The sequence below is a fragment of the Peromyscus californicus genome, unplaced genomic scaffold, assembly GCF_007827085.1.
Source record: "Peromyscus californicus insignis strain IS unplaced genomic scaffold, ASM782708v3 Scaffold_2__1_contigs__length_46816999, whole genome shotgun sequence".
NCBI classification, from domain to species: Eukaryota; Metazoa; Chordata; class Mammalia; order Rodentia; family Cricetidae; genus Peromyscus; species Peromyscus californicus.
Window position 1 is genome coordinate 42189083 of NW_026294540.1, and position 143342 is coordinate 42332424.

A 143342-nucleotide genomic window follows, 5' to 3' on the forward strand; every position below is an offset into this window, starting at 1 on the left:
CTCTTGGCTGTGGGTGTGACTAGCTGCTTCAGGTTCCTACCTTGACTTCCCTTCAGTGACAAACTGCAGCCTAAATTTCTATCAGGGCATTTTATCATAGCAATAGGAATTGAGCTAGAACCCTGCTTCCTGCTCTGTTTTAAAGGACCCACCTCAGCCGGGCGGTAGTGGCGCACGCCTTTAATCCCAGCACTCGGAAGGCAGAGGCAGGTGGATTTCTGTTCGAGGCCAGCCTGGTCTACAGAATGAGTTCCAGGACAGGCACAAAAACTACACAGAGAAACCTTGTCATGAGAAAACAATAAATAAATAAATAAACAAACAAACAAACAAATAAAGGATCCATCTCCACCTTCCACACTGGGGAAGTTCTGTGGGTCGCTCTTTCTAGACTCCTCCCAGGTGGGTGGTGACTGCTTGAAGCTGACAAAGCCCACCTTCTCCAACACCCCCTGAGGACAGTGGACTCAGACACAGGACCAAGCTTCCTGATTCTGCAGGCAGCCAGCGTGTGCAGTGTGATTGAATGTTGATTTTATTGCTAGAATTTTCCATCCTTGGTTCCCACGGATCCAAGCCAGAAGCTTGCATCTGGGACCCTCGTCATCTTGTGATATTGGGAGTGGAGGGGAAGGAGCCTTGGTCCCGAGCAGGGAGCAGGCTCCGTGGAACCTGCCTCGTTCCCAGGGCCTGGTGACAGAGTGGTCCCAGTGGGCCCAGATCCTGACACACCAGCTGTGGCACTTGTGCCTTGTCCCCACTCGCATTGGTCCTAACTTTCAGATGTCACCTAAGCCACATCGCATATGGCAAGCCACCGCAGCCAGGCCACACCAGCCACACTAGGCAGGTCAGGGGTCACAATTCCCAGGCCTTTTTCTGAAGCCATATCATCACTTTCTTCCTGACAGATCAACTTCTGAGACTGAGAACTGGCAAAGGGATTCTTGGAGCTGGCTGGGTACCGTGGTCTATGACAGAGTTTCTCAACCTGTGGGTCATGACCCCCTTGACAAACCTCTATCTCCAAACATATTTACATTACAATCATAACTCCAAACACATTTACATTACAATCATAACAGTAGCAAAATTACAGTTATAAGGTGGCAACGAAAATAACTTCATGGTTGGGAGGTCACCACAGCATGAGGAACTGTAATAAAGGGTTGCATTATTGGGAAGGTTGAGAACCACTGACTTGGTGGGTCAGTACTTGGGTGAACCCGAGTTGCCCAGCATCTATCTCCAGAGGAAGAATTCTGAATGCAAGTAAGTCTTGGGTCAAAGGTGGAAGGCTTCACATCAGTCCTGTCAGTCTTGGAGGTGTGGCTGCTGGGGGCCATCCGTGATGTTTGCAGCTTTAATATACAGTACCACTGCTTGAATATGAGCAGGCTTGCAGATAATCAAAGCATGGCTCGAGGTAGGAATTTAATGTTAGGATCCCAGCCAGGGCTAGCAAGCCATATATGTGCTAATGTGGCAATTTCAACTTTGGACTTAAGGTCAAGATTGATTTAGTGAAAAATATTATCCTGCAATGGAATAGATGCCTTCTGAATTGGATTGTGGGGGATTCTGGAGGATGGGTGAGTGTAGGGTGTAGATGACCCAAAGGGCTGAAGTAAGAACAGCTTTAAGGCAGAGTGCAATGAGACATAGTATTTTTTTCCTTATACGTAGGGAAAAAAATCCTTTGTTGGTAGGCTGCATATATTTTGACAATTTTGAGAAGTAACACTGTTGTTTTTTTTTTTAACTTTTTATTATAGAAAATGTCAAATATTCCCTAACCTACCTGTAGTCCAACTTCCAACTTATTTATTTTTGACTTTATGATACTGTGAAAACAATACACACCAGCGGAAACCATGCTTGGAAATTGGAACTCAGATCTTTTCCCTGGCCATCTCTGTGCTATCTAGTCCTCGGGCAGCCCCCGTGGGTCCCAGTTCACCTACCGACCACAAGGAGACCATCAAGGCCCCGCAGCACAGACCTGGGCTGTGGGGTAGGTTAGACAAATTCAGCACATTGGCAACTTGACAATATGGCCAATTTAAGGTAGTTTTAGCAGGGCCATCATGAGTCAAGGAGCAGTTATACTAAATTAGAGATAGTGTTACTAAAGTTAGTCGACTTCCCCTGTAAGGAGCTGGAGAGTTAAGTTTAGGTTTCTCATGCCCCTGTCTCCGTGATTCAATTCCGCTGTCCCAGCAGAAAAATATCTACAGATAGGACCAACAGGAACAAACAGGGATCCGTTCTAGGGAGACGCTGCCACTGGAGTTCTATGTGATCTTTACATGCTAGCTAGGCAGTATTATTGTGATGGCTCTTCTTGGTTGTCAACTTGGCTACATCTGGGATTAACTAAATCCCAAGCAGCTACACCTGTGAGGGATTTTTTTTCTTAATTAAATCATTTGAAGTGGGAAGACCCACTTTTCATCCAAGTCTTCTGAGGCTGGAAAAGCCACCTTCAGTCTGGGCCACACCTTCTGGTGGCGGCCTATATAAAGGCCATGGAAGAAGGAAGCTTGCTCTTTGCCTGCTTGCTCTTGCCTTGCTAGCAAGTCCATTCCTTCATGGGCCTTAGAGCCAACTCCTTTGGGATGCAGCCTCATGGACTGAACAACTCCTGGATTCATGGACCTTCCTTTGGTAGACAGCCGTTGTTGGACTAGCTGGACCACAGCCTGTAAGTCACTCTAGTAAGTACCCTTTCTATATATGTATAAATTCATTCTATAAGTTCTGTTCTTCTAGAGAATCCTAACCAATACAATTATTATTATAAAATCATTTTAAGGGACTGGAGAGCTGGCTTAGCCGTTAGAAACACTTGGTGCTTGTGCAGAGGACCTGGGGTTGGTTCTTAGGACCCACACAAAGGCTCACAATCATCTATGACTACAGGTCCAGGGGATCTGATGCCCCCTTCTGGCCTGTGTAGGCAGTGCATATATGTGGTACAGATAGATACATGCAGCCAAATGTGCATACATGTAAAACAAATAAATCTGAAAACTTATTTAAGTCCCTGGTATGATTCTAGCTGGGCAGTTATGCTACCTAGAAGATACGCTGTATTCACTTGGGTTTTGATTTTAGAAGTCTTTTTTTTTTTTTTTTGGTTTTTTGAGACAGGGTTTCTCTGTGTAGCTTTGCGCCTTTCCTGGAACTCACTCTGTAGCCCAGGCTGGCCTCGAACTCACAGAGATCCATCTGCCCCTGCCTCCTGTGTGCTGGGATTAAAGGCGTGCACCACCGCTGCCGCCGCCGCCGCCTTGCCAGGTTGTTTTTCTTTCTTAATTTGTTTGAAAATAGTTAAACAAATGCAAAATGGCTGAATTAGTTACTTTTCTGTTGCTGTGACGAAACACCATGGCCTAAGGCCACTTGGGCGAGAGGGTTTATTTGGACTTGCCGTTCCAGAGGACAGGAGTCCATCATGGCGGGAGGCTTGGCAGCGTATAGCCGGATGGGGGCAGGAGCAGAAAGCTCAGAGCTCACACCTCCGCCGTGACCACAGCAGATAGCACCCTAGGAGTAGGGCGAGGCTATGACCTCTCAGAGCCCCAGCATACTTCCTCCATCAAAGCCACACCAGCTCCCCAAACAGCGCCACCCGAGGACCAAGTGTTCCAGGGTCTGAGCCTATTCCTCACTCAGCCCATGACCATGGTACAACACCATTTTGCATTTGCCTGGAAGTTGAGACCCTGAAGACTTGCTCCTTACGTTTGGTCCCCTTAAGGGTTTTTCCTAAAACATCATGTCATTTGTCTTGGCGACATAGTCCTCGGGTAAGAGTCATTCCCCATCTTCATAGGTCATGTCACAGCTCGAGTATGATTTGTCTCCACTAAAACTCATGTTGAACCTTTTCCTCAAAGCAGCAGCGTTAGAGGTGATGAGGCCTACGCTTTGAAGGTGAGTTCAGCTCTCTGTGGTCCTGTGTGAGTCGCTCCAGAGCTTCAGTTCAGAGGGAGGCTCTTCAGTGAGCAGACATTGACTATGACGTGTAGGGAGCAGAGACGGCCATGGGTGCTGGGTAGAGAGAGAGGACTGAAGAGGAGAAGAAGCCAGAGAGTTTCCTAGAACATGTGACCACTAAACTGAGCCCTGGGAGTAACATCTGGACCCCTGTAGAAGGTCACTGGGAAAGAAACTCCAGAGGAAAACTGGTCCAAGCATCTAGAGGCAAACTAGTTCACATGGGGCATGAAGACAATGAGGTTCTGGGGGCATTAGGCTCCACCGATTATAATCAAAACTGCAGAAAAACCTGCTTCTGAATAGCCTCTGTGGGATGTATCGTTTAGAGCTGTAAATCGCCATCACACTGAGTCCCTTCCACCAGAACACGCCGGACATTAGGCAAGACATGTCCACCCCTAAACTTTCCTTCTCCCAGTGGGTCTCGAATCCCTCTGGGTCAGCACTGTGAATGTTACTTTGCCAGTTAAAGGCAGCCTAGAAATCTGCAGAATCTGAAAATATCAGAAGGTGATTCGATTATAAAAACATTAGATTTGGGCCTTGTCTCCTGGAAGGCAGCAAGGAAGGAACAGCTCCTAAGTGCGTTGGGAGAACCTGAATTTGCATTTCTTGGCTATAACAAAATGTCAGCTGGTAAGTTAATGGGCTGATAATTACTGTTCTTCTCTGTCAACAGGTTCTTAGGGTGCTGGTAAATGGAAATCCAGATCTCTGCTCGGAGATCAAATATATCCTGGACTTGCCTGAAAGGGGTCAGAAAAATTAAGTGAGATAAATGGGCAGAGAGGTTCGAGCGAATGCCTTTGATTTGTGCAAGAGAGCCGTAAAAATAAAATCTCTGGGGCCATTTCATCTTACATCAGAAACCAAGCTTACCTCCCACTATATAGGGTCAGCATGGTGTCTCTCTCAAATGTTCAAGAAAGGGGGTGAAGGCCTGGGCACATGAAAGCATATTTGACTGAACCTGTCATAAATGGCTTTCAGAACACTGGAACCTGGTGTTATGGGTATGCCCAAACAAAGCCTTTTCCCTCACGTGTCCCATCTGTGGGACAGTAGTCCCAACTTGAGCTGTTACAGTGAGGACTGGCCTGCACAGAACAACCAGTGAGTTTGGGTATAACATGGTGAGCTCCACTGGAGCTCTATGACTTGTCAATCCCACATTCCAGAAGCCCAAGGCTTGTTTTTTTTTTTCCTCCTTGAGCTAGCTGGTCCATGTGGGTGACACCGACGACAATGATGAATTCCACATTTGAATCCGTAGCCCAGGCTCCCCTCTGCATGTCCCCCAAAGGCCTGCTCAACATCGCACTTGAATATCTCACTGATTTGCTTCTGGTGAAAGGCCCCCACCTTCAACAACTCAGCTCAAGCCCCAAATGTAACAGTCCCAACGCCACACCTTCTCTCTGCCATAAACCTCCTCACTCCCGGCACCTGTTTTTTCGTTTCTGATGTCATCTTTGTATCCATCCTCTTATTCCCGACAGCTCCCCGCATCCCAATCTCACACCCCACCCTCTCATGCTAAATTAGCTTCCTCAGTGTCCTCCCCGCCTTCCTCTGCATTTTGACCTGGAGCTCAGCCTGGCTTGTGATTGCACACGTGTGGATGCCATCATTCCATTCCCTTTTGTGGCTCACGAACTAGTCATGTGACCAGAGACTGCTGTGTGGGACACATGGCACAGTACGTACTGGAGGGTGAATGAATCACTCAGCTCACCTATAGAGAGAATCTTCAATGTTTGCACTGGTTCACCAGAATGATTTAAAACAGGAAGCTCTGGGGACCAAAAGGAGAGCATTTGACACCAGGAAGCATACTGAGGACACCTCCAAATGTTCCAAGACATACAGAGCAGGAAGACATGGTCCAGGATGGACATCATCAGTTTGGTGCGCAGCTCTGTGCCTTTTCCTGCGGGATCGTGACTGATGTAGCAGGTCCGTGAGTATAAGCAGCCATGGTGTTCCTGACTCACCTCAAACACCTGCCAGTTTTCACTGAAGTAAATCTTGACTCCTACAGCTGTCATCAAAACGTGCTCTGAACCAGCAATGACATCATGGCACTGCTGAGATGGAGTCCTCAAGACGGAACTTTCTAAAGCCTGTGTAGGTGACAATCCCCTCTGCTCTGTGTAGCTGGGATTCCATGGTGATCGCGGGGCTGGTTATTTGTTAAAATGATTTAGGCACAAATGTCAGAGGAGAATTTGGTGTCATCAAATTAAAAAACGTCCTCTAAGCTGAGACTGATGAATGTGCTGAGATCTGCTCCCAGCCATTCAGAACGAATCCTGAAAGAATAATAAACCAGGCCACCAGTGACATTTGCAGAGAGGAAGAACACCGTCTAAGCCATTAAGACCTCTGATGCCAGTTCTGCTGCAGAGGGGGAGAAGTAAACCAATTCTCACACTCCGTGGTCACCTCAGGGAACTCAGCCAGACCACAGACAGGTCAAAATACGACCGAACTTGTATTAAGCAAGAGTCAAGTCTGCAGTGAGGAGCAGATGTGGTATGTGTGTGTATACACATTGTATATGTATGTGTGCATGCACTTGCTTATATGTTTATATATATTATATACGTGTGTGCACATATGAACATATGTGTCTATCTGTATGCAGGTGCATTTGTGTGGATGCATATGTGTAGTGTTTGTATAAGTATGTGCGCATGTGTGTTAGCCAAGGAAGATTTTATGAGTAGCTTGGAATGTTTCAGTCCAAATATAACTTCCAGGGACAATAACAGAAATAGAACATCCACGCAAACAGAGGACCTCAAACCAATCCCCAACAGAGTGTGTAAATCAGCTGTGGAAAAGGAAAGGGCCTAGGACTCCCTAGGAAAATTTAAGGGGACAAAATCAGCTCACAATATCAAGAGCTGTGGCCTGGGGTTGGAGGGATGGCTCAGTGGTTACCAACACCGGCTACTCTTGCAGAGGACCTGGGTTCAGTTCCCAGCACCTACTTTGGGTGCCTCATAACTGCCTGTAACTCTAGCTCCAGGGGATCTGATGTCCTGTTCTTGCCTGTGAGGGCATCTGAATGCAGGGATGCACGCACACACGCACGCACGCACACACGAAAAGAAAAGCGTTCCCTACTATCAGGACAGGACTCAGGGACAGAGCCTGGCACACCCGGGTCACAGCTCTCCTCTCTGTCCTCTTACTGATGACTGGGATGGCATTCTTCTTCAGACAATGCATGTGACCAAAGAGCAGACTGATTTTTAAATACAGAATGTTTTACGTAGTGTTAGGCATTTTTTTTCTTTCTTTCTGGAATTGAAGTCACAAAGTGACCTACCCAGCTAAGGATGGAAAAAGAGCATGTTTGTCAAATTTAGCTCCAAGTCACTCCCAGCTTCATCTTTCTGCTGTGTGAAAGAAAGGCAAGTCTCCCCTTTCCTCCTCATCCATCAGGCATGCCTGTGCCATAAACTCAGATTTTAATTAATTCGGTACAATCCTGACTGTGTGATGCATTCAGGACTTCATAGGAGTGCAGCTTGTTAGATTGATTTCCTTCTGCTATGAATTCTCCGGATGTTCTCCACGCGTGTTTTCGAGATTACAGACCTACATTCTACCCACATCCTTCCTTTTCCACACCCAGGAATATGATGGAGATTTAAAGCAATGGGATGAACAGCATCCCCCAGCGACCCTGGTGAGCCCTGAAAACACACAAGTGCCCACACCCTCTCCATCCCACATTTGCTGAATCCTGGACTCTGGGGGCGGGGCCAGGGAAAGGGTCCCAGGAGATCCCGAAGACTTCCCGAAGACTTCCCGCTGCAGACAGAGTTGGAAGAAGCCCACAGCTCCTTTCCTTAGGCTAAGGTTTAAAGGAAATAGTCACAGGTTCATGTTTTGGAGGAGAGAAACTTCATTTTTTTAATGGCATCAATTACAATATTATCTCTAGGGCTAACTCAAATCCTCCTACCTCAGTAGGGTAGCTCTCATCCTTGGGAGCATTTCTGACCCAATGTGTGGCCAGCATCTACAGCCTTGGTTTTGCTGGAGTGGTCCTGGGTAGCTGACCTCCTCTAGGAATGCTCTACTCCCCCACTTTGCTCTACTCCTCCGACCCAGGGCATCCTCCCCGCCAACATCATCTCTTCTGTGACAACACTGGTGACATTAGCTGCCTCTCTTCCTGAGAATCCCCTGGGCTAGTCAGAGGCATATAATTTAACACTTAATTGTTTTCTAATTGCTTCCGATCTGTTCTGTTCCCTCACCCTATTATAAACAGCTCAAGGGTGGGGACCATGGCTCCCTCACAGTGTCTCTAATAAGGCTAGTTGCCTGCCTGGATCACCATTGTGGCCCCAGAGGCCCAGCCTGGCATGAAATCGGCTCGCCACGAATATTAGTCGAATTAATGAATTTGTTGACAGAGCAGGCATTGGAGTGTCTGATCAGAAAAGTCACATCCAGAAACAAATGAGCAGCTCCATTCTGTTCCATCTGACCAACATTTGATCAGATGAACTAAGATCCTACTTTGGGCTGGGCACTATTCTGGGAAATTGGGAAGGTTCTTTATTAACATAATAAATGTGAATTTCCAAAGGTGGTCAAATCAGATGTTTTTGAGAGTGGTCTGAGACACTGACAAGCAGTACAGAGGTCACTCTGGTAATAACCACAGCCAAGAGAGATTTAGGATAACAAACCTGGGCCTGCCTGTGATCGGGTTCTGTAATATCGTAACTTTAATCGTAGTAATTTGTGAGATAGAGCCAGGCAGAGGGCAGTTTTCTTCCCTTCCATGGCCCAGGGTCTTCCTCTCCACATTTTCAGAGTGATAAATCCTCTGCGGGTTGGAGAGATGGCTCAGAGGTTAAGAGCACTGACTGCTCTTCCAGAGGTCCTGAGTTCAATTCCCATCAACCACATGGTGGCTCACAACCATCTGTAATGAGATCTGGTGCTCTCTTCTGGCATGAGGTCGTACATGCAGATAGAGCACTCATATATACATAAAATAAATAACTCTTAAAAAAAACCCTCTACAAACTGGGTATTGCTGCTCACTTAAATCTTGGATAGGTAAGTGTACACAAATGCATGTGCTCATACATGCGTACACACACACACACACACGAACATGTGGGATGGGGTCTTACTATGCATCTCAGACTTGTCTTAAACTTGCAATCCTCCTGAGTGTTGGGATTACAGATGTGAGCTACCACCACGCCCAGATGTTTGGATGCTTTTCACATGGAAAACTTAGCTCTTCGGCGGTGAGAACCAGATGGGGCCGTGCCTTGTCTATTGGCTCTCAGTCTCCTTTGATGTCTTTTCTCTTCATGGGAGAATTCTAGAGCCAAGATTCTGACACCGCCCTCTAGGCACTTACTTGGTCTGCATGTATCCAGAACTTAGCCGTTTGGTCCCGAGAAATGCCAGTGTCCATTCTGCAGAAAGGAATCCTTCTGTACTCACAGCGGCTTTGGTTTTTAGAGTGTAGTAGGTCTGTCTGTCTGTCCTTCCAGGCATCTCACCGTCCCCCTTCTGTGCACACTCTGAGGGCAGCAGTACCACTCCTTTGTGAGAGCATGGTTTCAGGGGCTCCGGCCTGTGGTAATTCTCCTGTGAACCGACCGTGGGAGAAGCAGGCTGCAGAGACTTCTACTGCTAAGTAATTAGGGTTTGAGAGGTTCCGCGACCGTTAGTGTTGCTCTGGGAAGCGGGATTTTACAAAATCGTGGCAGGCACTTTCGTCTGAAACCTTGTATCTTTTCAGATATCAAAAAAGAGCAAAGGGGGGGCTGGAGAGATGGCTCAGAGGTTAAGAGCACAGACTGCTCTTCCAGAGGTCCTGAGTTCAGTTCCCAGCAACCACATGGTGGCTCATGACCATCCATAATGAGATCTGGCGCCCTCTTCTGGCCTGCAGGGATACATGCAGGCAGAACACCGTGTACATAATAAATAAATAAATCTTAAAAAAAAAAAAAAAAGAGCAAATAGGGCTGAGATGTGACGAAGAAACCAGAGAGATAAACAAATCCAAATACGCATAAGGAGGAAAGGCAGAGGGCATTGGAGGGTTTCTTAGTCAGGGTTACTTTTGCAGTGATGAAATACCAGGACCAAGTTGTTGGGGAGGAAAGGGTTTGTTTGGCTCACGCTTCCACATCACTGTTCACCATTGAAGGAAGTCAAGACTCAAACAGGGCAGGAACCTGGAGGCAGGAGCTGATGCAGAGGCCATGGAGGGGTGCTGCTTACTGGCTTGCTCCTCATGGCTTGCTCAGCCTGCTTTCTTATAGAACCCAGGACCACCAGCCCAGGGATGGCCCCACCACAATGGGCTGGGCCCTCCCCCATCAATCACCAGTTAAGAAAATGCCCTCCAGGCTTGCCTACAGCCTGATCTTACAAAGGCATTTTCTCAGTGGAGGCTCTCTCCTCTCAGAGGACTCTAACTCTGTCAAGCTGTTGGAGAACTATCTTCATATAGGACACGTAAGGGTGGACCTGAGCTACCAGCACAGCTGCTAGGAACACAGATGCTGTGGAATAACGCTTTTATACACAGGTTTAATAAAATGCTGATTGGCCAGTAGCCAGGCAGGAAGTATAGGCGGGATAAGCAGACAAGGAGAATTCTGGGAAGAGGAAGGCTGAGTCAGGAGACGCCAGCCCACCATCCAGGGAACAGCATGTAATGGCACACAGGTAAAGCCACAGAACATGTGGTGACATATAGATGAACAGAAATGGGCTGAGTTTAAGTGCAAGAGCTAGTCAGTGGTAAGCCTGAGCTAATGGCCGAGCAGTTTTAATTAATATAAGCCTCTATGTGTTTACTTGTGTCTGAGCGGCTACAGACCTGGCAGGACACAGGGAAACTCCAGCTTCACACAGGTCTTGGACCTGTCCCCTAGGGACTCTGTTTAATTAAAACCAGTGGGACTCCCGTGGTTTGAATAGGCAGTGCACCCCAGAAGTCTCTATGTTAACCACCTGAAACCAGCTGGTGACATTATTTAAAAGTGATCGGACTAGGTGTGGTGGTGCACGCCTGTAATCCCAGCACTCAAAGGCAGAGGCAGGCTGGTCTACATATCGAGTTCTGGGATAGTTGGGGCTCCATAGACTATTTGAAAAAAATTTATTTTGACAGGTGATTGTAACGAACCTCACCATTGGGTTAATCTGTGGGTGAGTTCACAGCTGAATGAGCTGTTAGGAGTGTGAACCAGCTGGAGGAAGCAGGCTGTCGGGGCCTGTATCGGAAGGGTGTATACCTCCCCACATTGGTGTTCTGTTTCCCGACTGCTACCAAGTGAGCCACTGTCCCCACTGGGCCCTTGCACACAGCCCCGGGCTGAGACCTCTGAAAGTGCGCCGCGCTCATTAGCCTTCCTGTTAACCAGTTCCCCGGGGGTATCTGTCACAGCGGCGAAAAGTGATTAACAAAGGGACCCAGGCCGATACCTGCTCAGATTCCGTGCAGAGCCGGGGCTGGGAGCCATCGGGCTCCGGTTTAAAATCCCTTTAATCTGTTGAAAGTCAGCTGTAAAGGGTAGTGTGGCGCAGAGGTGCGGGCAGACAATAATAGCATGGGGAGGGAAAGGGAGGTTTCACCCACAGGGGCTTCCGATGGGTCGTCAAGGTCCACGAGGGCGGGTCTTGCCACAATTCAAGCGTATGGGAGGGAGACGGGATGTGGCGGTGACGAAGCTGTGGAGACTACACGCGGTGTTAGCGATGAGTCTAGAGTTAGGCCACCTCCCCATCTGGAGTGAGGTGAGGGAGGACACACCCTCAGACTGTAACTACAGGCCGGCTCCCGTCTCTTTTATTCTTTTCCGGTCATGGGTGTTTGGCATTATTTTGATTTGCATGAAAATGGCATTTTTCGCCACTGGGTTTCTTTTCCAGTTTTGCGGGGAGAGCTGGCTCCCTGGGATGCCGGAGGAATCCAGCAGGGGCACCCATCCTTTTGACATTGCGACACAGTCCCTGCCGTCTGCAAATATGTCGGGTGGCATTCGCAGCTGTCCTGGGCCAGCTGCGGCGAGCCGGCAGATTGGGCACAGCTGTTAGTGGACGGCCTTGGTATTCAGTGCAGTGTGGTTGGGGACAGTTCCATATGTGGGAACAGGGGTAGTTTGGGACAGGACACACTTGGGTTTGAATCTCAGCCCTAGCTGGACCTCAGTTTCTTTCTCTGTGGGTTGTAACTTTTGGTTGTTTAGGGTTGGGCTGAGCATACCAAGTAGGACACACAGGCAGCAGAGGGCACAGGGCCCAGCTAGCACCCAGAGACTACCTGTAAGGGGTGCTTCAGCCCTTGAGGTTCCAGGCACAGGAGTCTTGAAAGGAGCGGTGGGATGGGAGGGGGCAGGGTGTCCACAGGGTGGCTAGGTGGCAGATGGCCCTGCCTCCCGTGGTGGTGGCAAGGTGTGAGTGATGCTTGGCAGGCAGTACCCCTCCAGGCCCTCCTTCGGTGTGCCACCGCCAACCCTTCTGAGGGCTCCGTGACACCATTGTCCAACTCCCAAAGCCACTGTGTCCTGGTCCCCACAGCACACAGAAGGCCCCTTTGTCTCTCGCCCGCCACCTGCCTGCTGCAGAGAGACGAGGTGTTGACGGCCATGCTGGCGCTTGGCCAGGGCACTTTCAGCTCTGCCATTAGTCATGCCTCTTCCAGAAACCGCCTCATCCAGGGGCAAGGGACTGGGTGGCCCTGGGAGGCCTACGCGGGTGTTTTCCATTTCCTCTCCATGTTGATTTTTAAACAGCTGTCTGCTTTTTGGTTCCAGGGACTCTCTGGGTCAGGCCTGGGCCAGCTAGTCTATGCTAGCCCAGCGGGACTAAACACCGAGCTGCTGCCTGTATGAGCTGCTGGCCAGAGGGTTCCCTGACAGGAAGGCAAGTCCCCTCACCAGACAGAATCCCTGGGCAGCTCTTGGGTTCCTTCCTGGAGGCCTGTGCCATCCGTGGGCCCTGGAGGACTTTGGAGTCCAGGCCACTCTCTACTGCTGGTTTTACAGATGTAGGAGGCTGTGTTGAGGGAGGCGGGGATTGCCTACGTAAAAGACGCATCAGCAGCCAGAGCACTTGTCCAGGTGTCCAGGACTAGCAGCCGCCAGCAGGCCCAGCACAGCAGGGCTCCAGGAAGGATCCAGGGATCTTTGCACTGGGAGGGTCTCCGTCCGACTGGGGCTCTTATGTTAAGGAAGTCCTGGTATTTTGGAGCTCTTCATATTGGGGGGAAACTGGTATTTAGGGTCCTTGTTGCTAAGTAGTCCCTAGAAAACGGGAACCTTTGTTATGAGGGCTGCCACTGAGGGTCCCTAACACTGGGGACTCCTGGCATTGAGCAGCCCCCAGCACTGGGGAAGCCCCTGGCCCCGGGGACCCCTGTCTAAAGCCAGGTGATTGGACCAGCTTCACAATGAGAGATGGCTGAGATGGCTCCAGAGCGTGTGTTGCTATGACCTCAGGCCTGTGGTGGGACGTGGCCAGGCGGCTTGCAATGAAGGAAAGTGACCGTTGTCTCTGACTGTGGACTTGAAAACCCTGTGCCTTGCTTTCCGGCATCTTCTCCCTTTGCCATGGTAACCCGCAACACTCAAGCGAGAGCCCGCCTCTTCCTGTGCCTCCTGCCCCCTCAGCCTGAGTCTTGGAGTCAAGATGAGAGGACCTGCTGGCTGGGCACTGTTTAGCAGGTGCTAGCCCTTCCCACCGCTGCACTGCCAGCCCCCCCCCCTGCACCCCCACCCCCACCCCTGTAGGCTGTGGGACTAAGGAGGAGAAAGACCTTTTCTTGTCCCGTTATGCATCTGCCAAAGGTTTTTCTTTGTGACGGTGCCCAGGGAAGTGTCTGAGGCAGGTCAGAGGACTGCTCTGGCTGCTTGGAAGCACGGCTCCCCCCACCCCACCTCTGCCTTGTCTAGCTATTTCTAGACGAAATATTATTTGTGCTATGAATCCTCCACAAACAGGGTAAATAGGCTTCGCCTGTAAAACCCCGGGACATCTGGTTTAATTTGATTCTCACATAAACAGTATGAACAATCTATAATTTTTTGGTATAAATATAATTGCTCACCATATCCATGGGTTTGGTTTGCTAGGAGCCAACCAGATACAGACAGGCAATGTCCTCTGGTTGCGTCTGCACTGAACATGTGCAGAATTTTTTATTTCTTGTCATCATTTCCCCAAACAGCACAACTGTTTACATACTTTACAAAGCACGGGGTATTACGGCTCATTTACGGAGAACTCCAAGTCTCCCAGCAGATGTACGTAGGTCACGTGCCAAGCTGCTGCACCCTTTTATACAAGGGGCTCCAGTGTCCACGGCTTTGGAATCCTCAGAGGGGTCCTGGGGCCAATTCCAACGGCATTGCATTCCGAACAGTGTTTGTGACATCCGCGCACTAGATAATTATGCAACGATTATCTGAAGTTCAAGTCTCACCACTGGCTTGTGTCCTCTCGCAGTCCTCTCTATCTACAAACCTCTCTTTCCTGTGGACTATTTTACAGTTTGACTCCATCACATTCTGGCTGTTATTGCCTAGTTATATCTGTCCTATTAGATTCAAGCTTCTTGAGACCACACCTATATCCCAGGTAGGTCGTGTGTGTGTGTGTGTGTGTGTGTGTGGGGGGGGGGGGGTTTGCTATCTCTCACTTCTCAGAAGACTGTCCGACACGCAGCTGGTATTTCCAGGGTCCCTGAACCTCTTTGGGAGGGCATGCTGCAAACTTTTTTTTTTTTATCTCAGGCTGTGTGAGGTCCAGCACTTTTATTTAGTTAGTTATTTAATTTTATGTGTATGGACATTTGCCTGCATATATTTCCGTGCATCACATGCATACAGTGCCCTGGGAGGGCAGAAGAGGATGTTGGGTCTCTTGGAACTGGAGTTGCAGATGGTTGTCAGCCTCCATGTGGGTGCTGGGAACTGAAGCTGGGTCCTCTGTGAGAGCAGCAAGTGCTTTTGATTGACAGCTGCTCTCCAGCCTCCATTTTCTGGGCTGGGAAGACAGCTTAATTAGTGAAATGCTTTCCTTGCAATCATGAGGTCCTGAGTTTGATCTCCAGAACCAATGTATAAAGTTGATCATGGTGGCAAATGCTTATAATCCCAGAGCTGGCAGGTGGAATAGGATGATCACTGGGACTTGCTAGCCAGACAGTCGAACCTAATCGGTGGGCTCCAGGCCAACAAGAAACTCTACCTCAAAAAGATGGACAGCATCCCTGAAGATGACACCCAAGGTTGTTCTCTGGTCACAACACACACACACACACACACACACACACACACACACACACACACACACCTTGACCCAACACCTGGATGCACTCCCACTGAACACACTACTGATACCATCTCTTCCGAGGATCCCTGGGAACAAAGCCATCAGCGATTATAATGGTAGATCTGGGCCGATGGGTCTGCTAGACATCATCTGGTTAGTGTCTTTGACTTGGGCACACACACACTTTCAGCCTCCAGAAAGCCATTGAGCTTCCTGCCAATCCCTGCTTCTTGTCCCAGAGAAGTGTCAGCATCCCCAGAGTGATGTTCCTGGTGCCCCTGCCAAGGTGTTTGGCTCACACTCTTGTGGACTGGTGTCGTCCCGTCCCCCCCCCCCCCCCCCCCCCCCCGGCAGGATGTGCATTTCGCCTCCATGCTGTCTCCGTTCTCCTTCCGTGGTGGGAGCCAGCTCCACTTCCCACTCATTTCTCCTGCCACACTATCCTCATGTTCCCGGGTTATCATGCGGAAGGCAGAAACAGACCTAGTTTCACAGGCTCATCTCCTCCCAGGAGTGGCTGCTATGTCCCCACAGGGGGAATTTCATACTGGAACATTCCTCAAATTCTTCAGTTCGCTTTTCGCCCTTTTCTCAACAAGCTCTATCCCAGAATAAGCAGGGACAGTTTTTACCGGAGCTAGAATGAGGGTACTCTTGGTGTTTTATGGGGTCTCGTATCCTCTTCCGGAGGGCTTTGAGTATGGCATCTACATTTAGACCCCTTAAAATGGGCCCCAGTGAATCCGACAACTCCCAGCATTCTTGGCACTCAGACCCCCGTGAATGTTCCACAGCTGCCAGCATCTGTACATTGTGTATGCACAAGCAGCCACAAAAATCGCAGGCCTTCTGAGAGGACACAGGGAAGGAGCCTGAGCTCTGATTTTTAACATATGGGCCCATCTTTTACATGGCTGTACAATTTTCACTGCTAAAATTCCTTCCCCGATGGAGACATAAGCAACATCTGCCCCTCCTTCTAAGGTCCCAAATGACAACTGGAGGTATCATTCCACTGGAGCTTACTTTGCGGGGAGCCAATGAGCTCATTAGGCCGAGCTAAAGTGCAGAGTGAGGGGTTATGAGCAGGAGCATGGGGGACCTTAACGCAGCCGTACTGGATGGTCTGAAGCCAGCATGGATGATGACTCTCCCATGGCCACATAGATAGAGCCCCTTCTCCCCTAGCATTCCCCCCACCTAAGCCCCCTCCCCTAGCCCTCCCCCACCTACATACTCCTCCTCCTCAAGCCCCCGAGGGCACATGCAATTAGGGCAGGCCGGCATACAACTGGTAGGTGGAGTGTGGTGACTGGGTGCGGGTGGGGGTCCCTTGACCTTCCCTGCCCCTCTGTCTTAGGCACTGTTCTGTCACTGTGAGGAGATACCAGGACCCAGGCAGCTCTTACAAAAGAAGTAGTTGAAGTGGGAATTTGCTTATAGCTTCAGAGGCTCAGTCCATTATCATCACAGCAGGGAACGTGGTGGCATGCATGGCAGTCATGGTGCTGGAGACATGGCTGAGAGCTTCTCCTGACCCAAAGGCAGAGAGAGAGGAGAGAGAGAGACTCTGAGATTGGCATGGGCTTTTGAAACCTCAAAGCCCACCCCCAGTGACACACTTCCTCCAGCAAGGCCACGCCTCCTAATCCTTCTAATCCTTCTCAAACAGTGCCACTCCCTGGTGACTAAGCATTCGAATATATGAGCCTATGGGGGCCATTCTTGTTCAAACCACCACACCCTCCTCCTGGGAAGGAATGTCCAGTCCACAAGCCCAATGTGATGATCTCCTGTAAGGGGCCACATCTGACCTGATGAAGCTGGTGGCAGTTTGACTTGAGGATAGTACCATACAAGTCCCGGTGACAAAGAGCATTGACACCGACATATCAGACAATTGGGGATTAATACAAAGCCACCTCTCAAAGCCCGATTCCAAGGACCCAAATGAGGCCTAGAGTGGCTTCCTGCTGTGGAGCCAGCATCCCTTTCACACAAATGCCCAGGGGCAGGGACTTTAGGGAGCGTTTCAACACATACATGGAAAAAGGGTGGGACGTAAGTCCCCTGGGCGGGGACAGGTACTGGTTTGGGTGCCCACTGCTCCTCAGCCTTTGTGTCAAGCCCATTATGTGTTACACACCCACCAATGAGATGATGATGGCGATGACACCATGCACTCTCCCTTGGGTCTCTGTCCCTCCTGTGACTTCCCTTTCCTCCCTAGGGACTGGGGACCATTCTGGAGGTTGTGATAAGACGTAAGTGACAGGAAGGTCTCAGGGATGCTGCCCCGCTGAGCACTTCCAACAGGGCTCGCTGCCACAGTTTCTCATTTGTTCGGAATCTCACTTCGCTCTTGGCACCCGCCCCTGTGTCTCAATCTCTGTAGAGGGTCAGTGAGTGCTTGGGGCAGATGTGGTGCCCCGGAGTCCACGCGTGGGGCAGATGCGATGCCCCGGAGTCCATGCGTGGGGCAGATGCGGTGCCCCGGAGTCCGTGCGTGGGGCAGATGCAGTGCCCCGGAGTCCATGCGTGGGGCAGATCTGGTGCCCCGGAGTCCGTGCGTGGGGCAGATGCAGTGCCCCGGAGTCCTTGCAGCAACTCTACCTTGGGTCTGTTATCAGACGTGTAAAGAATTTTACAGGAAACGGAGAGGAAAAGGGTCTGCCCTCCTCAGACGGTGGAACGCAAGCAACGCACAGGTAGCTGAAGAGCTACCACGTTTCCTGGCTGTTTCTATTCCCACCATGCCTCTTCTCTTTCTTTGATTTGGCTGAATACATAGCAGCTATGTTTTTCAGTGTTTGTTCATTCATTCATTCATTCATTCATTATTCATTCATTCATTCATTCATACATGTTTAAGTGCCTCTGGCACACGGGCTCTGTGCGCAGACTCACTAGAGGCTCCCTTGCACACATATCTGACCAAGTCCCTGCCCAGATGGATTCTGCAACTGCTGGATGAAACAGATAACTAAAAATACAAAGCAAACACATAATTACAAACTATGATAAACAGTAAGAGAGGAGGAGGAAGGTTTCCAGAGAACAGAAAGGAGACCAAATTTAGGGACCTGTCTGTGGTATGAAGAACAACAGTCTGAACTAAGCTGCATTTGTCCTAGGTAGGCGAGCCAACCCCCAAATCTCAGGGGCTCAGCATAATTAAGTTGTACTTTTTGTTCACATCACCGGGCTGAGGGGCTGGGCCGTTCTTCAGGGCAGCTGTCCTCCATATGTGTCCCCGTGTTCCAGGAGGCTTTGATGGTCCGGCACCTCCGTGTTAGCTTGACTTCCAGCACATCACTGGGAAGAGTTGGAACATGGAGCATTGGCTCTCAGCTGCCTCAGCTTGGGGGTGGCACGTGCTCCTTCCACTGACATTTCCCTGGCTGTAGCAAATCCCACGCCACACCCAGTTCCTAGGAGATCAGAACCTAGTGTGAGGGAGGACCAGAGATGTTGGTGAGTGCTGGCAACGTCTGCCACCTGAGCTAACCTGGGCTAAGCATGCGTCAAAGGTCAGGTCGGGGGGACTAGGAAATGTGGGGTGGCTAGGGTTGGCAACCAAAGACGGAGGAGTGAGAGTGAAGAGTCGGTCCCCGTATGTGCTAGGAATTCAAATCCAATCACAACTGACGGCTTTATTTAAAATTTGGCTTTGAGAGAGGGTCTCTCTATAGCTCAGGCTGGCCTTCAAGCCTTGATCTTCCCGCCTCAACCCTCCAAGTGCTGAGGTTATACCCAGCCTCCAACTGACTACTTTGCAGCAAGGGTGTTAGGGTAAGTGATGTACGATTTACAATGGTAGTTGGGCTTATTACATGGAGAGATGGAGAGGGGGGCGATTGAAACCGTTCAGACTGGCAAGGATACCAGCTGAAACGATCGAGGGCAGCAGAGGGGGAGAGCAGTGGAGGGTAGAGAGGTGGTAGAGTGGACGGGGTGGAGTGACAGACTGGGACAGAGGGCGGAGTCAAGGACAGCAGGGTCTCAGCATTGAGGAAACCAGTGGCTAGAGATGCTAAACGTGGAGGCAGGGGACTGGGGGAGGGACCGTGTGTGTGCGTGTGTGTGTGTGTGTGTGTGTGTGTGTGTGTGTGTGTGTAATTTGGATTCAGTTTGCTACAGTGTAGTGAGAGACGCCTCAAAACACCCCTCTGGGGGTGTCAGCACCAGGAGACAGGACTCCAGTCCCAATATTACCGTTGGATGGGCAAAGGCCACGCTATTACCCTAACGGAGGGCGGTCCTTCGGGGACCATGATGGCTCTCTGTCCTCTTTCTCATTTTCAAATGTAGTGTTTTCACAGGAAATCAGAGGCAGATAAGAGATGTCTGTCCCTGAAAGGACAGGTCCTTACTCACAGTTTCAGAAGGGGGCATGTCAGGCCATGGGGCAGCGCCCATGTCTGTCAGGAGGCAGGCGTGTGGGAGGAGCTGAGACTCACTGTTATGACTTCAATGGGAAAGAACAAGCAGGTCGAGGCAGGGGACTCTGGTTGGGCTAGTCTGAGTATTTTCAGCAGCCCTGGCATGCAGAAGTCACCACTAGTTTTCCAGTCTTAGGGAATGGGGAACGATGGCAGGTGAATCACGGTTTTTGGATGAGAGAGACCCACAGAGGAGGTTGGACATGGGCCTGAGATGGCCTGATCTGTGTTTTCAAAGCAGTTGGTTTTGTTTTCAAAACAGCTGGGTGAGTTGCTTTGTCTCTCTGGGACAGGGCTATACCTGGAGGGGCTATCCCAGCGTGGTTACCAAAGTCCAAAATGCCCAAGGTGGATAAAGTTTCACACCCCACACACACCCAGAGCAGATACCCATGTCAGTCTCACTGGTTATAAACAGAATACACAGGCCGATGGAAGAAGCCTTGGTTTGAGGTTGCCATTCTGAGAAGTGTTTTTTTTTTTTTCTAAGAGAGATGGCTTGCCTGGGAGATAGAGTTACCAGGTCAGATTTTCAGTTGTCTTTAAAGCGACATGGAGAGTGAAAAGCAGTGTTTTCACGCAATGGACCAACTGCAGGGGAGTTGGAGATGCCACTGGGGGATGGAGATGCCATAAGGTGGCACCTGAGTGCCCCTGCTCATGCTTACCTATGATGCCTGGCGGTACCTGAGCTGGCCACACAGACATACTCCGCTCTTGACCCTGGTTCTAAGGAGCCTGTGAATCTCTATCATGCTCCGGGACTTGGGGCAGAGCAACTGGCACAAATGAGTGAGAGTGCCATCTCTGTGGGCATCTGTGGATGCTGATGACTCACAGGTGCCGTGCAAGCTCAGCTCCACCATAGGTCATGATATAAGAACATGGATGTGCATTCAGATACAACTAGCAAGCGTTAGGACACACCCGTCAGTCCATGGAACAGGGGGATCTTGTTCCCCGGTGAGACCAGAGCTTGCTGTTCTACAGAGGAGTCCAGCTTCTATTTGTTATGCCCAGATTGTGGGGACCCTCAAAAGACCGCCACGGAGACTGAATCCAGTATGTAAAAGCGAAGAGCCTTTATTTCAAGCTCCAGAGCTTGGTCCCTCTGTCTGTCCGACGCAGTGGTGAGAGCAGAGAGCCCTGAGCTCAGGTCGGGCAGAGTTTTTATCATAGCAGTGGTTGGGTTGAGGGGATTTCCAGGGTCCAGGACCCTGATTGGCTGACAATTGTCTAGGGGTATCTGTAAAACAAAAAATAGGTGTGTGCTAGACTCAAGGTCATCTGGCCACCTTATCTAATGGTTGGAATGTTTGGGATGTCAGGTACTTCCTCACCCCTGGATGGATCCCTGGGTGGTATCAGCTGGAGGCTTTTCCTGGATCTGGGTGTTGCCTGCCAGTAAGCCTGTCACAGAAGCTGTGTCTGGGCCCCTAAGCCTGTCATGGCTGCTGTGTGGTCAAGCTGTTTTGGGGCCCTTTCACACTATTCAGCTTGCATTTTAGACTGTTGGGCATTCACATGTGATGTCATTCATCTAAAGAAAGAATCAAAACGTGGACAGAACATTCCACTTTTTAGCATTTTTTTTATGTTTCTGGCAATTAATGATGATTTGTTTGGAAAAGAAGAGGAAGAAGAAAAAGAGGAGGAGAAGGAGGAAGAAGAAGAAGAAGAAGAAGAAGAAGAAGAAGAAGAAGAAGAAGAAGAAGAAGAAGAAGAAGCAGAAGCAGCAGCAGAAGCATCATCATCCTGTGGCAAGAGTCAGTCTCTGGAAAGGGAGAATTTAAAGTTACTGACAGTGTATGGGCGACTTTCCTGGGTGGAGCCTGGCATTAGCACTCGTGGTTGTCTTCTTGGGGAATTCATTTTGAAGCCAGCTGGTCAGTCAGCCCTGTATCTGCCACACACACACACACACACACACACACACACACACACACACACACACACACACATGAATTCCTGTGGGCAGGTGTTGGAGGGAGCGGAAATAAGGCACGATGAAGAGTTCTGCCCTGCGGCCTTCTGCCTGGTCTCCCTTACCTAACCGCGGAACCGCCCTTCCTCAGCAGGGCCCGGCAGCAGCTGCTCTCTCTGTAGTGGGCAGATCAGCCCCACACATCTCCTCCTGTCTTCAGAGCCTGGCACCATCACACCTGTGTTCAATTTTAGCCTTAGCACCTGTACTTAGCCACGAGGCGCTCACACTTCTGAGAACTGAATGGTTTGGAGAAGACGAGCCCCGGGAGGGCGGATTTCTTCTCTCTCTCCAGAGACCCTCAGCTTCAGACCTGCCAGTGAGAAAGGGATGGAGCTGAGGAGGGGGTGGCGATAGCTGCCCTTACCGGTTGGGGGAAACTCTGGGTGCCTGCTAGGGGACACAGGCAGAGTTGGAAAATGAAAGGGGGCCAGTCCTGCGGTTCTTCACTTCTCATACCAGCCAGGGCCTCAGATCGTGTTCCCCTGCAGTGGGGTGGGGTGCAGAACTCCCCACCACACTGGCCTCATTGCTCAGGTAAATAGAATGGACATCACTGCAGGTTGCCTGGGCCCTACGTTAGTGCTCCACACACTTGTGAATGCCCTGGAGCGAGATCACGTGACGGTATAGCTCTGACTTGGTGGCTCTGAATGGAGCCTCACGTTTTGCATTTTTCTTAAGCTCTCAGGTGATGTTGATGCTGGAGGCCCAATACCCTAGCCCCGAACACCCAGCCTTCCCCTGTTCTTTACATTCCCTCTGCCAGGTCGCTCCCCTTTCTCCTTGCTAAGTCCCACCTACTTTTATCAGCTCTCTGTGCTTCAGCGCATCAGGTAAGCTCTACCTCAGGGTCTTTGCACATCCCGTTTCTCGTTCTGTCTCAGACATTCTTCTATATACTCAGGTGACCCACTCCTTTGAGGTATGGACCCCAGTGCCACCCTTTTAGTATGAGGTTCTGTTTTTAAAATTGTACTTCTGGTGCTGAGCAGCAGTGGCGCACGCCTTTAATCCCAGCACTCGGGAGGCAGAGGCAGGCGGATCTCTGTGAGTTCAAGGCCAGCCTGGTCTACAGAGTGAGATCCAGGACAGGCACCAAAACTACAGAGAAACCCTGTCTCGAAAAACAAAAACAACAAAAACATTGTACTTCTGACCCCCAGCAATACAGTCTCCATTTTCTTTTATTGTATCTATAGGACCTACACGATGTTATAACATCATAGTATGTCTTTTTTTGTAAGCCTTCCTTAGCTGGAAGGAAACTTCCAGAGGTCACATAATCTCATCTTTTTTCTCACTGCTCTGTCTTCAGCTTCTAGAAAAGTGGTTGAAAGTGCAGATGTTCAAGAAATAGTCAAGGGACTGTAGAGATGGCTCAGCGGTTAAAAGCACTTGTTCTTGCAGAGGACCCGAGTTCAAGTCCCAGGACACCCCATGGCACTGTAGCACACAGACACACGTATGAACAAAATACTCATATATATCAGATAAAAGAAATCTAAAAATAAAAAATAAAAAAAAACACAATGGAGAGGATATCTGTTTAAAAAAGAAATGGTCATCAAACTGTAGTTTAATTTGTTTTTGGGTAGTGCTAGGTCTTAAAAACAAGCAGACAGACAGACAGGCAGACAGACAAACAAGCAGACAGGATTGGAGAGCTGATTCAGAAGGCAAGCATTTTCCATGCAATGTGAGAACCTGAGTCTGGGTCCTCAGCACCCACGCAAGGTTGCATTCCTGCGATTCCACTGTGACAAGGGGAGCAGAGACCGCAGGAGCAAGAAAAATCCGGGGGTCGCCCAGCCTGTGCAGACACTGCTGGGCGAGGTGGAAGGCTGCGACCAACCTGGAGGATGTCCTCCACTCTCTGAACACACACCGTGGTACCTGTACACACACACACACACACACACACACACGCACACGCACACGCACACGCACACGCACACGCACACGCACACGCACACGCACACGCACTCGCACCCATGTACACACGCCTCAGGATTCCAAAAATACAATATCTGGAAAAATAACAAGCATTTTAAAAAGGAAATCCATTTGAGGAACACATGAAAAAGGACAGAACGGTTATTGGTAACTTCACACAGTAAAATAGGCAATCATAGCGTGTGTTCACAAGCTTAAGCATTCAGGTCCACAAGGACAGCTACACGAGCCACACAGTTGTGAACAGATAAACTGTGCTCACAAAGAGAGCTGTCAAAACACAAAATGCTTATGTGCATACTTCTGGGATTGACAGTTCCGTGTACCCAACATTACGTTTGATCATCTGCTATATTGTAAAAGACACCCCGAGTCTTCTGAGGTGAGGTGTCAAAACTGTGAAGGACAGTTGCAGATGCAGCCAACAGAGGAACAATATTTCTGAAAGTTCTGTCTTTCCCAAGTGTAGATACATAAAAGGGACATGTCTTTGTTTATTGAGACAGTCTTAACCTTTTCACATGTTAGCACAAAGGACGTACACAAATCCAGTGCCATGGTAAGGAACTTCAACGAGTCAAATTTACCAAGATGCATGAAATAAGAACTCTCTAAAAGTCTTCACACAATGTATGCCCCCAATATTAGAAGTAACGAAAAGGTGAAATGAACAGCATAGTGATTTCCAAGAAACTAGGATGTCTACATATATTTAACAACAGCAATAAAAATAAAACGAAAACGAAAATAAAAAACTCTAAGAAGAAAATTTGACGTGAGAGGAGTTGAAACACTGGAGTAGAGTGTGAGGAGGTGTATGTACCCCAGGAGCAGGCTGTGAGGAGGTGTACCCCAGGAGCAGGCTGTGAGGAGGTGTACCTCAGGAGCAGGCTGTGAGGAGGTGTACCTCAGGAGCAGAGCGTGAGGAGGTGTATGTACCCCAGGAGCAGGCTGTGAGGAGGTGTACTCCAGGAGCAGGCTGTGAGGAGGTGTATGTACCCCAGGAGCAGGCTGTGAGGAGGTGTACCTCAGGAGCAGGCTGTGAGGAGGTGTACCCCAGGAGCAGGCTGTGAGGAGGTGTACCTCAGGAGCAGAGCGTGAGGAGGTGTATGTATCCCAGGAGCAGGTTGTGAGGAGGTGTACCCCAGGAGCAGGCTGTGAGGAGGTGTATGTACCCCAGGAGCAGGCTGTGAGGAGGTGTACCCCAGGAGCAGGCTGTGAGGAGGTGTATGTACCCCAGGAGCAGGCTGTGAGGAGGTGTATGTACCCCAGGAGCAGGCTGTGAGGAGGTGTATGTACCCCAGGAGCAGGCTGTGAGGAGGTGTACCCCAGGAGCAGGCTGTGAGGAGGTGTATGTACCCCAGGAGCAGGCTGTGAGGAGGTGTACCCCAGGAGCAGGCTGTGAGGAGGTGTACCTCAGGAGCAGGCTGTGAGGAGGTGTATGTACCCCAGGAGCAGGCTGTGAGGAGGTGTACCCCAGGAGCAGGCTGTGAGCAGGTGTACCCCAGGAGCAGGCTGTGAGCAGGTGTACCCCAGGAGCAGGCTGTGAGCAGGTGTACCCCAGGAGCAGGCTGTGAGCAGGTGTACCCCAGGAGCAGGCTGTGAGCAGGTGTACCCCAGGAGCAGGCTGTGAGGAGGTGTACCTCAGGAGCAGGCTGTGAGGAGGTGTACCTCAGGAGCAGGCTGTGAGGAGGTGTACCTCAGGAGCAGGCTGTGAGGAGGTGTACCTCAGGAGCAGGCTGTGAGGAGGTGTACCTCAGGAGCAGGCTGTGAGGAGGTGTATGTACCCCAGGAGCAGGCTGTGAGGAGGTGTATGTACCCCAGGAATAGGTTGTGAGGAGGTGTACCCCAGGAGCAGGCTGTGAGCAGGTGTACCCCAGGAATAGGTTGTGAGGAGGTGTACCCCAGGAGCAGGCTGTGAGCAGGTGTACCCCAGGAATAGGTTGTGAGGAGGTGTACCCCAGGAGCAGGCTGTGAGCAGGTGTACCCCAGGAATAGGTTGTGAGGAGGTGTACCCCAGGAATAGGTTGCGAGGGCCTGAATCACAGAAGCAGACGCACCCCACAATAGTTACCATGTGTATTCATTTCACCTCACAGCAAGTAGCTGCTCTGATGCAACCGAACACCGACTCATCTCTTCACGAAAGGCTCCTACCCCTGTGGAGTCCTCTTGTAAAATATGAATTGGCGTTTCCAGGATTTCAATAGTTAGGGTTTTGGACTTGTAGAGATTTAGACTTTGGGGATTCAGATCTGTCAGGATTAAAATATTTGAGATTTTTTTTTTTAATCTGACATTTTTGTCTTTCTGAATCATGACCAGCCGCCACTAGACACTTCATTTTAGCTTCTTATCAGTCTGGGTGCACCGCCTTTTCAGCTGAAGGACAGGCCACGAGTTTATGCCACTCACTGTGTGTTGTCAGTAGGGCACTCAGTGCCCGACATGCGGTCTGTCTCCTGTGGCTGTGTGCAAGGCAGGCCCAGAGAACCTCTCCACTGGGCTATACGATCTGAGCTTGTCTCTATCCTGGATGTTTTTCCTGGCTGTGCACAACAGGTCTTAGCTGCCAGTCAATGAACTAGGCATCCCCTCGCCTCACCAGGGAAGCACTGTGTCTTGTAAGGCAGGGGCAGAGAGCATCATGGTGCTTCTGGGCGGGGTCTATGAAGGAGACGCGCTCACTCTATGCCCCTCGAGCACACTGTCACAATCAGCAAGCTGGTGACGGATTTGCAAGGACCTGTTATTTCATGAGTCGGGAGAGCAAAGCTTTAGAAAAAGGGCATAGACTTGAGAAACATCTGCAGGATGGGCAGGGACTGGCATTTAGAATAAGGCCATCTGGGACCCAAGGGTGCGGAGCCCACGAATGTTACAGGCTGTCACCTGGAGACAGGGAACACTCTCAGAGCTGAATGATCCGGCCTAATACATAGGATCACGAAGGATTTAAAAGAACCTCAGCTTGGGGGGGAGGGGGGAGTTGATGGTCTGTGTAAGTTTGGGACCCTCCTGATAATCCTTTCATGATTAAGGTAACTTCACCAGGGACCTCCCTGGGTCTTAAGTCAGGGTTGCCTCAAAGCTCCACTTCTGCAGCCTGGCCAAGTCCTTGGTGAGTCTCTGCACTGCCGTGGATGCTGCTCCCCCATTCCCTTTCGCTTCCTGTGGCTGCCACCTTCCTTTTGCTGGGACCCAGGAGAGACAGTCCTCATTGTCCTCTTGGCTGAGTTTGGAGTCTCACAGGAGACACATCGGTGGATGTCTCCCGGGCCCCGAGGTGACTTTTCAAACCGTTGGAATGATGTGAACCTGGTGCTGTTTCCATGGCTCTTTGTCCCAGAGGCGACACCCTCCCTTTCTCCACCTGGGATGTCTGCGTGTCCAGTGGAGTGTCCACGAAGGAGGCACAGTTAGTTCTTGCAACCAGTCCACATAGGATAATCACAATCAGCCGGCTGACCCAGTTACCCCTAACCGCCAACCCCCAATGGTGGGGGAGGGGGTTGCTTCCTCCTCTGAGGCTCCTTGGCAGGGTGGGTGTCCTGAGTCCTTGGTGTCCACTGTGACATAGCGGTTCACTGGCCCTGCCTGTGCCCATGTTTCTGTTCTGTCCCCTGTGGTCTTAGGGACAGGAGATCAAGAGTTGGGTTACCAGGATGAAATAGGAAATGTCCTTCAGGCTTCCAAGCAGAACAGGTGTAGTGCTGGCTGCCTTTTGTGATGTCACAAATTGTCCCTGAGTGCGGTGGCTTGGAACAGCATGCTTTGACTATCTCCCACAGGAATCTGAGGTGGCTTCCGAGGGCCTTGCCCTGGGTCCTTCCTCAGGCTAAGCTCAGCCAAGCTTGTTTGCTCAGGGCGAGGCTGGACCTGCCTGGCACAGCCTCCTCCGGGGTCAGAAGGTTCACCGGAGGGGGTCTGCTTCTGAGCTCTTGAGTGGGCTGTTGACAGGACTGGTGTCCTCAGAAGCTGTTGGCCCGAGGGCCTCAGACGCTCAGGCCTGGTGTCTGAAGACTGCCCTCCGTGCTGAGCCACAGGGCGCGAGGACACCATTTCTGGCCTTCATCGAAGTGAGCAGCGATAGAGCCCGTGAGAGTTGGCCAGACGGCTCTCTCCCCTTAGCAGCCCACACTGGAGAATCTGGGTGACATCTGAACACAGGGCTCTCGGGGGTCACCGCAAGCGCCACCCAACACAACCCGTAAGCCCGGTGTCCTGAGGAGGGGCCGAGCAGACGGCCACTGGTTTCTCTAAGTCCGGGCCTCTGTAGAGAAGTCACTGGGAGATAACGTTTACAGAGAGGCGTGCTGAGCCCTGGGCTTGGGTTCTCCACCCTCCGGGAAACGGAGTCTCATGAGAAATGGACAGCATGAAAAAGAAGTCGTCAAGATGTAGTCTAGGCTGCGGGTGAGATGGAAACAGAAGGGAAGGAATTGAGACATGGAGATGCAGGCTCACATTCCGCGTCCGTTCTCAAGAAGACTGATCCCTGAGGCGTTCCCCCACGGTGAGCCTATCAGTTCTCAGAGCCCAACAAGAGTCCTGCTGCCCCCTCCAACAAATTTCCCCTTGGGTAGCCATTGTATCCAGAGGGTGGACACCATGGAGGGGAGCAGCCACGTGGAGGGGAGACAGGGCAGTCGCTCCCCACACAGAGACACCTTCCTGGGTCTCTGTAGGCCGAGCCAGCAGCCCGATATGCCGCGGGGGAGCTCGCGTTCAGCGTTGCTCTCCCATCCTCTGGAGATAAATTCCCAGCCAGGAAGCCAGCCGAGAAAAAGCACAATGAAGCAAATAGAAGCAAAGACCAGTATAACAACCACAGGCAGAGAGCGAACACTTCCTCTGTGTGGTCTGCCTCCTGCTCTCCCCCGGCTCAGAACGCTGGCTGTTCTGTCATTCACCACGTCAGTGTGCACAAAATGTCTTACTACGTGAATTCAGGTCATAAAGATGGGCACTTTGATTTTCAGTGCTGGAGCCCAGGGTTTCACGCACACCGGGCAAGTGCTCTGCCAGCAAGCCACACCCCTGGGCCCGGGCAGGAGAGGGTTACTGAGCACCGCCAGCGCCTCAGCCCCAGAGGGCAGGGGCTGGTGCGAGAAAAGGAAGCCAACGGTCTTGTTTTCTAAGAGTCTGCAAGAGCAGACAGACGTCGCCACGTGGCCCCACCGCACGTGGAAACTGGAGTGGGGGAAGCGGTTTCTCCTTAGACAAGCTTTGGTCAGGTTCAGCTGGGTCCTCGAGGAGACTTCGGACTTCAGGTTTCAACCTTGGCCGTGGTCCTGTCCTTGCCTGGCCCGCGTCACTCACTGCTCGCATCTTTCCTGTTAAGTCAGCTTACGAAGAAACTCCCACACTTGACAGGGCAGTTGATCAAGTCTTTATTCCCTGCCACCGGTCTCTGATTACCGTGGGCCTGTCTTCAGCAAAATTCTTGTTCGGTGGTGCTGTAGTTTGGATCCTGAGTGCTCCCCATAGCCCGTGTGTTAGAGGCTTGGGCCCTAGGGTGGCATTACTCAGAGGTATCGGGATCTTCAAGAGGATGGGGTCTAGTGGGAAGAAGTCTTTAGGTCATGGGAAGTTGTCCTCAAGGGAGGTCGTGGGAGGCTGTGGGAGGCCGTGGGAGGCCGCGGGAGGCCGTGGGAGGCCGTGGGAGGCCGCGGGAGGCCGCTCTCTTCCTTTCCACCTGCTGGACGTGATGTAAGTGGTTTTACCCTGCTGTATGTTCCCACCATGTGTGTCCCCTCCTGGGTCCCCAAAGAGTCATACATCGAAACCTCTAAAACTTTGAGACAAAATATCCTTCCTGTTTATAAGTTGGCCATCTCAGGTAGTTTATGAGAGTAACAGAAAGTGACTAATAATCTGGTTAGCGAGAAGCTTCATGGCTCTTCTTAGTAATGTTCGATCCCGAGGCTCTTTTACTGTGATTATTGATCGGAAAACCCCACACTTGTGCTGGATAATCTTGATTGTCAACTTGACACACTTGAGAAGCGGGAACCTCAACTGAAGAATTGCCTCTATCGAGAGGGAGGGGGCCCAGCCCACTGTGGGCGGTGCCACCCCTAGGCAGGTGGGCCTGGCTGGCGTCACAACATCTATTGCAATAGTCTTGAACAAAGTCTTCCTCGCTACTTTAACAGGTGTCAGAGCTATTTTCACGGTAACTGCTATGAAAGGAAAACTGTTGATTTCCTGGAAGCAAATGGACAGACACTCTGACAGTGTCCAGAGGCCAAGAAAGGCCAGTGCGAGAGCTTGGTGGGTTTTGTCCCTGTTAACGCTCGTGTTGTGATTCAGTTGTCAGTGTGGCCACATTAGGAGGTGTGGCCAGTCACGACGGGATCCACCCTTGTGAAAGTGGACTGTGTAAAGTAGCCTCCTCTGTGCCTTCATCTCCCCCAAGATACCCACGTGACACTCCTGCCCATCATCTCATCACGTGATAGATGCCATCTTCTTTGTTGTGATGTAGCAGGAGGGCCCTCATCAGATGAGGCTGCCCCACTTTGAGCTGGAGCTGAACAACCCTCTTTCCTTTATAAATAACCTTATTTCGGGTGTTGTGTTATAGCAACAGAGAGAACCTAGGGTAGCTTCTTGAGAAAATGATGCTGGAGGTGAGCTCTAACTTATTAAGGCAAGACAGAAGTTACCCAAAGCTTAGAGAGAAAACAAAAGGATGGTGGCTGACTTTTCAGGGCCGTACACTAGGGCACCATCCAAGAAGTCCATGCAAGGACAACCCAATTCTCCACTGAGTCTGGCCTACTATTAACTGTCAACTAGGCACACAGCTCTGTGACATTAGATGTTAACTCACAGAATACTGCTAAATTACAAATTATGATTATTGCTATTTTATGTATTAGAGGGGCAAAAACGTCTGTTCAGTAGAAAAGATAACCTATTAGGCTGTTGAGAAGGCTCAGTGGTTAGAGCACTGGCTGTTCTTGCGGAGGACCTGGGTTCAGTTCCCAGCACCCACATGGCGGTTCACAACTATCTGTAACTCCAGTTCCAGGGGGATCTGATGCCCCCTTCTGGCCTCTACAGACACTGCATGTATGTGTGGTGCACATATATACATGCAGGCAAAACATTTATACACATAAAAAAGAAACAAACAAAAAACTAAGAATGAAAAGAAAACCTAAAAGGCTAACTTGTTTGCATCCAAATATTTCAAGATTCTTTCCTGAGAATGCCCGTAAGCGCCGATTCCACACAAGCTCTCTGAGCCTGTGTTTCTGTCTTCTGGCTCCAGCGTGGAGTTTTGTTTGTTTGGTTTTTTTTGTTGTTGTTGTTGTTTTGTTTTTAACTCTTAGCTCTTTGGGGTCACCCAGCTTCCAAATAAATACACGGAGGCTTATTCTTACTTACGAATGCCTGGCCTACCTTGGATTGTTTCCAGCCAGCTTTTCTAGCTTAAATTAATCTGTTTCTCTTCTTCTATGTTTTGTCCCTGGGCTTTTTACCTTTCTATATGTCTTTATTCTACACGTTTTTCTTCCCTTCTTACTCTGTGGCTGGCTGGGTGGCTGGGTGGCTGTGTGGCTGTGTGGCTGTGTGGCTGGGTGGCTGGGTGGCTGGGTGGCTGGGTGGCTGGGTGGCTGGGTGGCTGGGTGGCTGGCCCCTGGTGTCTTCCTCTCCTTCTCTTTTCCTCCTCTCTTCATTCTCTCTGCCTGGCAGTCCCGCCTATTTCTCTCTCTCCTGCCTTGCTATTGGCCATTCAGCTCTTTGTTAGACCAATCAAGTGTTTTAGGCAGGCGCAGGAACACAGCTTCACAGGGTTAAACAAAAGCAGCATAAAAGAATACAACCCATCTTTGCATCATTAAACAAATGTTCCACAGCGTAAACGAATGTAACACATCTTCAACTAATATTCCGCAACAGCAGCATCAGGCAGGGAGGCAGGTCCTTTACAGGCACTCAGAGAGTCACGTTTTCATCCTTTAACATCTACACTAAGACAGGTTGGGGGAGAACACCGAACAAGCCTTACCAGCACCTATCCACTACGCACACAGGATCTCGACTTTTGAGGGCTCTGAGGATACCCAGGAATGTGGTACTTGTGTTTGTAGAGCGGCTGAACACATGGGTGAAAAGTGAGAGCCACTTTTTTGGTGGCTTAGGAGAGCATCATTGACGGAGTCATACGGCCGCCGGCCCGGCAGCAGCTGGGGACCCAACAGCAGCAGCAGCAGCAGCAGGGGACCATTGCTGTGTGCCGTAGTTAATTTAGACTGCCATTTTGATTGGACTGAGAGTCGCCTGGGAGACCGGTAGAGTACACCCGTGGACAATCCATGAGGATGTGTCTTGAGACAATTGGACGGCAAAGGCTCTGACCAATGAACACGCTGATCCATTGATGGATTCAAAATTTGAATAGATGGTTGGAAGGTGTTGCAACTTCCTGCCTGGTTAGAGGAAGTGGGTCGCTGGAGGATGGTCTTAGGGCCTGCATCTTGCCTTGGTCCCTTTTGGTGACTTCCCTGTGCATCCCATCCACCATAACATTGAGCTGTTCTGCCATTGCCCACCCCCCCACCCCCGCCCCGCCATGACGGAGTAACACCTGTGAAACATGAATCCAATAAGCCTTCCTGTAAGTTACTTCCTCAAGTATTTTGGTCACCGAGGTGCCAGAGTAATCAATTGTGTGTCCATCATCAAACACACCTTGCGCATCTAAACTGAATCCTCCTGCCTCTGTCCCCTTTCTGTGCCTTGCTGGGTTTTGTTGGTGAGACATCCTTCTCTTAATCTCAACATTGTGAGTTGTTCTCTCTCCCCTTCCTTGACCAGTCAGCTCCGAGGCCCTGGCGGTGCCTCCCTCAGCTGGTCCCTGGGAACTCCCCTTTCTTCTCTGTCACCACAGCCAGGATCTCCCCCAGTCGCTGGGATCCATGAGGACCTGTCATAAGATCCCCATGAATCTCCCATTTCCAAGCACTTTCCTCTCCATCCTATTTCACAAACTATTACCAAGCTAATCTTCTGTATAAAAATGATGATTCCACCTGTCACCTATTTAGAGCCCTCGGACACATTTGCAACTGTGACGTGGACTCACTTCCTGGTTTCTATAATCTTGGTGTGAGAAAAGCCAAGCGCCGGCTCCTTTTGTTTTCTCGGAACGTTCAGAGAAATCTCTCCCCATGCAGTCCCCCACCCTACCAAGGAGGGCTTCTCAGCATAGCTTGCCGAGCCCTGAGACCCACTGGTAAATGGATTGGACCAGGAATAGACACTTGATTCATGGGCAGCTAGCGCAGGCGGTGCCCACGCAGAACAGCAAGTGCTGGCCGGTGGCCACTGAATCAATTTGAACCTCTCCTGGGAGTCTCATTCCTGAAGGGAGTAGCAGAGGAGAGTCAGCGAGGGGCTGAGGATGAGTCACCCAGTGCAGAGCACTGGAGTGACAGCCATAAGGATAACGATGGCGCTGTGAGACACGCTGTCCTGAATGATCTCATGGGGCACTGACCATGCCTTTTATTTTCTCTATTCTGATGTTTTGACATCTGTGTGTGTGTGTGTGGGGGGGGAGGTGGTGGTGGCGGGGGCTTGCTGACTCTGGAGGGAAAAGTCCTAGGATTAGTAATCAATTGCTTTCTCCACTCCCATCCTAGCATGTCTTTCGGAGGCAAATCAACCAAAGGTCCCACCCCAACCTTCTCCTTTGTTGAGCTCTTGTTCTCAAGGGTACCTGCCTTTCTCGATCACCTCTGGTCTAGGTGCCAAACTAGAAGCAGTCCCTAGATCCCAGAGTTACGAAGCACTCATTTTAGTCTATGCTGAACCTGCTGATTCCGCTGCCCTCTGCTGCTGACCAGGTTCAACCCTTGTGCTCACCCCTCACCCCCCAAGTCCCCCACGTCCGTCCTGTACCCCCTCATCCCCTATCTGCGGTTGCATAGTATGCTCCTTTTGCTTGGAACCTGCATGAACTGTCATGCCAATGGCAGCTACTTCCTGATCTGTTGGCTTCCTTATGCCTCATTTCTAAAACACTCAGATTCTACAGGACATGCCCATGTCTGTGGAGTCTGGCTGTGTGGTTGTCCCCACTCTTCAGGTGGCTTGTTTTTCTCCACTCTTTAGGTGGCTTGTTTTTCTCCTTCTGATCGGCTCTTCCAGCTGCCTCGCCCCTTTCTCCGTGAGCTCCCCAAGGCTGTGAGTGCGTACTGGCTGTCTTCATAAATAGCCTCACATTCTTGTCCCCAGTGCCTGACCAATGTGAGGCCACCTTTCAGACCAACTCCTGCCCTCCTCGTGGCTAGAACTACTCCCTTTCTTTGAGATCTCACATTTGGCTTTGCTGTGATGGCTTCTGTGACCTCATGTATCCTTCTCTCCATACCAGCATCACCATTCCCTGGTCTGTGTTCCAGAACTCTCTCTCCTCAAGACTTTCCGTAGTCTCAGTTCAGGGGACAGATGTTAGCTATTTTGCTCGATGAGAGGATGCATTGATATCTAAGCAATTGACATCTTCCTTCCCATCGAGCTGGGGTATAAAATCCCAGATAGACCAACAATTACTACCTATCCAGACAGAGGGGAAGCCTGGTCTTATCTCCATTCTGGACATCAGGAAGACCAGCCCCCAAACTTTCTTTAGTGGAGAGAGCCTCCTTCATTTCCTGATGGTTCACACTGGGGTAAAAATTTCAGTTTCTTCATTTTACGGTCAGGCCTGTAAGGGAAGGCCAAGTGCAGAGGAAGGAATAGGGGTGGGGTGGGGTGGGGTGGGGGGAGCCGGAGGGGGTGGCCCACCAGTGGGATTTGAGAACTGTCTCTTAAGTGGAGGCTGGTGTGTGTGTGTGTGGGGGGGGGGGGGCACTGGAGCAGAATGCCAGACAATCAAACATGTCCCTCACAGTTTGAGGCTGGCTCTGATCTGTTTGTAATAAAAACATTTGGCTTGTCTTCCACAGGAGCCTAGAGCCGACCATGACATAAACAGTGAAGGAATTGGGGCCACATTCCTGATAGTCCCCCTCGGGGACTTCTTGACAAGTGGGTGGAGCTGAGTAGTTCCTGGAATCATCTATCACCCCAGACATCACATTTAGAGTTTGAACTATGCAAATAATTCAGACGCTACAACACAAGCCCTAAATAGACCTTAAACCCACACACAACTTACTTGTGTCCAGATCCGTGGACTGTGTCCCTTTAAATGTCCTTTCCACTCCTGATTGTGCTGTAATCAGCAGACGGCCCTACCTTCCCCCCACTCCCCCCTCCTCCCTTAAAACAGACCCTTCTAATAGCTAACATCCTGCAGTGACCAAAGCCATTAGAAGGATTAGACCATTACTGTTCTGTCCAGCACACACATAATGCTCCAGGGACTGCCTTTCTTCCTCTTCGTTTGATGTTTTCTTGTGGATGAAATCAGGGCCCAATGGTGGGTTAAAAAAATCAAAAAATGAGGAGAGCAGAAGGTGAGAGTCATTCTTTCTAAGGACACCTCCCAAACAGCTTTCCTATTTGAGATTCCTTTGTTAAGGGGACAGCAGATGCCAGCCTTGTGGATAAAGCAGGCAGAGAACGCACGCGGACAGGTTACAGACCTCTGTTCCTCGTTACCATAATACTGAATGCTCATCCTTTCCCAGTCACGCCAGCGAATCCGTTCTCTGCCTGCTTGCCCGCTGTTGTTTGTGCTGGAAAGAACCCGGGACCAGCCCAGAGCCACGTTGCAGGGCTCGGGACTGCTCTGAAACACTGCCACCAAGTGGCGTGATGAGGTACGACAGTTACGCAGCCCCAGACTGCAGAAGTTCAGAAGGAAAGGATGGCAAAAAAAAAAAAAAAAATCAGGCACAAAGACAGTAGCCGGCTTGGAAATGGCTAAATAGTGCAGGCCATAGGGAAAAAGGGGCGGTGGGGGGCGGAGAGCTGGAGCGTGAAGAGAGGAATTAAAAGCAATGAATTGGTTAGATGTGTAGATGTGAGCAGTTTTCTCTGGGAGCCAGAGAAGCGGGCAAGACAGCTTCTAGTCAGCCTCCATTTGGATGGCTCAGTCTGGCTTGCGCCTGGATCCTTAAGGATCCTGGGGCTCTGTTGAGCTCGGGAAGTCACTGTGCCCCCATTTCCTTGCTTTGTGGGCTGAGTCAGACCGCTGAGTCTCCCTTCAGTTGAAACACTGTGAGAATTTGTTGTTGAGAAATGCAGTACAGATTGCATACAGTTGGCAGTCCTTAAATCATTTGTGTGGCTTCGAGTTGCTGTAAGGGGAGACTTGAACACATCCATCTTGCCTGTCTTCAGCATCCTGTGGCTCAAGACTCCTCGGAAAAGTGTAGAAGAGAGTCCTCCAGGATGTGGTAACTCAGAACCTGCTGGTCAGAGCCAGCTCCCAGAGATCTGGAAGCTTCTATACTTTAGCACATGGGGAGGTGTGGCAGTCGGGGTATTGAGAGGGAATGGCCTGGAAGTGAAGCTGGTCTCTGAACTCTAAGTGAAATCAGAACCTTAATGGGTTAGCAATTGAGCAGGCCACTCTTTTCTGTAAGATTCACATTTTCAAAGGAAATTTTCTGTTAGAAGGCTCCAGAGAAATCAGAAATGTAAGAATCTGGGCAAATAGGAAAATTCCCAGGTCCCACGGCCTTACCTGATGATTCTTACCCATTGTTACTCACGGGCACTTCTTGGGGAAAATCATATGTGACGGCTGTTTTAAACACTAGTCTGGAAGAAGATGTGGGATCAGGCTCTGTTTGAAGAAATCCAGGTTGCATTTCCTCCTTCATTTAGGGTTTGATGGCCCTGCTTATCTAAAGTGTTCACGTTGTGAACAGTGGCGGGGCTGGGGATTTAAATTGTGTCTTGATGGAATTTGAACCAAAACATGCTGCCCAGTGCCACTTTATAAGCCGAGCATCATCAAGCTAGCTGCAAATACCTCGAGGGGTCCTTGCTCGCTGTTCAACATAAATCAGTAAAATGACGGGCAATTGACTTTGAAGACAGCTCTCACATGGCTGAGTGGCTGGAGCTGTTGGAAGCAGATGAGGCCATTTTCCTGTAAACATGCTTGTGATTAGCAGCAGAGTAAACAGTGGATTGGGCTGTATCTTCCAGACTCTTGCCTACCCTGGATCTCTCATTAGGCGGAAATCAACACGGCCGTCAGTGCAGGGAAGTTGTCAATTGGAAGACCTAAGTTTGTGTTTCAACACCTGGTGAGTACTTCTGGCTCCCCCGTGAAGGAAAATGAGAAAGATACTTGGTTTGACTGTGTTTTCATGGAGAGATAAAACAGGAGTGTGGCCATCAGAACCTTCAGAGCAAAAGCTGGTCATCTGTGCTATGATGCCATTTTTACAACATTTGGCAGGGCTCAGAGTTCACCTTAATGGAAAGGGGCATGTTTGAGAGATTGACACCTGACAGTGTCCCATGATGTTACAACTTTTATACCTAAAGACACCAGGAGGGTCACATGGACGGTTATACTGATGCACAGAGCATGCGGGCGCTGTCAAGGAAGCCTGCAGATCTGCTCCAGGGTGGCCTCCCGAGCCACAGAGCCCTGGGTTGTTATATCAACGGATTGTTATCTTCACCACAAGTTGGGGTTTCCATGGAGAACATTAAGTGTGCTAAAACAAGTAAGTGTGCAGACTGTAAGTATCCAGCCTGTTTGTGACCTGGAATTTGAACTGAAACATGCCCAGTGCCACCTTCTAAGCTGGGAATCATCAAGCTAGCTACAAATACCTCAAGGGGTCGCTTCATTTGGATCCCTTCAAACTCATTCTGGCTACAGCAGGACTTTCAGCAAGCGAGAGAGAGAGAGAGAGAGAGAGAGAGAGAGAGAGAGAGAGAGAGAGAGAGAGGAGGGAGAGAGAGAGATTATAAGAGTGCATAGACTTCCTTAGTAGGCAAAGCCTTAATAAGGAAGTATAAAATCTCCCGACTCCCCAAACCTAGCTGTTTTCTTGTTTTATTTTATCCCAACTTGAAACCTCTCACGCTACAACTTCAACCATTTAAGAAAGTTCAATCAATAGGAAGGAATCAATGAAAATGGAATGGCTCATCGCCGCAGGGATGCCCAGAAGTCACATGGGAATGCCATACTCGACTGGCATTTGCCGGGAGGAATGGCCCGGTGGCTGTCTCAGGGTCCCATTCCTCAGAGGTAGTTGTGTTGTAGGAATGAGTTGGCAGTCATGGTCCAGGGCAGGTCCCATTTGCTTTAAACTGGTGTTCCCTTTTAAAAGTGGGTTGCCTCTACTCCCTGGGGTCCTGCCCTGGGGAAGGCTAACTTCAGGGAGATCAGTCCCATCCTGCCTGTTGAGCAGCGGGAATCTGTAACCACTTTCTTCCTGTGAGTCTTTGCACACCTTCCTGAACCATCTGAATCAGAGTGTCTCTGTTTCCAAGTTCGGGATTAAAATTGGGCTTTCTCTACAGTGTAGTGGCAAGGGTTGAATGGAGCCTTCTAGGTTCAGTGCTTGGCTCCAGACCAGCTGATGGGGTGGGCAGGAAGGCTGGGTCCGTGCTCATGGCCAGGACCTCCGGAAGAGTGCAGAACCAGCGTGGGTGACTCTGTGGATGACAGAGACTGAGGCCCACCTGGTGTCTGCCTTTCCGTTTGGGCACCTGGGACCAGCCCTGCCTCCCTGGAGCAACAGCGAATGAGTTAGGCACCACTGTTGGGGGGTGGGAGTGGGGGTGATCCAGGAGCCTGAGTGGGCGTGTCCCACGGGCATGAGAACACCCATGGGGATGTGTGGAGGGAACCTGCCTGTGTCAAAGGCATCTGGGACCAGGAGACGGCGGCATCAGACACGGTAATTCCTGCCTGCCTGCTGGGAGGCTCTCGCTGGTTATGTCCAAACATGCTTCCCTCTCTTCTTCCCCTTGGCTGCCTTTGAACTTTGAACCCAGAAATACCTGCCAAACGACAGCAAACACACACAGGGAATGACTGCTTTTGTGGGACCGGGTCCACGTGGCCCGCCTTGGTTCCTGGGTCCACGTGGCCCGCCTGATTCCTGGGTCCACGTACAGCTGCTCCCGACGCAAGGTGGCTCTCAGTCCCAATGAGGAAGTAGAGTAATGTGTGCAATATGCTGTTTTGGCAGAAAGCTATGAGTTTTCGCCTGGGATGTCTGTCACCGGAGCCCATCCAATTAACTCGCTTGTCGGGAAATCAGAATAAATATCTTCGAGGAAGCAGCCGAGCCTTCGCACAGCCTTTACTTCCTGTTTGTTTTCGAGGTCAGGCAAGTCTGCAGTTGCCTGGCCAGAGAAGGAGAGAACACAAGACTTAGTTCTGGCTTTGCCCTTGCGGGGAAGAAAGGGGGTCCCATGCATTTTGGACCAGGGGATTCTGGCAAGCTTCCTTTTTAGGAGGAAGTGTGGAGACACCCTGGCAGAGTCCTCCTAGCTGTGACTTGTGCTGGCAATGAGTCAGGAACAAGGCCTGGAGGAGTTGGTACCCTCCTTGACAGAGAATGTGCCAGGTTGGCAGTGCTGACTGGCACACTGAGTGGTGACATAGCCTCCAGGGTACCAACTATGCTGGGAACCTCGGCATCTGTGGAACTCCCTGTGAGAGATGGCATCCCTCTGTACTGTCTGGAATCTGCATGTGTGGGTTCTCAGGGCCAGCACCCATTTCAGCCCCGGGCAAGGGGCTTTGAGTACCGTTAATAGCACATGATGCTTGCAGAAGAATTCTGTGGGTAAAGCTATGGGCACTCCCTGGACCTGCATGCCTGTTTACTTTGCTCTTCGTCCTGTGGCTCTCAGAATTTGGATCCTTGTCACAGTGAGATGAAACCCAAAGCCCTTTTCACGGGCAGCCTGCCCTCTCCAGTTCTGAAGGATCCTAAGGCTTTATGCAGCATGAGGGACAGCAAGGAGAGTGTTTTCAGCTGTCCTTGAGCAGGGGCATCTTCTGCACACCTTTCACAGGCCCAGAGTGCTTCTCACACACCCTCCACAGAATCTCAAAGGCCCTGCCTCCCTTTTCCAGGACGCACCCCCCGGACCTTGCAGGGGTGTTTCTTCAACAGTGATGGGAGAGCCCCACCCAAGGCAAAGGCACAGTTGGACCTGGGCTCTCTGCAACAAAGCACCTCAAATAATGATGCCTGGGAGCAGAGACGGCCATGCCCGCTGTCTGTTGTTCCTCGCTCATGGCAGCAGGAGTCAAAGGCGCTTTCTTCAAGGACTGCACATTAAGTTTGTCTTTGTGCTTCTAGCTGCTTCCATTTCAAAGGCTCTGCCAGGGAATCTAGGGAGTCATTCCTGGACCCGGCAGGCGTCTCCATGGTGACAACTGAGCAGGCCTGAGGGGGAGAGGCACTCAGCACTTTCCCACAAGTTCCCTTTTCTGATTTTTTTCCCTCCTATTTTTTCCAATAGTTACTAAGGCTGAAAATTGAGCTTAAAAAGTAGGGTAAAATGGGAACTCCCTAAACTATTTTATAGAAAACCCATTGTATATAAATACATTGTCATTACCCACCTCAGTGGAGTATAATATAGCCTGAGAAGTACAATCTTTTTTTCTCTCTGTCCCTTACCACTGTCTGAAGAAGGGATGGAGTCTACTTTTCCTGTTTCCATCTGTGTACAGGCTCTGGTGAACTGCCACAGCCTGCTTGCAGATGTCTGCATCCTTTACCCCTACCACAGTGGATGGAAAACCTGTCCAATCAACCACTGCATCGGTGGCAGAGGTTGACCAGGAGTTGTAAAACATCTCACTGTTGCTTGCCAGACCCACCAGAACTGGTGTGTTCTTACAGTGCTCCTGATGTTCACGTGCATAGAACAGTCCACCTGCTGTATGCTGGGAGAGTCGTCGTTGGTTGATGTCACTGTGCAAACACTGGAGAGGGTACTTGCACAACACTGGAGTCTGTAGGCGGGTCTTTTCACACGGTCAGCTTTACACAATCAAGAGGCTCCTGTAGATAGTAACAACCTAAGGGCTGCCTCTGTTGTAACATGGCCCCTAGTTACAGTAAACTTTAAAGAAAAAAAAGTATTATTTATGAGTAGAAGGAGTATACTCTAAAATAACCATTACATTTAATAGAACGGTGACATGAAGGGTAATGGGATTCTTTTGAGGAACCAGGGTTCCCCAGAGAGCCACACATATGTAGAAGATTCTGCAGGCTGATTGACCAAGTAAAACTTATGTGATTGTGGAAAATGGGAATGTTGCAGATGGAAAGCCAAAATTATCTGGGGCTATTTGTTTCTCAGCTCTGTATCTACCTCAGTGTTCTTTTTTATTTATTTTATTTTTTTTTGGTTTTTCGAGACAGGGTTTCTCTGTGTAGCTTTGCGCCTTTCCTGGAACTCACTTGGTAGCCCAGGCTGGCCTCGAACTCACAGAGATCCGCCTGGCTCTGCCTCCCGAGTGCTGGGATTAAAGGCGTGCGCCACCACCGCCCGGCTCAGTGTTCTTTTGATACTGGTGGGTTTCAGGGTTCTGTGATTACCTCTGAACGGCTTCCGTGTGCTTGTGTCTCAGAAAGATGGAGACGTGTGGATGGTTGGTAGCAACTAATGGAGAGCATTCATTGGGGAAGAATACACTTCCATGGGAGGAGTAGGCCAGCACTGAGGGCAAGTCTGCAAGCTTAAGGGCAACCACTGTGCAAAGGGTGGGGGTTTTTACGTTGCACAGTGTGGCTTTTGGCTCATTTGCATGGCACAGGATTTCTCACAAATGCAGTTACCGGCTCTGCATACTCCATGCGTTTAAAATTAGCATTTTAAATCTCTACCCAGGGGGTGTGTGTTTTAGTTTTATAATGAGCTGCAGATCACCTTCACACAGTCTGGGATGCCCTCTGTGCTCCAGCCAGTTCTAGTTGTTTTGGGTGCAGTGTGTTGTGTTGGAAGAGGGAGGGTTCCAGCCCTCCTCTTGCCTGATGGATCTCTTTCCCGTGCCGACTGGGCAGCTTTTATGGCTCTCACTCTCTGACCTGTTCTCCCCCATTGTTTTGACTACCAGGTGAAGGCGTTGTAAGGCACTAACCTAGCAGACCACTAGCTTCCACAAACGCAGAAACTAGGAGCATCATCATTAGAACCTATAGCCGAGCTTTCCCAGTTTGCTGTGACCTGCTCACCAATGTGTTTGGTGGAATGCATTGATTTAGTCTTTTGTTCTGTGACTGCAGAGTCGATGTAGCCACCTCCATGGTGGAGTGTGTCATTGGGGGCAGCTTGAATCTGTGTTTCTGGGTCATGGTCACTCACACTGGGCTCCGAATAGACTATTACTCCCTTTGGAGTGAGAGCTGTTTTGCGTTGACACACCATGTTCAAGCATCACGTGGTGTACACAGTGGATGTGCTGAGCTTCATTCAGCTAGCAGTCGGTATAGGAGGTGTGTTCACACCAGCATCGGCAGAAACGTGAGTGGTGGGCTGTGTTACATGCCGTGACAACTTCTGAGTGAGAATTCTTCAGCTCCATTGTCCTTGACTGAAACACCTGGCTAATTAAAAAAAAAAAAAATATATATATATATATATATATATTTATTTATTTATTTATTTATTTTAGTTTTATGTATAAGAGTCTTTGCTGGCATATATGATTGTGTGCAAAATCCAGGAAATCCAGAAGAGGGCATTGGATCCCCTGGAACGGGAGTTACAGACAGTTGTGAGCCACAGGGTGGGTGCTGGAAATGGAACCTGGGACCTCAGCCAGTGCTCTTAATAGCTGAGCCATCTCTCCAGCCCCACCTGGCTAATATTTTATGCTACATAAATAGGGCACAAATATTACCATTACTATTTTGGCCACAAGGCTCTTAGCATGAATCTAAGGGATGTTTCAAATGGAACCAAATGTTAAAATTGTCACTAGTTTAATGTGAAATGATGGGCATGAGGATGTTTGTATGGTCTGTTGAGAAGATAAGTCTTGCATCTTTTATAATGGTGTATTGCTGCAATACACCCACATTAGTGGAAATTAGCTACCAGCAACATGAAAACTGGAATTCCTTTAGTCCTCTTATTCCTGCAGACTGAAGCAGGACATTTGGCCTGGAGCTCTACTTCCATCTTTTTCAGAGTTCCCAGGGGTGCCTCTCAGTGTTCTATTGTACAAGGCATGCCTATTTTCCATGGTGGCTATTGTAGGGTGTGTGTGTGTGTGTGTGTGTGTGTGTGTGTGTGTGTGTGTGTGTGTGCATGTGCGCATGTGCACGCGTGCGCACAACATGCCTTGCTTTGCTACGTTAGTTGTGAGAGGGCAGCCCCAAAGCAGGCTGCCTTGGCTTCCATTCCTACACCAAACTTTCAATTTTTCCTCACAATGATGTCTCCTTCTATCAGACTCAGCGTTACCCATCCTATGGGCTCTAGGAACCCCAGAAAGTATAGTCCATATCTTTGTACTTAGACGCTTCTCCTGCACAACGGAGGCTTTTCTAATGGGTCAAGCTCATGCAAGCTTACATCAGATCTTAGGACATGTTTTTCTGGGAGCCATAAAACCTTTGAAAGATTACTAACCCTTTCTCAGAAAACTGTGTACAATGGGGAGATTTCACAGAGAAACTATGGGGTTATGGCTTACCAGGAAGAATCTTGCCTTTGGAGAATTTTTCTCTCAAGAACTTTCTAGCTCCAGCTGTGGATTTTGGTCTAGCCCAACTCACAAGCTGCCAGACACACCCAGCCATAGACAAGTCCCTTGTGAGTGTGGCTCAGGCCAAGCAGACGCCCTTAGAACATGCACTGCTTATTTCCCATATTCCGGAATATGTACAAGCAGGAAAGGCAAGAGTGTCTACTTAAGCCATCCCCCAAGGTCTGCATACGAAGGCCTCATTCCAAATCCAGCTAGCCAGGATTCCTGCAGCTGTGAAGGGAGAATCCCAGACAGTGTCTCTTGAAAAGACTTATAGGAGTCCCGTGTGCTTTAAAAGTCACACGTACAGGCTGGATATGGTGATACACACTTGCAATCCCAGCACTCAGGAGGCTGAGGCAGGAGGATCATGGGTTTGGTGCTAGCCTGGGCCCCACACTAAGTCTCATCGCACAAAGCAGCAGACGAGATCACACATACCCTTATACATTTCTGATTGTTGCTTTCTTGGTCACAGTCTAAATTTTATCTAGCTTCCTCTGCCCTGCGCAACATCCTTCAGCTCCTAGGTACTGTTTGTATTCATCTCTGAAGGCAGCTGTAACTAATTAACCCAAATATGGTGACTTGAAATAACAAAAATTCATTCTCCCACAGTTCTGGAGGGCAGATATTTGCCAGGAGAGCCATGTTCCTCCTAAGAGCTCTCAAGGGGATATTTTCTAGTTTTGTCCAACTTCTGATAGTTCTGGAGGTTCCACACCAATGGCTACATAACTCCAGTCTCAGACTGCAACTTTACATAGTTCTTTTCTCTTCCTGTGTGCCCCTCCTGTGTGTACCATTGAATTTAGTTAGGGTCTACCCAGCTAATCCAGTTTAATCTTCTTTGTTTGCTTCCCCAGATTTGGAGTCACCCAGGAGACACACCTAGGGGGCGGGCATATTTGAGAATGTTTCCAGGGAGGCTGATCTGAGGGAAAACAAACCCTCAAATGTGGGTGGCATCATTCCATGGGCTGGGGTTAAGGGCTAGCCAGGAAGAGGAAATGGGGAAAGTGAGTTGGGCACCAGCATTCTCTCTCTGCTCCCTAACTGAGGGCATAATGTGGCTTGCTGCCTCCTGCTCCCACTGCTACAGCCGGAACTGTTCTCGCTGCCGTGATGGGTCACCCCTCAAACTGTACGCCAAAACAAACCCGTCATGGCTTACGTTGCTTCTTTGTCACAGTGATGAGAAAAGTAACTAACACACCAGGGTACCTCATCCAAAGCTGTATAACTTGTGTAGATCTAAAAAGCGCCTCCTTTCCAAGTGAAGCTAAGTTCACAAAGAATTTGGGTTCGGTGTATGGAATGTTTTTCCAAGGGCCACTGTTCAGCCCACCCTAGTGTTGTTTGTTCATAGCTCACAGGGGCTGGCACATGCTTATAGTTCATTTGTTCTGCTGGTTTGAACTTGAACTTGGACCCAGGGGCTCTATCTGCATCATTCTAGGGCTCCATGTCTTTGCACGCCATGATTATAAAAAATAGCAGCTAAACTGATTAAATAGTTTCTTAGCTCCCATTGGGTTCCTGTTGAAGTATTTTATACCATTGTTTCAATTCACCACATTTCAAGTATGCCAGAACTTCCTAGGCATGAGCAAATACGTTTTTTTTTTTTTCCAGCCTTTTTCTTCCTGTGAATTGGGTCTTCTTAGACCTAGAGGGTCTGAAAGTAAGTTAATTTGATTGAGATAACTTTTCATGTATGAATTTCCTTATACTTAGGATAAAAAGATACGCATTTGCCGGGCGGTGGTGGCGCACGCCTTTAATCCCAGCACTCGGGAGGCAGAGCCAGGCGGATCTCTGTGAGTTCGAGGCCAGCCTGGGCTACCAAGTGAGTTCCAGGAAAGGCGCAAAGCTATACAGAGAAACCCTGTCTCGAAAAACCTAAAAAAAAAAAAAAAAAAAAAAAAAAAAAAAAAAAAAAAGATACGCATTTATAGGCTATGTATGACTGTATAAATGAGTGTATATATGTTAATTTCCGACAGTGACTGTGGTGGTTTGAATGATAATGGCCCCCATAGGCTCATATATTTGCATGCTTAGTCCCCATTGATGAAGTCTCCACTGTTTGGGAAGGATTTGGAGGTGTGGCCATGGAGGAAGTGTGTCACTGGGGGTGGGCTTTGAGGTTTCAAAAAGCCCACACCAGGCCTAATTCTGCCTATCTCTATCTCTCTATCTGCTGCCTGTGGATCAGAATGTAAAACTCTCAGATACTGCTCCAGCACCATGCCTGCCTGTCTGCTTCCTGCCATGATGATAATGGACTAACCCTCGGAAACGGTAAGCCACCTCAATTATATGCTTCCTTGGTCTTGATGTCTCTTCACAGCAACATAACAGTGACTAAGACAGTGATTTCTAAGTGTTAGCAACGTACTTTTTATTTCTTTAAAAACACAATGGGGTGGGAGCTGGGGAGATGGCTCTGTGTCGAGAGTGCATGCTCTTTTGTAGAGAACTCCAGTTCAATTTCCAGCACCAACATGGCAGCTCACAACTGTCTGTAGCTCTAGTTCCAGGGGATCAGTTCCCTCTTCTGTTCTCCATAGGCCTCAGGCACACACACACATACACACACACACACACACACACACACACACACACACATACACACACACACACACACACACACACACACACAGAGTGTACATATATACTTTGCAGGCAAAACACCTATATTAAAAAATAAATCTTCAAAAATCATATCTAGGTGTGATGTTTCTAAAAAATGAAGGACAAAATTTAAGCTTTCCTATTAAATGTGCTAGGACAGTGGGTTTTCAACCTTCCTGATGCTACAACTCTTTAATACAGATCCTTATGTGGTGGGGATCCCCAACCATAAAATTACCTTCATTGCTACTTCATAACTGCAATTTTGCTACTTTTACAAATCATAATGTAATATCTGATATTCAGGATATCTAATATGTGACCCCTGTGAAGGGCCATGCAAACCCAGAGGGGTCGCAACCCAGTCGTTGAGAATGACTCACATGTTGAGAACCACGGTGCTAGGACATATTACTAGCCTTTCAACTGGAACGGTCTTATTTGACAGGGTTAAAAGCATCAGTGAGAACAAGCTTGACTCCATGGGCAGGAACTTTGAAAAACAGCCTGTCCCTGGTGTGTGTGACATGCACGGTATGTACCTTGACGTTGAACAGCTGGCTATCTGTGATTTATGAAATGTTTGGAGACTGGAATCCCAAAACAGGAAGCCTCTGAATTTTTTCTCCCTTAATCATAGTGACAATTATTTCAATTTGCTTCATCTCCACTGTTTTTATTCCAAATTCTTTTCAAAATCATGCTTCTTGGAGCAGAGCTTTATTAACAGTTTTTAATCATCATTTATCCATTTTCCAATGAGCAAGCCACAGAACAGCCAGAAAAGAGACAGAGAAAAAAGACAAATCCCCTGTCTTCAATGCTCAAAGCTTACCACATGTGACTGATCAAGAAACACTGGTCTGCCTGGCTATGCTTTAATGGAAGTGTGCGTTGTGGTCTTGAAGTTTAAGACGCATTAACATCAAGTCTTTCAACTTCATGCAGTAATAAAAGCCAGTAAGGAGGGCATCAATCGACTAAGACAGACTCTGCTATATGAAAAAGCCTGCCCTCTACCCAAGGGAGGCAGAGTCTATGTCCAAGCAGAAAGCATGGTCAGAGCTGCCTCCTTGGTGTCAAGTTCCCTCTTCTGCAGGGACTGTGGGGCCCCTGGACATCTGTTAGATCATGTTCAAATAGGCTAAGTGCATCTGTAGAGAACTAGACAACTGGTCAACCACAGAGCTGGACACTTTCATTGTTTCAGAGTACTTTGTGTTTTACTTTGAAATTCATTGTCAACTTTGTTTTTGACTTCTTGGGCTTAGTTGTTTGAAACTCGAAAGCAGTTGTACAACAGCAAAAGTTAGCCTTATCAGTAGGTTTGTGTCACTGCTTTAGGCTTCTTTCCTTGCTGTCCACTGACTGCAGGCAGATGAGGACTGTTGATTAGAAGAAATGCCCTGTGTGTCCTTAGGAAAGAAACTAACTGGATTTTTGTTGGTGTGGTTTGTATGGTTTTCATAAACCTAGGTCCCTGCCAAATGGGATGAGGCAGGAAGAACTGAGTCTAGACTTAGAATTCAGCTGTGATTGTGGTCATACACAGCTGCAGTCAAAAAGAGACTTTGCCTCTGTCACTTGGGCACTGTGATGTCAGCTTGAAAGCCACGATTTTTTTAAAAACTGTTTTATAGGGGGGCAGCCACATATAATGATGCATGTCAGAGGTCAGAGGATAACTTGCAGAATCACTTCTCTCCTTCCACCACGTGGGTTCTGGGGATCAAATTCAGGTCATCAGGCTTGGTGGCGAGCTGAGTCATCCTACCCCAAACCATGATCTCTGAAGGACCTTCACTCTGCTGACGTGTTTGGTCTTACCTTTCCACTTGCCGAATAGGAGGTGGCTCTCAAGAGTGGATAGTGTGCCGGGGTAGAGTTGCACCCCCTGGCATTGGTACACAGAATTCTTCTGCCCCTGGCACTACCAAGAGCTTTCCATGCTACATGTGTGCTGGAAATGCAGAGAATGCTGGAAAAGTCTCCCTGCTATTAGTCCTGATAACTTCAGGCAGTTTTATGCTGAGACTCATCCATTCATCATGTTGGCCCAACCCACTTCAATTTGAAGCTGTTTTGGGACCCAAGGACCCTTTCCCACCTCCAAGCTCTTTTTCTGCCTGGAGTGTACCTACTTCTTGTCCTTTCCATCTCCACCTTTAGTCACTTCAGTGACTTAACAGTTCCCCTCCTGTCACCTAAGCTCCTCCAGGGATGTAATTAGATCCTCCCTACGGCACTCATCTCTTTCTATCTCAATACATTTTTATGTGTAGAATCATATTCATTTACGAAGAGGAGGGATCAGATAGAAAGCTGGACTCCACAGTCCTCTTTTTATATACACACCTCCTGGTAGCTACTCTCCTGTATCTTATTTTTAATCTGATGTCTTGTGGGCTCTTCTGAATCAATTAGCAGTTATTGAGAAAATGCCCAACAGACATGCGCATAGGCCTATCCGAGAAGCCAGTTCCTCAGCTAAGGCTCCCTCTTCCCGAGTGTGTCATGTTGACAGCTGAAGCTAAGACACAGCCCTCGCACTTTAATATCTATGCACTCTACATGAGTTACCGTGTGAGCTGTTCTTATGTCAACTTGACACAAGCTAGAGTTACCTGAAGGGAGGGAACCTCAACTGAGAAAAATGCCTCCATGAGATCCAGCTGTAGAGCATTTTCTTGACTGATGGGGGAGGACACAGCCCATTGTGGGTGGTGCATCCCTGGACTGGTGGTCCTGGGTTCTATAAGAAAGTAGGCTGAGCGAGCCATGAGGAACAAGCCAGTAGGCAGCTCCCCTCCATGGCCTCTGCATCAGCTCCTGCCTCCAGGTTCCTGCCCTGTGTGAGTTCCTGTCCTGACTTCCTTCAATGGTGAACTACAGTGTGGACGTGTAAGGCAGGTAAACCCTTTCCTCCCCAACTTACACTTTGGTCATGATGTTTCATCGCAGCAGTAGAGACATTAAGACAGCTACCATCTCTGTGCCTGTAAACTGGAGACACTACTAGTGCCTGCTTCCTAGGTTGTTACCAGGACTGCGTCTTCCCAAAGCAGAGCCTGACGTCACTAAATACTCAGCATCTTGCCTGTTTCTCTTATCCAGTTCACCTTCTTGTTTCTTAAGGCATTAGTCACAGTTTTAAATGCATTACAGCCAAAAGAAAACCAAGGCTATCTACACAGGGAACGTCCAGCTGCTCCTCAGATATTCCAGATGACAGTCATTAGAGAGTTGCAGCTTTGGTTCCTCTGGACACTTGATGGCACCAACGAAAGCTCCTCCCAAACAGGAGCTGGCTAGAGTGTCCCGTCCTCTCAACTTGAGTCAAAAGTTCTGGGTCTCTGCAAGTCTGTGTCCTCAGAATGGGACGGTGGAAATACCTGCCTCAGGAGCTGATAGGAAGAGGAAATGGGATCATCCACACAAGCTGCCAAGCACTCCAAATGCTCACTAGTTCTCTACCTTGTTCACAGCATCTGTCCTGGTACTTAATTGGGTTGTTAAAAGAAGTGTGTTGGTTGTCCTGGAAACCATGCAGCTAGAGAGGGGAGTTCCACCCTACCAAGAATGCAAGTCCATGTCCTTCTACCTCAAACCTGGTTAAGAGAAGCATTTTTTCTGTATGGGAACAACCAGGGCAGGACACCAGTGTCAGCAGTTGAGAGAGCAGTCAGCTCCCATGCTGAGGCATGGCTGACCACTGGTAACCGAAGCTGAGGCAGAGGAAAGCTGGAAGGATGGCTGGAAAGAGCCAGGAGGTCGCATGAGTCACCAGGGATATGGTGTGAACTCTCTGAGACCTTCTTGGGAGAAACAGATGCTGAAGATTTTTCTGGATGAGATCAGAGGCAGTAGGATTTTAGGACCACGGTTATTGGTTTTTATACCCTGGTCCCCTGGAGTGGCTTGCCAGACTGTAGCTGCCCGAGGAACCGGGGCTTTCACACAGTGAGGTTACTGATTGTGAATCTGCATTTAACTCCTGTATCTGCACTGTTCCCAGAGTCCACGAGGCAGTGATTTCCACCCACTGATCTGGACATTCCCTGCTTATATGTAATATGTGGCCATCCTTGTTATTGTGTGTGTCTTGTGTTCAGTGGTGCTCATGGAATGGCAGCCGGTGGGTCTCAGAGAACTCTGTGGCTCCCTGGCCTCAGTTTATTTTGTGAAAACCAACTTGGATCTTAACTCTCCCCTTTATTTCCACTTGGACTCTGGGTACTAAAGTAGAAATAATGTGCTGTGACCTTTAAGCAGGGCGCCAGCTGCCTCTCCACCCTTTCCTCTGTGATTTAGAACCACACAGCCAGTTCGGTAATACTTTCTGGAATTCTAAACTCCTTCCCAGCAAGCAATGACTAACGCTGAGGCATCGCCCCAAAGGTTACTGGGCAGAGCAAATGCTCCTTGGAAGCATATCCTCCAACACCCACGTCTGGCCCCATGGCAGATTTAGTTTTTTTTTTTTTGGTTTGTTTGTTTTAAAGTTCCAGTTTTGCCCTGAATTTTCAGTTCTACCCCAATCAGGGATGAAATAAAGATTTCAGAAATGCTGGGCTCTGTTCCATCCAGGCCCTGTGATGCTGAGGAGGGCATGGCTGTGGGTTGGGCTTGGCACAAACTCACTCTTGGCAGAAGCTGTCCATCATCACCATGGTTTTGCGCAGGCAGATTCAAGGGCAGCCTCGGGGGCCACAGTGGGGACAAGGAGGTGGTAAGAGAGCTTTCCCTAGGATTTTCTGAACTTTAGAAAGAAAATTAATTTTTAAAAAATGTTTTACGTATATGGGTGTTTTGTCTGCATCTATGCCTGTTCAAGGACACCAGAAAAGGGTGCTGGGTTCCCTGGGACTGGAGCTACAGATGGTTGTGAGCCACCACGTGGGTGCTGGGAATTAAACCCAGGCCCTCTGGAAGAGCAGAGTGCTTTGAACTGCTGAGCCATCTCTCCAGCCCCCAATACCCCTTCATTCTTTTAAGCCTTTCCTCTGTGCGCCTACCACCTTACCCAGAATGCTGAGCGGGAACTCAGACTTTGATGCTCCCACAGCTCCTGGGTTGATGGATTAGAGGAGACTGGTTGGGACTGGATTCCCCAGCCAGAACCAAAGAAACTCAAAGTTCCGTCAATCCTTTTCCCGTGTCTCGTGACCATCCCACCTTCCTACCCAGGAGCAGCCTATTCTGTCATGGTCAAGCCCAGGGTGCCTCAGTTTCTCCTCCAAAAATGAAGAAACTTTTGACTTTTGTCCAACCCCAGCTCTGTAATGAAAACTGGACAGGGTGGGGTATAGGGACAGGGAGGTTGGGAACTGGGTGTTTGAACAAGTTTAGGGTGCAGCTGTGGGGTGGACTGGAAATACACAGAAGACGATGCTTTCTTTGCGTACACTGTAGATTACGTCTGTGGATCCCCTCTGGCTCTTAGGAAAATTATAGCTGACATTATTTTACTCACAAGGTTGTGTTTGAGTGCTCTTTGATGGAATGGGCTATGCATAGGTCACACCTGTGTCTGGATTTTGGGCTTGTTCATCTCAACAGGGCAAGCCTAGGAAAATGTGGGCGTTAGACTGAACCATGGAGGGAGATGCAGGGAGAGAGTGGGGTGTATCCAAAAGGCGGTGGTGAAAGTGGGGATGGGGTGTGGGCGGCCTTGGTTTGTACTTCAGTTACGTTTGCTGTTGACTTTACGCCTTTCCTGGATCTGGAGTCGCGGTTGCCTGGCCGGCCCCGGGTGGGTCAGTGATTTTACTGCACCCTGTGGTTGTCCCCACCGTTTGTTCTTGAAAGTGGGGCGGGCAGCACAGGAACTCCCCAAGTTTAATGTCCATTTATAATTGTTTTTTGTTGCTGGAACCTTCCTTTTGGATAAAAAGATGTTGCTTTATTACTGAACAGTCCCGCCCCACAGGGGTGAACACATCCTTCTCTCTGTTCGTTTATCTTGAGAGGGGAAGGTCATTTGCACAGGCAGCCAAACAGCAAGAAAAGTAAATCTTCTTATTCCTGCCTCTTTCTCCCTACAGATGGGTCTGAAATTCTTGCTCAGAGACATATGAAGTGGCTATGCTGAGAGGAAATTATATCCGGCTTTCTGTTTCTGCTCAGCGCTTTCCCCTGGGTAAGCGGACCCTTTGAAGTAGCCCTTTCCTTACCTCAGATTCTGACATGAGCAACTGATCATCTTTCAGTCTACCCAAGATAAGGAGCCGGTCTCAAAACTGTGTAACTCTCTTAAGTAAACAAGAGCCAACCCCCCGGGGCACTTCTCCAAGGAGGGAGAGAATTTCCCACATGTGTTACACATTTTATTCTTCCCTAAACGCTTTGCTCTGCATCATTGTGTTTAAATTGGATAATGTCTACATGAAAGGGATGTGTCAATTGTATCAGTAACAAAAAAGGTAAGATTTTGTAACAATTATGGATTTGATTTTTCTATACAGACATCTGAGGCAAGAGAATTTTAACTGCCTTCAATTGCCCACTGAAGGGAAATGGAGCTCTGACTGGGGTCTGTTTTCTAATCCGGTTTGTGTTTTCTATTCTGTAACAGACGCCACCCACCTGGGGATGTCAAAAGAGAAAATCCAGGGTGCTGGACAGATGGCTCCGTGGCGAAGACCACTGGCTGCTCTTGCAGACAACCAAGGTTTCCTTCCCGGCACTCATGTGGGTGCTCAAAACCATCTGTGATTCCAGCTCCAGGGCATCTGGCGCCCTCTTCTGGCCTCCATAGATACTGCAAATACAGGATGCACATACATACACTTAGGCAAACACTTGTAAACATAAAATAAAAATAAGGAAACCCAAGGCAGGTGTCAGAGGAAGAATACACATGAGAACACAACAGTCCACCCTGGAAGGTCCTGACTGGTGTCCCTTGTGGCTCTAGACTGGTCACCAAAAATGCTCCAGGCTGCTGACCAAAGGGCAGGTTACATTTATAACCAGAGAGAAGGCAATAAGGTGAAGAAATTGGACGAGGTGGAGATGATCTGTCTTATTTGAACTGTTTGGCTGGCTGTTGGTGAAAGGCCAAGGCTCTGTGATTTATTACAAGGTGGGTTCCACATCACCTTAGGCTGCAGTTCAGTATTTATGCAGAAACTTTTGACCAAACTTAAAAATACAATCCTGTACTGGCTGGTTTTATGTCAACTAGACATAGGCTAGAGTCATCAGAGGGGAGGGAGCCTCCACTGAGAAAATACCTCCAAAAGATCAGTCTGTAGGCAAGCCTGTTGAGCATTTTCTTAATTAGTGATTCATGAGGGACAGCCCAGCCCATTGTGGTGGTGCCATCCCTGGGGTGGTGGTCCTGGATTGTATAAGAAAGCAGGCTGAGCAGCCATGAGGAGCAAGCCAGTAAGCAGCACCCCTCTATGGCCTCTGCATCAGCTCCTGCCTCCAGGTTCCTGCCCTGCTTGAGTTCCTGTCCTGACTTACTTCCGTGAAGAACAGCTATATGGAAATGTAAGCCAAACAAACCATTTCCTCCCCAAGTTGCTTTTGGTCATGGTGTTTCATTGCAGCAATTGAAACTCTAACTAAGACACACTCCCAGACAGCTTTAATCCAAACGGGTACAACGGGTATATCCACTGTAGAGACAAGAACCACCTTGGGTCCCTCACAGCCTTCCCAGAGGCGGTCCTGAAGTGAGGCCCTTAGGACCCTCTCTTGATCTGCTTGCCTCTCCCTCATCCTGCTGTCTCCCCTCAAAGCTGCTCACCTTTTTCTCTTGCTTAATTGCTGTTTATCAAGATTTTGGAAGATGTAGCCCAGGCTAGGGCAAGAGCCTTACGCTATCCCATATATATGCATTTTCTTTAAAAAAAAAAAAAAAAAAAAAACATCTGGAATTAGCTCATAATCCATTTCCACTTTGGGGGGAGACCTTAGTCAGTCTTTCTGGTGGGCTGTTGCATTCAGCTCCAAGTGTGTCCCGACGTGGCTTAGAGCAGCCCCCCTGCAGCAGCAGCTGGAGTCACTTCCCTCCCACAGAAGCAGAGGCAGCAGGATGCAGCAAGCCTGCATTCAAAAGAAATCCTTCTGAGGTGATGGAGTGAGCAAGGAGTGATTGGACAGTCAGCTCTCAGAACCAGAAGAGGTCAGGGTGACTTGGGCTGATATGTGGTTGAATAGCATTTGCGGACAGAAAAGGGGAGGTATTTGTATAGAATTTGGCCAGCACAGAGACTAGCTGGCCACTCAGCTTCTGCGATTGCCTGGCACTCAGAGGTTGGTTGCAAATTCCTGAGTGAGGTTTTAAGTTGGTGTGCCAAGTTTGGTTGCGGTTCACATGCAGGACTGTGCCGAGGCTTTGAAAATCCTATTCAGTTTAACTCAACACCATCAAGACCACGGAACCCTGCATGTTGACTGATACTCTGCTTTTTGGACTATTACTGTGTGTACATAAGAATAAATAGTGTGTGACTCTTATGCTTTCTATGAGGTACTTAGATCCACCACAGAAAAACAGAGGTTACCAGGGGCTGGCACAAAAATGGGAGTGGTGTGTGTGTGTGTGTGTGTGTGTGTGTGTGTATGTGTGTGTGTGTGTTATATATGTGTGTCAGGATGTTTGCACCTGTGTGCAAGGCCAGAGGAGGCTGTCGAGTGTCCTTCTCTATTTTCGTTCTTTGAGATAAGGATGTGTCCCTGAAGCTGGAGTTGGGCAGTGGCCCTCCAGCCCTAGCAATCCTCTGCCTTTGCGCCCACAGTGCTGGCGGTCTGTGTTCTCTGTCATATGTGGCTTTTCATGAGGATGCTGAAGATTTGAATTCAGGTCCTCATGTTTGTGCAGCAAGAACTCTTGCTCACCAAGTCATCTCTTCAGCCCCCTGGAAGCAGAGAAATGCAGCTTGGAAAGAAGAAAATGTTACAGAGATACACAGTGGTGACTGTTACCACAACACGAATATATCTCATAGCACTGAGCTATACACTTAAGAGTGTGTAGTTAAAAATTTTATTACAAGTATTCTAAGACAATTAAACAAACTTGAGTGTGCAGTGATTTCTAGGGGACAGATAGGCCTGGAGGAGAGCTTAGAAGACCCCAGACCATTCCCAGGGAGGACACCCTCTGGGTGAGGCTCCATTGACGTAGAGGCCAACTTGTCCTGTGCAAGAGACCTACTCCTCACCTCTGCAGTATGTGAGCACTCCTCAGTGGACACATGGCATCAGGAAGATGAAGTACACATGTCTGACTTCTTCCAAAGGACCATCCATCAGGTAGAACATCCCTTCTGAGCCACTCGATGGCATTGAAAACAAACCATACCCATCAGGGACTGCAAGGGTAACTCCTCAAGTCATACCATCCTTCCAGAGTGTAAGCAGAGATGCCCCAGGACCACAGTTGACTGCTGCTAGGATTTGAATAGTATCCCTTAACGGTACATGTGGTAAAGGCTTAGTCTAACAAGGTGGTACTGGTGGGAGGTAGTGCCTAATGGGATTTCCTTGGGTCATTGGGTATGTGCCCTTAAAGAGAACTGTGGGACACCAACCTCTTCCTTGGTTCCTTTGGCTTCTTAACCTTCAGATAAACAGTTGCATCCCCCTGCACTGCCCATTCTTACTACCCAGTCCTCTCATCAGAGACCCAAAGCACCATGTCTGCGGATTTTGGACACAAGCCTCCAAAACCGTGATGGAAGACTGACCAATATCCCAGAGGCTACAGGACAGAAGCTTGTCCTCGTCACTTCTTTACTAGCAGTTCTAGGACCGTTTTCAGAGGCACCAAAATTAGTTTCACGCTCTTCCTCTCACACAGCCCTATACCTCACAAGGACGTTCCAGTCGGTGAAAGGCTGCGCAGATGGTGTGAGTCTAATAAAATATAATGGAGCCAAAAGTCCCCAGTGCTCAGGGATGTTGTAACTGTGATAACATCAGGATGCAGCGCAGTTCCGATGTGCTGCGTTGGTGCTGGCGCCAACAAGCCTGCCCTGTGGTCCCCTGTACAGAAACAGTACATATGTGTGTGTGGCATGCAATGCCTGACAACGATAGTAGATGACTGTGAACTGGGTTATGTATTTGTCATGCTGTGTCTTTATTGCTATTTGAACATGCACTGCTTGAAGACAGACCCGCAACGCCGGCAGCCGCCTCACGCGTCTGATTATCTCATCTCCAGCTGCATCCTCTTCTCTTGTACTTGACTCAAAATCATGTTGTTCCATTTGTCGTAGTCCCAGGAGCAACTCTCCACACCCCATGCAGCATGGACGCACAGCCATCAGGGTGTGTTAAATGTATGCTGTGATGTGGGAAAGTGCTTGTTAGGTCTTGTGAGCCTGTCACAAACTAGAGCCACCTGGGAAGCGCGAACCTCAGCTGAGGAATTGCCTCCATTAGGTGGGTCTATGGGTGTGTCTGTGGGACAGTTTCTTGATTAATGAGGGTGCAGCCCACTGTGGGAGGTGCCACCTCTAGGCACGTGGTCCTGGGGTCTTAGTTTGGGTTTCTGTTGTTGTGAAGAGACATCTTGACCATGACAACTCTTATAAAGGAAAACATTTAATTGGCAATGGTTTACAGTTTCAGAGGTTTAGTCCATTATCATCATGGTGGGACATACAGAAGGACGCAGGCAGACATGGTGCTGGAGAAGGAGCTGAGAGTTCTACATCTTGATCAGCAGGCAACAGGAAATGGACTGTGTGCTGGGAGTAGCTTGAGCATATGAGACCTCAAAGCCCACCCCCACAGTGGCACACTTCCTCCAACAAGGCCACACCTACTCCAACAAAGCCACACCTCCTCACAGTGCCACTCCCTATGGGGACCATTTTCTTTCAAACCCCCACATCTGGCTTATATAAGAAAGTAGGCTGAACAAACCATGAAGAGCAAGCCAGGGAACAGTGTTCCTTCATGGTCTCTACTTCAATTCCTGCTTCTGGGTTCCTGCCTTGAGTCCCTGCCTTGGTGTCCCTTGATGATGGACTGTAATCTGTAAGCTGAAATAAACTCTGTGCTTGACAAATTGCTTTTGGTCAGTGTTTTATCACAAGTCTCAAACAGCAAACTAGAGCAGTGACCAGTGCTGAATTACCTGCTGATACAGCCTTCAGAATGTATCCCTGTCACTAAGTGACACATGAGCACATACTTTCTTTGTTAGGCCCAGCTAAAAGTTTTGCCAATTTCTTTGCTTATTAATTACTGCCTTTGGCCAGGCAGTGGTGGTTTATTCCTTTAATCCCAACACTCGGGAGGCAGAGTCAGGCAGATCTCTGTGAGTTCGAGGCCAGCCTGGTCTACAGAGTGAGTTCCAGGACAGGCACCAAAACTACAGAGAGAAACCCTGTCTTGAAACGCCCCCCCCCCCCCAAAAAAAAGACTGCCTTTGGCTTTTGATAGTTCCCTCTAATACATTTTCTTCTTATTGGACCATGTCTTCTAGCTGATGGGCTGGGGGCTTTTTCATCTCATAAATGTTCAAAAATATCTGAGATTTCCCCACATATTTGAATAATAATTGGATCAGGTGGAAAATTCTAGAACAGTTACTTCTCCACAGCATGCTAGAAGGAACTGTGCTATTCCTACCAGATCTCTCCAAAGGTGGCTTCTGGTGTCTTGACTCTTATCCATACTGTGTACTTTCAGAAAATGGTTTTATTTTATAAAGTAAGTGTGTTTGTGTGCGCATGTTCGTGCATGCATGGGTACACGTGTGTGTGTGTGTGTGTGTGTGTGTGTGTGTGTGTGTGTGTGTGTGCAGATGCCCGTGGAAGTTGGAAGAGGGAGTTGGATTCCTTGCAGCTGGAGTTCCAGGTGGTTGTGGCTACTGAAATAGGAGCTTGGACCTCAGGTCCTACACAAGAGCTGTAATTGCTATTAACCTGCGGGCCATCTCTCCAGTCCCCTATTACTTACTTTTTTGTTTCTGTGTTCCATTCTTTACCTCTTGGGCTGTTTCTGGGACATCTACCACTCATGTTCTCATATCAGTTGGGTTTTGTGCCAACTGTTGAGTTTTCTGTGATAAAGACACACATTAACACTCATGTGCAGACTGCTGAGGGAGAGCAGGTGGATGTGGCTGCCTTTCTGTGATCTACCCAGGCAGAGCACCCACGGCTCCTTTCTTCTCCCAGAAAGTACCCTGTCTGCTGTTCGAAGCCCTTGTGCGCCACCATTGCACCCACTGGATGGGTCAGACACCGGGGCTGCCTCTGTTTGATCAGACAGCAGGCCCCTTCCACTCAACTGAAGCTGTCTGTTCCCTTCCGTCTCATCCTTTCTGTCTTTTTGGGGTGTTCGGTTTTTAGTTCCCTCCTAACATTTTGAGAACCATCACACACATTTTCTATCATGTCTGGAAACTTGGGGTTTTGTGTTTTTGCTGTCACTTTGAAAAAAAAAAAAGGGAGGGTTTGAATGAAATCCTGGGAGTTGACGATGTAAAGGAGATTAAGCCATGGCCTGTGCTTGAAGAATGGCCACCACAGAGGCAAGCATTCCTGTCCTTCAGGGGCTGGGAGGAGCTACAGAGAGCACAGTGACTCTGTGGGCTGTGGTGTCGCTCACTGGGGTCAGTCTCGGGACTCGATGTCAACAGCACAAAACAGTACCACCAGCTCAATAGGCTTCCACAGGGGCAGGTCACCTTTTCTTTTCCTTCATTTAGAAACTTGGGGCACTTTGAGGACCTGCCTTGAAATTCATATTTTTATTCTAAGAGTTGATTTGCAGAGATCTAAATAACCAGAAGGCTACAGACCAGAGTTCACGTTTTTTTTGTACTCTGAGCTCCTTTAAAACGACTTGTAGCTTGGTGGCTGAGCAAGCCGAAACCCAATATGCCCTTTGTAACAGCTAGCCGCTGCTCTCCAATAGCAGGAAGTTGGGGTCACTGTTTTACTGTAGCGACATTTATCTTTTATATGCAGTTAGGGGTGAAGGTTAAGCTCAGTGCACCTGGCTACTATCTGCAGAGTATATTCGTTTTTTTTGGGGGGAGGTCTTGCAGGGGCACATAAATGGCTAGATGAGGGGGATATTACTTTGTGCCCAGATATCAGGACCAACTGGCCAGCGCTGTCATGAGTCCTAAGCATTGTATCACTGAGTCTCCGCTGGAGGTCTGGGAAATAGCTATCTTCCTGGAAGTATGGAGGGCACACTCCCTCCTCCCAGATCAGGATGCCAATCTAGTCCTGAAGCCACCCAGGGGGAGATGACTGGGGTCAGGTAGCTCACTTCTCCAGTAGTTCTAGCACCAGAGAGCGCAGATGTGTCCAGATGGCTCAGTGGCCTTCACACCGGGCATGCTGCTGCTTTTTCTCACAGTTAGACGTCTTGGTCAGTTAGTAAAGCTGGCTTTTTAAGCTATAATTTGCAAATAATTTTTATTCAGTGTGTCATTTGGCTCTAACATTTTCTTTGTCATTTATGACAAGCACCCAGCCCTATAGGATCGGAAGGTGTGTGTTGTGCCCATTGTTTGGATTGCCCCGACTTGACAAAGGCATTCCAACTGTTTTTACTTTCAGGCCATTATTAAAAAATGATCATTTTAGCCAGGCGGTGGTGGCACACGCCTTTAATCTCGGCACTTGGGAGGCAGAGGCAGGCAGATCTCTGTGAGTTCGAGGCCAGCCTGGTCTACAGAGCGAGATCCAGGACAGGCTCCAAAGCTACACAGAGAAACCTTGTCTCAAAAAACCAGAAAAAAGTGATCTTTTTTTTTTTTCATTCTCATGATGTTTTTATTAACAAGATTATCAACACAGACAAAAAAAACTGAACATTTTTGTGTAGGTTATTGCATATACAGATCCATGTTTGCTCAGGGTATGAGGGAGGGTCCTGAGGTTGGGACCACAACCTGGTTAGGGAGAAGGGGTCCGGTAGGGTCTTCAGGACTTCCCAGTACTGAACCCCCATTTCTGCTCACAGGGCTGTGGAATTTGTAAGTATCAGAAGCCTGCAGAGGCTTCTGGATCAGAGTTATCTGTTGTCTCTCAGGACTCTTTGGTCCCTGATGACACTGTTGCCATGGTGAAGCCACAGCTCCAGAAGAACACGATGCCCAGTACCTGTGCTGAACTCACTCCCTTCCACAGTGGCAAAAAGCCAAGCGTATTACAAACAAATTCTGTTGTTGATGTTTTGACCGCAGCAGCCTCCCTGGAGTCTTTCATCTAGCTGGCATGAAGATGACAGATTCTAATGAAAAAAAAAAAAAAGCTGAGCAGGATTTTAGGATTTTATCCTAAAAACACAAACAGGGAGACCTAAGAGACCCCACAGGAGCCCTGCAAAGAGTTCCAAGAGCAGGAGATTCTGGTAGCTACCACAAAGTCCTGCAGAGGAGAAAGCGGGCCTGCTGCATGCCGTGCACTGTCCCACCTGGCAGACCAGAGCCTCTGTAGACTCTGCAGACAGCGCTAGATGCAACCATGACTGATGAGGCCACATTGTGCCCTGACTATGAAGAAGGACCAAATGGGGCTGCACACCAACAGGGTAATGTCAGCCTTGAGCTTCCCCGAGATCTGACACCCCTGTGAAAATGCCATCAAGCTTTGCGAGAAGCATTGGTAAAGTCTCCCAGAGATCCATCAGGAACGTTGTCATCCAAGAGGGCAATGGCACTTGCTGAGGTAATGTGGACTATGACTGGGGACATCCAGTTCCACCAAGCCTTCCTGTGCAAGCCAGTTATCCTCAGCTTATCTTGCGGCATTCCTGCATTTACTTGAACAAAAGCTCTGTCATCTTGACTGGGGGCTTTGACATATGGACAGCCTCAGAGAATGTGAAGGGAGAGCCCCCAAATGAAAGTCCTAAGGAGGAGCGTGGTGACACCAGTGTGTTGTGGACCCTCAAAAGGAGCTTGATGCCCATCCTGTAGAATACCCGAAGAAGACACAGACTGGGACATACAGGCCAGGCCTGGTACAGAGTTTGGAATGGACAAATACACTAACTCAACAGTCCAGAAATAGGGTGTAGAGAAAAGCCAGCAGTCAGTTCAGTGACTCTGTTGACCAAGAGAAAGCTCAGGTTCTGAGGATGCATTTGGATTACCCTTCCAGGTTACAGTCCATCACTGAAAGTACGAATGTGAAGCAGAAACCACAGAGGAACACCGTTTGCTGGCTCACAGGAAGGCTTATGCTTAGCTACCTTTCCTACACAGCCCAGGCCCACCTGCCTAGGGGTGGTGACACCCACAGAGGGCTGGACTCTCCTACATCAATTAACAATCAATAAAATGCCCCCACAGTCATACCCATGGACCAATCTGATCTAGGCAATCCCCCAGGTGACCTTTGGCCTTCAGTCAAAGCTAACTAGGACACCAACTCATCTAGCTTCTGGGCCAACTATGTAAACATTTCCTAATTTAAAGGTTCCTCATTTGACCGATATTCTTCTGTTAGATGTGTCAAAAATGAAAACTAAACACGCAGTAACATCATATACATATTTTATGGGTGATACATTGGCATCAACAGCTTACAAATCATTTTATTTTACCTCATTTTCAGAATGGCTCCACAGGGAGAGCCATAGAAGCTGTTATTCCTCTCATTTTAACTGGAAGAAAACATGGGTGGTGTTGATCTAGGGTAAAAGCGTGGGTAGGCAGGAGCAAGCTGTATCGAGTCACGCAGAGCTGGGAGGATGTGCCTGTCTGTGGGATAGACAAATGTTTATTGAATGAACGAATCAAAAAGCAGAACAATGACAGAAAAGAAGGGATGTGTTTTTAGTTATTGCTATGGTTTGTCTGTGGTTTGTCTCCTCTAAAACCCCGCTTTCTAGAGTTTTAAGCCCCACTGTGAGATATTAACGTTGGGAGGATGTGGGACCTTTAAGAGATGACAGGTCCTGCCCCCATGAGTGGATGACTCAGTTCATAGATGTTATGGTTTGAACACCGAGTGCCATCTGCCCCAACAGCTCGTGTGTGGAAGGCTCAGTCCTCAGGTGTGACACTACAGAGAGGGGATGGGATTACGGGGGGACTAGCTGATAAGTTCATCTGGCAAGCGGGGTCTAGTTAGAGAGAGCGGGTCACAGAGGTGCCTTTGAAGGGCGTATCTCGTCACCCCTTCCTGGTCTTGGCCGCCTGTCTGCCATAAGATGAGCTACATTGCTTCACGCATGCTCCCTGACATGTTCTTCTGTCCCACTGTGTGTGGACCCAGAAGTGCAGAAGCTAAGTGACTATACACGAAAACCTCTAAAACCATGGACCAAAATTAATTTTTCCTTCTTTAAATGGTTTCTTTCCAGTATTTGCCGCCATAATGGGAAGCCCGGGAGTTTATGGGGGCATCCTGAGGGCACTGCTATAAAAGCCATGTGGTACCCCATGTCACCCTAAGACCCTGTCGACAAGAAGGCTACTGTCAGATAAGGCCCTCACTCTTGTACTAGGACCAGGAGCTAAAAGAAACCTCTTTTCTTTAGTGCTTACCCATCCTGTGGCCGGGTGTCGCTACAACAGGAAATAGACTATGACAAGTATTCATTCATTTTTCCCCCCAGCAAATATTTACCAAATGTCTGCTGTGGGCTAGGCATGAGTCCAAGTGCCGAAAACCCACTGCCCTTTAGGCCAGGATGTGGACTGTAAAAGAGGAGAACTGTCAATATCTTCAATGTCCTTGTACTTCTTTTAAAATTAAAGGATTATTTATATTTAAAAATCTTGTTGTGACTTGCTAGGGAGGATCCCTGGGTTCCAAAATTCCTTTTCTGTCTCGTGTGTCTACAGTTTCTGCCTGGCTCACCTTCAGGGTGGAGAGCCTACGCTTGCTTTGTGTTGTGTGTGCTCAGCACAGACTGCGTATTGAAGTCAGAGTCTCTAGCAGTGTGTTAAGATGGCCAGCCTTTTCTATCTCCGGGAACCATTAAGAGCGGCATTTTACTCTCTCGGTATCTGTTAAAGCATATCAAAAGTTCATACTTCTCAGATGAAGGCAATATGCCAATTTGATGTCCGACTGTTGAGTCAGGAAAAGTGGCAGAGAGACGTCAGGTGAGAAGAACTGGAGACCAAGCAGCCAGGGCGGAGTCCGAAGAGCTTCCCTTGACATGGGGTACACAAGCGAGCAAAGACCCGGCCAAGAAACTTGCCCTCTATCCAACAGGGACTTGGAAAGTTAGACTCACGGGCCGATGGTGGAAATGATTTTAAGATTTAAAAACAAGCCAACAAAACCACTGATGTTTTCTTTCCTTTAGCTCTGACCTGCGTCGAAGCAGAGAGGGGCGTACGTTGGGTATGTTTGGCAGCGCCATCCATCCCTGAGAATGGAAAAAGCAAGAACTTTAGAGTGAGACCAAACAGAGTTTTAACCCTGACTGCTGACCATTCAGGCAAGTTACGTCATCTCCTCATTGGAAAGCTGATCCTATTGACCCAAATAGGGCCAAGCTCATAGGAAGTGGAAAGTATTATTTATTTTCTTCTTTTTACGTAAGTAGGACAAACTTGGGCTCATTAAAAAGGCGCTGTCACACTTATTTCCTGCTGTAGCTAAAATATATTAAAACGTGTCTTCTGGAGCATCAGCAGTACAGAGAGAAAGAGGAAGATGAGAAACACACGGTGCATTCTAGAGAATCAAAAAATCCTACTGTGACCACAGGTGCATGGGAGGATGGAGCCCGCCTCTCTGTCTCTCATTGAGACTTACCAGCTTTCGACTGAGAAACAGGGGAGGCTTAGCTCACATCCTTGGACACTGTTTCCTAATGGCTCAGGCTTCTGCTGATGTCCCTCAGGCCCTTGGACAAACTTTGAACGAGATGATGACTGTGAATTATTCAGCAAGTTCTTGGCCAATGTTCAGACATTTTTAAAAACAATTTCTTAACTCTTCACTCAAAAGCTTGCGATGCTTGCCCTTGGGTGATTTCTGTCATCCTGGAGCATGAGCCTTGTCACTCATCAGTGGACTGAGCCATCGACGTTCAGGAGCAAAGCAGAGGCAGGATGGTGGGAGTCGGTCAGCTCTCAGTAACCCCCACCCCCACCCCAGCAAAGCCTCAAGTGTCTAAGCAGGGCCATGAACATCTAGGCGGAGCCTAGCACTTGGGATCTTTATCTTTCTGTCTTTTTCCTTTTATTTACTTTTTTAAAAAAAGATTATTATTTTTCATTTTATTGTTTGTTTGTCTGTAACTATGTATGTGTACTACATGGATGCAGAGGCCAGCAGAGGGCACTGGATTCCTCTGGAACTGGATCACACACAGGTGGCTGTGAGCTGCCATGTTGGTGCTTAGAAGCAGACCCAGAGCTTACAGAGGTAAGATGAGTAAGTGTTCTTTGGTGCTGGGCTTCGCCGGCCCCATCTGCACTTTTTTGATTAAAGAAACTAACAGGATATAAGTTCACAGATATTGTGCAACAGAAGCAGAGTTGTTGTGTTAAAATAGCAAATTGGGCAATCGACTTCCAGAGAATCAAAACAATCTAGAAAATGTAAGACTTCCCGCTGAAATATCTAATTATTAGTAACTGTTTTTAACGTTACAAGCATTTTTTTTTTTACTTTGCAATACAATTCAGTTCTACATATCAGCCACGGATTCCCTTGTTCTCCCTCCTCCCGCCCCCCTCACCTTCCCCCCAGCCCACCCCCCATTCCCACTTGTTTTGTTTTTAATGGTATAAAAACAGTCCGTTTTCTGGTAGACCGACAGTATAAAGTGTCCCTGAAAGTGTGTTTGTCCTGTATGATCCCAGCTGTTCCCTGTATTTCATTTAATGAGCTTATCAGCACCACAGAGTGAGGGAGGCTTCCTGCTGGACATTCTCACTTCCTCTCAAACCCTCAGGAGAAACACCCTGATCTTACCCCTCGAGCCTCACTCTTCACACCCCAAAGCCAGATTTGCTCACAATTGTGTACATTACCATAGCAGACGCTTTTCAAGACCTGTCTACCCACAGTACTTTTTTTAAACAGAGGACATTTATTTTAAAGATTTATTTATTTTATGTGTGTTTGCCTGAGTGTGTGTATGTGCTGCATGTGTGCATTGCACACAGAGGCCAGTAGAGGGCGCCAACTGCTGGATCTGGAGTTACTGATGGTTGTGAGCCACCATGTGGATGCTGATAATTGAACCTAGGCTCTGCAAGAGCAGCCAGTGCTCTGACTGCTGAGCGGTCTCTCCAGCTCCCAGAGAACATTGTAAATTTTCATATTTTAGATAAGATCATGGAAGGGCAAAGAGACTGACAGATTTTGTTTTATATATCCATTACCAACTTAGATCATGCTCAGCTTACAGAGTCACTGAGTCTAGAGAATAAAGACAGATTAGATTTAAGGGGGGAAAATAATTGAAATAAATTTCATTTTAAAGTATAACCATGAAATTGTAAATGGGCTGGAAGAAGAAGAAAGTTTATTATTATAACTTGGTGGATGGAGAAGGACCTTGTGGTTGACATTGCCAGGGCAGTGGTCATGATGAAAAATATCTCCAGAGCCTCCTACGTAAGACGGTGAGCTAGAAATGGCATCTGTGTGACCCAGGGAAGGAGAATATCAGAATAAGGAAGAATAGACTGTGTCCCAGAGACGGAAAGAGAGGAATAGCTTTGGAAATCCACAAAATAAGTAACAGTCTGCTTGAAAATAACAGACAGCATACGGATAAACAGGAAGCTCAATCCAGCTCCACTTGCACAGATCCCCGGTGGGTGAAGGAAAGGAGAATTCACATCCAGGAGTAGTTTGTTTCCTCCTCTCCGAGAGGCACTGTGGAACGGGCCTCTAAGCAATTGGCCGCTCAATGAGAATATCTTCAAAGAAGCCGGAAGAGATAGCTAAGCCAACAGATGTGTGACGTACAACGTAGAGGCCTCAGTGGTTTCAGTGGGGAACGGTCCCCCAGGCTTGGCCAGTGGCACTCTTGCTCCTCAGCTGGTGGTGCTGTTTGGAGAGGTTTAGAAGGTGTGACCTTTCTGGGGTAAGTAGAGAATTGTGACATCACAAGTCCTAGGCCCAAGAGGCACAGCAGACCACTCAGGACCGTGCCTAGAAGGACAGCGTGTGTCCAGCAGGCAGGGGTGAAGGTTGAGGCCAGTGCTTTTACTGGGGTTTCTTGAGGGAGGTAAGACAAGGCAAGATGAATAACTTAGGATTGGTGGCTTCAGCGTGCTGTTTGGATGGGAAATGTCCCCCAGGGGTTCACGTATTTGAAAGCTTGGTCCTCAGATAGTGGCACTGTTAGGGAAGGTTGTGGTACCTTTGGGAGGTGGAGCTCATTGGAGGAAGTGGGTCCCTGGGGACCAGCTGTAAGGCTTGCTCGCCCTGGCTCACTATAGGTTCACTCTTGATTCCTGCCTGCTGATGCGAAGTGACCAGCTGGCCTCCCTCCTGGCCCGCCACCTGATGCTATCCATCCCCGCTAGGACTGATCCCCTTGAACTGTAAGCCAGAACCCATCCTCCTTTCACGGCCCAGGACTAGGCTTCTAACACGTAAAAGCAGCATCACCGAGGTGCACGTCCTCCAGCGGGCACTTCAGGGAAGGGGTCACCGTTCCTCTGCTCTGCACAGCCCAGGCAAGGAGACCACCTTGGATGGTCCAAAGCAGCAGCCAGTCCTATCCCGTGTAAGTGTGCTGTAGATCTAACCATATCCCAGTGCCACACTTGGTTCTCACGGGCCAAGCCAATCTTCCCAGGAGCCATTGCACGTCCTCTGGCCTGCTTGCCGAATCTCACAGCTGCAGCAGTTTCCTGACCCACGCTGGCCTCAGTGCCCCAGAGCACGGAGTGTCCCACCAGCGAAGAAGAAGATGTAATTCAAGAGGCAAGGAGTAAACCTTCCCGGGATCATCCCACTGGCCTGGTAGGCATGCGTGTGGACCCCAGGGCAGTGTTTATTTGGGCCGACAGAAGCAGTGAGCTCAGTGACCACCACGGCCAGAGCCCAGTGAGGTAAGCACGGAGGGGGGCAAGGAGAATTTTCCATTCTGGTTCAGTCATGACTAAAGCTGCCAGGAGTCAGTACAGTAACTATGAATGTGAACTTCTTTGCATAAAACATCTTTGCAAATCTGGGCTTTCACTGCTCCATATGTTCCTGCTTTGGCTCTCACATGGATTTGACAGTTTTAACCACAGGAAAAAAAAAATGATCTGAAGCATGCTCAGTGTGTTTTGTTCATTTATTTAACAAACATTCAATAGTACTTATTTATGCCAGGCACTGTTTTTAGAATGTTATGCATAACCATGACACAGCGCTGTTTATCATTTATTTATTCATTCATTCAGTGGAAATAAATTGGATATCTTTATGAAGCCACAATGTGCCTGGAATAAAAAGGCATAGGATGGAGCTGTTCTTTTCCCAGTGAGAGATGTAGAGACACACATGAATGGTAGCATTTCTAGAACACGGTGAGACACAGGCATGCACCACAGAGGTCATATATCCCCTAGGAGAAGGAGGGGTCATCGAACTTAACCTCCAGCATAGGGTGTCTGTTGTATTGAAATGAGAGCAGAGACCTGTGAAGTGAGATACGAGCCACACATCAGGAACACCATGGTGGGAATGGCAGCCCTCACGTCTAAGGAGCTGCAAGCCACAGTTTACAGTTCTTAAGCCAGTGACACGCACGTGAGAATCAGGAGTCTGGTTGGGTTTCGATGTCACGAAGCATCAGAGATTGGACAGCTTAAGAAGCACACATTTAAAAGCTGGAGAGATGGATTGGAGAGGAAGAGCATACACTGCTCTTGCAGGGGACCAGAACTGAGGTCCCAGCACCCATATCTGGCTCACAACCACCTGTAACTCCAGTTGCAGGGGAATTAACACCCTCTTCTGGTCTCTGTCAGCCCTGCATTTGCGTGTACAAATCCACACTCATTCTCCCCACCACATACACTTAGTTAAAAGTAATAATTAAGGGCCGAAAAGATGGCTCAGTCGTTAAGAGCACTGACTGCTCTTGCAGAGGACCCAGGCTCAGTTCCCAGCACCCACATGGTGGCTCACAACTGTCTGTAACTCTAGTTCCAAGGGATCTGATGCCCTCTTCTGACTTCCAAGGGATTTGGCATGCATGTGGTACATATACATACAGGCAGGTGAAATACAAACATAAAATACATCTTAAAATAGATACAAAATAAATCTTTAAAAACCTAAATAAAACCTTTAAGACTCAACAAATTTAATTTCTTGCATGTGTGAGGCTAGAAGGCAAGAACAAGCGACAAGTTCTGTTTCTGGCATCTTCCTGGCTGGGAATGCCTTTACTGGGTCCAACTATGGTATTTCTTCTTCTTGGCTGCCCCCAACTCCCTGAGTCTCTTAAGGACACCAATTGTCACAGTTTCTTGCCTGTTGCTGTGATAAAAATACTCTGCCAAAAGCAACTTACGGGAGAAAAGGTTTGGTTAGTTCAGAGTTTTGGGTTCAAGTCCATCAACAGCTGCTTCAAGCTCCTGCTCTTCTGGCTTCTCTGCCCCGATGGACTGTAACTGGGAAGCCACCTCCAGGGAAAACCTGAAGAGAAAGGGGCTGAGAAGGAAGCAAGAAAATGCCTGAAATTTGTAGGTGTCAGATTCAGTAGGTGGAGGCAGCCAATGGCCCAGAGGACAGGGGTGGGAAGGCAGTGGAGGAGGGCCAGAGTGGGGGGGTGGTCAAAGGGCACGGTTTTGGATGCCTTCAGCATTCTGACGAGAGGTATGGACATGCCTCATAGGATGCTAGGAGGAGGAGAATGAGCATATTCAGCAGGAGGACAAAGATTCCCTGGGGTTACCAGTGGAAAGCCATGTGGAGAGGCTGGACTGTCTGAGAACCTGGCAAGAAGTCTGGGCTGTCCCTAGATATACGGGATCATCAGCTTTAGGGAGCCACTAGAGCCAAAGGGCTGAGCAGCAGCATCCACGGGAGAAAGGGCTGCCAGGGACAGAGCCCTGAGACTCAGGAAAAACGAAGGGTCTGAGATGAGAGAAAACAAGGAGGAGATGGGAGGCGGCATTGTCTTGTGATGACTTCCGGCTGCAGCGTGTGGCCTGTCAGCCATTGAACTCACGGAAATTCCCTGATGTGGGCACCACACACACACACACACACACACACACACACACACACACACACACTTGTGTGATGTTTGCTGTGGGCCAGCACTGCTTAGAGTGCTTTGCCTCCAAACCCCACAGTTTACATGTGAAGCAACTGGAACACACAGGGTTGATGTGGGTGTGCTCAGCGTCCAGGGAGCTAACGTGGACCTTGAACCTATGTAATGAGGCACCAAAGCTGGAACCCTTGGCTGTATTCCTGCTCTGCCTCTCCCTAGTCTCAAATTGCACCAGATTTTAGAGGTGAGAACATCCAAAGTCCAAAGGGTTTAAGAAACTTATTCCAGTTGACACAGTTAACAGGTTTCCCAAGCCAGACATTAAATTCTAACAAAGCCCATGGACTGACTGCCCCACAACTTCTTCAGGAGCTAGGGGAGGAGGGAATGGTGAGGATGAGGGTGGTCTGGAGGGATCAGAGCAGGAAATGTCTTCTAGCTTTGACAATACGGAGGTCACGGACACTTTATTAGGTCAGTTACAATGGTGCCGTGGGATGAGATGGCAGAGAGGGAATTTAGATGACTCTTTTTGAGTTTGACCTTGAGAAAAATAGTGTAAGGGAGGTGAGATGAAAGAATAAAGGCCATTTTATGTAGGAGAGAGGAAGACCACAGATATTTGTATTCTCTCTCTCTCTGTCTCTCTCTCTCTCTCTGTCTCTCTCTCTCTCTCTCTCTCTCTCTCTCTCTCTCTCTCTCTCTCTCTCTCTCTCTCGTGTGTGTGTGTTCCTGTGGATATGTACACGCGTACATGAGGGTTGGGAGCACAAGTGTGCACCTGTGTGCGTATGTGGAGGTCCAAGGTCAGTGCTGGGTGACTTTCTCGATCACACTCCACCTCATTTTTTTTTTTTTTTTTGGTTTTTCGAGACAGGGTTTCTCTGTGTCATTTTGGTGCCTGTCCTGGAATTCACTCTGTAGACTAGGCTGGCCTCGAACTCACAGAGATCCACCTGGCTCTGCCTCCCGAGTGCTGGGATTAAAGGCGTGCGCCACCACCGCCCGGCCCTCTCATTTTTATGAGACAGAGTCTCTCCTCAAACTCAGAGCTCATCAATTCAGCCAGGTTGGCTAGCCAATGAGTTCCACGTGTCTACTTGTCTTCCCCCCAATTCTAGTGTTAGTGTCACAGACACGTACCCCTGTGCCGGGCCCAGCTTCTATGTGGGTGTTGGGGATCTGAACTCAGATCCTCAATCTTGTGTGGCAGGCACTTTGCTAAGCATCTCATTAGCCCCAAGTCCTTGTGTTCTGGCAGCTAGTTCTAGGAGTGACAATAATGGTGGTGGTAACTGGTCTGTGAGAGCTTGGTGGATCTGAGTTAAGGCTCAGTATCACTCAAGGTTGTCTCGAGGAACAGAACTGATAGAATGGATCTCTACTACACAGGGGACGTATTAGATTGGCCTATACAATATGGTTGGAGTAGTGCAAAAATGGCTGACCCCTCTCCCCCAGTTGTTGCCTTAAAGCAGTGAGCCTCAGCAGCCCCAATCTGGTGCCAGAGACCTAGAGGATCCCTGGTGAGCTGTTGGCCTTCAGTCTGTGTTGGAAACCTGAAGAGCATGGTTCTTTATGGAAGGAATCAGCAGCAGCAGCAGCCCAGAGTAGATGCATTGACCAGCAAGAGTGAAAGCTAAGTGAGGAAAAGAGGCAAAGCCTTCTTTCTTCCACGTCCTTTCATCTGGGTGGCTATCAGAAGCACTGCCCATGTTTGGGGTGGGTTTTCCCATATTGATTAAGATGATCAAACAATCCCTAACAGACACACACCCACAGGCCAGCCTGATGTAGACAATCCATCAAGACTCGCTCTAGGTGATTGGACATTGTGTGAAGTTGACCATCACAGTTGCTGAACAGGACCATTTAAAGCTCTGAAGCTGAAAGGCTTCCCCTGTGCTTTGATGATGTAACTATCACCCCAGTAGGGGCATATGAGGATGGCAAGATCTTCAGACGGTCTCCTCTTAAGTACAAGCCTAACCGTGTGCATGCATGTGCGTGCACACACACATGTCCACTCTTCTATAAGCAGGGTTTTCAATGTAACACCAATGCTGTATTGTGAACCTAGTTGTAAACAATTCAAATGCATACGTATAGTTATGGGGTTTGCTTCCCCAGTATCAACGACTCAAACCATTAGAATTCACTGCTGATGAGAGAAAGAAAAAAAAGGTAGCGTTCCTTTGGAAAACAGTGACATCCTGTCATAGTTAATTTTTGTCAACTTGACATAAACCCAGACATACCTGGAAAGAGGGTACTATTAGTGTAGTATTAATGCAACTCCACATAGTTAAAAGGGAGGTTTATTTTGTGGGGTAACTTACAAGTGAAGAGATAGGTTACAGGGTCTGGGAAAGATGTAGCGCAGTCCAGCGGTGTTCTCTGGAGAACTCTGCTCGGTCTACCTCTAGCGTCCAGGATCCAGGAACCAAGAGGGCTGGTACATCTGGATCTTAGGTCTTAAGGGCTCCTGTCTCAGCCCCACCTTGTAGGCATGATGGTTACCGAAGCCTCAATGGGGGTTAGAACTTCCAGATCAAAGCTGGAATGGCTACCCACTACAGGGTACCTCAGCTGAGAAATTGCCTCCATCAGATTGGCTTGTGGGTACATCTCTGAGGGCATTTTCTTGATTCTTAATTGGTGTAGGAGGACCCAGCCCACCATGGGCAGCGCTATTTCCTAGGCAGGTGGGCCTGGGCTGTATAAGAAAGTCTGGGGGAAGGCCAGTAAGCAGTGTTTCTCCATGGTCTCTGCTTCAGTTCCTGCCTTAGGCTTTGTCTTCCCTTGATAATGGACTGGACTGTAATTTGTAAGCCAAAGAAGCCCTTTCCCCCCCATATTGGTTTTGGTCAGTGTTTTATCATGGCAACAGAAAACAGACTTGAACGTACATGTATCCAGAGCCTCGCATAGCCTCCTGTCACTTACCCCAATAATTCCGTTTCTGAAAGGTAGCGTGCCGAAAAGGATCAAAGTGTAAAGATGTGTTATTGTTTGTAGTAAGGGAAAAACAAAGTGATTTTAGTGTTTCAGGAAAGAAAAGTCCAGACAAACAAGAGTCCACTCCCTTGATGGAAAATGGCATAGTGGTTCGAAACACAGTTTGCAAAGTCAAAGCCATTTGAAACGCAGCATGCATTTACTGTTAAACAAGGAAAAGTTCCCAGCACCCACATGGCACCTGTAACTCCAGTTCCAGGGGATCTGACTGATGTGTTCTTCTGGACTCTGCATGTATGTAGTCATGTAGTGAGCATACATATATGCAAGCAAACATTCATACGCAAAAACAAAAATAACAAAATCTTCAAAAAATAAAGAATAAATAAAATATAGCGAAACAGTTTTTGTTGGATTCAACTAAACCCAGGCACCAGGGAGGTACTCAGAGACAAACTGAATAGGTTCTGGATTCGACTTCAAGTCCTCCCTTCCGGACTCAGCGCTGCCTGGACTCAGCGCTGCCTGGGGTCTCCTGCACGCTCCTGCAGGTTTATCTAGAGAAGACCTTCACTCGGTCGGTGGAACTCGCTTAGTTACACTATGGAAAACTTGCTTGCTCCTCTGTTAGACTACAAGTTGGATGGTGGCAGGGGTTGTGGTTATTTGCCTATCTTCATTTAATTAAATTTAAAGGGATAATGGTCCTTTCATCCTCGAGAAACTTGTAAGCACGTAGCGAGAGCACCCAAGTATCTATAAACTATAAACTGATGATCAGATTCTGGTATTGGGGAGCTCAGCCCACAGGGGAGGCCTGCTGGGGTCTTCTGACTTGGATCCAAGCACATAGCTATCAAGGGTCCCCGGGAGGCTCAGGAATAAGAGGGTCGAGAAATGGGGTGCACAGGGGACGCAGAAAGGCCTTGTGGGAAAGTGGCCGGCTGCTCGGGGAAGGATGCTGGGTGGGTGGGAACCCGCTCCAGGAAGAGCTGAGAGAACAAGCCAAATCATCTAGGTGGAGGTGGAGGAAGCTGGAGACTTCTGACTGGGCATGGGATGGGGGATGTAGATGCCGATGGAGCTCCCAGCCTGAGCTCCGAAAGCCCCTGGGCCCCAGGTGGAGAGTTGGTCGGTAACCCTGTGTAGTCCTCTGGGAGCAGTGGTACCTGAGGGATGGATGGGCACTGCATCAGGCCTGGGCATCTGTCGTGCTGCACCGGGCAGTGCGCACCAGGCAGGGAGGGCCCCACGCGGGGGCTGAGTGTCTGACCCCAGTGGGATGACTAAGTTCGTCTTGGCTGTGAGCAGGCGAGGTGGGAGTGCGCCAAGTTATGAAACGCTGATTGCTCCGCTGGAGTGGAGCATCTGGGGTCCTGCCTGGGGGCCGGAGGGGCGTGCCCGGTGCCTGATAAAAGGGGCTGCCCAGCGCGGGGACCGCTTTCTCCGTGCCTTGCCTGCAGCACTCCTCCAGGGTGAGCAGCCTTCAGGGTGACAGGAGGGCTCCCGAGCTAGTCCGCGGACAGACAGGCTTAATCCTCCCCCACTTGGCGACCTTCGCGGTAGGAAGGGGACCGAGCCACAGCCTGGTTATGGCCGCCGCGGCGTGCGAACCTGTGGCTAGACCCAGCCTGACCTCCATATCGTCCGGGGAGCTCCGCAGCCTGTGGACGTGCGACTGCGAGCTGGCCCTGCTGCCCCTGTCGCAGCTGCTCCGCCTACAACCTGGGGCCTTCCAGCTGCGTGGTGAGCAGCTCGTGGTGCCCGGGCCAGGGGAACCCGCAGATGCGCGAGGGGGCTTCAACGTCTTCGGGGACGGCCTAGTGAGCTTCGACGGGCAGCTCTACCGCCTCAGCAGCTACATCAAGAGGTGGGTGGCCACGTTGTGCGCCCTAACCTGTAGCTCTGCCCCTGCAAATCTTCTACCTGGCTGCGGTCCCCTTTCTAGGAGACCTGGCCATCCTACCTGCCATCCATCCGCTTGAACCCCCCCTCCCCCGCTTTTTTTTTTTTTTTTTTTTTTTTTTTTTTTTTTTTAGCAGCTAAGAAGGGCGTCTTGCTGACAGTGTAGGGAGGACGGGGGTGGGAGCACACTCAGCCCCACTCAACACGCCAGCTGGTGGCTGCTTTTTCCATTATGCCATTAACTGGGTCACATGAGCTCAGTGCGCAGGCACACCCTTCGGGGGAGGACTAGAATGCAGATCCCCAACCTAGCTTTAGTCCTGAGCACTAATAACTATTCAGCAGAAGCATGCAGAAAGGTCATTTTCTTGGGGGTAGTTGCTCTCTTGATGTTTCTTAAACCAATCAGTCATAGTGGAGAAGAAAGCAAAGCAACCAGAAGCCCAATCCAGAGCCGTTGTCGGCTTGACAGCTAGGGCAGAAATAAATGCAAAGTGTGTCTTCCTGGTTTGCTGAAGAGTGGACTGCGAGACCCCAGCCTTCATCCAATGCTTCTCCGAACTGCGGTGGCCAAAGGGACTCAAACACTGCTTGGTAGACTTGAAGGAGTCAAGGATGCCGAAGCAGGCTTTGATCTCAGTGGCATAAGGGAGGGCTGTCCATGCTGGATCCCACTTGGCTGGGTCACCCTGGAGGAAGACCCTTATACATGTTTAGTAGGGTGCTGAGTGTCCCAGAAGTGGGTCAGGAGTCTGAGCAATGCAACAGGCCAGATGTGAAGATATAATGCATTTGCCACCAGGAAGGGTTGATGTGTACTCTGTGGAAAGGGTGGAGGAGCCCAAGGGCCAAGCAAAGGAGAGACATTGACAGTCCATTCTTCCCACTGCACATAGGACCCTCAGGAATGCATGGGTTTTGAATGCTTGAGAAAACATCCCCTACCAAGAATTTCTCTTTGGTAGGTAAATAAAAATACCAATTTGTAAGAGGAAGTGGGAAGAGCTAAGTTAGAAAGCAGGTTTAGACTGGGGAGATGGCTCAGTGGCTAAAGTGAGGGGACTTGAGTTCGAATTCGCACCATCCATGTGAAAATGTCCGTGTGCCTGGAACGCCAGCGCTAGGGGCATGAAGACAGGACTGAGGCTTGCTGGCCTCCACCCTGTCCCTAAACTGACAAGCTCCAGAATCAGTAAGAGAACCCATTCAAAACTGATAAGGTGGACATGTATGCATTGGTGCACTTGCATACTCTCATACACACACACACACACACACACACACACACACACACACACACATGCATATACGCATGCACAAAAAACCAATTACAATATTCCCAATGAACTGAAGCCAAGGTAAGGTGTTTGACAGAATCAGCTCCCCCAATCTTAGTATAGGATACTGGAAGTTTTAGAATAGACTTGAGGCTTGTCATTAATGTTTTTCTTTGAACAGCTTTATAAAAGTAAATAAAAACTAGTTGTGGTTCCTGGGCAAGTGAAAGTGTAGTCACAATGATTGGGTGACACAGAGCAGGGTGCAAGTGCAATTTTATACACACTGGCTTCTCCTCACATGTACAATTGTGTGAAGGATTTCACACCCTGGAGATACGAGGGCTCCACCGAGAAAGACTTAAACAGTGGGGTTAGCAAAGTGTCTTCTTGTAGGGGGCATGCCATGGTAGGATCTTGTCTAACTGTGTGGGCAGCCTGAGGAGGGCTGGGAGGGAACCGAGTCTGATGGAGGACTGGGCTCTGTGCAGCAGCCGGGAGGTGGAAACATTCTGAACTTAGCCTAATCAAGAGTCTCCTGCTCTGATGGACAAGATGGATCCAGTTGGCGCTGACTCTGGAGATAGCATTACGTGTGGCACAGGTCTGACCTGGCTGTTTCCAGAGTCTTGGAATTTGATGAAAAGAAATGATTGCAAAGTAGCAAGGAAGCTTTATTTTTCTACGAGAATTTTTTAAACTATTTTTAAATTATGTGTAGGTGTATTGGAATGCGTGTGTGTATGTGAGTACAGATGCCAGTGAAGACCAGAGGCATCAGATCCCCTGGAGCTGGAGTCACAGAGGCTTGTGATGAGCCATCTCCCCAGCCCCAGGGAAACTTTCTTCAAAGCAAAGCAATCATACAAATTAGTCACGAATATGCTGCTAAGAGTGGCAGTGGACCACTTGAATGAAGGTATCCGAGCCCCATGTTACCCAAGGCTTCTTTATATGGTGGGAAGGAAGGAGGAGCTGACTTCTTTTCCTTTTTAAAAATCATTTTTTTTTTTTTTTTTTGGTTTTTCGAGACAGGGTTTCTCTGTGCAGCTTTGCGCCTTTCCTGGGACTCACTTGGTAGCCCAGGCTGGCCTCGAACTCACAGAGATCCGCCTGGCTCTGCCTCCCGAGTGCTGGGATTAAAGGCGTGCGCCACCACCGCCCGGCCTAAAAATCATTTTTATTGTATGAACGTCTTGCCTGCTTGTATGTATGTTTGTCATGTGTGTGTGTGTGGGGTCCCCGTGGAGACCAGAAGAGAACAGAGGAGCTGCTTTCTCAGGGACGTAGTTTGGGTGGCTCTCTGTGTTGATTGACAGGTTGGATTATGCAAGCTGTTGCTCACTGCACACACCCCTTTCCATGTTGCATCTGATTTTCATCATCCGCACTGTTGATGATGCATAAGCATGAGGTAGTAACTCGAAGATTCTCCCTCATAGGTCATCAGAGGGCACAGTTGACCTTATTGTGAATGTGCCCAAAACTAGCTCAAGCCAGATTGCCCCCCCCAACTGGTCTGACTAGTGTATAATTAACTAGAATTTAAGTTTGATGGTTGTTAAATGGGGGAGAAAGTTATTCCCCTGTTCCCAGTGGAGGGCTGCAGCTCGATGCAAGTGGGTATTCTAGATTGCTAACAGGTTGCTAGGTGCATTGTTGTATGTGTGTGGGGTGTGTGTGTGTGTGTGTGTGTGTAGTTTGCAAGTAAGGGTCCCAAGTGGCTGAGTGCAGTATTCGAAGAGCGTGTGTGCACAGCCTAGCCCAAACCAAGTGGATTCAGGACAGAGGGCACCAATTTTGACTGTCCCTGACATGGCGCTCCAGTTGGATTTCCTCAAAGCTGGGCAACTGGTGTAGGCAAGTGGCCAAGTGGCCTGGTTTCACCGTGTCTGGCATCTGCAGAATCTACGTGTCCACAGAACAAACTTCACATTTGTCATAGCAAGTGGAGGCCTAGAGGTGATGGGCTCCAGCAAAATTTTTTTTTCAGCCACTACATTCCTGCCTTAGGTGTGGATGGCTTCTAACCAAGAAGAGCTGCCAAGGTGGTTAAGGACTGGGAAAGGCAGGGGCAGGTTCTTAAGCACTTTGGACCCCTGGGCCTTTGAGAACTGGGCAGAGACCTTCCCAGAAATGTAGATGCAGTCCCAGTGTCCCTGGCTGACTCAGATGCTCCAAGATGTGTGGGTAAGGATCCTGCTCTACTAATTAACTAGGTTTTTATCCCCCATGATGAGCATTCTGGGTGCAGAATAATTCCACAGTGTAATCAAGAGGCAGGGCCTCAAAGGTGTGTTCTCTTCCTTTCCTGGGGCCCTTTCCCAGAACCCCTCAAAAATGCTAAGAGCCATTGCCCTTGACAGCCAAACGAGCCCCTCACCGAGGGCATCTGTCCTTCCCCAGGTTCCCTTTTCTGATACCTAAACACTTTTCTAATTGGAACACTGGAGGAGCTCAAGCCTTTCCTGGGTGTTTAGTGTTGGCTATAAAGATCATCCAAAAACTGGCTTTAAAAATATCTGTCTTAATTTGTGGAGTTAATGAGCAAATCTTTACCAGCATCATCATTTTTCTTTTAAGTTCAAGATTTCTATCCATGTCATATCTAAAGCCTGCTCAAGATACTACGCTCATGTAATGGTTACCAAGTGACTTGAAAGGCTAACCCACATTGACCAGCACACACACACACACACACACACACACACACACACACACACACACACACACACTCTCGTCTTCCCCCTAGGATGCAGCCTCTTACTGACATGCATTGGCAAGTCTGGCAAACGTGACCTCGCATTCTGACTGTGCCCTGTTCCCCTGGCATGAAAGAGGCTGCTGGGTAATCTAAACAGATAAAAGAAGTGTGCCTGCTAATGTTGGTTGACTTGAGTCTCCAGAAGGGTGCGAAGTGTTTCACAGTTGTCGGCTTGTGGAATCTTACTAAGTGGGGGCTATTGTTGTTGCTTGCTTTTTATGACGGGGAAAATAAGGAATGAACCTGTGGAAGACGCTGGAATCAGCTGAACCATGGTTTCTAAGTAGCGCTGTCAGACTATTGCCTGTGTTTTCAGGAAACTGCCACAGACAAGAAGCGGTTCTGCCTTCCAGTGGCCAGTGGCAGCTTCTCGCACTTCCAGGGGCCCCCAAATAAATAACTGGGTTTCCATCAGCTGTTCACATCGACTATAAATTGGCCTTGTAAAGGAACGAAGGGCAGAGGTTTTTAAGGAAGAAAATATTGAATCTGCCTGGCCCTATCTACAGCTGAGCAGTTGGGAGATAAGCAACCCTGTCAGGGTGCCCGCCCTGTGGGGTAAAATGCTTGGAATCATGGGTAGAGATGAGTAGGTGTGTGCTGTCCAAGCCTCACCTCCATCCCACAGGGAGGAGTGACAGCCGTCTGCCAGCCCTGTGTGGGGCCACAGTTCCCTGTGTCAGCTTTCGGGTCTCTACTCGGCCAGCTTGGGCCCTGTCCTGCGACCCCCTCCTCTCCCTCCTGTCTCAGATGTAGAAACTGACATGTGCAGCACCCTTCTCCAGGACACACGACACTGGTGAAATGATGCCCGTCTGCACACTGAACTGTGAGCAGGGTGAGATCCAGCCTAGAGGAGGTGTATGTGAGTCTGAGTGGCAAGTTCTGCCCCGCATCTGTGGAGGGACCCCGGGACATTTTCTTACTTTTTTAAAAATAAGCTTCCTTGGCTGTTAGATGAGAATAATGACCACCTTATAAAATAAAAATTAAGTGTTAAAATAAAATGGGGATGGAGAGATGGCTTAGTGAAGACAGGCATTTCATTCCCAGCACCCTTGGCAGATGGCTCACAATGGTCTAGGGTATCTGGTGCCCCCTTCTGGCCTCTGTGGGCACTGCACTCACACGCCCAAACCCATCCACAGAAACATGTATACACATAATTAAAAATAAAACCTATTAAAAATAATCATCTCAGTTATTAGAATTAGAATTGATGAAGTCCTGAAGAAATAAATACTGGCACATACTGGACCCTTGTCAGCTGTTAGTTTTTGTGTTATTACTAAGCCTCACATGGGGGCCCCAGAAGCCTCCTTGGAACTGGATTTGATCTGGTCACCCTCTCATGGGAAGCTCGCCTATTTGGCTGATGATGAAAATGAGTTTCAGAAAAGTTAAACAGCCTCAGAGATCTCAGCCCAGGCACTCTGAGGCTTCAGCCACACTGAATCCTTTCCTGGCTTGTTCCCCGGAGCCTCGCTCTGGTTTTAAGCCACACCATCTGCTTCCTAGTCCCAGCACACCTGGTCATTGTTGGATGTCTGCCTGCCTGCTGACACCCAGCCACCCACCCCAGCCTCCCCCTCCAGCCACAGCAGCCCTCTTGCTCGCTGCCTGTGTATGTATGTTTGGCTTGACAGAGCAGTCTCTGACCTGTACCTACCTTGGCTTTCCCCTGAGGTCTCTGTGTGAGAATGATGGGCCAACTTTGAAGTCTAGGTGGTGCGGCGCCCTTTTCCATTGGTGTTTCTCAAACGGTTGGCCACTTAACATGCAGGTTTCCTGGGGTTCTTGATAAAACACAGATTCTGGTTGGATGAAACTGGGCAGAGGCTTGAGTTCTGCATTTGGATGAGGTCTCAGCCATGCTGATGCTATTGGTCCAGGGACCACACCCTGAGCAAGAAGGACTCTGCCTCTGCCATTGCACACTGACTCTCAGATGCACCACGTGGCTCCTGGTGGCAGAGATATTTTCTTTCTCATCTTGGTGTTCACAGGCCCACCTCACAGTGGGTCACAGAGAGCTATGGCTCAGGGCCCCAGTGAGGCTTGTTTCTGGAGTGGAGTTCACACATCACTGAGCTTGGACATGAATTGCATCTTAGTTTGGAACATGGCTCTCTCTGACATCGTCCTGCTCTCTGGCCTTTGCCCTGAGGTCAGTCTTAGAAAGTGGTAGTCTAAAAGTAATTTGGGGACCGTGTAAAATGAAGAAATGATAGTTAAAAGGACCTGTTATCTTAAAGTTGTTTACATTTTACCATCCCCTATGATAACTTTAGCAAATATAATATTCAGTGCACAGAGGTGACATTTGCATTACTAATTCAGAAGTGTTCGTGATTAAACATGGAATAACTAGTCCCTAATGCCATCTAGTAAGACATCTTGAATTAAAAGCAATAACTAAATGCCAGACAGATACTGAAACACCTATGGAACTGAACGATGAGACCCTCTGATCTTGTTTTTTTTGTAATGATTTTTATATTTTAATAAACACCCACATTTACTTATTTCACTGGAATTTTGACACGTTAGACAAAGAGACTGTAACTGGGAACTGGGAATGGAAGAATTAATGAGGTAGAGTAACATCCTTTCACTTAAGTTACTTGTGGTTAACGCGGGTCAAAAACACTAAAACTGAAAGCTCCAAAAAATTAATAAGTGGTGCATTTTAAATTGTGTACCGTTGTGAATTGCATGATGCAATCTTTTGTTCCATTCCTCCCCACCCCAGCGTGCGGCTTATCCCTTTGTCCTGAGTCTGCAGGCTGTGCTTGCGACCCAGCTGCCATCATTTAGACTTCCAGCTTTTTCGCTCCACTGTCTAGGTATTACAGATTGCAGCCCTGTGTCCAGATGTGGTGCCATCCAATGGTTCCAACACCTTCTGCATGGATAAGAAGGGATCTCTGTGGTTCTTCTTTGTGGCCAGGTTAGATATAGGGAATGTATCTCTTTCCTATAAATTATGTTCTCAAAATTCTCCGATGTGCAGTGTTTGCCCACACCTGGGATGAATGGCACTTTAAGTGGCCTCTGGATCACCAAAGGCAGGTCAAGTCTGCTGGCCCTGTTTTTACTGTTCAGTTGTTTCATTCAGCTCACACTATACAGAATGTGATCATGTGTAGTTTAGACATAGACTCTGTATGTGACTTCCTAGATTCTCTTCTCTGCATCCAACCATGGCTCTCTGAGCCCTACGGCGCTGCAGAAGGCCTTCCACAGAATTCTAAGGCGCCCCCTTGTTCTTCCAGCTAAGGATCGTTTCTGACTTGATGTTTTTAATCTTTTTCTTGTGCTGTGGGTTTGTTGGAAGACAATTTGGTGATAGCAGAATTCAGCGATGTCTCCGATCAGACGTCAGTTGACGTTATAGGAAGAAGGACGGGCCAAACTGCTCCTTTGGGGCTCCATTGTACAAGAGCACCAGCTGCTTCCTTCCTCCAGAGCGCAGCCAGCAGATTGCAGACAGAGGCAAAGGAATTGCCTTGGGAAAGGTGGTGAGAGTGTTATCTGGGTGGGTGGGTCACAGGCGCCACACACACACACACACACACACACACACACACACACACACACACGCACACGCACACGCACACACACGTGCATGCACATACACACACACAGAGCGAAACAGAAAGCAGGAAACAGTTCAGAGGCTAGTGAGCTAAGGCTCTCGGTTTAATCACTCTCCGACTCCAGTCTGATAATTCAATATTTCTGGGAAATCAAGCCAGGAGACAAGCCAGCAAAAGCTATCCTTCTCTGCCTCCAGGTGGGCACCCTCCCCTGCACTTCTGACCCATGCCTGCATCCTGTCTGTGGGAGTTGTAAGCATGGGAGGGACTCAGGGCTAGTGAGTGGCCGTGCCCCTTGTAGCAGCGAGCTGCTTCCCAAGGCTGTGGTGTTCCGGTCAAGCCCTGAAGGACCGACTGCCTTTCAGACAAGAAACACCTGGAGCTGTCTGAGCACAGCTGGACGGCTGAGTCTGTCCAGTGTAGCAACAGGCAGCCCCCGCTGTTGGCTCAGCTGGCCCATTCACTCCAGGCAGATGCTTCATCTGGATCAATTCAGAACCAACCCAAGCTTAAGAAGGACCATGGCTGAGGCATCATTCACCTGCTGGCTGCCATTCCGCCTGCCTGCACCCACACAGACTCTGAGCTTGGGACAGCTAGGAAAGGAACCATCCCCTCTGTCCTAGTTACTGCTGTGCTGTGAAGAGACTCCATGACCAAGGCAACCCTCGTAAAAGAAAGTATTTAACTGAGGCTTGCTTACAGTTTCAGAGGGTTAGTCCATCATGGCAGGAAGCAGATAGGCATGGCATCGGAGCAGTAGCTGAGAGCTTTACATCCTGATGTGAGGGAGAGAGGAGAGACCAGGCCTGACGTGGGCTTTTGAAACCTGTCCCCAGTGACACACCTCTTCCAACAAGACCACACAATTCCTAGTTCTCAGACATTCAAGTGTATGATTCTAAGGGGGCCGTTCTCATTCAGACTACCACACCCCCAAAATAAGCCAATTTGCATTTGGATGTTTTTGTTACCTACATAGAGCCATAGAAAGGCTGTTTGGAAAAACTGGAGGGTAGTGAGGGAAAGCTAACTCACAGGATGAGTCAGGACTCCGGGAGACCTTTCTAGAGGAGAATAACAAAATTTAATGAGGATATGGGCAGAAATCCATTAACAGTTTGATTTTTGTAATTACATGAGCCGACAATGGAGGAAATGTGAATTAGTAATAGTTTGTAAGAAAAATGATTAATGGTATGATCCACGCAGGAAGGTGTGCTAATCTTGGGATTAGAGGGGTGTGGGGGGTGGGGCAGGAGATAGAAAATTCCAGACCTATTAGGCAGGATGAATCCACTGGAGAAGACTCAGTGACTTCTACTTCTTCAGTTTTATTCTTTTGTTTTGTGTTGTGTTTATGGTTAAGGGGAAGGTTTTTATTGTAGATATGAGAGAGAGAATAGCCAGAGGCATCTAGAAGGGTCCAGAGCAGGGAGAGAAAGTAGTAGATGAAAGACAGCTGGCAGAGTGAACCTGGCCATAAGAGAAGAAGGAGTAGAACAGAGAAGAGAGAGGGGGACACACACACACACACACACACACACACACACACACACACACACGAGAGAGAGAGAGAGAGAGAGAGAGAGAGAGAGAGAGAGAGAGAGAGAGAGAGAGAGGGAGGGAGGGAGGGAGGGAGGGAGGGAGGGAGGGAGAGAGAGAGAGAGAGAGAGAGAGAGAGAGGGAGAGAGAGAGAGGAAGACAGGGGGGAGGGGGTTGGTTCATTATTCAGTGGAACTTAGGACTCCAACAGCTTCAGATGACCTCTTTGCCCACATGATGTATGACATTTGGTCTCCTCTGGCTTCTCTGAAAGCAACACATTGATGCCAAACCACTCCAATGACCACAGAACCCTCAGCCACTCAGCAATGACCCGAAGGTGATTTCCTTATGTGTATAAAATGTGGTGACCTCTATTAGACACATTTTAGGAAACATCCCTCAAAGGCCACAGCTGAGGTAGGTGCATGTCGAGTCAGTACATCCTGCTCCTCACATGGGAGTGGATGTTACATCTGCAGTTATTTCTGCTTTTTCCATAGATATGTGGAACTGACCACCTACTCTGATTATAAAGACTACAGGGAAACGATATTGAGCAAGCCCATGCTGTTCTTTATTAATGTGCAAACCAAGAAGGACATCTCAAAAGGTACGTAGATCAGTAATCTTCATTTGGTTCTGCCTTGCTAGGTGGTGGGCTAAGGTAGGAAAGAGGCCGGAAGAAGGGAGGGTAGATGTCAGCTATGCCGAGGACAGCAGCAAGCAAACTGCTCTGTGCAGCCATTTGGAAAACTGCACACACTGACTCAGTGAACTTCTGATGATGGAAACCCGTCTTTGACTATCACTTCCTGTTCAGGCAGGAAGTGACCTGACACGAAACCTTCAGAGGTCTTTCTAGACAGGAAATGATCTGACATTCTGGGCCTTCTAGAGTTGTAGGAATGGTTGAAGTGGTGAAACTCTCATGTATCACATATTGTGTCTGAGGCATGCTTTATCATCACTAGCTGACCCAACAACCTAGGGGACCTGTCATCCAAATGGGGCTGTTTTTGAACATAAAAGTAGGTATAGTTGATAACTCTTATTTTGAAAAGATTTAAAATTCTTATTTTTCAGTTTATTTTATGTAGATGGGTGTTTGGTCTTCACACATATTTATGAATCACTTGCATTCCTGATATACCCTTAGAGGCCAGAGAGGGCATTAGATGTCCTGGAAATGGAGTTACAGATGGTTGTGAGGCCCCATGTGGGTAATAAAATGTAGGTCCTCTGAAAAAACAACCAATGTTCTTAACCTCTGAGCCATCTCTCCAGCCCTTAAATTTTATTTTAAATTATGTGTATGTCCAGTGTGGTATATGCCCATGAGTACAGTATCTTCGGGGACCAGGCAAGGGCATTGGAGTCCCCGGAACTGGAGTTACAGATGGTTGTCACTCACTTGATGTGTGTGCTGGAAACTGAATCCAGGTTCTGTGCAAGAGCAGTTCATGCTTTTAGCTCCCGACTCATCTCTCTGTCCCCACAGTTAATAATTTTTCTAGGCTAGAGGTATAAAGTTCTACTGTGGTAGGATGCAGAGTAATCCTCCTTTTTTTGTTTTGAAGGTAGTTGTAGGTGCTTAAAGTTTTGTGTTCCTAGGTGTTAGAGTTGCATGTTTAAACACTTCTCTTTATGGTTTTCAGGTTAAGTGGTAACAACCCTGTAACTCAAATTCCAATATGAACGTTTCTCCATTTTTCCTCTCTCCTTCTGCTCAGTGATAATGCTGGAGAGTCACCAGCATAACACTCTGTGATAAGAGGAAAGTTCTAGAACTTGAGTCTAAATAGCATTCTTTATTTACTTGTTTTTGTTTTTCGAGACAGAGCTTCTCTGTGTAGCTCTGGCTGTCCTGGAACTTACTCTGTAGACCAGGCTGGCCTTGAACTCAGAGATCCACCTACCTCTGCTTCCCAAGTGCTGGGATTAAAGGCGTGCACCACCTGGCCTATATAGTATTCCTAAAGAGAGTTCAGGGTAATAACTAGTGATGGGCTCATTTCAGACAGACCCCCTCAAGCCTCCTCTCTCAGTTAGTTATTGGAGCACTCTCCGTTCTTCATTCTCAACTCAAAGTCAGAATGTTCTGCTTGCAGGAGAGGCCAGAGCACAGCCAGCGGCGACCAGCCACATCCTAGTACCACGTGTGCTCTGGCTTGGTGATGTGCAGGAAGCTGGCCAGGTTTCCAGGATTGTAACTGACAGATATACAAGTACAGCCCCCTGACTTGTTCCCCTGGGGGGATCTACAGAAAGAATGAGAACTCTTAGTTTAGCATTTTAATCGAAGTTCTAAGAATGGCGCAAGAAGGAATCTGTAAGAGATTCATGGATAGGGCATAACTGTATGATAACGTCTACGGGAGGAGGTATGGGACCCCAACAGCTAGCCAACTGTGAGAAAAGCTAGCATGCAAAAAAGTTATATAATATAAAAAACAAAAGATGGCTTATCTTACACAATGATGACTGTAACTAAGGGAACATGTCAGCCCTGCTGCTATTCTAGACTACATTTTATGCAAATTAGGAGTTACCATGTCCTCAAGACCAGCACTGCCGTCTTCTAGAAGTCTGTCATAGTAAACATGCAGATTGACAGATCTGTAAATGTGTAGTGTGCAACCTGCCCTGCTGTGGGATAGGCTCAACCTGGGTGTTTAATGAGCCTTTCAAAGGTCTTGGTTGATTTACATGAAATTCAATTCCAGGCTCCAACTAGCCTGCTTGCTTTATTTTATCTCTCATCTCAAGTAGCCTATAAGGTGGTTTCTATCTAAAATTCCTTTTAAAAATTCAGAAGAAGGGAAAACATGGGCAGAAAAACTGAAAATGAGTAAGAGTGGTATAAAATGCATTCAGGGCTGGAGAGATGGCTCAGCAGTTAGGAGCACTGGCTGCTCTTCCAGAGGACCCAGGTTCAATTCCCAGCACCCAGGTGGAGTTATGGCCAGCTATAACTCCAGTTCTAGGCATGTGACAGCCTCTATTGGCACCAGGCATGCAAGTGGCACATAAATATACATGCAGGCAAAACACCACACACAAAATTAGAATAAATAAATCTTCAAAAAATGCATTCCTTAAAAATGTAAACCCACGCCTTCGGCCCGCAGCGTTTGCCTCTGAGATGTCTCAAAGGCAACAGAATATTCTCAAAATCACATAGTAGCTGGTCCGTGCATTTAAACAGGGACTGGCGTGCCTGTCTTGCCTCGCTTGATAAAGTAATTTGGGCTTGGTTCCGGGGTCTGGAAAAGAGATTAGCAGTTAATAAGATTCCAATTTTTAAAAAATGAGGAAACGGGGAAGACTCCCTTTGTTTCTCCTGTGTGTGTTGGGGAAGACTCGGGGCAGACGCCACCTCCAGTGCCTTGGGGATTGGAACTGCAGCCTGGAGCAACAGAGAGGGCATAAGCAGGAGTTTTCAACCTTCAGAATGCTGCAACCCTTCAATACAATTCTGTATGGTGTGGTGACCCCCAATCATAAAACTACAGTTGCTACTTCATAACTATAATTTTGCTACTGTTATGAATCATGATGTAACTATTTGATATGCAGAATATCTGATACGTGACCCCTGAGGGGTTGTGACCCACAGGTTGAGAACTACTGGCTTACAGGTTTAGGGAGTCTAAAAACCATCCTGGATACCACAATGTAGAGGCAGGAACCTATTGGAGCAAGCTCTCCTCTGAGTTCTGTGTGCATACCTTCAAGTGCACACACAAACACAATCAATAAACGAATGTAAAAAAAAAAATTGCAGTAAGAACCTTTTCCACACTGGAGACACGCTGTGGAGGGGAAGTTCTTACGCATGGAGCTTTTGACTTCCAAGGTGATTCCCAGACTTGCTTTCACAGTAACCCAGAGCACCTTTCAAAGGGACAAAGTTTTGGGGAACATTGTTAGAAATCTCGCAGGACGTCTGAGGAAGCAGGCAGGAAAGAAAGTAGCTGTATGAAATCTTCCAAAGCGGCTCCGGGCATGCCTTTGCGGATCAGAAGAAGTGCGTTCCTGTCGCATAGACACTTTTTCTGACTGCTGCTTGCTTGACTTCTAGAAAGGACCTATGCGTTTCTTGTGAACACAAGGCACCCCAAGATAAGAAGACAGATAGAGCAGGGAATGGACATGGTCATTTCCTCGGTGATTGGAGAAAGCTACAGACTTCAGGTGAGCTGGGCTTTCAGCAGGAGGGCTACCTCCTTGCAAAGGGACTGCTTCCCTCCTGATGGACCGCCCTCTCGGTGAGCAAGGCTGCAGACATTCGGGTTGCGGTTGATTCTGTAACGTCCACGATGGCTTCGCGCTCCGTGCCATTGAATTCTTTTCTCTCTTTCAGTTTGATTTCCAGGAAGTGGTGAAGGATTTTTTCCCTCCAGGAACTAAAGTGCTCAATGGAGAGAATTTGAGCTTCGCCTATGAGTTCAAGGCAGACGCCCTGTTTGATTTCCTTTACTGGTTTGGACTCAGCAATTCCACCGTAAAAGTGCACGGAAAGGTTCTGAACTTGACAAGCATGAACCCAGAAAAGAAAGAAACAATTAAGTTATTTCTGGAAAAAATGAGCGAACCTCTAATCCGAAGGAGCAGTTTCTCTGACCGGAAATTTAGTGTCACATCTAGAGGTACGTGGCACACTCTCAGGGTGTGGGAACGGTGGCTAGCTCAAAAGGGGGAGAGTAGGGGTGTGAGCCAAGTGGCCACTCACTGAAATGTCTCTAGACCGAAGAGAACAATGATACCGTGGCACATGCCTCTAGTTCCAGCACGCGGGAGGTAGAGGCAGGTGGGTCTCTGAGTTTAATGCCAGTGGGTCTATATAGCAAGTTCCAGATCAGCAGAGGCTACATAGTGAGTCCAAAAACAACGAATACCTGCAACTTGGGGAGGAAGGAATGAGGTGTTTGTTAGCCTAAAAGAGAAAAGGGGGCACAATGGTGTGTATTCCAGTTGATTGTGAGGGTGAGGCAGGGGGAGGACTTGAGTCTAGGAGTTTGAGGCTAGCCTAGGCAACATGGGCGGAGGGGAGGGGAAATCCTGTTTCAGACAAAAAGAAAAGAACAAAAAAAAGAAAAAGGAAGAAAGATATTGTGCATTTTCTGACATATCAATTATATGATGCAGCAAATGCCGAATGCTAATTTAAATGAAAAATTATTAATTCAAGTATGTATGCTCACTTCAGCACACAGGGTTAAACTATCTTGGGAGAGTGCTCCCTCCCCTTGTCATCTGTGTGTGCTCCGGAAAACAGAGCCGTCAGCCAGCTCGCACGTCTCAGTGGCTGTGGTCTCTGTCTTCACGGTGTGTTCGGAACGGTTCTCAGACACTACAAGAATAACTCCTGGGAAGGTTTCATTTAACAACCTAACATGACATATGGCGGGCTTTGGTTTTGAAAGGCACGTGCATGGCTCAGGCAGATGGCTTCTTCCTCTGTGAGCTGCTCTCTGAGGGATAGCGAGTCTGGGCCCCAGAGCACTTCCAGAATCAGGGCTCTGGTGGCCGGTTGCTGCAACCTCCGGCCCAGGGCCCGCAGTGCTCCGCCACACAGATGTCAGCGGGCTAGATTAACTGTATTTAATGGCAGTTCTTTCTTCCTTTGTGTGCAGCAAGAGTCCTTACTCAGAGGCTTTTTATCCTGGAAATTGTGGGTCTCTCTCCCTCTTTCCTCTCTCCCCCTCCCTCCTGCTCTCGGCCTCCTCCATCAATGCCCCCTCCCCTCTTGCTCTTGTTTTTCTTTCTCTCCATCTCTGTTTCTCCATCTCTGTCTCTGTCTCACTCCCCACACTGCCCTCACCCCCACCTTGCATTGTCTTAGCTTTATCTCTCTCCCTTACATCACAATCCAAAGCTTTGGGGGTGGTCTCCCCTTGCCCTGGCTGTGCGTATTCGCCTGGTCCTCCGTCTCACCCACCGCGTCCCCAGCATCCTGGACGGCATTCCTGACTCACCCTCTGTCCTGTTACCAGCTTAGGGTTTCCCCTAGGGCCCATGTGGTATGAAAGTGTCACCCTTCCTAGAAAGGCCGTCCCCCCCCCCCCCCCAGCCAGGTCTAGGGCCTCCTCAGCTCCTGAGCCCTGGAGAGGATGGCCCCTGGGAGTTGGCACTTCTATGGCACACCTGCTGTGCCGGCACGTTGCCGAGCCTGGCACCGGGCCCTCCGACTGACTGGCCGCCCACCGAGGCTGCCAATCTGTTCTGTCCACACCAGAGGCTGCCCTCTAGCTGGGAATGTAACCCAGTCCTAGAGCGCTTGCCCGGCATGAGGGAAGGAAGCCCTGCAAGGTGAATAAACCAACCAACAGCCAGAACCTGACCCCTGACCTCTGACCTCTGTCTAAGCATCTGTTTCCCCGCGACTGCTGTTCACCTCGGATCTCCAGCCCACAGGAAAGCAAGCAGCGGTCATAGCAATGTGTCAATCAATGTTTTTTTTTTTTTTTTCCTTTGTGATGGAGTCTCACTATGTAGCCCTGGCTAGCGTGAAACTTGCTGTGTAGACCAGGCTGGCCATGAACTCACAGAGATCCACCAGCCTCTGCCTCCTGAGTGCTGGGATTAAAGGCACATGCCATCACACCCAGCCAACAGAAATAGCACTGATAAGCAAAAATCAGCACATTTCTATTTAAGGTTTTGAGTGACCCTGTGGAAGCCAGGATTCTCTATTAATTGCTGAAATGGGTGTTTTGGATGAGCTTTAAAGGTACTTTTTCTTTCTGTGGTGATGTGATAATGAACGCCTTATTTACTGTGTTTTTAGGTTCAATAGACGATGTTTTTAACTGCAACCTGTCACCCAGATCATCGGTCACAGAGCCGCTTTTGGCAGAATTATCATTCCCGAGTGTTCTGGAATCTGAAGAGACATCCAGCCACTTTATCTGATTGGTCTGAACGCTCTGGCTGTCGTCCTTTGACTGGAGGCCTGTGGCAGACAGCAGGTTGAAGGGGTGAGAGGAGGGAGGAGGCGGGCACTCCCATCCCTTTGCCAAGCCCTGGTCCTCCAAGGTTCTCTAGAGGGCCCTTTTTTTCCATGTCCCTGGGCCTGGTGCCCTGGCTGGTCCAGGGCAGCTGCCTTCCGTCAGGGTTTTGATTATGGGATGGAAGGGCTTTGTCCCTATGGTACAGGGTACCATTGACATTGAACACTTCTCTGAAGAACCTGAGAAATTCTCAGGAATTCCTGAACGTTGCTTAACACCCTGGCACTCTGGAGACTTCTCTGGCAACTTCTGTGGCAGGCATCTGACTGGGATGTTAACCCTGGTGCTCCGTGGATTACGGAATGGTCCTCTGCTTGGGACACACCTTTAGGCTCACTGACCCAGCAAGCCTGGGGTTAAGCGCTTCTCTGCAAATGTGTTAGGCAAAGCCTGTACCGTATTTCACTGGGAAACAAGTATGGTTTTTATCCCACCCATGGGAAACCTTGAGGACATTCAAGCTACTGGCTGCTGAAGGGTCTGCAGGATGCCAGGATGAACCTGCCTGGGATGCAAAGCCGCCACGTGGTGCGACCATCAACCAGCGACATGACCTGTCCTTCGCCCTGCAGGCACACCATACAAGTGGGCATTGGAAGGGCACTTTTAGCAGTCTTTAACACGAGAAGAAAAGCCCAAGGAAAGCAGGCCACTGCCGAAGGACATCAGACATCAGCATATGTTCCACCTCACGGCTCCAACAGGATTCACTGAAAGGAAAAAAGTATCCAGTCTACATGTAAATGCTTATTCGAGTAGCCAGGGGTGGTGCACACCTGTAATCCCAGCACTTGGAAGCTGGAGGCAGTGGATCAGGACTTCGAGATCATCCCAGCTACATAGGGAGTTTGAGGCCAACCTGGGCTCTTAATGCAGACGATTCTGTCTCATAAAAACAAAGTTCTGCATTTGTGGATTCCTGCAAATAGTCATAAGAAGGCAGATTTATGGGCCTTGTGTATCATTTTTTCTATCCTTTAATAACATATTCCCATGCTACATATTTTGATAATACTACTGATGGGCTGACATTTGTATCTGAAGTGTTATCTAGTGCATATGCACAATTAAAACTTCTTAGCACTCAACCTGTAATTGATTAAATCTGTGGCCAAAAAGGTATGGATGGCACCTGGAGGTCCATTGAATCCGGTGGGTTTTCTTTGTAGTGCGCTAAATTATGTCAGCACAAGCATGGCTTTCAAAGCCACTTCCTCAACAAGACACTTAAGAGCAAGGAGTATTTGGAGAAAGAAAATGAAGTTTGTATGGAGAAAAGAGGAGCTAAGTGCTCTTTCATCACAGGAGGATAAACCCATTATTAAATTCAGTAAAAAGAAAAATAGTAAAGAATTCAAACCAGCTCTCCGCCAGTGGAAATAAACCAGTAGTGCATAGCAAGAGTTAAACTCTTCCCCAAGGAAATAAAATCTCCATTCATAAGACTGACAATTTTCTTTTGAAACTGAATTAAGAAAATAGCCTGTGGCACCCCGAGGAATGGACTGGAGATCTGGGGTGTTAATTTCATCATTAAGATTTCTTAGTTGATGCTGAAGTCACTCACTCAGTTATCACCCCCCAGAGTTTTACTAGCTGCCTGTCCAAAAGAGCACAATGACAGTGTATTTTATTGGCAAATACTTCAAAGAAGTAAGATTGGCAAATCTATAACTTGGTGATAGCTCTTCCTGCCTGAAGGAGGCTGCAAGCTGGGCACATGTGGCCTGATGTGGGCAACCTGTTCCCACCAAGGCTCATGCTGATCCTCAGGGTCATCTCTTCTTGAATTTTTATCAGCATGTGTTGATTACACATAACAATGCATTTTGTCATAATTTTATATATGTCCATAATACGTTTTGATCACGCTCACACACCTCTACCCTGCTCTTCTGTTCATTTCCTCCCCAGCTCCCGATCTTTCATGGCTATTTTCTGGAAATTTCTATCTGAGGACAGTGATTATTCTAGGGCTCCTTAGCTGCCACAGCCTCAGGAAGGTTCAAAGCCTGTGACAGTCCCTCAATTCCACGTCACCCTGTCGGTCCTTCGGGCACCGGCCAGGCCAAAGGTAGGCCTGACTTTCCCAAGGAGGGAGTTGCTCTGCTACGTTCGAAACCCGACCCAGAAGCAGGTCGTCTATGAACGGTTTAGTACCAGGTTCCACACCGGCCAGAGGGCAGCCCCCTTTCCGGCCGCACCCCGTTTCCCGGGACAAATGGCTCTCCGCACCGGACCGGGTCCCGCCAGTCAATTCCACATGTCAGCTTGGCTGAACCAAGGAGCCTAGATTTGGCCAAGCATCATTCTGGATGTTTCTGTGAAAGATGAAGTTAACATTAAATTGATGACTTTGAGTAAGGCAGAAAGTCCTCTCTAATGTGGGTGGATCTCAGTCAGTTGGGGTTTAAATACAAAAGACTCCTCCCCAGCAAGAGGGACTCCGCAAGTGATGACGAGGTCCTGTGGACTACAGTGCAGGCTCTTTGCTGAGTCTCCTCCACCTACTGGTTCATCCTAGATGGTGCATCCAAAACCCTGTGCAATTCCTTTAAACAAACCTGCAGAGCTGGGTGTGGGGTAATCCTAGCGCTCAGGAGGCGGATCAAGAGCTCATAGCTACAGAGCAAGTTCAAGGCTAGCCTGGGATGTGTGAGGTCTTGTCTCAAAACAAGAAAATACCCAAGGAGAGAGAGGAAGAGACAAAAAAGAGAAAGGAGAGAGACAGAGACAGAGAGACAGAGAGAGAGAATGAGTGAAACAGAGGGAGAGCATGGGATAATGATAGAGACAGAGAGATGGGGGGACTGTGTTAATTATTGATCCAGGGGGGACTTAGGGCTCTGATAGCTTCAGATGAACTCTTTGAGAGAGAGAGAGAGAGAGAGAGAGAGAGAGAGAGAGAGAGAGAGAGAGAGAGAGAGAGAGAATGAGTTTCTTGCTCACCAGTTTCTAGAATCTTAACACAGGATGAACCCACAAATTAGGATAATGTCTTAGGAGTTCACTGACTAGCTAGAAGGAACACAATGTATTTTTTACACATTCCTTGATGCAGACAACACACACTGCATAGTAACAGTGTCAAAGAAGCAAGGCAGAGAAGCTCACTCAGTCTCTGATGGTTACTATCAATTGTCAGCCTCATAGGGTCTAGAATCACCTAGGAGACACTTCTCAGCTTGCTTGGGAAGGTTTATCTAGATTTATCTAGTTTATCATTAAGATAGGAGCCCCCACACCCTGTGGTTTGGGACCCTGGACTGCACAGAAGGAGAAAGTTAGCTGAGCACAGACATTCATCGCTCTCAGCTTCCAACTTCAAATGCACATATACCCAGCAGCTCACAGTCTCATGACTTTCCTGCCACGATGCGATGCACAGACAGCCAAAATAAACCCCTACTTCCTTCAATTGCATTTGTCAGAGGTTCCGTCACAGCAGCAGGAAAAGTAACTCAGACAGTATCTTTGTTCTTAGAGTGGTGGGGAAGGACTGTGGACTTGTTTTGACCGGCTCTGGCCTCTCCTGGGCTGATGGAGCAGCCACCGGAGGGACCTTCTTCACCCTTCACGGCTTTGCTCCTTAAATTATCCATCAACTCTTTCCTTCTCTCCTTCTTTTCAGGAAGTGAACTCATAATCTGTTCTGTATTTCTAGAGCATTGGTCCTCAAACTTCTAGTGTGGGTACTTTGTGTGTGTGTGTGAACTTGGCACAAGCTATGGCCATTCCAGAGGAGGAAACCTCATCTGAGGAAGTTTCTCCATCAGATTGGCCTGTGGGGCATTTTACTTATTAATGATTGATGTGGAAGGGTGAGGTAAACTAAACCCTGTCCTCTCCAAGTTGCTTTGGGTTATAGTGTTTGTCACAGCAGCAGAAAACAAAGCAGGACACTGAGACTCTCAGACGGAGGGGCTTCTCTCCAGCACAGCCCCTCCTCTTCCCGGGCCCCTCTGCCCTCCTGAAGCTCCCAGCTCACGACTTGCTCCTTACTCTTGACCTATAAACTTGACCACTTCTCTCTCCTTTTAAGTAATAGCATTATCTGACTATCATTGGCCTGCTATGCTGAAACACAGAACACTTTCAAATCTTTCAATCATGCTATTGGTTAGCAATACATTTACACACTATGTAAGGTTTTTTTTTCTGTTATGTATCAAGAAGTCTTGCGGGCCACAAGAATATATTATAGAGATTCAGCTGTATATTAAAGCTATACCTAGAAATTTCAAGGTATTTTTCTAGAGGAAGCCATTTATCATGGAATATTTGGTGTTATCCAGTTTTTAATATTTCAGTTGTCTTCTGCTATGAAATTCTTGTGGGCCCGTCTACTACTAGACCATATTGGCAAACAGTGTAAGCTTCTCAGATGCTGATCCTCTCTCTAGGTAGCTAACTCCCCCGAAGAGCCTAGGAGACAAGCAGGCTGTAGATACATAGCTTTGCTTCTTGTACAAATGTACAAAAAGCTCAGACCATCCCTTGCCTTCAGGCCTAGTGGCTTTCCAGAGCTATTGACTGAGAACAAAGGAGGTTTTCACATATCCAGGTGGAGTGAAGAGTGAGGCAGAATTCCTGGCAGCAGAGAGTCACGTGGTGAGGAGAGGAAGAACAAGGCAGCTTTTCTGTAGATGGTGGACAGAGCCACATACCAGAGAGAAGAGAGGAAGGCAGAGATTCTGTAGATGGTAGGGCAGATGTCTTGTAGAGTTTTCTCAGAGCCAGGAGTAAGGAGCAAGGAAAGAAAGATGGAGGATGAAGGAACCGAGGACGAAGATGAGGTCAAAAGCACAGGAGCTTACTAAAACTATGAGGACAGGAAAAATAGGCACGGAGAGGAGCTGAGTGTAAGGACAGAGCTGAAGCTGTGTAGATAGAATTTTGTCATAGAGGAATAAAGTAAATGGATAAAGAGCTTGGTGTACTTAGATTCATTTCCTGAAAATAATTCTCGCCATTTGTAGTTTCTCTTCTGGGCCCCTGGGAAGAATATTATTAAGGCTGGTCCTATAATAATATTCAAGAAAGAAGTCCTGATTTCCATTGATAGCCAGCTTGTGGCAATCACAGGTTTTTTTTATTCTGATCTTAATTTCTAACATTAGCTCAGATTATACATAACACTTCACACAGTATATGTAGGTTATAGAATATTTGTGTGTGTGTAAACACATATATGTAGGCATATAGAATGGTACAAATGAGGCCACAGACTTCAAGGATACCTTGCTGGAAGTAGAGGCAGAGCCAAAACAAATATAGAGTAAGTCACTGCAGACGATTAGATACTAGTGAACCCAGCCAGAGGTGTGTGGAGGTGAGCAGAGTAGAACCACAGGTTAGGGAGTCCAGCTGAACCTCAAGGTCACTGGATGGACAGAGAGATGGACTGATGACCATGATTCCAGTGGCCCGGTGAGGACAGGAGTTTGCTGTTCATGATGCCCTTGATGTACGCACTGGGTGGTGAGATGACAGGTTAGTGTCCTTGTCATCCAACAGTAGCCATCCTCCTTTATATGTGGCTCAGGTGAGAGCATTTTACCCTTCTTGGCCTGGTCTGTTTGATGAGCTCTGTGGCCTGGTTTTTCCGATATGGTTTTAATAGGTCCATGTCCCCACTCTACTTGGTAAGCTGCACGTTTAGGTGTAAGCTGTTCATCAGTGCCTCCGAGGGGATGCTGCCTAGGTCCTGGGGTTCACAGCCAGAATGAGGGGCACACTCATTCTGCTGCAGGATTTTCACCTTCAGTGACGGTAAACGCTGCTTGTAAAATGGGCAAAGCCCAGCCCGAATGCTTCATACAGTAAGAAGTAATTTGGAGCCAGGAGCAGCCTGATGCCCCTGGAACCTTCTCCCTCCCTCCCCGTCAGAGATTCATAACCCGACAGCTGTGATTGCTGTCCGCTGTACCGCCGTTGTCTTTACCACTTCACATGTGTGTGCTGAGACAGATTTATGGCAGCAGTGTTCACTGGAAACAACCTATGGACGTTTTTAAAGAATTCATCTTCTTTATTGATTCTTTGAGAGCTTCACACCATGCACCCCAATTCCGCTTACCTCCTGGTACCCCCATCCCCTCCCTTCACCCTTGCAGCGTGCCCCCCAACAAAAGGAAATTTTAAAAAATCAAATATTGGTGAAACTATTAAGGCCACTCCACGTAGTTAAAAGGAAAGTTTATTTTGTGGGGTAACTTACAAGTGAAGGGATAGGCTACAGGGTCTGGGAAAGGTGTAGCACAGTCCGGTGGTGTTCTCTGGAGAACTCTGCTCGGTCTAGCTCCAGCGTCCAGGGTCCAGGAACCAAGAGAGCCTGCGCATCCAGATCTCGGGTCTTCAGGGTCCTCTCTCAGCCCCGCCTTGTAGGCATGACCATTACTGAAGCCTCAATGGGGGTTGGAACTTCCAGGTCAAAGCTGGAATGGCTACCCACTACAATCAAAACAAAACAAAACAAAGCAAGCAAATAAACAAACAAAACCAAGAACAAAATAAACAAAAAAAAAAAAGAAAGAAAGAAAGAAAGAAAGAAAGAAAGAAAGAAAAAAAAGAAAAGAGAGAAAGAAAGAAAAACCCTCTTTGCTCCTCTTTCTCACCTCTCCAACACCTCTTCCTTGGTCCTGGTGGCATTAGGATCCTTGGAGTGTCATATAGTATACTCTTTTGTCCTGTTAGCTGACTAGCTGATTCATTCATTGCAGTGAATCCCTGGTCTGGTTCAAGGCCTCTGGTCTCTGGTACACCATCATCACTGGAACTCCTCTGGGATATCCTGTGGCCGCCCAGAGTCATGGAGGTCCTGTGGGTATTGTTCCTCAGGGCCAGGCCCTTCACAAGCTCCAGCAGGTCCTAGGTGGGGTAGATGTTAGGGTGGGCCAACCCAAGGCTTGGCTGTGGGCCGGGGTGGTAGCTGAGCTGGTCAGTCCTGGCCACTGGAGCCCCCCGCCTCAGGTGAGGGGATGGAATCAGCTTCCCTATGCCCCTGCCCTCAGGGTCAGTTCACTGTTGCCTGTGGTGAGGGGTGGGACCATCTCTCCCAAGTGCCAACTCTCCCTTGAGGGTTGGGGCCAGCTCAGTAGTGTCCAGTGAGAGGCAAGGCCAGCTTTCCCTGGGCCAGAGAAAGGATGGGGCCGGCTCAACATGGTCATCTGATTTCATCTCGCCTGGTTCCTATATGCCCCTGAGGTGACGTGGGCCACAGACATCAACACAGACCCCAGCTGCAGCTGGACGGTGGACCCAGATATGGACCCCAGCCCTGGCCCAGGCATCACCATGGCACTGGGTAGTAGTATGTGCCACTCAGATCTGTATAGCTCCAGCTGCAGTATGGCCTTTGGGCACCTACATGGTCCAAGGTGGCTGATCAGACCCCAGGCAACCACACAGTTTTTGACAACCGATAAGTTTTTAACCCACTGAATCCAAATATCAGTTGTTTAGGATCTATACAAAACTACCTAGGCATATTAATGACCCAGATGTTTTGCTTTCTGAGGGGCAGTTCTGAGTTCTCCTTCTGGAAAAAAGGTCAGGGTTTAAAGTTCGATTAGGTGACGTCACTCCACTGTGCAAGCCATTCAGTGAGACCCTGCCACACTCCGGTGACCTGTAGCTGCTCTGCTGGGCTGCCAGGGCTCCGCCTCAGCCCTGTTGCTGCAGCTTTGTGCCTGTACCCTCCCCCACTGCTCTTCACAGCAGAGCACCAAGAAATTCTTCAGCGTCTCCAGCCTCCATTTTTCTTCCAGGTGTTGCCCCCCACACCTGGCTGGCTTCACGCATCCTTGGGGCGTGGGCATCTATTCTTTGAGAATGCTGTCTCCAAGCCCCTGTCATATCTAGGGTGCTGCTTTCAATGTCATTACACAGTTTATATTCAATACACAAGCAATGTTTGCGGAGAGGAGAAATAAGAAAGGAAAATGCACAATAAAAGAAACCAAATAGACACCGGCTTAATCATTTATAGGCTGGCCTCAGGCAAACGAAGTTCAAAGTCGGGAACAGGGCCATGCCACTCACAATAAAGTAGACCCAGACCAAAATATATGTGTTGAGTAGAGACCAGAAAGTGTACTAAGAATGGAGACAGAGAGTAGAAATGAGGAAGAGAAATACCCTGTGTCGGCTACCACTGATAAACTGTTGTCAGGGTTATAGTCTCTGTAAGCCCGATGTTTACAGAAAGGGAACTGGAGCTCACAGAAGGATCTGTTTACCTCGAGGGCCCCGGAGGGAAAGCGACAAAGAGGGCTTCTAGATCTGCATTCAGTGCATACCCCACAATTTAGCTTGCCTGAGATGAGACAAATCTAAGATATTAATAAGAACTCGCTTTAAAAATTCTATATGCTCATTGCTCTGCTTTAAAAATATATTTATCTTAAATTATGCTATGCTAATTAGCCCTACCATTTCCAGACAGCTAATCTGTTATTGGGTGTCACTTCCTTGATTTAGATGCCACTACTAAACCCTAATTTAGACTCATTCCTTTTTAAATAACGTTGACAGAAGTCTGTGCCTCCTAAAGTCTTCTGCTGCTCATTGCATGCAAATATGTTGTGTGCATGAGGCTTCACCACCAGAAAATTCTGGATTAGCTCTTTATTTTAAAGAGGATGCTTTGTGGCTCTTGCAGAGGACCCAGAGCCCATTTCCCAGCACCCACATCCGGACCCCCCACCCCCAAACCTACATCTGGTCGGTCATAGGTACCTGTAATTCCAGTTCCAAGGGATCTAATACCCCTTTTGGCCTCCTCAGATACCTGCCCACATGTGATGAGCGCGCGCGCGCGCACACACACACACACACACACACACATGCATTTAAAAATGATAAAAATAAATCATAGAAATGTTGCTTGCAGATATGTTTGTGATCTCTGATACCTAATTAATGTCCCTTGATAAACTTCTTTGTGAGGCCTTATTTTCCTCTAAGATCTTATGTTAGAATAATGCCTTTTAGGGTAAATAAGAGTTTTAAATTATTGTTTTTGTTTCCTTTTTAAAACAACAGGATCTCATTATCCAGCCCTGACTGAGCTAGAACTCACTCTGTAGACCAGGTTCATCTCAAATTCTCAGAGCTCCACCTGCCTCTGCCTCCTGAGTGCTGGGATGAAAGGCCAGACTGTCAATCATCTTCCAGAAATCTCCATTGTGTGTTTTCTGTCCCTGCTTCCCAAGAGTGAGCGGTAGCTGTCTTCTTTTCTGGAGCCGTTCAGTAGTTACTAGGCACCTACTAGGTTGCCAAAAACCAGGCAGTCGCCAAGAATATGAGCACAAAATACCTTCTGCACCCAGTGACTAACACACAGCTTCTTGTGTTGTGAGGGGTCCCGTGAGGGAACGAGGGAGCTGCAAACAACATGGAAAGTTTCCTGCGTGTGCAACGCTAAATGTTTTTTTTTTTTTTTTTTTTTTTTTTTTTTTTTTTTTTTTTTGGTTTTTCGAGACAGGGTTTCTCTGTGTAGCTTTGCGCCTTTCCTGGAACTCACTTGGTAGTCCAGGCTGGCCTCGAACTCACAGAGATCCGCCTGGCTTTGCCTCCCGAGTGCTGGGATTAAAGGCGTGTGCCACCACCGCCCGGGGCAACGCTAAATGTTAATTCAAAATCAAACATGTCACCTCAGCACCCTGGATGCTCAGTGTGTTTATTATATAGAGTTGAGCGGAGAGGTGGGCTATTGTGTACAGCTGAGCAAGGAGACCAGGTTAGTACATGGAGATAAACAGAGAGTCAGGGGTTATGGTATCCAACTAGATCATGGAGACTGGTATAGATCGTACTATCTGGAAAGAAAGCTACAATGGACATTTTCTGCACACACTCTCCACATCTACACATCCACACTGAGAAAGGTTTTGCTATTTTCCTCTGAGCCTCAATCAGGAATGCTCCATTTTAAAAACAGTGCCATTTGATTTGTTGACTTGAGTTTCATAAAAATCTGTTAAATGAGTTTTGGCTTGGGGTTGGGTTCTTGAAATGGTTCTAAGCACACTTCTGCACTTTGTACTCTAGGTATTTATGCAAAATGATCTTCCAGTATTGGTGATTAGAAAAACCAGAGCACTGTTCGACTCTAAAAAGCACCAAAGATGATCTTTGTCGTGCAGCAACTAATACTCAACCGAGATTTAAATCTTTATGTAAGATAAACAAGCATACCCATCTCATTAATATGAAAGTTTGCTTTCTTCTTTCATAGATGGTAAAGTTGTATGCACAGCAATGAATTATTTTCAAATAAACTCCCTCGTGGTTATCAATAAACATTTGACCTGTCTATCTGTTTTATATGCCTTATATACCTGGCTTGCATAAATGTCTCTGGCACAAAGTGGTCACAAATGGGAGAAAATTAAAAAGCCAGACTCTAGCATGCATACATGGGTGGGTAAGGTGGGTGGGTGGGTAAGGTGGGTGGGTGGGCCAGCATACAGTAAAAAATTGGCCCTGCCTGCGCCCTATGGTTGGTACCAGGAATGCAGTTTGGATGTTTTCATATTTTTTTTTTTTTTTTTGGTTTTTCGAGACAGGGTTTCTCTGTGTAGCTTTGCACCTTTCCTGGATCTTGCTCTGTAGACCAGGCTGGCCTCGAACTCACAGAGATCCACCTGGCTCTGCCTCCCGAGTGCTGGGATTAAAGGCGTGTGCCACCACTGCCCGGCGTTTTCATATTTTTTAAAGATAGAGTTTTCTGTAAGCCTGACTGCCTTTGGACACACTATGTGTTACAGGATGATTTTGGTCCTGCTGCCTCTACCTCCCAAATGCTGGGGTTACAGGCCTGTGCCACCATGCCTGGACACACCTTTGGACTTGGATCTACTCCCCACTCCCCCCAAAAAAACTCAAGGTGAAATAAGTTTTTCTTTATAATTAGTCCGTGCCCAGTGTTTCCTGGCCCAGGCCGATCTAGGCTGACCTAAGACCGACCTGTTGGGGAACCCCTGAGTGTCATTCCCCTTAGACCAGATCCTGTGTCCCGAAAATTTACATGCTCACCTTGCTTGAACTGGAAATTATAAATGGACACAAATGTGTGGTTGGAAGTCTGGCAGTCCGCTTTGGGGTTTGTAATACTTGGAGTATTTAATATTTTGAGACAAGGCATCTCTTTGCAGGTCTGACCTCCTTCTTGCCTTTGCCTCCTGAGATTTGGGATCACACGCGTGCACCAGTACACCAGGCTTGATACAATTCTCCTTCAGTTTGCTCCTGTTTGCCAATACACGAAACAATGGCGTGGGAAGTATTGCTAGAGAAGCCAGTGGAAGCCAGGGACCTGAGGGACGCACCCTCTGGGCCCTTGGGGCGGAGACTCCGTGGAAGAGAAGGCTTACAGCTGTCTCCATGGCGACGCATCACAAAGGCACAGCTCAGAGGGTGGGGACGGAGCGGAGCATTTCTGCCTTGTCAAGGCGGGAGACGGCCTCTGGGGAGAAGATGGCCCAGTGTAGGGACAAGGCTCCGTGCCCCACTCAATGTGACCCCAAGCTCCAGTCAAGTAAGACTGCCTAGGCTGCGGGTCTGGGGGCGGGGCGTGCTGTGTGTGCGGTGGGCGTGTCCAAAGTAGGTACTTTCTGCCCAAGGGCGTCCGTCTAAATTTAGGGGTGTTGCCTCTCCCTTAGAGGAGGGTCTAACCCAGGGAGGCACAAGTGAGTCAGAATGACCAGGAGCCCATGACCTCGCCCTTCATACCCCCCCACCCCGGCCGTGCTCCCTCTCTAAAACTCTGGGTGCTCCCTTTAAACACTTCAGGAATAACCCTGAGGGGACACGATAAAGTCACCGCTAGTGTCTTTCCAAGGATAACAGACAGGGTCAAAGACGGGTGAACAGATCTGGGGAAGCTTGGGAGGGAGAGAAGGAGCGGAGCTGGTTCTTTAGTCGCGTTCTGGCAAACAGCAAATAGAGTGGGCGGGGCCGGGTAGGGGGTGGGTGGGGGAGGAGGGGGAGAGGGGCGGAGCCCGCGGGCCGGGGTGCTCCCTCTGCAGACCCGGCTGCGAGCTAGCTGGGCCTGTTTCAAAGGCTCTCTGCCAGGTGACAGATGGAGAGCTTTGGTGGTGCTTGCTTGCCCAGGCAGCAGCGGGCCTGACCAGCTCAGCGTTTTGCATTCGCGGAAAGACACCCTCCCTGGTTGTTAGCGGCGACACTGGTAGCGTGATTACTGACTGCACCGTCAGCGCCTGCATCCCTTCGGAGCACTAACGGCCGGCTGCAGCCGTCTAGCCTAGCTGGTTACAGGGCTGTGCGGGGTCTTCAGAATTAAGCTTCTAAGGGAACAATGAAGCGTGTGTTCACATTCCAATCGGGTTCTCTGTAAACTGAGAATGGAAAGTGGGGGAAAAAAATCAGTTCAAAAACTTCCCATCTCCCCCTCTAAGCACTCTGTCAGGGTTTCCCCAGTAGTGGTCCTCCTCGTCCGGAATAGGTGAGGTTACCTGAGTGATCATACTCCACCGGACTTCCGGTGTTGCACAAACTGCCAGGAACTCTACTCTCTGTACTCAGCTCCAGCTGTTGGCCAGGCGTTTTCACGGGTGTCCCAGAAAGGCCTCTACCTCAGCATGTGCAAAATCACGTTCCTGTTCTCCTTGGAACCTTCCAGACACTGAGAGTGTAGGGACAAGGGTCCAGGCTGTTAGGAAAAGGCAGCTTCCTTGATATCTTAATTTGATTACAGAGCTCTTCCATTCAGCCTCCACTTCCTTCTCCTGAGTCAACGTGCCTCTGTCCTTCAGTCTGTCACAGCCGCTCACCAACCCCATCTTCCGTGGTCAACAAAGTCACCCTCCTAGAGGAGTGATGCATCACTATTCATCTTTGGTCCCCTAACCGGGGACAGTTGATGGCTGCTGTTGAGTCTCTCCTGTGACTGAGTGAGCACTTCCGGGGTTCTGCACTCTTTTCTCATGGTTGCTACGCAAGGCCACAGACTGGTGGCTTAAAGAAACATCCATTTATGAGCGCACTGGCCGGACACAGATTCTAAGTGTAGGCAGGGCCTTGCTTCTGGAATCTCCAGGCCAGGAACCAGCCTTCCCGCCTTCAGTTCCTGCTGGCTGTCAGCAGCTGTTTTTGTTTATTTTTGAGAAGAATCTAACCAGTCCAGCCTGATTTCGAATGCATGATCCTCCTCCTCTTGCCTCTGAAGTGCTAGGAGTGCTGGCGCACACTCATACGAATGCTCTCACCACCCCTGGTTCTGTGAGCATTCGTAACCATGGATGTGTCACTCAGTCTCTGCTTCTGAGGCCCCACCGTCTGTCTCAGGGATACTTGTCTTGGCATTTCAGGTCCCTGAGGACAATCAGGATGATTTCCCCATTTCTGGATCTGTGATTGCATGCTTAAGGATACCCTTGTCTGAAGATGGTCAATTTCCAAGTTCCAGGATTTCAGACACAGGCATACCTTTTGGGACCTCATCCAGCACTTGATAAGTTCTTATTAATTAGTGCATTTGGTCATCACAACAGTGAGGTGAGACTTGTCTGATGCAGGGCTGAAGATGGCTCAGCGGTTGAGAGCACCGGCTGCTCTTGCAGAGGACCTGGGTTCGGTTCTCAGCACCACACACAGCAGCTCACAACCACCTACAGCTCTAGTTCCAGGGGAATCAACAGCCTCTTCTGGCCTCTGTGGGCTCCTTCAGGCACCTGGTGCACACACACACACACACACACACACACACACACACACACACACACACACCAAAAGAGTCAGCCATTAAAAATATTAGATGTTGTTAGTACCTGTGTAGTTGGGCTTTTTTTGGACCACCAGCTCCCAAATAATGACACAGAAACTTCTTATTATGAAAGCTTGGCCTTAGCTTAGACTTGTTCCCAACTAGCTTTTAAAACTTAAATTAACCTGTTTATATTAATCTACACTCTGTATGTTAATCTAGGTTCTGCCCCATGGCTCATTACTTCTCTTCCATACTGCACTTTCAACTTGCTCTGAATCTCTCTGGTGAATCTTGAGTGCCTCAGATTCTTCCCAGAGTTCCTCTCTCTGCCTGGAAGTCCCGCCTATTGCCTCCTGCCTAGCTATTGGCTGTTCAGCTCTTTATTAAACCAATCAGAAGATGCTTTGGCAGAGACACATCTTCACAGTGTACAAAAAGATTATCCCACAACACACCTGCCTCTTCTGTCAGGTTGCTGTGAAAACAAAATAATTTACATAAAAAACCTAGTATGGTTTAGTACAAATACACATTAGTCATTATTTAAAATATCTCTCTCTCTTTTTTTAGACAAGCTCTCACTGTGTAGCCTTGGCTAGCCGGGATCTCTCTATATAGATTAGTATGGTTTCAAACTCAGTAGAGATAAGGCTGCCTCTGTCTCCCGAGGGCTTGGAGGCAAGGCCTATGCCAACATACACTGACTAACATGATTAACACAACCATGAGCAACTTGGACACGTCACCATGGCTCTCAGGGTAAGGTTTTATGAGGCAGGCAGTCAAAGGAGGGTTCCGCAGGCAGACTGGACTGTTTCTTCTCAGCTTCACTCACAGTGGGCCGTTGGCGGGGCTTCAGACTCTAGCTCCTTATTCATGCTATGCTTTACTTCACATCTGTTTTATAGCTAGAGTTTTCCTGCCTGGCCCACAGTCAGGACAAATCTCTCTCACCTGCCAGTCCCACAGCCGCTCAGACCCAACCAAGTAAACACAGAGACTTATATTGGTTACAAACTGTGTGGCCGTGGCAGGCTTCTTGCTAGCTGTTCTTACAGCTTAAATTAATCCATTTCCATTAATCTATACCTTGCCACATGGCTCATGGCTTACCGGCATCTTCACATGCTGTTTGTCATCGTGGCAGCTGGCAGTGTCTCTCTGACTCAGCCTTCCACTTCCCAGCTTTATTCTCCTCCTTGTCCTGCCTATACTTCCTGCCTAGCCAATGGCCAATCAGTGTTTTATTTATTGACTAATCAGCAACACATTTGCCATACAGAACATCCCACAGCACTTTCCCCCCTTTTTTTTTCCAAAAAGGAAGGTTTTAACCTTAACAAAGTAAAATTACATATAATTTGGGAATTTGGGCGTAGCTTCTCTTACTACTTCCTGCTGGAGGGGGGCGATGTATCTTATGGGGACACAAAGAAAATTTTAGGATCATGGAGTAGTCCATGAGGCTGTATCATCTGAGCCAGTTGCCTTGAAACCATTCTGAATGTTGGATCATCTGGGCCATGGTGTCATCGGAGACCTTTCAGGGGGTCTTGGCTGGTCAAACCTGATGTGTCGTAATCTTGAACAAATCCATAGCCTCTGGCTTTCTGTGGAAACAAAAGAGACTCTTTTCCAAAGCAACATATCCTTATATCCAAATTTTGAAGTCAAGGTATCTTTAAAATATACATATTGGTTTAACTCAGCTTCCTTTACAATCAAATATCTCTCTGCAGTTAAGAATCCCAAAGACAATACAATCCAGATTCTCTGTGTAATATTCATCTTTACGTGGCTTATTTTTTATATTATCTTTACTGTCTCTTTAAAGACTTTATTTTTTAAAACTATGTATTTGTTTATATAACTGTATATATCACTTTTTTTGTCTCTTTCAAGCCCACGTATCTTTTACACACATTGTAAACTATTACATCTGAATCTGTCTTATTGTGAATCTGTTGCTTTAAACTGCAGCAACTGTGGCTGCTGGCTCCGCCCACCTCAGCTTCTCAACATGGCAGTGGTCCTTTACCACCAGCTCTGGGAGCTATCGTGGGTCTATGCTTTTAGCCAAGCAGCGTGTAGCCCAGAAACCTCTTTTTTTTTGTTTTGTATCTGCAAAGGCTAAATCCACCACGCAGTTTAATGTGCCACTTGCAGAGGCCTCATTCCCGCCAAACTGCAGGTCAAGCGCGTGCACACCAGAAACCCACAAGGAGCTCAAACCAGCAGCTGCAGCTCATTTGAGAGAGACAATTAGGAACTGTTTTTAGCTCTGTTTTAGAATCTTTTTTCTCAATTTTTAGGTGGAAACTCTTGCCACCACGTTGGGCACCATTTGTAGCTAGAGTTTTCCTGCCTGGCCCACAGTCGGGACAAATCTCTCTCACCTGCCAGTCCCACAGCCGCTCAAACCCGACCAAGTAAACACAGAGACTTATATTGGTTACAAACTGTGTGGCCGTGGCAGGCTTCTTGCTAACTGTTCCTACAGCTTAAATTAATCCATTTCCATTAATCTATACCTTGCCACATGGCTCATGGCTTACCGGCATCTTCACATGCTATTTGTCATCATGGCAGCTGGCAGTGTCTCCCTGACTCAGCCTTCCACTTCCCAGCTTTATTCTCCTCCTTGTCCCGCCTACACTTCCTGCCTAGCCAATGGCCAATCAGTGTTTTATTTATTGACTAATCAGCAACACATTTGCCATACAGAACATCCCACAGCACTGTTTCCCTGTCAGACCCCTATCAAACTAAACCACAGCTCAGATTCCCCCCCCGCCCCATTTGATAAAATCCCTCTGGGATCTGACCTTACTCCTTCCCCACACCTGAGCAAAAGAATGGCATCCTTTTGAGGATGAACACAGGAGTCGGCCCACTGCTGAATCTGTGCTCCTGGGACTCATGGCATCTCCATGGGCCTGATTTCCCAAGCCGGGACAGGGCTCTGTGTCTCAATGCTGAGCATGGTGCTGGCCCATGGCAGGGAATCGGAAGAACCAGAGCTAGAAAAGAAAGAACAGACCAGGACAACAGAACCACAGGAGACATGGGTTTGGGGCCACAGAGAAAGCCTTGGGGATACCACCAACTGCTGAGAATGCAGAAGAAACCAGTGACATACAAGGACTTCACCAGAAACAGTTTGAGGATGTTGTCGTTGTGGATCATAAATCCTCAAGTAAAGTAGAGAATTAACTCTGATAACACCATGTTCAGGAACTTTGTCAATGGAGGTCAAATCATACATGTATAAAACTGACAAAAAGAATTACAGTAAGAAGATCATTCAACATAAAATAGATATGCTGGAAATCAGGTGGGCATCCCAGGGCATTGGGATTGGAGAACAGACAGAAACTGTGCTCTGTGTTTAGGTGGCATTTCCAGGAGACCTTCTTGCCCCTGTTCCCTGGAGGCAGCCAGGCATAATGCTCCTGTTCCTATAGGCTCTTAGAGCCAGGCACTCAGCAATCCACGCTGCCAGCAGCCAGTCCTCAACTGGCCTCAGCAGAGCACAGACCCCTGAACGGGAGCATGTGTCTGTGTCATTGACTGGAAGGCACCACCTGGAGCTGTTTCACCGGGGTTCTCAAGGCATATCTGGGTCTGATGAAAGCAATCTTGCCTCTACATGAATGGAGACACACACACACACACACACACACACACACACACACACACACACACACACACACTCATGCATGCACGCACCCATGAGAAATTCCGATCCGTATTCTTTTTTTTTTGTTTTGTTTTGTTTTTTTTTTTTGTTTTTCGAGACAGGGTTTCTCTGTGTAGCTTTGCGCCTTTCCTGGAACTCACTTGGTAGTCCAGGCTGGCCTCGAACTCACAGAGATCCGCCTGGCTCTGCCTCCAGAGTGCTGGGATTAAAGGCGTGCGCCACCACCGCCCGGCCCGATCCGTATTCTTAATGAAGTATAAAAAGCAGCAATGAACACATCTGGAGGTAATATACTCTGAAATCATTTTTGGTACTGGACCTATCTACAAGTCGTTGTGAACTGCAAGAAAGGGGCTAGGTTACCACTGGGCAGGCAGGGCATGCAGTGTGGATATGATAGACAATGCATTGGTACACAGTCCAAGCTGGAGGGAGCTGGATGACAAGAGAGTTTTTTATCATGGAACTCAAAACGGCATGTGATTTTAAACTTACGAGTTAATTTCTAGAATTTTCCCTTTGATGATTTTGGGTTGTGGCTGACTAAAATATCCTTCATTAAAATTGCAGATAAGGGAGACTGCTGTACTTCTAACAATGTTTGTGCCACTCTGTTGACATAGGGAGCTGGCCTGTTGATGTTGGGAGCTGGTCTGATGACACAGGGAGGTGGTCTGTTGACATAGGGAACTGTTGTGATGATGTAAGGAGATGATATGTTGATTAGGGAGCTGGTCTGTTGATGTTGGAGCTGGTCTGATGATGTAAGGAGCTGGTCTGATGATGTAGGAGTTGGTCTGTTGATGTAGGAGCTGGTCTGTTGATGTAGGAGCTGGTCTGATGATATAGGAGCTGGTCTGATGATGTAGGAGCTGGTCTGATGATGTAGGAGCTGGTCTGATGATGTAGGAGCTGGTCTGTTGATGTAGGAGCTGGTCTGATGATGTAGGAGCTGGTCTGATGATGTAGGAACTGGTCTGTTGATGTAGGAACTGGTCTGTTGATGTAGGAGCTGGTCTGTTGATGTAGGAGCTGGTCTGATGATGTAGGAGCTGGTCTGTTGATGTAGGAGCTGGTCTGATGATGTAGGAGCTGGTCTGATGATGTAGGAGCTGGTCTGATGATGTAGGAGCTGGTCTGTTGATGTAGGAGCTGGTCTGATGATGTAGGAGCTGGTCTGATGATGTAGGAACTGGTCTGTTGATGTAGGAACTGGCCTGTTGATGTAGGAGCTGGTCTGTTGATGTAGGAGCTGGTCTGTTGATGTAGGAGCTGGTCTGATGATATAGGAGCTGGTCTGATGATGTAGGAGCTGGTCTGATGATGTGGGAGCTGGTCTGATGATGTAAGGAGCTTGTCTGTTGATGTAGGAGCTGGTCTGATGATGTAGGAACTGGTCTGTTGATGTAGGAGCTGGTCTGTTGATGTAGGAGCTGGTCTGTTGATGTAGGAGCTGGTCTGATGATGTAGGAGCTGGTGTGTTGATGTGGGAGCTGGTCTGATGATGTAGGAGCTGGTCTGATGATGTAGGAACTGGTCTGTTGATATAAGAGCTGGTCTGATGATGTAGGAGCTGGTCTGTTGATATAAGAGCTGGTCTGATGATGTAGGAGCTGGTCTGTTGATGTAGGAGCTGATCTGTTGATGTAGGAGCTGGTCTGATGATGTAGGAGCTGGTCTGATGATGTAGGAGCTGGTCTGTTCATGTAGGAGCTGGTCTGATGATGTAGGAGCTGGTCTGTTGATATAAGAGCTGGTCTGATGATGTAGGAGCTGGTCTGTTGATATAAGAGCTGGTCTGATGATGTGGGAGCTGGTCTGTTGATATAAGAGCTGGTCTGATGATATGGTCTGTTGATGGGGGAGCTGGTCTGTTGATGTGGGAGCTGGTCTGATGATGTAGGAGCTGGTCTGTTGATGTAGGAGCTGGTCTGATGATGTAAGGAGCTGGTCTGTTGATGTGGGAGCTGGTCTGATGATGTAAGGAGCTGGTCTGATGATGTAAGTCTGTTTATGGAGGGAGCTGAGCAGATACACTCAGCTACTGCTGGTGCCCATTGGCAGATCTCAGCATCCTTCTGCAGTCACTTGGCACTGTTTCCTCTGTCATCTGAAGGCACTTTCTTTACTTTTCAGGACACTCCATGCCGATTTTCTCCTGTACTAGCTGCCTGTTCCTTACAGGTCTTTTCACTGGGTGCTCTTCTTGGTCTTCAAGCTCAGGATTTAGCCTTGTAAATTTACTTCCTGGTTGATCTTACCTACACTCATAGTTTTTAGTAACATCTATGCTACAAAATTTTACAGTTATTGAAAAGGGTGAGTTACTATGCTCCAGGTAAGTCACTATAAGGCTCTGTTAGTAACTGATATAAGAAAAAAATTTTTTCCTATATGAATTCACTTTTGTAAATCAAAACAATGACAGCCAAACCTTACTGTCTTAGTTTCTTTACTATTGCTGTGACAAAACACCATGACCAAGGCAACTTACAAAAGATCGCCATTCCAGGGGGTGAGTCCATGATCATCATGACAGGGAGCATGGCAGCAGGCAGGCAGGCACAGTACCGGGAGCAGTGGCTGAGAGCTCACATCTGATCCACAGCATGAGGGGGGTGGGTAAGAGGAGAGAGAGGAGAGAAGGACACTGGGCCTGGCATGGGCTTTTAAAACCTCAAAGTCCACCCGCAGTTGACATACCTCTTCCAACAAGGCCATACCTCCTAATCCTCAAACACCACCAATTGGTCACTAAGCATTCAAAGATATGAGTCTATGGGGGCATTCTGATTTAGACCATAACACCCATTATGTTTATGTTTACATGCATGTATATATAAGTCAGCATATGATCCCCTGTCCATCTGCACATGTCAGGGCAAGCCTGTGGGACCCAAGGAGTTACCTTCAAGCCAGGTCCTAGGGGCTTTATTGCAGAAAGAATTCCAATGAGCAAGTGTCTGAAGAAGAGTTGGTGTTTATTGAAGACACTTTTAGCATGGACCTTAAGCATCAGGGTTAAGAGAGAGACACTCAGAGAAAAAAATGAGACATATCCAAGTTTGGGTATAGGCTTCTGCAGGGAGCGCCCAACTTCACTGTCTTTATAGTGAGCTCACACATATGATCCCATGGCTTTCCAAGTCACAGCGTTTCAAGGGTATAATTTACAACCAAGTTCAGTGATTAAGCAAAGCTTGAAATTTAATTAAAATTTAAAATTAAGTAAAGATGTATAAGCAAGCTCACTTATTTCTTGCATCAAGAATTTCTGGTGTAGTTGAAATTGTAAAATAGTTTTTTATGTTGTTTAAAGAGGTTTTGTGTGTGTGGATTTAGGGATGAGTGAGGAGTTCATATATGGTAAACTTCTGGCCCTAAGCATTTGTTGCCTTTAACATCCTTGTTGGTGGTGTCTTTGGGAAAACATGACTGATCTCTGCAGGCAGGAGTCCCTGTTCCCTCTTAATTTTCTTTTCACTCCGCCTCATATAGATGTGGAACAAAATAGGTAGGACTGGCAGCGTGGGCTGGCAGGGAGGAAGACCGTGGAGGAGGGTGACAGTGACCATGAGATAAAGAGGCAGGGAGAGATGTCCGTTGTGCCAATGTGTGCCTGGATTTTCCTAACATAATGCAAGCTGGTCACTAAAACATAATAGGGGCCACCGGAAGGTAGAACTCAAATCAACTTTCTTCACACTTTTGAACAAAAGCCTTAGAGTTGTTTAAGATAGCATGCATGTGGGGCTGGAGAGCCGGCTCAGCGGTTAAGAGCACTGACAGCTCTTTTGGAGGACCCAAGTTCAATTCCACATCAGGCAGCTTGGAATCACCTGGCACCCTCTTCTGGCATCTTCAGTCACTAGCTCATGTGACATACATTCACATACACATCAAAAAAAAAAAAAAACAAGAACAAAAACAAAAACAAAAAAAACAGTATATGAATGCTCAGAAAAAGCAACAGGTGCGTTTTAATGTCAGCATAAACCCAATAGTGAAGTCTACCTTCCCATCCTTACTGAGACCATAAACGGACCCTTATGGTTCATTGGACTCTAAGATGAAATTACTGTACAGATTTTTCTCTTACAATCTTATTTTAATTATGAAAGCAGCATCTGGTCAGGAGATTCCGCTTTGCCGCATTTCAAGTCACCCTAGTGTCCTTTTTAGCAGGTGACACCAACTGGGATTCCTATGCTACCACAATGAAGACAGCATTCACACCTAAAACAGGAGTGGTGCCCAGTTTAATACGGTAGGTGTCTGCTCACGTCACATCGCCAGACCTGTTGCAGTCTGACTTTGTCTTTTATTGGTCAGGATCCAAAACAAGTCGGCACAGCAACTGGCGACACTAGCAGAACAGGGTCTACCGTCTACGCCGCCATCTCTGGGTATCCCGAGAATCCACCCTTCAAAATTCAGCCAGACTTTCTATAAGGAAATCAGAAAAATCCCCACTTGTTCTTCCCAATGTCACTGAACACTGCGGGTTGCCGTAGACCTGCGTTGATAGACATGATAAATGAATGGCTTGAGTCCCTCCTGTAGACTAGAGCGGGCAGGCAATGCGGTGGCTGTTGAGTGGATGGAGAGCGCGTGGAAGGATATTTTTCAGCACCGTCACCCATGCTGTCCTGGAAGCTCACAGAGCTGTCCTCTGGACTTCCACTCTTCCAGTTACTGCGGCCTTAGCTTGCAGCATCTCCTCTAGACTCATGTGAGCTGAGGGCTGTGGGACTTTTTGACCACTTCTGAGCTCAGTGGTGGGGTAGTGTGTACCAGTTACTTTTCTGTTGCTGTGATAAGAAGTGAGAGTTTGTGTTAGGCTTATAGTTCCAGAATGTTTCGGTGGTGTGGCAGCAGGCCGCTGAAGCAGGAAGCTCAGAGATCATGTCTTCAACCAAAAGGCAGAGAAGAGCAGTCCGGAAGTCGCCCAAGCTATGAGCCCACCTACCCACAACAATGTACTTCCTCCAGCAAGCATGTACCACCTAAGGGGTCTACAACTTCCCCAGACGGTACCCCTGGGAGTCAAATACCCAAGCTTATGGAGGACGTTTCTCATTCAGACCACCACAGGGAATGAGCAGAGAGGAGGGCAGTCCTGTCTTCGATTGCATGACTGACGGATCTGAGATCAGAAGTTATCCCTGAGCCTTAGGTGCAAGAGTTGTGTTGAAGGTGTATCTGCTGGGGCGGGGCACCACATCATTACTTACTCTTTGCATTTTGATAGGTTACACTTTTCCGTAATGGCCTCTGTCTGTTGCAAATGTTTCTTTGATGAGAAGTGAGACATACACTTGTGTATGAAGATTTGGAGTTAGGAACCACAGAGAGAGAGAGAGAGAGAGCAGGCAATGTTCGTCTTGAGGTCAGAGTTACCTCACCCACTATGAGCTTTTCTAGTTCCATCCATTTACCTACAAAGTTTATGATTTTGTTTTTCTTTACAGCTGAATTTCCATAGTGTATATGCACAACATTTTCATTCTCCATTCTCCAATTTAGGTTGTGAAAGCAATTTATTGATCACCCTATTACACTTCTTTGTAACTGAGTATATTAATTGAAAATAAGTTTTAAACATTATCTATGACCTAAAGAATCGAGCTATTACAGTTATTTTAAGCACATAATTGCTCAAAGCAATATATATATATATATATGGAGTTAATAATAAATATATTATTTATGAAAATTTATATATTATATATGAAGTCAATAATTAATACATTAGAAGTATTTTAGAGGAACTACATGTTAATTAGACACATGAGCTTATGCCTCCAGCCTTCTGTGTTGTTTCTAGGGTGACAGGGCACCTGGCATCAACCTCCTTCTGCTTCTGCTGTTTTCCAGTGTGCAGACGTTAATGCCCAGGAAAGCCGTCCATCTCTAAATGAGCAGATTGTAAGAGAGAGAGATCCAGGGCCAGGGTGTCATTTAATGCCAGGAGTCACAAGGAGACTGTTGATGAGTGATCCATTGATGGCTTGGTGGGGAACCCATTCCATTGTACTGAGAGCAAACGACATGGCCTGCCATCCATCCACTGAGTCAGTCCCTGCTGTCGCAGTCTGAGAAGTAAATAGTTCCCCCAAATGGAACAGCGACTGAATCGTGCCTACTGTTCTTCTACTCTGATGTGACTTTTAAAATGTTATCTAACTCAAGGCAGACTTGCAAAACAGAAACAGGAATTTTGACATGATTTTTGGTAGATTTAAAACATTTTAAATTTATTTTGATTTTATGTGTATGGACATTTTGCATGCATTTATGTCTGTGCCCCATGTGCATGCCTGATGCTTGAGGAGGCCAGAAGAGGGCCTTGGAACTCCTGGAACTGGAGTTACAGATGGTTGTGAGTGTCATGCAGGTGCTGGGAACTGAACCCAGGTCCTCTGCAAGAGCAGCCAGTACTCTAACCACCGAGCAATCTATCTAGCCCCTGGTAAAAAAATTTTAAAGAGAGGCTTTCAACTATTACAGACTTTAAATACATTTTTGTCTAAATCTTGGAACCAAAATTTTAGCTTGTATGGTTTATACCATTTTTGTGTACTTGGTAAAATCAGTTTTTAGTGCCAAAGATGCAAAACTATATTATTTCCTGTCAAGATGAAATCTATCTGCATTTATTATTCACATAAATGTTAACATATATTTTAAGATATTTTAAGGGATATTAAGAAGAATATTGAAAAATAAATGATGCAATACATTTTTTAGGGAAAATTATTAAAAGCAGATGAGGGAAGTGTAAAACAGTGTAAGTCTGACATGATTAGCAATAGCCAAGTAACGAAAAGAAAGGAACCTGTAAGTTTTCTGTACGCTGAGGAGTATTAGGGGAAGCAACATGGGCTGCCTGTGGTGTCACATGCCTTTAGTCTCTCAGTTCCAGGCCAGCCTGGTCTACATTGTGAGTTCCAGGCCAGCCTGGTCTACATTGTGAGTTCCAGGCCAGCCAGGGCTACATAAGGGGACCCTGTCTCAAAACAAACAAGTAGGTGATGTTCCCTAGTTAAGTGTTGCTATAAAGAACACCGTGCTAAACTTCTGAGAATACATAACAGCTACATTTCAAAGCCAGAGCTAGCCCTGCAAAGTGGCTCATGCCTGGGATCCCAGCACTCAGGAGGCTGAGAAAGATGGCTGGTGTGAGGCAAGGCTGTCTGTCTGTCTGTCTGAGGTCTCTCTCTCTCTCTCTCTCTCTCTCTCTCTCTCTCTCTCTCTCTCTCTCTCTCTTTCTCTCTGTATCAGGAACAACTTCATTGATTTATAACACAAAAAGATTGACTAAACTGCAGTAAATACTGCAAACTGTGATTAGATTAAAAAATAGAGCCGGGCGGTGGTGGCCCACGCCTTTAATCCCAGCACTCGGGAGGCAGAGCCAGGTGGATCTCTGTGAGTTCGAGGCCAGCCTGGGCTACCAAGTGAGTTCCAGGAAAAGGCACAAAGCTACACAGAGAAACCCTGTCTCGAAAAACCAAAAAAAAAAAAAAAAAAAAAAAAAAAAAGGATTAAAATACCTTGCCGAGTGATGAACACAGAATCCGAAAATCATCAAATAGCACATGATTCTTAGGAACCAGTTTTACGCAGTAATCTTGAAAAGTGTGACGGCCCAGAAAAGTCTAGTTATATTTAAAGCGAGCAGCAGCAGCTTGTACAGCTTCCTGAGCTCAGACTCGTCCTCCTCCCCAGCTAACGACGTTGCCCAGGGATTTTTTTCTTTTTAAGCTGAAAAACAAAAATGCTTATCTTTAAATACGTGAGGGGGAGAGCCATCTAAAGAACCCTGCGTGCTCTGCCATCTTCTTAGAAGCCTCTCCCTGAAGACTGTTATAGCTGGTAGGAGACAGGGATCCAGATGTTATTCAGCCGGGCTGCCTTTGGCGTGGAAATCTGCAGCATCCGGCTCAGCCTGTGGTACCCAGGCCCCAGCACCAACCTTTACTCTATAGAAACACCTGCCACAGAAGATGAGCCCTGGACAAGCGTGGAACCTGAGTGACAAGCAGATGTCCTTAAAAGCTCTCTGACCAGGGTTCCCCCAGTGAATGCTTTTCTCTCCCTTCCGCACATTTCTCGTAATTCCATAATTAAAGATTTCAGTTCATTCTTATTTTGTATACTGGCAAAAAAAAATACTTAATGGACGGTGGTATAAAATGTCTAGGAGCACACAGTATCTGGTGGTAATATCCAGTGATAATATCATGTGGGGGTGATACCCAGGGATGGTGCCATTTGGTGGTAATATCTGGTGATAATATTTGGTGACCTCTTTTTCAGCTGTGAGTTACAGTACTGGCAGCATGCATTTCACTGGAGACTTGCACACTGAAGAAGAGTACCCGGGGCTGGAGAGATGACCCAATGGTTATAGCACTGGCTGCTGTTCCAGGGGACCTGAGTTCAGGTCTCAGCACCTACATGGTGGCTCACAACCATCCATAACCCCGGTTCTAGGGGATCAATGCCCTCTAATGGTCCTCCTCAGGACCAGTATGTGCACATGCAGGCAGGCAAAACACCCAGACACGTAAAGCAAATTAACAGATGTTTAAAAGATAACAATATCACAATTCATACGTCTTTCCCTTTAACCTACAAGAATATTTCTCTAGAAAAAAAAACAACTTTTGTACAGGAGAATATACTATGGAACTCTTAAAAAACACTAAGATACATTTTAGACTGTTATTCTTCATTTCACTCTCTCTCTCTCTCTCTCTCAATTTACAAAATTGATTCTCTTAAGGGAATTTGAAAATTAAATAATATCTGACAAGTCTTAAGCCAGCAAATCTTTAAAAAAAATTGTAAAATACATAAAATAATTTGACACACATGTCATTGGGGAATGTGGTACTTAGTCTCTTTGACGGTTAATGTTGTCATCTTGATAAATCCTAGCATCACCTGGGAAACAGGTCTGGGGGAGTTCCTGGAAGGGGATTAGACTGGTTGCATGGATGGAGGTGGGAAGGCTCACCCACTGTGGGTGGCACCATCCCCTGGCTGGGACCCTGGACTGTGACCGTGGAGGAAGGAAGCTGAGCATCCATGACCCTGATTTCTGACTGTTGGTTGCTATGTGGCTGGCTGCTTCGAGACCCTGCCGCCTTGACCGCCCTGCCGTGGTGGACTGTGCTCTTGAACTGTGGGGCAGAAGAGACCCTTTCTCCCTTGGGTTTTTGTCAGGGTCTTTTGTCACTGTAACAGGAAGGACACCAAGGCAGCCCCTCCTCTAATCTCTACTTCTTGTTTCTGTAGTCCAAAGAGCATCAGAAGACTAGGATATACCTACTCACTTAGTGATCCTATTCTGAATCAGACACATTACAATGAAGAATATTCCTGGAAAACGTATGCTAAAGAAAAGATGATAAAAAGCGGAACTTCGAGAGGAATAAGGACCCATAAAGCTCATCTCGGTCAAGTAAGGCACTAGCTACTCATCTGTTGGATTTAATGCTGTCTTGAGCCTGTAAAAGCATTCCAAAGACTGTCTGTCTGTCTGTCTGTCTGTCTGTCTGCAGTGGCAAGAGTCATGCTCCCTTTGGACTGCCTTTACAGTCTCGTGTTCCCCCATATTTTTAGAGATCTGAAAAACTAAAGTGATACTCTGTAATATAAAATTAGCCGTGACCATGGGAACAGTTCAGCGGTGTTTAGTTCATTCATGTCATTGTGTGCCTACCAGCTCTACCTTGTAAAGCATTTTCTTCATCCCAGAAGGAAACCCCATGTCCGTTAAACAATCACCCTGGCAACCACCAATATGCGCTAAAAAAAAATTGTTGCATGTGTATATGTGTTTTGCCTTCCTGTATGGGTGCCACATGTTTGCCTGGTACCTGCAGAGGTCAGAAGAGGACACCACACGCCCTGGAAAATGGAGTTACAGATGGTTGTGAGCCTCCGGGTGTGGGTTGGGAATTAAACCCAAGTCCCTTGCAAGAGCAGCAAGTGCTTTTAACCACTAAGCTGTTTCTCCAGCTCCTCCCCATCCACTTTTGAGCTCTATGGATTACCTCTTCTGGATATTTTATATGAAAGGTCTTGTAGTGTGATTTTTGTGTCTGGTTTCTTCTATTTTGTAACACTTTCTGGGGTTTCTCATGTGATAGCAGCTTCAGTACTTTCCACAGTTGAATAATACTGCATGTGTACGCCACAGTTTTTTCATCCATTTATCCAGTGATCCGTCTTGGGTTGGTCCTACCTTTTGGTTATTGTGCGTAATGCTGCTACGAACAGGTGTGCAGCAGAGTGCTTGTGGTTAGGATCATGTTTTGGACACTCAATCCTTCCTGCCCTCTATCACTGCTGCTTCTCTTTAGAATTCCCTCTTTTGCCCCAAAGGAGCCTCTCTTCCATTTCCCCATGGCTCAGCCCAAAGAGCTATCGCGCCGCTTCCCCGGTGGATGGAGGTCATTGACCTCCTGCTGTGTTTTCCTGGCACAGTCTGGTCTTCTCCCATCACGAAAGCCTCTGTTGTAAAGGGTTTTATCACCCAGACTGCCACCTGGGTCGGAGCCACCTGGAGTTATCCGGCAGATGACGAAGCGGAAGAATGGATGATGCTGATGATTAAGCCGGAAGAGATGAAGAAAGACAGCATTCATATTTCTGACTTGTATGTGTGATGCTGATGCTGCAGAATGGGCTGGAAGGACTCTGTGTGGTGGCTGAAGGACAGGAGGAGACAGGAAAATACACTGGATGGAGGTCTGTCCATCAGGTGGATGAGTTGGAGATGTAGACCTGAGAATCAGAAGGACGTACACCATGACACATTTCATTTGCCTGTTCTTGACTTCCATTGGCTCAGCCATTAAGAGGCCTTGACACTCTTGCAGAGGGCCCAGACTCAGTTCCCAGAACCCACATGACAGCTCACAGCCATTCATAATTCCAGTTCCAGGAGACCTGACGCTCTCTGCTGACCTCTGAAGCACCAGATGTGTATGTATACACACACAGGCAAACACTCATACACAGAAAATAAAAATAAGTAAATATTTTTTTCCAAGCAGAGTTTGTATAGTCCTGGTTGTCCTAGAACTTGCTTTGTAGACCAGGATAGCCTTGAACTCAGAGATCTGCCTACCTCTGGTTTCTGAGTGCTGGGATTAAAGATGTGTGTTATCCTACCTAGCCTAAAAAAAATCAAAAATTAAAAGCAATGCAAAATAATTTGTTATATTTATTGAAAACGTATATACATACACATACATAAAATTTTCCTTTATCTAAAGTACTACTAAAGACTTTGAATTTTTTTATGTGTATAAGTATTTTGCCTATATGTACATCTGTGCACTATGGTACATCTGGAGGCCATGGAGCCCAGAAGGCATTAGATCCCTGCGAACTGGAGTTACAGGTGTCTGTGAGCTGCCATGTGGGTGTTGGGATTGGACCCTGCTGGGCACACCTCAAAGTTCTCCCACCATAGCCATTCTCTACCACATCAGCTGTGAGTGTGGGGCAGTGCTTGGGGCCTGGTGTGCTGGACCACGGAGCTCTCTGGCTGGTGGTACCACTTTCTGAGGGAGCTGGGAAACATGGTGACTTCTGCGTCACTGTTAGGAAGCACAGGCAGGGACAGCCTGAGGAAAGGAGGGACCTGATCTGGCTTAGCCTGTCATGGTTCAGCCCATGTTTTCCTGGCTGCATTTGAGAAAACATCATGACAGCGGGAGGGTAGGGCCTCCAGCCCATGGGATGGTGCTGCCACGTTCAGGTTCAGTCTTATCCCCTCAGGCAATGCTCTCTGGAAATGCCCTCCTGGACACAGAGGAAGCATCTCTCGGACGGTATAAAATCCAATCAAACAGACAATGAGGTTAACTGTAACAGACAATCACGAGATGAAGATGGGGGAGAGATGGAGGCGATTTCAGTGTGTATCGTCACTGGCTCTCTTAAATCCGTCACCACAGCGCTGCGGCTCTGGAAGGGAGGAAGCCTTTTCTCTATGACTCTCAAAGAGACACCAGACACTACCTCCGCTCCTTACAAACGTGTCACCAGGACCAGAATTAACATGCGTGTAGTCTATACAAGAGTTCTGCTCTCGACCTGCGAAGTTGACAGTCCTCTTCTGTTGTCGGGGTCAAAGGTCAAAACAAGCACACAAAGGGTGTCTGTGATGGTTGACTCTCCATCCTTAACCTGACTGGCTTTAGAATGGCGTCAGAGACATCCCACCCTGCGTGTCTGGGCGTTTGCTGAGAGATTTAACTGGGGAGAGAGGCACTCAGATGTGAGTGTTGTCAGTCCCTGGTCCTATACTGAATAAAAAGGGGCGGGGCGGGAGGAAGCTAGCTGAGCTCAGTTCATCTACCTCTAATTCCCAACTAAGGATGCTGTATGACCAGCCACCTCCCAATCTTGTTGCCTTGCGTTTCCCATCACAGTGAGTTATAACCTTCAAACCGTGACCTAAAGAAACCCGTCCTTAAGCTGCTTTCATGAGGTATTTGCCACAGCAAGAAAAGTAGCCAAGTCAGCACCTGTGTGATGGCCCGTGACGGCCAGGCCCCCTTGCCACGCTCTCTGTACAGGCAGCTGCGGTGTGGTCGCTGGTCATAAAGGCTTCCAAAGAATATGGACACACAAACACTCGTGTGTTCCGGACTCCATGAAGTGAGCCTTCGTGGACTCTTACTAAAACCGTGCTTGCATTGACAGGAATTCTTCCAGTGGACACTCCCTAAAGGGAAACCAGCCCACCCCCTCCCTTGGATAGAGGCTCCATCCATGGAAAAAGTCCGGGAGGCGATAGCAAATCAGTTTGTTTCCCATACCAAGAGGGACTTCGTGGATGTGGCTCAAGGTAAGCAGATGTCCCTCCTTTCCCTGGGCACGTGCCTGGGCAGTGGTACAGCACTGGTGAGTGGCATGGAGGGAGTCTTTCTCTCACAGGAACTCCCAAGCTAGTGCGGGACAAGAAATTTTACCAACAAAACCAGTCAGTTACAGAAAGGTACGCCTTGTAAGAAGTGTAGGTGGCTGGAGCAGGGCTCAGTGGTAGCATTTTTGATCCTTAGCACTGCAAAGCGAACAAGCGAATAAATAAATGTCCGTTGCTATGGCCATCTATCCCGATGGAGTCTAAAGACCTGAAAAGACTCCCATTAGCCAGGAGTCATAGTGAATGCCTGTAACCACATCTTTGGAAGCCAAGGCAAGAGGACTCGGAATTCAAGGTTAGCTTGACATGTGTAACAAGGCCCCGTCTCAAAACACAAAGCAGGGAGCAAAGGAAAGAGAAGGGATGAGAAAGAGGAGAGAAGAAGGAAGAGGGGATGGGAAAAGAAAAAGAAAAAGACACCCCTTCCCAGTCCCAGTGGGTGATGGGAACTAGACGTGTAGAGCCATGCCTGGAGATGCCTTCGTAGCGGGCAGCTGGTTTAAATGAGCGAGTGAGTGATGGTGTTTTCACAAGGATGCTTGTAGAACTAGAGGGCTGAGCACATGACTGCTGGGATTCCCAGAGTGAGGCTTCCCAGAATGGGGGTCAAGGTGGGGGGGGAGTGGGGATGTGGTGGTAGAGATGGGGAGCGGTGTTGAGGTCTTCCTGGCTGGTGTGCAGACTTTTGGTCGCCTCCCCTCTTTTCTCAGTCCATTATTCCACTCATTTTTCTCCCGAATCCTAAGTCCACAGCTTCTGTGACTCAGCTTTGCAGAGAATAAACTGTGAGTTAAGAGTTGTCTCGAGACTGGGTGAGTATTTGAGTCGTTACGTCAATCCGCCTCTGTGTGATGTTTTTATCTACGAGTTCATTACAATAAAGTGATTTTTTATATTATCTTCCTTTTCTTAAAAGGGGGAATGTCTGTGTTTTCTACTGTAGCAGAATACTGCTGTCTGGGCATTGTTGAATATGAATATCTGCACAGCTTTTGGGTTGAAGCCTTGGTCCCCAACAGGTGGCACTATTTTGAGAGATAATTGAAACTTAGGAGGTAGGGGCTTCTCTGGAGGAAGTAGGGTTGATGGGGATGGAACTTTGAAGGGCAGATCTTGTCCAGATCCTTCTCCATCTCTCTCTCTTTCCTGGCTGCTGTGGGGTGAGAATCTTGGCTCCACCATGTCCTGTCCACCATGATGCTCTGGCTTACCAAGGTCCAGCCATAATGGAGCCAGCTTGACCATAAACTGAAATCTCTGAAAATGTGATCCCAAATAAATATTTCTCCTGCAAATTGTTGTTCACAGTCCTGATGACTGACTAGCACAATGAGTACTTTATAAACCAGAGTTTGGCTCATGGTGCTGGAGGCTAGTAGGTCCCAGATACAGGGACTCCATCTGCTGAGGGCCTCGATGTCCTTAGAGGCTGGGGATGTTGGATCCCCTGAAGCTGAGTCATCGGACATGATGCTAGGGACCAACTTGGGTTTTCTGTAGGAACAGTAAGAACTCTTCACAGCTGAGCCATCTTCCTGGCTCCTCTTATCATGGGTTCTTTTCTGTTGTTCTTTATTTTAATCTTTCATATTTGGTCTAAGATCCCTCTCCAGAGGCCCTTGTTCACTCATGGCCAGTGGAGGACTTGGTAGCTAGAAGGAGCTTGGGAAATACTTGCTGAATGATAGAATGTATGAAAAACACTATTTTGGAGCTACACAGATAAAAGATTAAAGGACAATGCTATCTGTAGGCAGACATCATGGCTCCAGAAAAGCATTCAGAGCTCTGTATTCTTTACGAAAAGCATGTGTTTCTAGTCTGCTCAGTGTAAGCCAATCACCCTTGCTCCATGTGCAGGCAAACTCACGTCCAGTCTCCCTCCTGTGTTTCCCACCCTGTCAGATCCTAGCCTTCCCCAGGGCGCTGCCTTGGTTCTGGGTGCCGATGTCTCTCTTTGGATGGCCTCTTATCCAGCTCTCTTTCTTGGTATGTCCAAGTGGGTTTCCTGATGTGCAAGTCCACGTCAGCTCTGGCTTAAAACCCTTTGGGGACTCCTGCTGCCCTCAAGAGAAAAGCTAAACGACTCGGTCGATGTGATTTGTGTCATCTGGTCCTTGCCACTCTCCATCATCCTCCCCATTGGTCCCCACACTCATGGAGATGGTACTCAGCTGCCCGTCACACAGAGTCACCAGGCCCCCAATGCTGCCCGCTGTCTACACACACTACTTCACTCCTCTGCAACGCTTCATTTTTGATCTGCCATCTAAGTTAGGCTTTGGCTTCATTTCTGTCCCAGAAGCCTCTCTGATTCTAAACTTTGGATCTCTCTCTCTCTCTCTCTCTCTCTCTCTCTCTCTCTCTCTCTCTCTCTCTCATGTATATGTGTGTTTCTGTTATATTAACCTTTACAGAATTCGCCACACAATGCTATTGTGTGTTCATTTCCTTAATACTTTAAGCTTCTGAAGCAGAGAGACTGTGTTGTGGTTTTGAGTGAATTAAAGCGAATGAAGAGAGGAAGCACTAAAAAGTGGCTGTCTTCACATTCAGACTTAGAGAAGTTGGCTTTGATGAATTATAACAGCGAGTGAAGACAGCAGAAACAGTTCCCCTTGTTATACTCCATGTGCTCGTGTGCTAATGGTTCTGAATGGTCTTCTATATTTATTTTTAGATTGTGCCGTTCTGCGGAGCCTTAGTAAGTTTTGATTTTGAGACAAGATCTCACAACGTAACCCTGGCTAGCTAGCCTATAACTCACTGTGTAGACCAGGCTGGTCTCACACCTGGCCAACCAACATTTTTTCATCATGGTTCCACTGGGGCTCGAACCTAAGACCGTCAGCATGTAAAACAGATGTGATCACCATTACACTATGGAACTCAAAGAATGGAATGCTCCGGGAATTCGTGTTGATCTTAATGGAAGCCAGTATCTCGGGTGGAGGGTGGGGGTTAGTGTGACTGACTGGTAGTTGTGTCTCAGTTAACAATGGAAAAGAAATCTGGAGGCTGCCAGCCTCACTTTAAAGGGAATGAGAGCTTCCGGCTTGGTGAGGTTGCTTTGAAGACACAGCCTCCCATCTGAGATAGGCCTGAGGGAGCCAAGGAGCATGACCCCGGCCAACACATACACATGACCGAGGAAGAGTGAATCCACACTGTGGAGGAATTTAGCGGAAATGTTTTGAAGAAATAATAATGCTATTGCCCACTAACGACAATGGTGCCCCTCAACCCTCTGTCAGTAAGGGACAAACTTTTAACTTTTTCCCAACAGTGGGATGATATCCCCCACTCCACCTAGGGCTGCCAATTTCAACAAATAAAAGCAAGAGGCTGTCCAGTTAAATTGGAATTGTGGTCTATTGCAAATAATGAATACGTCTACATAGTCACACAAAAATTGAAAGTATTCACTGTTTATTCAGATTTAATTGAGAGTCCTGTTTCACACAGCAGCTCTGGCCATACTCCAAATGCCTCCCTCTGGTTTGCCTAGGAAGACCTCAGCAGGGTCGTTGCTGGTGCCTGTGCCCACCAGCATGCTTCTAAGGGCTCTCCTCACGGCCATGAATATCTAGCCATTCAAAAACTACTTCTGGCCAGTCAAGCCTAAACTCCCACGTTCAAGAGTGGAAATGGTTCCTTGGTTGAAGCACTCATAGAGCATACCAACTATACCTCTAAACTCAGCAAGAGTCCGTTTCCACAGAGCGTTGGAAGCTACTGGCCAAAGCAAGATTCAGCGACAAGCCACTCAGAAACAGTCCAGAAGGGGTAATCACTGTCTTCCCGTCTCACCCTAGCTAAGAAGACCATGAAAAAGTTTCCCACGTCCCTGGACTGGAAAGCGTTCCTTCCCCGACCTCTGGACACCGAATTCCGGCACCATTACCAAATTCCAGCTAAGATTCCTGAATTGCAGGATTTTAGTTTCAAATACGGATGCTACTCAGGCCTGCCTGTTGCTTCCCAGGGTCTGGGTAAGTAAGCCTTTAGGGATTCCAAATGCACAGCGAGCCACCAGGCCTCTCTGCCTGACACACAGAAGCCCACACCGTGGCGCTGACTTTTGGAAAGGAGTTTTGTTCTTAACTGACAAGGAGGAGCATGGGTCTGTCTCTAATATTACCCACTAGCAAAGGGACCGAAGTGCAGGGCGGGAGGGAAGTAGGAGCTGGAACTTCTTTTTTAATGTGTATGGGTGTTCTACCTGCAAGCGTGTCTGTGTAGCACATGTATGCCTGGAGGGACCAGAAGAGGGCGTGGGATCCCCTGGCACTGGAGTTACAGCTGGTTATGAGGCACCATGTGAGTGCTGGAAATTGAACCTGGGTCCTCTGCAAGAGCTGCCAGTGCTCTAATCACTGCGCCATCTCTCGAGCCCCTGTACCTGGGATTTTTGATCTGCTCTGGCATTCAGTGTGCAGAATCAGTTGTGAATTGCACATACATTGTGATTGGACGATTTCCACTTATTCTGGCCACTCTGCCTGGTTGAGGTCTCTGGCCACTCACTGTTCCTCCATCTTCAGGTTCCCACCTTTGGGTTCCACCAAGGCCTGAGACCTGAAGAAGTTGGCAGAGCAGCGGGTTTTGTTTTTTTACAAACAGCAGTTGTTGCTGTGGCTTGACCTCACCTTGCTCCAAGACTGATTGGTGCAGAAGGCCCTGGCAGCCAGTGATTGGTGCAGAAGGAAGGCCCTGGCAGCCAGTGATTGGTGCAGAAGGCCCTGGCAGCCAGTGATTGGTGCAGAAGGCCCTGACAGCCAGTGATTGGTGCAGAAGGCCCTGGCAGCTGGTTTTGATAGCGGCCATGCAGAATGTCTGAGCTGCTGTAGTTCCCCAGCTCAGGGGGAGGGACCTGGGAATCTCAGGAGACTGCCAGCTTAGGCCTTAAATTGATGGCACCCTGCCAGGGTGGAGCCGTGGTTGGAGTCAGGAGCCTGCCCTACAATGACGGGATTAGAATCACTTGAGACTTGTCAACCACTCAGCCATTTCTGACGGCGCCCCATAAGCGTTCTCAGATTCAGTTCTCATGCTGACCTAGCGAGCCTTCGTGATCCCGATTCCTATCCCTTTTGATAGGAGTGTTTTTACGAGTTCCATCACCGGGCAACCTACTTGTTAAGAAAATGACTCGGCAGGTTAGGGAGCTGGCTCAGCGGGTTAAAGGTGCTTGTAGTCAAGCCTGATGGCCCATGTTCAGTAAGTACCCCAGCCCCACGTGACGGAAGGACGACACTGACTTGTGGGTCATGGGAGGAGCGACCCACCTTCGCTGAGGGCTGACGCCGTCCCTGCTTATACACCCCGGGCAATGCTCCACACTCCAAGCTGTACCCTCGTTATCTGATATCCCAACTGCCTGAAACTTCTCACCACTGGGAGATTCCTTCCTAAGCTTGTGGCCGCTAATTTTGTTTCTTCCCAAGGAGGTTAATGAGTAGAAATTCTCTACCCTCTGGAAGTCACAGGGTAGAAGAATTCTGAGAACCATAGGGCAGAGGAATCTCAGTGTTCTTTCTCAGCTAAAGCACTTTTCAGACCCTGGCATTCTCCTCGGGAGGGGGGCGGTATTGAGATTTCTTGTCCAGTCTGTTCCTCACATTTGGTCCCTTAAAAGGGGGGTGCCTGGGACTGGGGACAGTATTTAAGGTGTTTGTGTTTTTACAAAAGTTGAGCCACTTGTAAAAAAAAATCACTTTTTAAAACATCATATCTTCATTATTGAAAATTATAACTCCACAAATCTCAGAATCCAAATTAGTCTAATCATAATTCATATCCAATATGAGTAGCTGGAGTTGCCTGCCCTCTGACTTCTTCTAGTCTGAATGGACAGCACATGTTTGCTGTACAGGCCACCATTCTTCTAAAATGCTCACCCTAAGGCTTCCTACGTCACTGGAAATGGGTCTCTTCACATGCTCCTCTGAGGATGCCCGGAGATGTCCTGAGAGAAAACAAAACTTTTACAAAGTCCGTTTATCAGGAAGCCAGCGGCAAACATTACCCACGATGTTAAGAGCAGAACTCACAAAGAGCTGACTCTCTCACAATGGTGCTCACACTCAGCCTTCGGGCCGTGTCTCCCACACCTCCCACTTCCAGCCTCACCAGCCACAGCAGCTTGGCACAGCCCCTAAGTCATCGGTAGGGTGTCTACGTAGCATCCCGGTAAGGATGCTGAGGACGGTCCGGGCTGGGCTTGGGTGGGAGGGGTGTGTTCGAACAAGGCCGGGCATTCTGCTCATCGACAGCCTGTGCGTCTTGTCTGCCCCTGTGTGCCCGCAGTGCCCTCTGTACTGCACAGCTACATCCGGAACCAGGAGCGTACAAAGCAGCAGACCACGTATGAGAACGACTACGGGAAAAACTGCCTGGACTTCTTGATGATCTTAGACTCATTCAGCCCCTCCCAAATCAGCAGGTACCTGGAGAGTGTTTCCAACAAAGGTAAGGGGCCTCAAGTCACCACTTCATATGTCCATCAGTGTAGTGAACGCCTTTCTTAATATGCTGTTCTTATTCCTAATAAGCTGTTCCCGTTTTAACCATTGGTGTTGAATATAATAACCAAACCAAACAAACAAACAAAATCCCCCCAAAGGACGAACAAACAAAAAGACAAAGACCACTGTCTTAGCTAGGGTTTCTATTGCTGTGAAGAGACACCATGACCACAGCAACTCTTATAAAAGAAAACATTTAATTGGGGCTGGCTTACCGTTCAGAGGTTTAGTCCATTATCATCATGGCAGGAAGCATGGCAGCCTGCAGGCAGATGTGGTGCTGGAGAAGGAGCTGAGAGTTCTACATCTTGATCCACAGGCAGTGGGAAGGGACAGTGAGCTATACTGGGCCTGGCTTGAGCATCTGAAACCTCAGAGTCTTCCCTCAGTGACACGCTTCCTCCAACGAGGCCACATCTACTGCAGCAAGGCCACACCTCCTAATAGTGCCACTCCCTATGGGCCCATGAAGGCCGTTTTCTTTCAAACCACCACACTACTTAAAAAAAAAAAATCCCAAAGTGCCATGCAAACCTTGATCATTGGAAACTTACTTTCCTAAGAGGCACACCAGAGACCCTTGTTCACATAGCTCTGTCTTATGCGTCTGGTCTCACTGCACGGGTGGTTGAGCTGTGTGTGCTGGGGTGACTGACCTCCCTCCAGTTGGCTTTTGTACTGTCTCACAGTTTTGCTGTGTTTTGTTTACGCTTTATTTCCTGTTTAGTTGTACTTTTTTAGTGGCAGGCTGTTTACACACAGGAATCCTATTTCACACCCCCGAAGATCAAGTGCCATCTCAGGACAGGGTGGAGTTGTTCCATGTAACAAGCTTATCAGACCAGCTCTAGGATGTCCGGTAACCTGAGAAAGTATAAAATGTCACCAAGGGAACAAGGGAGCCTGAGGACAGGAAGCAGTCCTTCCTTGTGTGTGTGTGTGTGAGCTCACAACCACGGAAGGTGAATTCCTATGCCACAGATGTGCTGTGTCCACTAGAAAACACACTAATTTCAAGGAGGAAGTAAAAGAAACACAGGAAGAGGGTGTAATATTTTCAGGTTCCTAAGACACCTCTTACACCCGACTTTGTGCACGAGGCAGTGTGGGGTGTGGGGCCACCAACCACTTCCTTTTCTGTGACCACGCTTATGCAGCAGACGGCTCCCAGTTGCTCGCTCTTCAGTGGTACCCTTCCACCTCACCCCACTCTGCGCCCCCTCCATCCCTAATCACCGCTCCTCACCCCTCCCTTGCCAAAGAGTTAACTCTAAAACTGACTCTCCCCTCCGGCCGCCCCCGAGATCTCCTGCTCCACACCGGACTTCAGCCCTCCTGTGTGCGCATGCACGGAAGCGGAAGGAGAACACGGACCTTGGAAGTACCCCCTTTTCTTTCCATTGTGCTCTTCCTCTCCTGAATCAGAAGCTCACTCTTTGGCTGGGCTGGCGACCAGCAAGCTCCTTGGGAGTCATTAATCTTGGTGTTCCAGTGCTGGGATTATCGCCACTCGAAACCCTGAGTGGCTTTCTTTATGTGGACAATAGGAATTCAAACTCGGGTCCTTTATGCTTGCAAAGTAAGTGGTTTTACCCACTCAGCCGTTGCTCTAGCCTTTCAAATGCTTTTAAGGATGGAACACACACACACACACACACACACACACACACACACACACACACACACACACACACTCCAAGAAGAGGAAACAAGTGCCCGGATGTTGGACGTCGGGGGAAACAGGCTAACCAGCTGCTTTGCCTCCCATGGAAGCAGAAGCGTGTTTTCTCCTGGGAGTCTCATTCCTCTCAACAGATGCCTCAAGGCCAGGCTGTCTCTTCAGGAGGAACTGAGAGCCTTCTGGAAGCCTGCTGCGCAAGTCCCTGAAGACACAGGGGAGTCCAGCAGCAAAGCCAAGCTGCCTGCCTGCCTGCTCTCTTCACCATGTTGGTGTAAATTGTGTAAAGCTACTCTCTGCATTTGCAAAGCGCTCACTTTACCTCTAAGAGTCACATCCCTTGGGTCCACAGAGGGAGGAATTCTGCTTCCTCCCGAAGGTGCTGACATCTGCCCAGGGATCCGGGACCAGATGCAGCCATCACAGGGGCCAGACATCTGGTTTCCCACTCTGTGTGTGTGTGCAGTCTGAGGCTTGACCTTGCTGCCTAGGAGTGAGCTGGAGGGCCGAGGTGGGAGGCTCTGTTCTCCCTAGGGAAGATGAACTTTCCAGGCAGTGAGATTTGTCCATCCAGTCAGCATTCCCTCTCCTAGGCCTCCCAGTAAACCAACCAGGTACCTCTGGGATAAGTTAGGCTTTTGTTTCTTTGGTTCTTCAAGGCAGCATTGGGGGCAGATGCCGGAAAGCACACGGGTGGCCCGGAGCTTTAGCTGTCTCACGATGCCCCCGGCTGCTGGAGAAGCCACCTTATCCCAACTCCAATACCCTCACCCATCGGTGCAGCTGTTAGGGGGCGCTGGCAAGTGGGAGGTTCCCTTAAAGCTTTTATGCAGCAAACCTCTCCTCATCTTCTAGTGTCAGGGATGATGGGAATGCCCGGCACATCCCAGCAGCATTTTCACAGCGGGCTCAGCTGGATTTCAGAATGAAGAGACCTGAGATGTCTTAGGCTCACTTATTATCGGCTCAGCTTAAGTCATGTGATTGGATTATCTTGTGTGAGCAGTCAGCTTTTGTGGACTAGGAGACCCGAGCAGTGGTATTTTTATTGGAAAGAGAAAGATAGGGAGGGGAAGGGGGAAGGAGGGAGGGAGGGGGACAGAGAGAGGCAGAGAGCGAGAGCGCGAGAGAGCGCCACAGCGAGAGACACTAGTCTTCCCCCTAAGTAACACCCCAGGTTGGGGTGGGAGGCATGGCAGACTGAGGAAGGGTAGAGGAAACCGCAGAGCTGGAGAAGGAAGAGAGACAGGGAAAGCAGGCCGCTGTGTCCAGGAACCCTCTGCCACCACTGTTTGGTACAAACGTCTCTCCTGTGAAATCTGAAATCCTGTGAGCACCCACGGGACCACTGGTGAAAAATTCCACACCTTACTTCACACTAAGTGTCACAGTTACAGCGCAGGCATGTGAAAAATGTTGCACACTATTATCCCAGGCTTGTGTCTGCAAGCCATACAGGAGACAGAAGCAAATTTTGTGTTTAGACTGGGATCCAGTCTCCCAGAGACCTCACCACGTATATGCCCATATTCCCAAATCCAAGAAAAATCTGAAACATTTTGAGTTCTGAGCATTTTGGAATAGTGATGCTTAAACCCATATTGAGCTTGTTTCTAACTCAAGAAGCTTGGACTGTGTTCTTCAGTGGACAATCTATGTTCAGAATTCTTTTATCCTGAGTTGGATTCCAACAACTTGGAAGCTGACAGTTCCTGCATTTGTCATCCGCTGGGAAAAGCCCTGTCTTCTGCCCACTCTCCTCCCACGCGAGTGATAAAATTATCTGAAATCTGGTTTTCGCTATATCTTTAAGATATGACTGCTTCCCTATTTTTTACACCAATATAAAATTTGTAAGGTGTTTCTCTCAAGCCTGCAATTCAGAATTCAGAATGCATGGGTTGGGGCTGGAAGGGTGGCTCAGTGGTTGAGAGCATTGGCTGCTCTTCGAGGATCCGGGTTAAATTCCCAGCATCCATCTGGCAGCCCACAACCATCTCTAACTCCAGTTCCAGGGAATCTTCCACCCTGTTCTGACCTCTAGGGGTACTGCATGCACATGGTACACAGACATACATACAGGCAGAACACTCTTAAACATAAATAATTTTGAAAAGAATGCATGTATTCAAACCCATCCTATTAGGGAACTCACTGTGCAGTGGGGAAAGACAGAGGCCTAAGTATAATGACACATACCACCATGAAAGAAATAGTTGATTCTAGGAAAAGCCTGTGCGGGGTGCTGTTAGCCCTAGGTCCACAGCAGGTGAGAGGCAAGTTCTCAGGTCAGCATGGTCCTCACATCAAGGAGTGACAGGGCCGCTCCAGCAGAGAGAATTGGAACAACAGAACCAGAATATTTGTATGAAGGGGATTTATTGGATTGCTGTACAGGGTAGGGGCTGGGTGGTCCAACAACAGCCACCTGGAGATAAAGAGAACAAGACAGCTGCCCGATCCAGGAAGTGCCCAATCAGCACTCCCAGTCGGGAACCACATTAGGTCCAGACACTCTCTGGAGAGTCTTGGAGTCTATGCCGGAAGGACAAGTCCGCACAGGATGGCTGCAGCAAGACAGACACACCAGCTCAGGAAGAGGCGTTGACCAGCACCTGCTGGCTGCTTCCTCTCCAGACTTCTTCTTATCCAAGTCGTCCTTTGGAAGATACCACCCTCACCGAGGGCAGCCTCCCCTACTCCCCCACCCATGGGTCGATCTCTGGAAGCACCCCAACAAATCCACAGGCACGGCTGAATTCAGTCAAGTTGTCGATCGTCATCAACCACCACAAACGTAACCAACACAGCTGTCGAGCACAGCGGGCCTTCTGAGCAACTTGGCTGACACTGAGTTTGATGGACACCGGGTCATCTTGTTTTGGCTAATGTGTGCCCAGTTTGATTCACTCTCGACGCACGTCTTCATTATGAGAAGGGCATTTTGTTGCTTCTATACTTAAGTATAAACTTCAAAACTACAGACAAGCTGAAGGAGGAACAGACTGGGTGACAGCAATTAGTGACATGGAACATACAGAATTCCCACATGCAGGGGAATGACAAATTGAGGAATCACTCTGGGAAGAGCTCTGATGGCATCTTACAAATTTAAACATACGCCTATATCTTGACTTAGAAATTCTACTTCTGGATATTGGCCTGTGAGAAAAGAAGGTGTGCAGCCACCAAAGGACTTGTACAAAAATATTTATAACAATTTCATTCTTAATATTCCAGAACTGGAAACAGTCCCCATCTCCATCAACAGGAAAAAATGGAAGAAGTTTGATATTTTAACAACTTGGCAATAAAAGGGAGCACATTCCTGATGGAGAACACAAAATGTACAAACTCAAAAGATGCTGAACCACAACATCAAAATCCAAACATTAAAGACGAGCTCTTGTATGATTCCATTTATGTGAAGGTCCACAGCGGGCAACTCTCATCCACGGTGAAAGAAACGGGAGCAGAGGCTGTCTTGGGGTCAACAGTGTTGCCTGGGAAGCATGGAGAAGGGCTTCCTGGGTGGTGGAAGTCAACTCTAAGTGGGTGCGGCTCATCGGTGTACACAAGTCAACGGACGAACATTGCATGGAAGGTCAGCGGATTTTGTTCCATGAGAGGCGCCCCTGAGTTGAAAAGGACTGAGATCAAGGAAGAGATAAGATGGAGCAGGAATAGCTCACAAATAAATGCAAATGTAACTATCGAGGACACAAACTCCGTGTACACACTGTGGAAACAGGCTAGCCTTGGCATCACACAAAGAGGCACAAACACAAAGTGGCCCAGCGAGGCAATTTGTTTTTGTAAAATATGTAGGCTGTGACCCAAACTGAGCTAGCAAGCACCCAAGGCCAGTGTGGCCTCTGTCTTTCATCGCTAATGCAGGGGGGACTTGGTGGTTCCTCTCTGGCTGTGTCTACTTTTGATTGGAAAGTGGCATAAGGAAATGGAGAAGGAGCGAGGCACTCCCAGCTGTCAAGTTCTGGGAATGTGGCGGGGCTTTCCCGTGAACAAAGTTTTACCGGGTAGAGGAGTTAAAACTTTTGAATTCCTCTGCATGAATAGTTTACCAGGTGGGAGAAATTTATGGTATATTGGTCCTTGGTGGGCTAGCTATGTTTGATGTTATTTTTTCTCACAACACACACACACACACACACACACACACACACACACACACACACACACAGCCTTGATCTATGGGTCTCAGCTGGCATTGTGACACCGAGCAAGAGGATGACTGACCATGGCGGATGACAGTTCTGGGCACGAAGAGTTTCACAGTTCCACCCTATGTGAATGCTGTTAAGACTGGGGAATCGCAGGTGTTCAGAACCAGACAGGACTCTACTTCACAGTCCAGGAGTTAAAGGGCTTCCCAAAGGTGGGCAGGTAGGACTCAAGGCCAGCAAAGGCCACCAATGTTGGGTAGAGAGAAAACAGCCCTGAATTCTACACAGCGTTCAGGGCAGATCCCCATTTTCCTCACCACTGTTTATTACTGTGCACCCTAGAAAGGCAGATAAGGCTGCTAATTAATGAACGTCACACATTAATTTAATATGTGATATCACACACAGTGGGCTCAGCCCTCCAAACAGTGCAGGGTGAGTGTGGTGATCTGCATTCAGAGATGAGGGACAAGACGTGGCTTAGATAATACTTGCTGGCGCAGAACTGAGCTGTGGGCCTGTGTCCTTCGCAAGCCCATGCCCTTTCCCGTGAGCACGCTGATTCACTCTGAACGGGTAGGGCACCATGCCTCTCTACACCGTACATAGTACCCTCAAATCATACTTTCATATCAAACTTGGGAATAACGTCCTCCTTCCAGAGATTTGCTTCCTCGGAGGATTTTGCTGTTTGGTGTTTGTGTAGGAAACCTCTGCTTTTCTTTATTGGCAGACAGGCAAATTCTGGATCGCTTCATCCGATCTCACTGTGACGCCAATCAGGGGGCAAACAGGAAAGGACAACAAAGTTGCTCGAAGAGACCCTGAGGCCAGCGACGTGCCCAGCTCCACCCAGTCGTTTCCTAATCGTCAAGGAAAACGAGGTGAACTTGCTCGAGTACACTGCGGCAGTGTGACTGTGTATGTTCTGCTGTGTTCTGTTTTTAAATGAAACCAATTAAAGTTACACACTGCCCTGAGGACATAGCTTTAGCTGTGTCCCATGGGTTTTGATGTCACGTGTTTTCTTCTTTTTATTTATTATTTTTTTTATAGCTTTTGGTTTCAATTTTGAGTTCCTCTGCAGAGAAGTTCCAACTTCCCAACAATGAAAATATTTTAAAGAGCCTGGCGGTGGTGGCGCACGCCTTTAATCCCAGCACTCGGGAGGCAGAGGCAGATGGATCTTTGTGAGTTCGAGGCCAGCCTGGTCTACAGAGCGAGATCCAGGAAAGGCGCAAAGCTACACAGAGAAACTCTGTCTCAAAAAAAAAAAAAAAATTTAAAGATGTTTCCATTGTTGATTTTTGTTTTGAATGCTGTAAAAAAAAAAAAAAAACCAACATCCACTTTGGGGAATTCTTCAAAGCTTTGGTGTGTGTTGTTAACCCAACATGTGATTATACCTTACAAGAATATATGAGAAAAACTCATTTATGTACTTCTGAAATCCTTAACTGTATTCTTCAACTGTCAAGTTCTGAAAAAATATTAAAAACATCAGACAAGCCAGGCAGTGGTGGCACACGCCTTTAATCCCAGCACTCGGGAGGCAGAGGCAGGAGGATCTCTGTGAGTTCGAGGCCAGCCTGATCTACAGGGTGAGATCCAGGACAGGCACCAAAGCTACACATGGAAACCCTGTCTCAACCCCCCCCCCAAAAAAAATCAGACAATAAACATAGTCTCGTCAATCTTTCCCTACATTTTGGGGATTTCTTTCATTAAAAGAAAAAGGTTTTATTTTATGTGTATGGGTGTTTTGCCTGCAGGTATACAGGTGGACAATGTCCACACACCAGCAGTGTCCTGGAAAGCCAGGAGAGGGCATCTGATGCCCTGGAACTGGAGTTACAGCCCTGTGGGTGCTGGGATCTGAATCCCGGTCCTCTACAAGAACAGCCCGTGCTCTTAACCGCTGAGCCGTCTCACCAGCCCACCCCGCTCTATTTTTGACCGTGGGATTATGCGAAGCGCCTCTGCTGACTAACTTTCCCGTTACATTGTCCTTTTTAAAAGCTTGGTTCGTGTTTTCGGATCGAATTGCATTTGAATTGCTGTTAACATCGCGTTCATCTGTTTCTTTTTCCTTTGCATTTATTCAGCGCGTTCTCCTGCCACACACTCTCTCCTGTCTTAACTTCCAGTCCGTTTTTCCCCCTTTGTAAATTTTATGTGTGCGGGTGTTTCGTCTGCACATGTGAATGTGACCATGTGAGTGTTTGGCAGCCTCGCAGATCAGAAAAGGGCACTGGATCTCCTGGAACTGGAGTTAGAGATGGTTGTGAGCCACCATGAGGCTGCTGGGACCTGGGTCCTCTGCAGTGCTCTAACCACTGAGCTCTCTCCAGCCCTCAGTCTGATTTTGTAGCTTGCTTTCAGGGACTGTCTAGAAAGACTTCTTTGCTTAGGTTTTGCCTTTTAATGTGGCGACTGTGTCTTTTGATGCTAGAATTTACTTCGCCCCACAGTGATAGTGACGCTTTATTCGCTCGATTTTAGGTCTTCTATATCAGTATTGCTGTCTGCCATTCTTGCTCTTCCAATTTTCTAATTTTCTCTCCCTTTTATGCATGCAACTTTTCATTTTCATCCTTTATCACACATTATTATTACTACATTTAAATTTCTCCACCCAAACATATATGTAAACTACATAACCCCTATATTCTCAATGACCCTTGTTTACTGAGAAAAATTTTTCTCATTTTGTTTTCTGCCTCTGACTCCATTCCCTGCACACACAGCAGGAACTCACCGTTCCCGTTTAGATGCCGAGGTAGTTCAGAATTTGTTTTATTAGAGATTCTTTCTCTGTTTAAAATTGAAGTCATGGGCGTTTGATACAGTCAATCACTTACCAATGTGGTCCATTATACATAGCTATCACTGCTTCCCACACCCTCTTATTTCTACATACCACGAGCTGCATGTTCTGATTTACACTCTTTGGAGGGAAAAACCTCTGGGGGCAGTACTCCAAATCTTACTTGTTCAAGCACAACCTAGAACTCACTCTGTAGACCAGGCTGGCCTTGAACTCACAGAGATCCATCTGCCTCTGTCCCTGGAGTGCTGGGTTAAAGGTGTGTGCCAACCATGCCCAGTTTATATTTTAATTTTAATGTTTCCCTTTTCCCTCTGTATGTTTCTTTAGGTTAACCCATGTTATTATTATTTTTTATTACATCATCCTCACCTTCATATCGACTTGTTTATGTTGCTTATCTAGTTATTGGTTGCCCCTGTTTCTCCAGGATACATCTTGAATTAATCAGATTTTGTACCAAACAACATTTCTCCAAAAGTTTTTCAAGGTCCTTTACCTGTATGCACCTGATTCCCCCATGCTTAGCCTTTTGCTAATGTTATGTTCATTTTATTTTTACATGGGGTATAAATAAATGTTTCTGTGAATTTTAGACAGATAATTTAAGCTAAGTTAGGTATTTACGTATTTACAGTACTTAACATTTAACATCCTTCTAGCCCTCTTCCTTCTGTGTGTAGATCTGAGCTTGTGTGTCACCGAGTTCCTCTTCCGGAAGAACGTGTACCTACTAGTTTCATACCTTTTCTTCCTGGTCGACCCTTCCTGTGGCGCTATTAACCTAGTCAGAAGATGGCGTGAGTTTAAGGCTAGTTGTTGGGGTTCCCATCACCACAGGCTTCAAGTTCTCCTCACTTTGTGTTTCCCCAAAAACGCCATTGCTCCTTTGTTCATGAAAGGAGTTTTTCCAGCCGCAGAGTTCTTTTCCAACAGGTTTTATTCTTTCAGCCACTGATGCTCTGCTGCTGGTGTCTTTTCCAAAACAGAATGTTCTGGAATCCTCGGTTCCTCCATGTGTCTGTTTTCTCTTATTGCCCTTCCAGATTTCCATCTTTTGTTTTCAGCATTTTGAATCTGCTGTGAAGTGTTTCCTCTCTCTGGTCGGCGTTGGTACGCATCCTGCCTGTTGTTCTCTGAGCTTCCTAGAACAATCATGGATGTCTGTCATTAACTTTGGAAAGTCCTCAGCCTGTGTCTTCAAACAAGTCCTCCACCCTGTTCCATTTGTTCCATTTGATGCTGTTACACAGTTCTGGAGTGTTCCCCCCCCCCCCGATTGATTTTTGCTCTTTATACTCCAGTTCAGTGGACTTCTATTGAAGCATCCATTGAGTATCTACTGTGGACACTGGTTCTTTCTTATCTGAATCAAGTCTACTGTTCGGGCTTCAAAGGAGTTCTTCATCTCTGTTGCCGTATTTGTATGATGAACATCTCTGTGCCTGTCTTTCTGTGGATCCCAGCTCTACTGAAATGCATTTGATGTTACACGTTGTCCGTGTTTTCATTGGAGATGTCAGCATTTTAATCAGAATTCATTAAAAAGTTAACGTCTGGGCCTGAAGAGATGGCTCAGTGTTTAATAGCACTGGCTGCTCTTGAAAAGAACCAGGATTCAGTTCCCAGCACCCACAGGGCAGATCACAACCATCTGTAACTCCAGCTCCAGGAGTCCAACTCCCTCTTCTGGCCTCCTTAGGTACTGCACTCATGTGGTGCATATACACATGCAAGCAAGACACTCATACATGTAAAATAGAATGAAATCTAAAACACTAAAAGTAAAATTTGAAAAACTGTGCCATGGCTGCTTTGTGTCTCAGTGTGCTGTTCTTGTTTCCGGTCACATCCACAGCCTGCTTCTTTCACACAGGGAAATGCTACATAACAAGAATAGCACCCCCAAACCACATGGTTTTCATACCTAAAACCCCATACCACAAGATACGTGCAGACCCAAACCTTCATATAAACCCTCAAAATAGATGCCTGGTAGCCCAGTTGTCTGAGTCCCCATTGCTCGGGTGCTCAGAAAGAGGGACCAGTGCAGGTTCGTGTGCAGCCTCCTGACACTAAACCAGAGGACGCCCCTCAAGCCCCCACCCACGTCATTCCTTATGTCTTGGGAAGGAGCTTTACTGTCGTGCCAATGGCCTTCTGGTCTTGTGAAACTTCAGTGGGAAGCTGAACTCCAGGCATCCTGTCATCCCTTTCAAGGGAAAACCCAGAGACAGGAAAGGGCTTTGCTTCCCCCAAACTGCCTTTTCTGTAGGGTTGCAGGCCACAGCCAGCTGCTTTCCTTCACAGTCACCTTCCTGTCTAACTCAGTGACCAAGGGCTGATGGCATTTATCCGTAGGTGGTTAGATTCAACACTGGGACAGTTTATCTTAAGTGTTGTGGAATATTACTTTAAGATGTGTTACATTTGTTTATGCTGTGGAACATTAGTTTAATGATGCAAAGATGGGTTGCATTCTTTTACGTTGCATTTGTTTAACTCTGTAAAGCTGTGTTGCTTTGCTAAAACACCCGATGGTCTAATAAAGAGCTGAACAGCCAGGAGCGAGGCAGGAAAAAGGATGGGTTAGGCTGGCAGGCAGAGAGGATAAACAGAAGGAGAAATCTGGGAGGAGAAGAGAGAAGATGAAGGAACAAGAGAGGAAGGAGGAGGACCTCAGAGGCCAACCACCCAGCCACCCAGCCGCCCAGCCGCCCAGCCGCCCAGCCGCCCAGCCGCCCAGCCGCCCAGCCAGCCAGCCGCCCAGCCGCCCAGCCGCCCAGCCGCCCAGCCGCCCAGCCGCCCAGCCGCCCAGCCGCCCAGCCAGCCAGCCGCCCAGCCGCCCAGCCGCCCAGCCGCCCAGCCGCCCAGCCGCCCAGCCGCCCAGCCAGCCAGCCACACAGCCGCCCAGCCAGCCAGCCGCCCAGCCGCCCAGCCGCCCAGCCGCCCAGCCACCCAGCCACCCAGCCAGACACAGAGTAAGAAGGAAGGGAAAGATATACAGGAATAGAGAAAGATAAAAGCCCCGAAGTCAAAGATAGATGGGGTAATTTAAGTTAAGAAAAGCTGGCTAGAAACAAGCCAAGCTAAGGCCGGGCATTTATAATTAAGAACGAGCCTCCATGTGTGATTTGTTTGGGAACTGGGTGGTGGGCCCCCCAAAAGAGCAAAAACAACCAACAACACTTAAGGATCCATGAAGTTGCTTCTCTTTTCCTGGGAAAATCCTTCTTGCCTTCCCTTTGGCTCAGCAAACAAGAAAAATTCCGAGTCTTGAGTAAGGGGAGTATCCGGGGAGGCTTTATTCTCTCCAGCACATGCTATTAGGCTGCGGCAAAGCGCAGTTAAGGAGCCCTGATTCCCGTCTCTCTTGGACTCTGTTGGTCACTAAAGAAACACTTTTCCAGTGACCGCCACTTCTCATCCCTGACATCAAGGTGATACGGGAAGCCAGGCTGGTCTGCCAAAGGCCTGCTGGTGGAATCCTTCGAGGAAAAGGAACGCTAGCCTCTGTCTCCTCAGGAAAGAGTGTCAGATGACTGAATGTGCGCAGACTGTCCTTTCAGCACTGTAACGGCCAGTCACGTGTGGCACTGCCTGTCCGGATCTGCCAACACTGGGCTGCAAAGAGCAGCCAGAGCCTGACTCCCGAGGTCACAGGCAACTAGCAGAACCCCCCTCCAGTGTGCACAGTCTCCATGGGCAGAAGAAAAAAATGCTGCTGATTTTACATGCAGCTGACTTTTGTAGTGTAGGATGGTAGAGATTGGGGTAGTTTTTGTGTCTAAGAGTGGGCATGTCAGTATGGGTGAGTATCAGAAGTTCCGCTGAGTGAGTGAATGTTTGCCGTTGCTATGTGTCTTGGGCTGTTGACTGCTATAACCAACCGCACTGTACACTGAGCCTTGTAAACAGCCTGGGAGATATACCAAGGTGAGGCACTAGCTGGTTCAGATTGGGTGAGAGCTTGGCTTCTAACTCACTCGGGACACCTTGCTGTGTGGCTGAAAGGTTCCCTCTTCCCTCGGGCCTATTTCATAAAGACACGAAAGCCATTTGTAACCACTTCCCAAAGGCCCCACCTCCTAACACCTGCACCTGGGGCAAGGATTTCAGCAAAGGAAGGAGAGCACACACGTTCAGATGGGAATACTCCCTCAGTGCACAAAGGAAGGAGAGCACACACGTTCAGATGGGAGCACTCCCTCAGTGCACAAAGGAAGGAGAGCACACACGTTCAGATGGGAGCACTCCCTCAGTGCACAAAGGAAGGAGAGCACACACGTTCAGATGGGAGCACTCCCTCAGTGCACTTGCCTAGCAGCAGGCGTTCTTTGGGGGAGTGATTGGCTTTCAGAGGGTTTTTTCTTTTTCTCCTTTTTTTTAAAAAAATGCAAAATTAATTTTTAATTACTTGCATCTTTTAGATTGTAATATAATTAATTATATCATTTCCCACTTCATTCTCCATCCTCCTCCCTTCCCAAATACCCCTCCCTCCTTGATCTTTTTCAAATTCTTTTTTTTATCATTTAGAACAATTTTTAAAATTTAGATATATTTTGATTGTATTCCCCTCCCCAAAGTCTTCCAGATCCTCTTCTCCTCCCTATCCACCCAAGTTTTAGTTCTTTCTCCTAAAACAACCCAAAAACCCAATACAACAAAACCTAGAAAACAAAATACAGTAACACCCAACAAGAAAAAAACCCCACCAAACTGCAATCAAATAATGACAGTTATTAGTAACTAGAACAAATGTCAGTTCTGTTGTTAACCTTTACCCCAGTGTCTAGGTTTACATTCACTCATTCATTTCTTTAATTTAACAAAATAACATATAATAAGATAAAACTAAAACTATCATGTCAAAATTGGACCTGACAAAACAACAGAAGGAAAAGAGCACCCGAGATGGCACCAGAGTCAGAGGCCCCCTCACTCAGGAATCCCATAAAGCCACTGAATGGGAAAGCCATAATACAAGCGCAGAGGACCTGGTGCAGACCCGTGAGGGCCCCATGCATGGCGCTTCAGTCTCTGTGAGTCCATATGAGCTTTGCTCATGTTGACTTAGAAGACCTCGTTCTCCTGGTCACCCACCCCTTCTGGCTCTTACACCTTTCTGCCTCCTCTACCTTAGGGTTCCCTGAACTCTGAGGGGAAGGATCTGATGGAGACATGGAGATGTTCCATTTAAAAATGAGTGTGCCAAGGTCCCTCACTCTCTGCGTAATGTCTGTGGATCTCTCTACATCAGTTCCCATCTGCTGCAGGAGGAAGCTTCTCTGATGATGGTTGAATAAGGCGCTGATCTATGAGTATAGCAGAATATGTGTGGCTACCTTGGTATTCACAAGTGGTATTATCTCTTTTGATAGCATGCATAGTACCTTCTTGTAACAAAGACACTGGACTGTGGGGGTGAAGGCTCTGTGTAGGCACCAGTTCAACATCTCCAAGTTCAGTGAGTTGTGCAGGTGTTGTCTTCAGCAATGAGGCCTTGCTGTCAGCTTGTGAAGAGCAACCTATAGTCTTAACGGCCTTGGTTGTTTGGGGATTCCCCTGGGTGTGGTGGTATTGTGCTCCCCAAAATATTGTGCACCCTAATAAACTTATCTGGGGTCAGAGACAGAACAGCTACTAGATACAAAGGCTAGAAAATGGTGACACACACACATTTAATCCTAGCATTCCAGAGGTAGAAATCCCTCTGGATCTCTGTGAGTTCAAGGCCACATTGGAAACAGCCAGGCATGGTGACTCAAGCCTTTAATCCCAAGAAGTGAGCCTTTAATCCCAGGGAGTGATGGCAGAAGGCAGAAAGGTTTATAAGGCGTGAGGACCAGAAACTAGAAGCTTTTGGCTGGTTAAGCATTCAGGCTTGTGAGCGGCAGTTCAGCTGAGAGCCATTGGGATGAGGACACAGAAGCTTCCAGTCTGAGGAACAGGATCAGCTGAGAAACTGGCCAGGTGAGGTTAGCTGTGTCTTGTTCTGTCTCTTTGATCTTCCAGTGTTCACCCCAATACTTGGCTCCGGGTTTGTTTTTATTAATAAGACTCTTTAAGATTCGTGCTACGCTGGGCGGTGGTGGCGCACGCCTTTAATCCCAGCACTCGGGAGGCAGAGCCAGGCGGATCTCTGTGAGTTCGAGGCCAGCCTGGGCTACCAAGTGAGTTCCAGGAAAGGCACAAAGCTACACAGAGAAACCCTGTCTCGAAAAACCAAAGGAAAAAAAAAAAGATTCGTGCTACACCTGGGATCCCTTTGGACAACGACTCAATTAGATGTAACCCTAGCTCAGTACTGGAGATTTCATTTGGTGACAAGAGATGGCCAGGGGGCTCTGTCTCCCCATTATTGGGCAATTTCATTTAGAGTGCCTCCATCTATGTATACATTTTAGGAGGGTTCTGCTGTATCAGGTTTCCATACTACCCCTCAAATGCCTTTGATTTTAGCTGTCTCTCCCCATATTCCCTCCCATTACCCCCTGTCCCCTCCCTCTTCCCTTGGTCAACTCTCCTACTCCAGACTCCACTGCATCATCTATCCATACATATCTATTCTAAGCCGGGCGGTGGTGGCGCACGCCTTTAATCCCAGCACTCAGGAGGCAGAGGCAGGTGGATCTCTGTGAGTTCAAGGCCAGCCTGGTCTACAGAGTGAGTTCCAGGAAAGGCACAAAGCTACACAGAGAAACCCTGTCTCAAAAAACTAAAAATAAAAAACAAAAAAACCCCATAAATATCTATTCTATTTCTCTGTCCTAATCAGATCTACCTGTTGTTCCCTCCAGTCCCTTACTTTTTGCCTGTCTTCTGTGGTTCTGTGGATTGTAGCTTTGTTGTCATTGACTTAAGAGCTAATAACCACATATAGGCAAATACAGATTGTATTTGTCTTTCTGGGTCTGGGATACCTCACCCAGGATGACTCTTTTCCCAGTTCCATCCATTTGCCTGCAAATTTCATGATGTCTTTTTTTTTAAATAGCTGAATAATGCTCCGTTGTGTAAATGTACACTTTCTTTATCCATTCTCCTGTTGAGAAACATCTAGGTTGTTTCCAATTTTTGACTGCTATGGATAGAGCAGCAGTGAACGTGGTTGAGGAAGTATCTCTGTGGTAGGATGAAGCATCCTTTGCAGTTCAGAGTCTAGTCCATCATTGTCATGGTGGGAAGCATGGCGGCACACAGGCAGATGTGGTGCTGGAGAAGGAGCTGAGAGTTCTGCATCTGGATCAGCAGGCAGAGAGAGAGACACTGGGCCTGGCTTGAACAACTGAAACCTCAAAGCCCACCCCCAGTGACACACTTCCTCCAACAAAGCCACACCCACTCTTACGAGGCCACACCTCCTAATAATGCCACTCCCTATGAGCCTATGGGGGCCATTTTTATTCCAACCACCACAGATCCCAATATTCTGAGGTGTAAAAAGAACTCAGTTTTGGGGTAAAGCCCACAGCCATTCTTTCACTGGGTTTT

The 143342-nt window shown here is 48.0% G+C and overlaps 2 protein-coding genes and 1 long non-coding RNA gene across 6 annotated transcripts; all 3 read left to right on the plus strand.

The window, feature by feature from the left end:
• Positions 1-3952: 3952 nt before the first annotated feature.
• Positions 3953-57043, plus strand: LOC128120491 (uncharacterized). The gene is made up of 4 exons (XR_008221881.1): positions 3953-6540; positions 45618-45703; positions 52081-52175; positions 52611-57043. It is a non-coding gene; the product is annotated as an uncharacterized LOC128120491 (long non-coding RNA).
• Positions 57044-73088: 16045 nt separating this feature from the next.
• Positions 73089-91330, plus strand: Medag (mesenteric estrogen dependent adipogenesis). The gene is made up of 5 exons (XM_052754573.1): positions 73089-74006; positions 83730-83839; positions 87311-87423; positions 87593-87878; positions 90020-91330. The coding sequence occupies exons 1-5, from the start codon at positions 73729-73731 to the stop codon at positions 90142-90144; spliced, it is 912 nt and encodes a 303-aa protein (XP_052610533.1). The 5' UTR covers positions 73089-73728; the 3' UTR covers positions 90145-91330.
• A 9521-nt stretch (positions 91331-100851) lies between these two features.
• Tex26 (testis expressed 26) lies at positions 100852-134037 on the plus strand. 4 transcript variants are annotated; one of them, XM_052754574.1, is made up of 7 exons: positions 101547-101784; positions 111857-111941; positions 116981-117146; positions 120407-120551; positions 124445-124621; positions 126939-127100; positions 133752-134037. In XM_052754574.1, exons 1-7 carry the CDS (start codon positions 101631-101633, stop codon positions 133844-133846), a joined length of 984 nt encoding a protein of 327 aa, XP_052610534.1. In that variant the 5' UTR covers positions 101547-101630; the 3' UTR covers positions 133847-134037. The 4 variants fall into 4 exon arrangements, with proteins under 4 accessions (XP_052610536.1, XP_052610534.1, XP_052610535.1 ...); XM_052754575.1 differs by having other exon boundaries at positions 111860-111941; XM_052754577.1 differs by lacking the exon at positions 111857-111941 and having other exon boundaries at positions 101680-101784.
• Positions 134038-143342: the final 9305 nt, after the last annotated feature.

Bases quoted from the DNA above. Each gene is read 5' to 3' on its own strand.
- Medag (XM_052754573.1), top strand. From the start codon at position 73,729: ATGGCCGCCGCGGCGTGCGAACCTGTGGCTAGACCCAGCCTGACCTCC. The intron at 83,840-87,310 runs GTACGTAGATCA...CTTGACTTCTAG, and splicing joins CAAGAAGGACATCTCAAAAG to AAAGGACCTATGCGTTTCTT. The intron at 87,424-87,592 runs GTGAGCTGGGCT...TCTCTCTTTCAG, and splicing joins GAGAAAGCTACAGACTTCAG to TTTGATTTCCAGGAAGTGGT.
- Tex26 (XM_052754574.1), top strand. From the start codon at position 101,631: ATGGCGACGCATCACAAAGGCACAGCTCAGAGGGTGGGGACGGAGCGG. The intron at 101,785-111,856 runs GTAAGACTGCCT...TGTCCTTTTTAG, and splicing joins TGACCCCAAGCTCCAGTCAA to CAGGTGACACCAACTGGGAT. The intron at 127,101-133,751 runs GTAAGGGGCCTC...CTTTATTGGCAG, and splicing joins GGAGAGTGTTTCCAACAAAG to ACAGGCAAATTCTGGATCGC.